Here is a 121,896-nt window from a genome sequence, read left to right on the forward strand (position 1 = left end):
ATATGTATGTCTTAAATTATTATCGTTGAATTCTCTATTTTTTCTTCATTTTTCTCGGTTTTGACTTTATGTATTTTGCTGATTATTTCTTGGTGTATATATGTTTATAATTGTCATGCCATCCTTTTTATTATCTTTTTTATTATCCATTTTATCTCTATCAAATGTCCTACTTTATGTCTATTAAATGTTTTTGTTTTAAATTCTGCTTATTCTAATTTTAAAATAACAATTACAACTTTCTTTTTTCTTCTTTTTTTTTTTTTTTTGAGACAGAGTCTCGCTCTGTCGCCCAAGCTGGAGTGAAATGGCATGATCTCGGCTCACTGCAACCTCTGCTTCCCGGGTTCCAGCGATTCTCCTGCTTCAGCCTCCTGAGTAGCTGAGACTACAGGCATATGCCACCAAGCCTGATTAATTTTTTTGTATTTTTGGTAGAGACGGGGTTTCACCATGTTGGCCAGGCTGGTCTCAAACTCCTGGCCTCAAGTGATCCGCCAGCCTCGGCCTCCCAAAGTGCTGGGATTACAGGCATAAGCCACCGTGCCCAGCCAACAAATATAACTTTCTTATGGTAGCTATTTGCATGCTTCCACCTTTTCATTTTTATAGTATTTGTTCTTTTGTATCCAAAGTGCATGTATTGTGAACAGCATTCAATTAGATTTTTCTATATTTAATTTTTAAAATCTCAGCTTTCCTTAATTGTTTAATCTTTTTTTTTTTTTTTCTTTGACGCAGTTTCACTGTCGCCCAGGCTGAAGTGCACTGGTGTGATCTTGGGTCACTGCAACTCCACCTGCCGGGTTCAAGAGATTCTCGTGCCTCAGTCTCCCGAGTAGCCGGGACTACAGGCGTGCAGCACCACACCCAGGTAATTTTTGTATTATTAGTAGAGATGGGGTTTCACCATGTTGGCCAGGCTGGTCTCGAACTCCTGACCTCGAGTGATCCGCCTGCCTTGGCCTCCCAAAGTGCTGGGATTACAGGCGTGAGCCACTGCACCTGGCCCTGTTTAATCTTTTTATATGTAATGTTATTATTTATATAGCTGTGCTTATATTTGTTATATTATTTTCTTTTCTATATATCTCATGCATTTTGTTATATTTTTCTACTTCTACTGCTTTGTTTTGCATTAAGAGCATAATTATTATGTAACATTCTAATTTCTTTCATAATTTTCTTCACATATTTTTGGAATTATACCCTTAGTTGTTTCTCTAATTCTTACAATTAGAATTAGAGATGGAGTCTTGCTCTGTCGCCAGGCTGGAGTGCAGTGGCACTATCTCAGCTCACTGCAACCTCGGCCTGCGGGGTTCAAGTGATTCTCCTGCCACAGCCTCTGGAGTAGCTGGAACTACAGGCGCGGGCCACCATGCCCAGCTAATTTTTGTATTTTTAGTAGAGACAGGGTTTCACCATGTTGGCCAGGATGGTCTCGATGTGTTGACCTTGTGTTCCGCCTGCCTCAGTCTCCCAAAGTGCTGGAATTACAGGTGTGAGCCACTATACCCAGCCTACAACATACATTTTTTTTTTTTTTGAGACAGAGTCTCGCTCTGTCTCCTAGGCTGGAGTGCAATGGTGCGATCTTGGCTCACTGCAACCTCTGCCTCCCGGGTTCAAGTGATTCTCCTGCCTCAGCCTCCCGAGTAGCTGAGATTACAGGCACCCAACACTACGCCCAGCTAATTTTTCTATTTTTAATAGAGACGGGTTTCACCATGTTGGTCAGGCTGGTCTCGAACTCCTGATCTCAGGTGATCCGCCCGCCTTGGCCTCCCAAAGTGCTGGAATTACAGGCATGAGCTACCATGCCCGGCCCCACAATATACATCTTATGTCATTAGAATGTGTTTCACATTTATACAAACTTAATACTAATGAAATACAAAATATGTTGGTTCTATATTTATTTGTTCCTTTCTCATTTTTTTGTATTAATTTTACACTTATTATATCCACATGTTATAAATTTGACACATTTTTATACTTATTTTATATAATTTTATTTATTTTAAGGAAAAGGTAATTACATATCTACGACTTTTTTGATAATCATCTTTTTATTAGTTGTTTTATTTACTTATTCCAGTGGAATCAATTTATTATCAAGAGATTTTCTTTTTTTGAGACAGAGTCTTGCTTTGTCGCCCACGCTGGAGGGCAGTGGTGTGATCTCAGCTCACTGCAACCTCAGCCTTCCAGGTTCAAGTGATTCTCCTGCCTCAGCCTGCCGAGTAGCTGGGATTACAGGCGCGCACCACCACGCCCAGCTAATTTTTGTATTTTTAGTAGAGACAGGGTTTCACCATGTTGGTCAGGCTGGTCTCGAACTCCTGACCTCGTGATCTGCCTGCCTTGGCCTCCCAAAGTGCTGGATTACAGGCATGAGCCACCACACCCAGCCTATATTCATATTTTTATACAATTGTTTGTCTGAAATGAACTAAGATAATAACGAAAAAGTAATATTCTTTTATACTTTCTTTTGTAATAATTACTTTTACCAATACTCTTTCATTTTATGTGAATTCAAATTATTATCTGTGGTCAGTTGATTTTAGCCTTATCTTCGTTTAATATTTTCTGTAAGATGGGTTGGCTAGCACCAAATTTTCTCAGTTTTTTTGCTTTGGAATGTGTTTATTTTACATTTAGTTTTAATAAATATATTTTTTCAATATAGGATTTTTACATGACAATTTTTCTTTGAGGAATAAAAAAATTTCAATTGAACGTGAAAGGCTTTCAAGAGTTATTAGTCTTAATAATTAAAGCCTTAATAACTGAGGCTTATATAGTTTACTAACTAAAGCCTTTTAGTTTTAATAACTAAGAGCTTAGTTATTAAAGGCTTTAGTTTTAATAAATATATTTTCTTAGTACAGGATTTTTACATGACAGTTTTTCTTTGAAAAATAACAAATTTAAGTTAAACTTGAAAGGCCTTTCAAGAGGACAAATCAATACCTAAAAACGCCAACTGGGTTAACATAGGAAAGCCTACAAATGGTAGAAGATAATATATTAAATTGGGTTGGAGAGAGCAGTGAGAATAAAACTTGTGGACAATAAAAGTATATAAGGTGAGCCAGGCGCGGTGGTTCATGCCTGCAATCCCAGCACTTTGGGAGGCCGAGGCAGGTGGATCGTCTGAGGTCAGGAGTTTAAGACCAGCCTGGCCAACATGGTGAAACCTCATCTCTACTAAAAATCCAAAAACATAGCGAGGCGTGGTGGCCGGCACCTGTAATCCCAGCTACTCCGGAGGCTGAGGCAGGAGAACCACTCGAACTCGGGAGGCGGGATTTGCAGTGAGTCGAGGTCACTCCACTATACTCCAGCCTGGACAACAAGAGCGAAACTCCATCTCAAAAAAAAAAAAAAAAAAAAAACAAAGAAAAAGAAAAAGTATATACGGTGAGTAGTTCTGACTGAGGTCAAATGAGGAGCTATTATTATTATTTATTTTATTATTTTTTTTTTGAGACGGAGTCTAGTTCTGTTGCCCAGGCTGGAGTGCAGCGGCGCAATCTCGGCTCACTGCAACCTCCACCTCCTGGGTTCCAGCGATTCTCCTGCCTCAGCCTCCTGAGTAGCTGGGATTACAGGCACCCGCCACCACACCCAGCTAATTTTTATATTTTTAGTAGAGACTAAAAGGTTAACTTTTAGGTTCAACATAGGTTTCACTATGTTGGCCAGGCTGGTCTTGAACTTCTGACCTCAGGTGATCTGTCCACCTCAGCCTCCCAAACTGCTGGGATTACAGGCGTGAGCCACAGCACCCAGCCAAGATCTCTTGAAGACAGGTTATCTCAAAACTCAAGGAGCTTAAAATGGAGGCATTCTGCTCTTCTTAGTAAATGCACCTCAACAAGTTAGTTGAGAGAAGAGGTGAAAAGCAGCCTGTATTTTGCTCCCATGTCTGGTCCGCTGGCTTACAGATGTGTTGTCTACAAGACAGAGGACTTTGCATATGTAAGTCTGATAGAGGTAGCATTTTTCTAATTCCCACAAAGGTGCTTTTGGTCTAATTCTGACTGTGAAAAAACTAGAGACCACTGGAGAATATATGTAGAAGACACCCTGAATCACTTCAACCACGGGCATACATTGGGAAATCTGGCATTGTGTTCTATATATTTTAATGTTTTGGTTATTGGGAGGTATTGGTTTTGCTGCCAAAGACTAAGACCACACAATCTACCAGGCCAAAGTTAACGGGAAAAGTGAGCTCACACAGAATAATTTAAAACCCAGTTATTCCTATTGTGTTTTCCAGTAATTCTGTTCAGTTTTTCCTTTTGTGGCTCCATTTCTAATTATCAGAAAGCTAGGACTTGTCATTCTTATAGAGTTTACATTAAAATTATGGGTCTGGAGGGGGATGAGCTAATGGCATGGCTTCCTTGTAAGTATATATTGGGGGCCTCATCCCTCATGCATAGACTCACTTCAGGACTCATTTGGGTAAATGTCTATTTGTCAGCATTATTAAAAGTGAGAGTTCAAGACTCAGGTAAGTGATTGAATGAGGTAGAATTTTCTCAATAAAATGCTAAAATAATTCCCTTCTAATAATTTCAGTAATATATCTTAGTGAGTAATAGCTAAATGCAGTAGAAGTTTCCAAATTAAAAGATCAATTTCATGAATTTTATTAGGCTATAAATTTTGAAAGGATTTTAAAAATTTTGAAAGAATTTGTAATATTACCTTTGAATTAGAATTGCATTTTACATTTTATCATTTTTCTAATTTTAATTTACAGTATATATAAAACTAAAATTTTGAATGTTATTATAAAAGATAGCAGAACTTGTTCAGAATTCAGTCATTCTTTCTTCTTTTTTTTTTTGAGACAGATTTTCGCTCTTGTTGCCCAGGCTGGAGTACAATGGGGTGATCTCAGCTCACTGCCACCTCCGCCTCCCTGGTTCAAGCGATTCTCCTGCCTCAGCCTACTGGGTAGCTGGGATTACAGGCACTTGCCACCTTGCCCAGCTAATTTTTGTATTTTTAACTCCTGACCTCAGGTGATCCACCTGCCTCGGCCTCCCAAAGTGCTAGGATTACAAGCATGAGCCACAGCACCCGCCCATTTTTTTTCAGAATTGGAAATACTTTAGTATATTTATACTCTTTACAACCATCTAAAATTGAAATGTAGTAAACCATAAGATTATTATTCAACCTTTCTCATTTATTAGCTTGTAGCAGATAACCATAAAAAATGTTTAATTCTGTTACAGCAATTGCTAATACAAAAATGTTCTAATTTTTATAAACTAGAAATATCTGCATTTGGCATTTACTAAATTTTTGTGGAGTTAGTTACTAAATAACAGACATAGAAGCTTTTAATAGTAAGCATAATTATAAACATAAATTCAGTTATAGTATTTCATATCTCATCACAAAACTAAGTTATAAAATATTATTCATATTAATCGGCTGGGTAACACTTTTTAGCAATAAAAGAATAATAATCTGCAAAAATTGAAGAAGATAGCATCCCCTTTTTATTAAAAAAAACTCTGGGCCGGGCATGGTGGCTCACGCCTGTAATCCCAGCACTTTGGGAGGCTGAGGCGGGTGGATCACCTGAGGTCAACAGTTCAAGACCAGCCTGACCAACATGGTGAAACCCCGTCTCTACTAAAAATACAAAAATTAGCCGGACATGGTGGCACACACCTGTAATCCCAGCTACTAAAGAGGCTGAAGCAGGAGAATCGCTGGAACCCGGGAGGCAGAGGCTGCAGTGAGCCGAGATGGCACTACTGCACTCCAGCCTGGGTGACAGAGTGAGTCTCTGTCTAAAAAAAAAAAAAAAAAAAAACCTCTGAATTTTTTACTCATACGGTCTCATAAAATTTTAAATTTGCAATTTGCTTTTTAAGATATATTCACAAATTTGAAATGTTTCAATTTTGTTAATAAAATGTACACGTTAATGTTTTATTTCAGTAGGGATAGTGTCCTTTTATTGTCTATGATTCTTAAAATGAAAGACAGTATGAAGTAAGGGTACTTTGAAATCAAAAGACAAAATATTGATAATAATTGTTTATTTGTGACCAATGAGGGCATAAAATTGTTAAGAAAATTAAAGAGTACAAAATTATGTAATCGCATAAGCGTCTTAATATTCGATAAGGCATTTTTAATTCTGTGTGTCTTTGTTTTGTGCACTTAGAGATAGTAATGTCAGAGAGAAAAGACCCTCAACTACTTTCAGTGTACATTTCCAACTTGGAAATATCTCTCCAAATTTAATATTTGACACGGTTAGTATGACTCTCATTATCTCTTTACTGTTATTATGCACATGGATATGATGACAAAGTATATTGGAAGGCTTTAGATAAAAAAAAAGTGTTTATTGCCGGGTGCGGTGGCTCACGCCTATCCCAGCACTTTGGGAGGCCGAGGCGGGCAGATCACGAGGTCAGGAGATCGAGACAATCCTGGCTAACACGGTGAAACCCCATCTCTACTAAAAATACAAAAAATTAGCCAGGCGTGGTGGCGGGCACCTGTAGTTCCAGCTACTCGGGAGGCTGAGGCAGGAGAATGGCGTGAACCCAGGAGGCGGAGCTTGTAGTGAGCCGAGATCGCTCCACTGCACTCCAGCCTGGGCGACAGAGAGAGACTCCGTCTCAAAAAAAAAAAAAAGTGTTTATTCACTAATATCTTAGTTGGGATGACCAGAAAACAATCGACAACAACAACAAAAAGAAACAAAAAACTGGCCGGGTGTGGTGGCTCACGCCTGTAATCCCAGCACTTTGGGTGGCTGAGGCGGGTGGATCACGAGGTCAAGAGTTCGAGACTAGCCTGACCAACAGGGTGAAACCCCATCTCTACTAAAAATACAAAAATTAGCCAGGCGTGGTGGCGCATGCCTGTAATCCCAGCTACTCAGGAGGCTGAGGCAGGAGAATCACTTGAACCCGTGAGGCAGGGGTTGCAGTGAGCCAAAATTGAGCCACTTCACTCCAGCCTACCCAGGCTCTGTCACCCGACAGAGTGAGACTCTGTCTTAAAAAAAAAAAAAAAAAAAAAAGAGGGAGAGAGAGAAAAACTTCCATTAGGATTGTTAGGGTTTTCTAATATTGGCAACACAGTATTTGTGACCAAGCCCCTCCAGAGTCTTTCTGTGTGCTACTTTTGCAGTGATACTTCCCCTGCCTATGCTTTTTCCTAGGGCATCTGAGAATTAAGTGTTTTGAAATTAGCAATATGTTTGTCAGCAAGAATTGTGTTTTCAGTTAGACCCAATACTAAGTTTAATTTCTAATAAATTGTTGATGCATTGCAGTGATTTGATGACATCTGATGATTATAATATTTCTTATTCTGTCATTTGTGTTTAATAAAGATCATGCATCTTAAATTTTAGTATCCATAATATTTCATGAAAAAGAATATGAATGATGCCAAGAACTTCTCATAGCTTTAATGCAGCAACAATTGATCAAATGCTTTTTAATAAATGCTACAAATGAAGGCATAGCATCAAGTGATGAGTTTAATTACATCAATATTCACATTTCAAAAAATCTAAAATTCTTTCAATATAAAACAATAAACTTCAAATATAATTATAACTCTTCAAAGATCAAACTCTTGCTTCTTTTAGTCTTACATAAAAATAAATTATGTATTTTAACTTTTTTTTTGAGACAGAGTCTTGTTCTGTCGCTTAGGCTGGAGTGCAGTGGCACTATCTTGAGTCACCGTAACCTCCGCCTCCTGGGTTTAAATGATTCTCCTGCCTCAGCCTCTCGAGTAGCTGGGAGAACAGGTGCCACACCACTATGGTTCTGCTACATTTTTTTAATTTTTAGTAGAGACAGAATTTCATCATGTTTGCCAGGCTGGTCTTGAACTCCTGACCTCAAGTAATCCACCTGCCTTGGCCTCCGAAAGTGCTGGGATTACAGGCATGAGTCACCGAGCCCAGCCTTAACTTTGGATTAATCTCTATAATCAACACTCTGCTTAATGTCTAAAGTGTTGTATGTGCCTTAGTGATTTCTACTGTGAATTATCTGATGATTACTTTGGCTATATTTATTTTTTTACATTTACTGAATCTGAAAAAATCTCATTTAATGTGAACATTTTGCTGTTTTCTAAAAACATCGTTTAATGTGAACACTCTGATGTCTTCTGATATTTTTAGAACAGTTTTTCTTCATTTATTATATTTGTAGTGTCTGTCTCCAATACAAATTCTCTAAAGTTGAATAAAGTGTGAGCAACTGTTTGAGGATTTCTCTCCAGTATAATTTCTCCTGTGTACAAGAAGATCCATGATATAAGTGAAGGCATTGAACTCGTCTTTGTATTTGCAAAGTTGTTCTTCACTAAAATTTTTTGCAATCTAAGGCTTGTATTTTGTAAAATGTCTTTAGACAGTAATTACATTTATAACACTACTAGTCGGTATGAACTCTTCCATATCAAGTAAGATAACAGGTATTACAGACATTGCCACATTCTTCACATCTGTAAAATTTTTCTCAGGTTTAAATTTCCTCATATACAGTAAGGTGTAAGAACTGGTAAAAGGCTTTGGCACATTCTTTACATTTGTATGGTTTCTATTTGGTATGAGTTGCCTTATGATTAGCAAGATTTGAGTGTTAAAGGCTTTGTCCCACTCTATACATTTTCAGGGTTTCCCTCCAGTATGAATGTTCTTATGTTCATTAAGGTGTGAGCTCTGATTAAAGGCTTTGCCACATTCTTTACATTTGTAGAATTTCTCTCCAGGCTGAGTTATCTGATGTCTAGTAAGGTATGAAAACCATATAAAAGCTCTGCCACATATTACCCATTTATACGGTTTCACTGCAGTATGAATGTCCTTACGTTGAGTAAAGTATAGAAACAATTTAAAGGCCACACTCTTCACATTTGTAGGGTTTCTCTCCACTACAAAGTATTACACGTTTAGTAAAAGTTGAAGACTGTGACTATGTCACATTTGTCACATTTATAGATTTCTCTCCAGGATGAATTCTCTTATGTTGAGTAAGGGATGAGGACCACTTAAAGACTCTGCCACATCTTTCACATTCGCTGAGTTTCTTTTCAGCATAAATTCTCTTAATAATAGAAAGGGTAGAGCAAGATTTAACCACTTGGCTACATTCATTACATTTGCAATGTTTCTCTCCAATATGACTTCCCTTATTTTCAGTTAAGTGTGAGCACTTATTAAAGCCTTTGGCACATTATTTACATTTGTGGGGATTCCATCCGGTATTGATTCTCTGATGTTGACTTACAATTTAAGACATTTAAAATAATCTGTTACTTTTTTTACATTTAAAATCTTTCTCTCCAATATGTCCAGCATGTCTTATGTCTATTTATTATTGAAGATTTACTAAAGACTTTCACACATTTATTACATTGAAAGATTTTGCTATGAATAGTGGATGAACATTGGTTAAGTCCATTGTAACATGCCCCATACACTCACCCACACTTTTTCAGTCTTTTCTTACGTGTAAATTCTGAAGATTGCAGTTTCCATGTCTTCTCAGTATTACACTTTGGAATTAATGTATTTTGCTTTGCTTTGGCAATTTATCTTCAGTGAAATAGAAGACACCATTGGAAGAAAGAAAAAAAAAGTATCCCACTTACTAGACTCAGGTGAATATGCTTTACACATCTAATGTATAAAGTTCTACCAAGTACCTGAGCAAGATGGCATAATAAAATACCACAGGTCTTTATATACATACACACGTAACAAGAATATACTTAATGAAATTCCATTGTAATAATTCTAAAAATTAAGAGTTTGCAGCACTACAGGTTAGCACAATGCCAAGAGCCAAATAGAAGAAGGAAAGTGTGTTACATTTACCCATTACAACCCTTCTTCCTCTCCAATGCAGCATGATGCCTCTAGAAGTAAATTTCTGACTTCTCCCTCAAGAGAGAAAGAAAATACTGGCAGAGATGTCCATACTTCTAGCTTTTAGGGAACTTTTTAAAGACTGATTTTTGTCTCCTATAACACAAAGTGCTAAAAGGAATGGTGCTATACTTTGAATGACAGGCTGCTTCTGCTGAGAGCAAAGATAAATAATTCTCACAGCAGTACAGAGAGGTCAGTATCACAAATAAACAACAGGTATAGCAAGTGATTATAGTCTCTTAAGAAGAAACACAGACAAACTTCATTAATTTAAAAAATGTACAAACAATTCCAGGGTAGACACATCCTGAAGAACAAGTTTGAGAGGGTTCTAGAATCTCTAGCTTGGTCAACTGGTATCAGACTCCCTCATGACAAAGCCACTTTATAAATACTGTGACAAAAAGCTTTTTGTAAATGCACAAATTTCAATAAAAGTTTACAACATATACAAAGTTTCACCATGATATGGCCCTCAAAACCCTCTATAAATATCCATATATCAATCCTAAAGAAATGGAGAAATACCAATTACCTGAAAAATTCAAAATAACTATCTGAGTGATGTTCAATGCATAAAATGGGAAAACAGACAAGTAAATGAAAGCAGGAAAATGAGAATATCAGCCAAAAGATTAAAAGTATAAAAAGAAACAAAAACTACGGAGCTAAAGAATATATTAAGATATAATGACTGAAAAATCCTCAAACATAAAGAAAACACTTGTAAAAAATCAAGAAGCTTAACATACTTTAGGATAAACACAAAGTGACTCATAACAAGACAGATTATAAACAAAAATTTTAAAGTCATAGATAGGCTGGGTGTGGTGGCTCATGCCTGTAATCCCAGCACTTTGGGAGGCTGAGGCAGGCAGATCACCTGAGGTCAGGAGTTCAAGACCAGCCCAGCCAACATGGTGAAACCCTGTCTCTACTAATAATACCTTTAATCTCAGCTACTCCGGAGGCTGAGGCAGGAGAATTGCTTGAACCTGGGAAGTGAAGGTTGCGGTGAGCCAAGATTGCACCACTGCACTCCAGCCTGGGCAACAGAATGAGATTCTGTCGGAGAGGAGAGGAGAGGAGAGGGGAGGGGAGGGGAGGGGAGGGGGAGTCATAGACAAATACGGAATCTTGGAAGCAGCAAAAGAAATCTAATGTGTTGTCTATAAGTTTGTTACAATGAGATTGGCAGTGGTTTTATCCACAGAGTCCCTACAGGCCAGAAAAAAAAGTTGAGAAACACAGTTAAAGTCCTGAAAGAGAAAAATTTCCAAGGAAGAATACTATAACCAGAAAAATTCTTCTTCAAAATGAAAAAAAAATTACAAGATAACCAAATGCTCATTAATATTCACATTTCAAAAAATCTAAAATTATTTCCATGTAAAACAATAAACTTTATTTTTTATTTTTTTAAATTATTATTATACTTTAAGTTCTATGATACATGTGCACAATGTGCAGGTTTGTTACATATGTATACATGTGCCATGTTGATGTGTTGCACCTGTTAATTTGTCATTTACATTAGGTATATCTCCTAATGCTATCCCTCCCCTCTTCCCCCACCCCACGACAGGTCCCAGTGTGTGAGGTTCCCCACCCTGTGTCCAAGTGTTCTCATTGTTCAATTCCCACCTATGAGTGAGAACATATGGTGTTTGGTTTTCTGCCCTTGCGATAGTTTGCTCAGAATAATGGTTTCCAGCTTCATCCATGTCCCTACAAAGGACATGAACTCATCCTTTTTTATGGCTGCATAGTATTCCATGGTGTATATGTGCCACATTTTCTTAATCTAGTCTATCATTGATGGACATTTGGGTTAGTTCCAAGTCTTTGCTATTGAACAATAAACTTTAAATATAATTACAACTCTTCAAAAATCAAAATCTTGCTTCCTTTAGTCTTACATAAAAATAAATTCTGTATTTTAACTTTTTTTTTGAGACAGAGTCTCGCTCTGTCGCTTAGGCTGGACTGCAGTGCCACTATCTTGAGTCACCGCAACCTCTGCCTCCCGGGTTTAAATGAGTCTCAAAATAAACAAATATTGGCCAGGCACAGTGGCTCACGTCTGTAATCCCAGCACTTTGGGAGGCCGAGGCGGGTGGATCACGAGGTCAGGAGATGGAGGCCATCCTGGCTAACTCAGTGACACCCCGTCTCTACTAAAAATACAAAAAATTAGCCGGGCGTGGTGGCAGGAGCCTGTAGTCCCAGCTACTCAGGAGGCTGAGGCAGGAGAATGGTGTGAACCCAGGAGGCGGAGCTTGCAGTGAGAAGAGATAGCGCGACTGCACTCCAGCCTGGGTGACAGAGCAAGGCTCTGTCTCAAATAAATAAATAAATAAATAAATAAATAAATAAATAAGTGCATCACCAGTAGACCTGCCCTACTGAAAGTGCTAAAGGGAGTCCCTTCCTTTGAAAATAAAATGCTAGAAAACAACACATCATATGAAAATACATAACTCTCTGGAAAAGCCATATACGTAACACACATATAAAACTGTGCAGTGATAAAATGATGATGCAGCAAACACTGACTGTACTCATAAACATGATAGACAAAAGAACAAATATAATTATAAACACCTGTTAATATAAAAAGATACAATTAGTGACATCAATAACAAAGTTGAGGGCAGATGTAGTTTAAAAAAATTGGGGCCGGGTGCGGTGGCTCACGCCTGTAATCCCAGCACTTTGGGAGGCCAAGGTGGGCAGATCACTTGAGGTCAGGAGTTCAAGACCAGCCTGGCCAACGTGGTGAAACCCAGTCTCTAGTAAAAATATAAAAATTAGCTGGGTGTGTTGGCACGTGCCTGTAATGCCAGCTACTCGGGAGGCTGAGGCAGAATTGCTTGAACCCAGGAGGTGGAGGTTGCAGTGAGCTGAGATCGCACTGCATTCCAGCCTGGGTGAAGAAGCAAGACTCCATCTCAAAAAAAAAAAAAAAAAAATTGGATGCAACTGAAGATCTTTCCAGTTTAAAATATATTGTTGTAACTTTAAGAGGTCTTATGTAATGTCCGTGGTAAACATAAATAAACTACCTAGAAAAATATTCCGTAAAAAATGAGAAAGGAACTAAAATCTGTCAATATGAAAACAAATGAGACAGCAAAGAAGACAAAGTGAAAGAAAAAGAGAACACAATAGTTACAATAATCAAATAAAAAAATTAATAACATGGCAATAGTAAGTCATCTTCTTTCAGAATATTATTTAAATATTTAGGAACTAACTTTCCCAAATAACAATCATATATTATAAAAAAATTTTTTTAAATTGCATTAAAAGCTCCAACTATATTCTGTGTACAACAGTTTCACTTTAGATCTAATGACAAAAATAGACTAAAAGTGGTAGTATAAAAAAAGATATTTCAGGCTGGGCGCAGTGGCTCATACCTGTAATCCCAGCACTTTCCGAGGCCAAGGTGGGTGGATCACCTGATGTCAGGAGTTCGAGACCAGCCTGGCCAACATGGTGAAACTCTGTCTCTACAAAAAATACAAAAATTAGTAGGGTGTGGTGGTGAGTGTGTGTAATCCCAGCTACTCGAGAGGCTGAGGCATGAGCATTGCTTGAACCTGGGAGGTGGAGGTTGCAGAGAGCCGAGATCACGCCACTACACTCCAGCATGGGAGAAAAAGCAAGACTCCATCTCAAAAAAAAAAAAAAGCAGATATTTCAAAAAACAAAAACAAACAAGAAGATATTTCATGCAAATGTTAACTGAATGAGAGCATAAGAGATCACAATTAATTGGACAAAATACATTTTAAGTCAAAATTTGCATATTTCATAAAATATACTTTAATTCAAAACTACAAGAGGCAAAAAAGACTTTAATAAAAGAGTTCATTCATTGAAAACCTATGACAATTGTATATCTGTGTCTGTCTGTGTGTTTATGTGAGCATATATCTATATCTACATTTATATCTCACATCAGAGTTTTTAATTTATAAAGTAAACATTGACAAAATTAAAGTACAAAACACACAGGGAGCAGAAGACTTGAAACACTGTAAAATCACACCTAATAGATGTATAGCAAACACTCCACCCAACAAAATACACAACCTTCTCAATATCTCATTAAACATTCTTCTTGATACTACATGTTAGGTCATAAAACAAGTCTTCACAAATTTTTAAAAATTGAAAACTTACTGTTTATTATTTATGACCAAAATGGAATAAAATAAGAGAAGGAAATCTGAAACATTTACAAATATATAAAAGTTAAACAATACACTCTTGAGCATACTCTTCTTTAAGGGTGGGAAGACAATATTCTGAAGATGTCTTTAGGTAGATGATATACTACTTAAAGTGAGCCACAGATTCAATGCAATCCTTTTCAAATTCTCACTTTATTTTTGCATAAATAGAAAAATCAACCCCCAAATCATATGAATATGAAGTGACCATGAAGAGCCAAACAATTTTCAAAAATCAAAAGCAATGTTGGAGACATCACACTTTTTTTTTTTTTTTGAGATGGAGTCTCACTCTGTCACCGAGGCTGGAGTACAGTGGTGTGATCTCAGCTCACTGCAACCTCTGCCTCCAAGGATCAAGTGATTCTCATGCCTCAGTCTTTCGAGTAGCTAGGATTACAGTCGCGTGCCACTATGTCCAGCTAATTTTTGGACTTTTGGTAGAGGCGTGGTTTCACCATGTTGACCAGGCTTGTCTCAAACTTCTGGCCTCAAGTGGTCCACCTGCCTCATCCTCCCAAAGTGCTGGGATTACAGGTGTGAGCCACCATGCCCAGCCTACAATTCCTGATTTTAAAATACATTCTGAAGCTACAATAGCTAAAGCAGTTTGATACTAGCATAAAGGCAGACAACCAGAACAACAAAACATAACAGAGTACTCAGAAATAAAGCTTCCCATATGCAGTCAAGAGTTATTTGCATACCCATATTTATTGCAGCATTATTTGCAAAAGCAGATAGGTCAAAGAAGCCCAAACTTTCCTCATCAAATAAATGAATAAATATAATTTGGAATATAAAAATAATAAAATATTACTCAGCTTTTCAAAAGCAGAAAAGGTAACGTAAAAAATATAAATCTTAACATGTTAAATAAAGTAGGTAGTCACAAAAACCAGATATTGTCTGAATCCACTTATAAGAGATATCGATAAACAAGAAATAAAATGATATTTGGAAAGGTCTAGGTAATAGAAAAACAATGGGTAGTTTTTTCACGTGTATTGAATTTTGGTTTGGAAGATAAAAATGTTCTAAGATATGTTGCGTGATAATGTCACTATACTTAACATGACTGAACTACACATTAAAAATATTTAAGATTATAAATTTTATATGGTTTTGAACACTATTGAAAATAAACAATAAAAACTAAAAAGATACAGAATTATGAAACTTTTCAAAAATTACCTTTGAATCACAAAATATTTCTCTTCTACAAAAATAATATGGATTGTCCAATAAACAGATGTGGAAACTAAGACAACTTTCATGACTACTTACCTAGACAGGATGAACAACCATTGATCACCAACCGAAAATAATACACTATAAAAAAAGAGAGGATATTTATACAGGCAAACAAAAACATAGATAGTTAAATTGCCAACAGACAATTTGAGTCAAGGAACATAAGTCAAGTGACATATGACATGCATATCTAACTTTTTCTTAACACCTTCTTTTTCTTTCTTTCTTTCTTTTTTTTTTCTTTTTCTTTTTTTTTTTTGAGATGAAGTCTCACTGTGTCACCCAGGCTGAAGTGCAATGGCTTGATCTCGGTTCACTGCAACCTCCACCGCCTCCCAGGTTCAAGCGATTCTCCTGCCTCAGCCTCCCAAGTAGCTGGGATAACAAGTGCTTGCCACCCAAGCCTAGCTAATTTTTGTATTTTTAGTAGAGATGGGGTTTCACCATGTTGGTCAGGCTGGTCTTGAGCTCCTGACCTCAGGTGATCCACCCACCTCAGCTTCCCAAAGTGCTGGGATTACAGGCGTGAGCCACCGTGCCCAGCAACACTTTCTTAAAATATACAAAGTTGAATATTTCTATTAAAACTATAATATATAAATAAAAACTAAAACACAAATTATGTAAGGTGGCCCACACTGAAATTAGAAACACAGAAATATAAAATTGCAAAACAAATTTAAAAGAAACTTTAAACTATAAAAACCTAAATTAAAATAGTGTACTACTTAAGATTTTATCTAGAAAAATTTTTCTAGATAACTACAATTTTCCACTATGACTGGTAATGCATAAAGAGCACACAGATTTGGCTGGGCGTAGTGGCTCACATCTGTAATCCCAGCAGTTTAGGAGGCCAAGGCAGGTGGATCACCTAAGGTCAGAAATTCAAGACCAGCCTGGCCAACATGGTGAAACCCTGTCTCTACTAAAAATACAAAAATTAGCCAGGTGTGGTGGTGCATGCCTGTATTCTCAGCTACTCAGGAGGCTGAGGCAAGAGAATCACTTGAACCCGGGAAGCAGAGGCTGCAGTGAGCCGAGATCGCACCACTGCACTCCAGCCTGGGTGACAGAGAGAAACTCCATTTCAAAAAACAAAACAAACAAACAAAAAAAGAGCACAGTTTTTAAATTATTAATATCACAGTGACGGCAATAACATTTCACCAAAATGCATTATGATTATTTAGTAAAAACTTTGATTAAAAAATTTTAAAGAATAAGCATAAAATGATACCAGAAAAACTTCTTTGTTATTAATATATTGCTGCTTTTCTTACACAAACTGGAAAGGCTATAATCCAGCCTTAAGAAGTAACTAAAAGCCTTTTTTTCCGAAGTGCAGAAGCACTATGAATATTATAAAATACAGTATGAAACATATATTAAAGGAACAATTAGGAATAAATTATATTATCATTTATGTGAAGGGTAAAAAAAGTGGATGAAAAATGCTAATAATGTTTTGCATGCAATAAACATAAGATGCGAACATTTTAATAGGTGCAGGGTGAATAAAAATTATTTAATTTACTTTTTATATGACATATAAACTTAAGCATGTTATTAACACCACACTGTCAATATTAGATCAATGAGACAGAAGATCAACAAGAATATTCAGAACTTGAATTCAGCTCTGGATCAAGGGGACCTAACAGACATCTACAAAACTCTCCACCCCAAATCAACAGAATATACATTCTTCTCAGTGCCACATGGCACTTACTGTAAAATCAACCCCATAACTGGAAGTAAAACATTCCTCAGCAAATGCAAAAGAACTAAAATTATAACCACAGTGCAATCAAATTAGAGTCCAGGATTAAGAAACTTACTCAAAACGCACAACTGCATGGAAATTGAACAACCTGCTTCTGAAGGACTACTGGGTGAAAAATGAAATTATGGCAGAAATCAAGTTCTTTGAAACCAATGAGAACAAAGAGACAACATACCAGAATCTCTGGGACACAGCTAAAGAGAGGTTAAGAGGAAAATTTGTAGCACAAAATGTCCAAATCAGAAAGCTAGAAAGATCTCAAATCGGCTGGGCGCAGTGGGTCACGCCTGTAATCCCTGTACTTTGGGAGGCCGAGGTGGGCGGATCACCTGAGGTCAGGAGTTTGAGACCAGCCTGGCCAACATGGTGAAACCCCATCTCTACTAAAAATACAAAAATTAGCTAAGCGTGGTGGCGGGCGCCTGTAGTCCCAGCTGCTCAGGAGGCTGAGGCAGGAGAATCGCTTGAAGCCGGGAGGTGGAGGTTGCAGTGAGCCGAGATTGCACCATTACACTCCAGCCTAGGGAACAAGAGCGAGACTCTGTCTCAAAAAAAGAAAGAAAGAAAGAAAGAAAGATCTCAAATCAACACCCTAACATCACAATTAAAAGAACTAGAGAAGCAAAAGCAAAGAAATCCAAATGCTAGCAGAAGACAAGAAATAAACATCAGAGCAGAACTGAAGGATATAGAGACACGAAAAGCCCTTAATATAAATCAATGAATCCAGGAGCTGTTTTTTTGAAAAAATTAACAAAATAGATAGACCGCTAGCTGGACTAATAAAGGAGAAAAGAAAAAGCAGCAAATAGATACAGTAAAAAATGATAAAGAGGATATCACTGCTGATCCCACAGAAATACAAACTACCATCAGAGAATACTATAAACACCTCTATGCAAATAAACTGAAAATCTAGAAGAAATTGATAAATTTCTGGACACATACACCCTCCCAAGACTAAACCAAGAAGAAGTTAAATCCTAGAATAAACCAATAACAAGTTCTGAAATTTAGGCAGTAATTAATAGCCTACCAACCAAAAAAACTCAAGACCAGATTAATTCACAGCTGAATTCTACTAAAAGTACAAAGAGGAGCTGGTACCATTTCTTCTGAAACTATTCCAAACAACTGAAAAGGAGGGACTCCTCCCTAACTCATTTTATGAGGCCAGTATCATCCTGATACCAAAACCTGGCAGAGACATAGTGAAAAAGGAAAACTTCAGGCCAATATCCCCAATGAACATCAATCCAAAAATCCTCAATAAAATAGTGGCAACCCAAATCCAGTAGCACATCAAAAAGCTTATCCGCCACGATCAAGTCAGCTTCATCCTTGAGATGCAAGGCTGGTTCAACATACACAAATCAATAAACGTAATCCATCACATAAACAGAACCAATGACAAAAACCACATGATTATCTCAATAGATGCAGTAAAGGCCTCCAATAAAATTCAACATCCCTTCATGTTAAAAAAAAAAAAACTCTCAATAAACTAGGTATTGATGGAACATATCTCAAAATAATAAGAGCTATTTATGACAAACCCATAGCCAATATCATACTGAATGGGCAAAAGCTGGAAGCATTCCCTTTAAAAACTGGCAGAAGACAAGGATGTCTTCTCTCACCACTCCTATTCAACATAGTATTGAAAGTTCTGGCCAGGGCAATCAAGCAAGAGAAAGAAAGAAAGGGTATTCAAATAGGAAGAGAGAAAGTCAAATTGTCTCTGTTTGCAGATGACATGATTGTATATTTAGAAAACCCCATTGTCTCCACCCAAAAATTCATTAAGCTGATAAGCAACTTCAGCAAAGTCTCAGGATACAAAAATCAATGTGCAAAAATCACAAGCATTCCTATACACCAATAATAGAAAAGCAGAGAGCCAAATCATGAATGCACTCCCATTCACAATTGCTACAAAGGGAATAAAATACCTAGGAATACAGCTAACAAGGGATGTGAAGGACCTCTTCAAGGAGAACTACAAACCACCCCTCAAGGAAATAAGAGAGGACACAAACAATTAGAAAAACATTCCATCCTCATGGATAGGAAGAATCAATATCATGAAAATGGCCATACTGCCCAAAGTTATTTATAGATTCATTGCTATTCCCATTAAACTACCATTAACATTCTTCACAGAATTAGAAAAAAATATTTTAAATTTCATGGCCAGGCACAGTGGCTCACGCCTGTAATCCCAGTACTTTGGGAGGCCAAGGCAAGCAGATCAGCTGAGGTCAGGAGTTTGAGACCAGTCTAACCAACATAGAGAAACCCCATCTCCACTAAAAATACAAAATTAGCTGGGCATGGTGGCACATGCCTGTAATCCCAGCTACTTGGGAGGCTGAGGCAGGAGAATTGCTTGAACCCAGGAGGTGGAGGTTATAGTGAGCCAAAATCACGTCATTGCACTCCAGCCTGGGCAACAAGAGTGAAACTATCTCAAAAAAAAAAAAAAATTTCATATGGAACCAAAAAAGAGCCTGTATAGCCAAGACAATCCAAAGCAAAAGAAAGGCATCATGCTACCTGACCTCAAACTATACTATAAGGCAACAGTAACCAAAACATCATGGTACTGGTATCAAAACAGACAGACCAATGGAACAGAACAGAGACCTCAGAAATAACACCACACGTCTACAACCATCTGATCTTTGACAAACCTGACATAAACAAACAATGGGGAAAGGATTCCCTATTTAATAAATGGTGCTAGGAAAACTGGCTAGCCATATGCAGAAAATTGAAACTGGACCCCTTCGTTACACCTTATACAAAAACTAAGACAAGATGAATTAAAGATTTAAATGTAAAACCAATATCCATAAAAACGCTAGAAGAAAACCTAGGCAATACCATTCAGGACATAGGTATGGGCAAAGATTTCATGACAAAAACACCAAAAGCAATTGCAACAAAAGCCAAAATTGACATATGGGATCTAATTAAACCAAAAAGGTTCTGCACAGCAAAAGAAACTACATCAGAGTGAACAGGCAACCTACAGAATGGGAGAAAATTTCTGTAATCTACCCATCCGACAAAGGTCTAATATCCAGAATCTACAAGGAACTTAAACAAACTTACAAGAAAAAAACAACCCCATCAAAAAGTGAGCAAAGGATATGAACAGACACTTCTCAAAGGAAGACATTCATGCAGCCAACATATGAGAAAAAGCTCAACATCACTGATCATTAGAGAAATGCAAATCAAAACCATAATGAGATATCATCTCACACCAGTCAGAATGGCAATTATTAAATGTCAAGAAACAATAGATGCTGGCAAGGCTGTAGAGAAATAGAAATGCTTTTTACACTGTTGGTGGAAATGTATATTAATTTGACCATGGTGGAGGACAGTGTGGTGATTCCTCAAAGGTCTAGAACCAGAAATACCATTTGTCCCAGCAATCCCATTACTGGGTATATACCCAAAGGAATATATAAAGACACAGGCACACATACGCTTATTGCAGCACTGTTTACAATAGCAGAGACATGGAACCAACCCAAATGCCCATCAATGATAGACTACGTAAAGACAATGTGGTACATATACACCATGGAATATTATGCAGCCATAAAAAGGAATGGGATCATGTCCTTTGCAGGGATATGGATAAAGCTGGAAGCCATCAGCAGCAGCAAACGAACACAGGAACAGAAAACCAAACACTGCATGCTCTCACTCAAAAGTGGGGGCTGAACAATGAGAACACATGGACACAGGGAGGGAAACATCACACACCGGGGCCTGTCAGGGGATGGGAGGCAAGGGGAAGGACAGCATTAGGACAAATACCTAATGCATGTTGGGCTTAAAACCTAGATGATGGGTTGATAAGTGCAGCAAACAACTATGGTATATGTATACATATGTAACAAACCTGCACATTCTGCACATGTATCCCAGAACTTAAAGTAAAATAATTTTTTAAAAAAGCATGTAAAATCAACCATTTTATTTCAGAACTTTTAAATCTAGAATTACAGGCAAATCTGGCATATTTCAGATTACAAAGTGAACACATATAGCACATAATCCTGATAATATTTATGTTAAAGAAGACATGATTTTATTTTTGTTTATTTTTTTTAGATGGAGTCTCACTCTGTCACTGAGGCTGGGGTGCAGTGGCACGATCTTGGCTCACTGCAACCTTCATCTCCTAGGTTCAAGTGATTCTCCTGTCTCAGCCACCCAAGTAGCTGGGATTACAGGTGCACACCACAATGCCTGGCTAATTTTTGTATTTTTAGTAGAGACGGGGTTTCACCATGTTGGCCAGGCTGGTCTCGAACTCCCGACCTCAGATGATCTGCCCACCTTGGCCTCCCAAAGTGCTGGGGTTACAAGTGTAAGCCACCATGCCCAGCCAACATAATTTTAAAATAAAGTTATTATAAATAAGTAACAATTAAAATTTACTATATGCTGGGTAATCATCCAAGTTCCTCTTTGACATTAGTTTCTTTATGAATTTCCTGAGGTGAGTAGACATAAAAATATTCTACACTAGAGGGATTAAACATATGGAGTTTAAATTTCTAAGCTGAGTTTCTTCTAATATAAAATTTTAAAATAAAATTGATAATTATTCTCACATTTAGTAAGATGCTTTGTGCTATGATGAAAAGTCAAAGTCTGATTTTCTTTAAGATCACATATGAAAACTCTATTAAGTGGAAATTACAAAGATAAAAACATATGACATCTGTCCCTGGTGTTTCTGGAATTTCTGAGTGAAATCTCAATTTCTCCATTATTCCTCAAACGATTTTGACGTAAGGCACAAACAGAACATTAAAAATAACATACAGGTCTCAGAAAGTATGCACAGATTGCCACAGATCTCCAAAAGCAATGGAAGGGCAGTCAGATCATGCAGGCCCTCCCAAGATAAGAAGAGGACTTTGGTTCTAACAGTGTATGCACTGGAAAATCATTGGAGGGACAGGAGAAACCTTTAAGAATTTAAGAACATTATAAGCATAAGTAGAAAATTTTTCTCTGTGGCCACAAGAGAAATAAAGCTCAAATTCTCAAGAACCAATTCCAGGACAAACACAGCGGCTCATATCTGTAACCAAAGCGCTTTGTGAGGCCAAGGCAGAAGGATTGCTTGAGTTTGAGACCAGCCTAGGCAACATAGTGAGACCTCATTTCTACTTAAAAAATAAACAAAATTAACCAGGTGTGATGGTGCATGCCTGTAATCCCCGCTACTTGGCTGACTGAGGTGAGAGAATTGCTTGACACCAGGAGGTCAAGGCTGCAGTGAGCTGAGATTATGAGAATCCAGCTTGGGTGACAGAGCAATACCCTGTTTGAGAGGAAGAGAATCAGTTCTATTGCAGCTGAGCTTCCCAAGCTACATTTAAAACTTTGGTTTTCCATTGACCTTTGGACTTCACACATGTGTTATCTGTTCATTCCTTCCCACCCATCAGGATTTATGGCAATTGTCTCCTCTCTTTTTACATTCCGTGTATATTCCTGTTGCTGTACAAAGTAACCAGGTCTTGTTTAAAGACTGTCCATTAGACCCATTCATATTTTCCACAATATTAACTGGACTCAGAAAAAAAAAAAACACAAAAAAAACTCCCATTATCTGTCTCAGGAGAAAACTAGAACAACAGAAGATGTGTTTAAAGTTTTATCTTTCTCCAGGACTGACTGTAGGCTAGATTCCATCTCCCCTACATGGTGCATTATAAGAAATGATGAAGTAATGAAGAAAACAGTTTATTTCTGCTAAGAAGAAGGTTGATGCTTATTATATTACTAGAGAAACTGGAATACCACAGGAAGTAAACAAAGAAAGCATAATATTACAGGATTTGAAAAAGAAATGAAAAAAAATCTCTTCAATTCAAAAAACACACACAGAAGTCCAGAGAAGATATATCTGAGGATATGTTCATAAAGCACCCAGAACTGATAGCCTGGCTGACTGCTGTGAGTATTGCCCTATAATAAGCCAGTCTATAAATACTATGTTAGACAGCTGTTTTATAAATAACCAAGTTTCATCAAAAGATCACTGTGCATACAGAGAAACCAAAAACTTGTCCCCCGTGAAAGAAAAAAAAAGAATTTCTAGAAATTTACCTTTAAGAAATAAAGATCTTAGGCCGGGCGCAGTGGCTCATGCCTGTAATCCCAGCACTTTGGGAGACCAGCCTGACCAACATGGCAAAACCCCATCTCTACAAAAAATATAAAAATTAGGCAGGCGTGGTGGTGGGTGCCTGTAACCCCAACTACTCGGGAGGCTGAGGCAGGAGAATTGCTTTAACTCGGGTGGCAGAGGCTGCAGTGAGCTGAGATTGCACCATTGCACTTCAGCCTGGGCAACAGAGAGAGACTCTGTCTCAAAAAACAACAACAACAACAACAGCAAGAACAAAAAAAATCCTAAGGTAATAATAAAGTCTTTCCAAGATAAACAAAATCTGAGTGTGCTCCTCGCAACTAGTACAGTACTAGAAGACATGTTAAAGGGAGTCAAATATGTTGAAAAGTGAAATAATGCAGGACAGTGTCATAAAACCATAGGAAAATATAACACTCTTTTTTAAGGGAAATATTTAGACAGATAAAAAATTTGCTACTATTATAATAATGGTGCATAAAGCTTTTAAAATGTTATAGAATTTGAAAAAATAAAAAAAGCATAAATCTTTGTTGATAAGAAATAAAATATTTGTGACACTAATAATAAAATGGCAGATGTAAAGATGTATAGTTATGATTTAATTGAAGTAACTTTATTAGAATAAAATATAGTTATAAATTTAATGTTTTATATACTTTGCATTTCTTAAGATGATCATAAAAATCTTATAGAAAGTATATCAAAAATATGAGAAAGGAATCAAAGCATGTCACTACAAAATCGCCAAAAAAAATGAAGACACAGAGCAAATGAAGAAAAACATATCCACAGGAAACACAGAAAGAAAATACAAACCAAATGGTAATAGTAACTTTTCCATTAGAGATTATGTTACATATAAATGGACTAAAATCTTTAATGAAAAGAAATACAATAGCTAAAGGAATTAACAACAAACAAGATGTTACACCCAGTAATGGGATGGCTGGGTCAAATGGTATTTCTAGTTCTAGATCCCTGAGGAATCGCCACACTGACTTCCACAATGGTTGAACTAGTTTACAGTCCCACCAACAGTGTAAAAGTGTTCCTGTTTCTCCACATCCTCTCCAGCACCTGTTGTTTCCTGACTTTTTAATGATTGCCATTCTAACTGGTGTGAGATGGTATCTCATAGTGGTTTTGATTTGCATTTCTCTGATGGCCAGTGATGATGAGCATTTTTTCATGTGTTTTTTGGCTGCATAAATGTCTTCTTTTGAGAAGTGTCTGTTCATGTCCTTCGCCCACTTTTTGATGGGGTTGTTCGTTTTTTTCTTGTAAATTTGTTTGAGTTCATTGTAGATTCTGGATATTTGCCCTTTGTCAGATGAGTAGGTTGCGAAAATTTTCTCCCATTTTGTAGGTTGCCTGTTCAGTCTGATGGTAGTTTCTTTTGCTGTGCAGAAGCTCTTTATTTTAATTAGATCCCATTTGTCAATTTTGTCTTTTGTTGCCATTGCTTTTGGTGTTTTGGACATGAAGTCCTTGCCCATGCCTATGTCCTGAATGGTAATGCCTAGGTTTTCTTCTAGGGTTTTTATGGTTTTAGGATACCCAAATGACTATAAATCATGCTGCTATAAAGACACATGCACACGTATGTTTATTGCGGCATTATTCACAATAGCAAAGACTTGGAACCAACCCAAATGTCCAACAATGATAGACTGGATTAAGAAAACGTGGCACATATACACCATGGAATACTATGCAGCCATAAAAAATGATGAGTTCATGTCCTTTGTAGGGACATGGATGAAATTGGAAATCATCATTCTCAGTAAACTATCGCAAGAACAAAAAACCAAACACCGCATATTCTCACTCATAGGTGAGAATTGAACAATGAGATCACATGGACACAGGAAGGGGAATATCACACTCTGGGGACTGTTGTGGGGTGGGGGGAGGGGGGAGGGATAGCATTGGGAGATATACCTAATGCTAGATGACGAGTTAGTGGGTGCAGCGCACCAGCATGGCACATGTATACATATGTAACTAACCTGCACAATGTGCACATGTACCCTAAAACTTAAAGTATAATAAAAAAATAAATAAATAAATAAAAAACAAAAAAAAAAACCCAAAAAACAAATAAAGAAATATTTTCTGCACTACATCCTGGGTGACAGAGCGAGACTCCATCTCAAAAAAAAAAAAAAAAAAAAAAGATGTTACAATATGCTTTCCACAATAGGGTCACATTAGCTCTAAGGAGTTAAATAGGCCGAAAGTATCAGGATGGAAAAACATATTCCATGCAAATAATAACCACAATTTGGTAAAGTAGTCTTAATTATATTAGACAAAATACACATTAAGTAAACAACTGTCACAGGAGACTAAGATTGTCATTTCATAATGGTAAAAAGGAAGAGAGACAGAGGTGGAGCAAGATGGCTGATTAGAACCCTCTAGCAATCATCCCATATAGGAACACCAAATTGAACAACTATTCACACAAGAAAGCACCTTCACGACAACCAAAAATTAGGTGAGTAATTACAGTACCCAGTTTTAACAAAATAGAGGTACTGAAGAGGGTAGGAAAGACAGTCTAGAATTTCCTACACCACTTATCCCTCATTTCCCAGCAGTAAATATGTGGCACAAAGAGAGAATTTGTGTGCTTAGGGGAAGGACAGCAAGGGATTGTTGAACTTTGCATTGAAACTCAGTGCTGCCCTGTCTTAGTAGGAAGTAATCCAAGGCAGAATTTGGCCATTGCCCATGGCGGGAGCACTTTGATCATCCCCAGACAGAAGAAAATTATTTATCCCAGCACTTGGTACCTGAGTTGTGGCTAGCCCCTCAGGCTAAAGTGCTCTGGAATTTTAAGTAAATATAAAAGGCAGTCTAGGCGGGGCACGGTGGCTCACGCCTGTAATCCCAGCAGTTTAGGAGGCCAAGGCGGGTGGATCACGAGGTCAGGAGTTCGAGACCAGCCTGACCAACATGGTGAAACCCCATCTCTACTAAAAATACAAAAATGAGCCGGACGTGCTGGCACATGCCTGTAATCCCAGCTACTCAGGAGGTTGAGGCAGGAGAATTGCTTGAACCCAGGAGGCGGAGGTTGCAGTGAGCTGAGATCACGCCACTGCACTCCAGCCTGGGTGACAGAGTAAGACTCCGTCTCAAAAAAAAAAAAAAAAAAAAAAAAAAAAAATCACAAAAAACCCTGGTAGTCTAGATCACAATGATGGCAATCCCTGAGCAAGTTCTGATGTTTTGCGGGGCTCAGAAAAAGTGGACTTAAGTTCCTAGTACTTGGTACACCATGAAGGGTTTCCAGCATCTGTGTCCTCCCTCTGCCCACTTGCAACGCATTTCATCTGAAGATAGGCTCAGAATGGGACGGAAATTTCAATGTCTCAGTGTCTTGTCAGTTGTTTCCCCTGGCTGTGTCTAGTCAGTCATCTTGGCTCCCAATTGAAACTTAGTCTTTTAACAAAACAGACAGTATTAGTCCATTCCCACAATGTTATAAAAATACTAACCAAGACTGGGTAATTTGTAAACAAAGGAGGTTTAATTGACTTACGGTTCTGCATGGCTGGGGAGGTCTCAGGAAACTTGTAAACATGGTGAAAGCAGAAGTAGGCATGTCTTACACAGCAGCAGGTGAGCTAGAGCATGGAAGAACAGGGAAAACTGCCTTATAAGACCATCAGGTCTCATGAGCATTCACTCACTATCACAGGAACAGCATGGGGGAAACCACCCCATAATCAAATCACTTCCCACAAGGTCTCTTCGTAAACACCTGGGGATTACAATTCAAGATGAGATATGAGTGGGGACGCAAAGCCTAACTATATCCTTCCACTCCTGGCCTCTCCCAAATCTCATGTCTCTTTGACATTTTAAAACAAATCATGCCTTCACAACAGTTCCCCAAAGTCTTAATTTATTCCAGCATTAACCCAAAAGTCCAAGTCCAAAGTCTCATTCGAGAAAAGGAAAGTCTTTTCTGCCCAGCAGCCTGTAAAATTAAAAGCCAGTTAGTTACTTCCAAGATACAATGGAGGTACAGGCACTGGATAAATGCTCCCATTCCAAATGGGAGAAATTGGCTAAAACAAAGGGGCTACAGGCCACACGTAAGTCTGAAATCCAGTGGGGCAGTCATTAAATCTTAAAGCACTGAAATAATCTCCTTTGACTTCGTGTCTCACATCCAGGTCACACTGAGGAAAGAAGAGGTGGGCTCCCACAGCCTTGGGGAGCTTCACTCCTGTGGTTTCACAGGGTACAGCCCTTGCCCCCTGGCTACTTTCACAGGCTGGCATTAAGTGTCTTTGGCTTTTTGAGGTGCGTGGTGCAAGCTGTTGGTGGATCTAGCATTCTAGGGTCTGGAGGATGGTGGCCCTCTTTTCACAGCTCCACTAGGCAGTACTCCAGTGCTGACTCTGTATGAGGGCTCCAACCCCAAACTTCCCTTCCACACTGCCCTAGCAGAGGTTTGCTATGAGGGGTCCACCTCTGCAGTGAACTTCTGCCTAGACAGCTAGGCATTTCTGCCATCTCGGCTCACTGCAACCTCCACCTCCTGGGTTCAAGCAATTCTCCTGCCTCAGCCTCCCGAGTAGCTGGGACTACAGGCGCTCGCCACCACATCCAGCTAATTTTTTTTGTATTTTTAGTAGAGATGGGGTTTCACAGTGTTAGCCAGGATAATCTCAATCTCCTGACCTTGTGATCCGCTTGCCTTGGCCTCCCAAAGTGCTGGGATTACAGGCGTGAGCCATTGTGCCCAGGCCAATTTTTGTATTTTTAGTGGAGACGGAGTTTCGCCAAGTTGGCCAGGCTGGTCTCGAACTCCTGACCTCAGGTGATCCGCCTGCCTCAGCCTCTCAAAGTGCTGGGAAGTTCCGATTTTAAATGAGCTCCTTGTGAATGCATAAAACTGAATGCTTTCAGAATAACCCAGGTCACATCTTGAATGCTTTGATGCTTAGAAATGTCTCCCACCAGATATCCTAAATCATCTCTCTGAAGTTCGAAGTTTCACACCATCTCTAGGGCAGGGGCAAAATACCACCAGCCTCTTTGCTAAAACATAGCAGGAGTGATCTTTACTCTAGGTCCCAATAAGTTCCTCATCTCCATCTGAGACCACCTCAGCCTGGACTTCATTGTTTACATCACTATCAGCATTTTGGTCAAAATCATTCAACAAGTCTCTAGGAAGCTCCAAACTGTCCCACATCTTCCTGTCTTCTTCTGAGCTCTCCAAATTCCTACAACCTCTGCCCACTACCCAGTTCCATAGTCATCTCAACATTTTCAAGTATCCTTATAGCAGTACCCTACTCTATGCAGTACCAATTTCCTGTATTAGTTCATTTTCACACTGCTATAAAGATACTACCTGAGGCCAGGCACAGTAGCTCATGCCTGTAATCCCAGCACTTTGGGAGGATCAGGCAGGTGGATCACCCGAGGTCAGAAGTTCGAGACCAGCCTGGCCAACATGACAAAACCCTGTCGCTACTAAAAATACAAAAATTAGATGGGCATGGTGGCATACACCTGTAGTCCCAGCTACTCAGGAGACTGAGGCAGGAGAATCACTTGAACCTGGGAGGCAGAGGTTGCAGTGAGCCAAGATCATGCCACTGCCCTCCATCCAGGGTGACAGAGAAAGGCCCTATCTCAAAAACAAAGCAAACAAACAAAAAACATACTACCCAAGACTGGGTAATTTTTTTTTTTCTTGAGACGGAGTTTCGCTCTTTAGCCCAGGCTGGGGTGAAGTGGTGTAATCTTGGCTTACTGCAACCTCCACCGCCCAGGTTCAAGTGATTCTCCTGTCTCAGCCTCCTGAGTAGCTGGGATTACAGGCACCCGCTACCATGCCTGACTAATTTTTGTATTTTTAGTAGAGATGGGATTTCGCCATGTCGGCCAGGCTGGACTCAAACTTCTGACTTCAGGTAATCCATCCACCTCAGCCTCCTAAAGTGCTAGGATTACAGGCGTGAGGCACCGCGCCCGGCCAAGACTGGGAAATTTATAAACAAAGGAGGTTTAATTGACTCATAGTTCAGCATGGCCGGGAAGGCCTCATGAAACTTACAATCACAGCAGAAAAGGAAGCAGGCACATCTTACATAGTGACAGGTGAGAAAGGCTGTGCAAGAGCAGGGAAAACTGACTTATATCTCTGAGGCCAATATCTCTGATAAACATCATTGTAAAAATCCTTAAGAGAATACTAGAAAACCAAATTCAACAACACATTAAAAACATCATTCAACTTCCTCTCAAGCTTGGCATTCGGTCCGTAGGGACCCGCGGGTTTGACATGCATGTCGAGATATGTTATTTCTGTTTGGGGCCCACCTACCCTGGCCATGGCATGATGTTCATCCGCAATGATTGCAAGGTGTTCAGATTTCGTAAATCTAAATGTCATAAAAACTTTAAAAAGAAGTGCAATCCTCGCAAAGTTAGGTGGACCAAAGCATTCCATCCAGAAAGCAGCTGGTAAAGAGCTTACAGTGGATAGTTCATTTGAATTTGAAAAACGTAGAAATGAACCTATCAAATACCAGCGAGAGCTATGCAATAAAACTATTGATGCAATAAAGTGAGTTAAAGAGATGATCAAACAGAAACACCGAGCTAAATTTATAATGAACAGATTGAAGAAAAAGAAAGAGCTACAGAAAGTTCAGGACATCAAAGAAGTCAATCAAAACATCCATCTTATCTGAGGCTTGCAGGCAAAGGGAAGCAGCTGGAAGAGAAAATGGTACAGCAGTTACAAGAGGATGTGGACATGAAAGATGCTTCTTAAAAATCTCTGTAACCATTTATATACATTTGAAAATGGATATTGGTTTATTTTTTACATAAGGTCACTTAAATGGTTTCTTTTTTACATAAGATCACAAATAAGGTCACTTACATAAGGTCACTTAAATTGGTTTATTTTTTACATAAGATCACTTAAATGAAAAGTGATTAAAATATATCTTTCCTACATTGCTATCTACAAAACATCAGATATTACGGATGTTAGATTGCATTCCAGTGTTAAATCTTCACTGATAGATGTATTTATGTAAACCATGAAAATTCTACTTACAACTATAGAAGTGAATTGTAGACATAAAATAGTTCTGCCATTTGGACAGTGGCACTAGGCGGCATTTGTGTAATCACTAATGGCAAAAATTCATGGCTAGTGATGTATAAAATAAAATATTCTTTGCAGTAAAATATTCCCTTTATTAATGTTATAAAAGTGGGGATATGGCTGGGCACTGTGGCTCACGCCTGTAATCCCAGCACTTTGGGAGACAGAGGCGGGCAGATCACCTGAGCAGGAGTTCGAAATCAGCCCGGCCAACATGGTAAAACCCCGTCTCTACTAAAAATACAAAAAATTAGCCAGGCGCAGTGGTGGGCACCTGTAATCCCAGCTACTCTGGAGGCTGAGGCAGGAGAATCTCTTGAACCCAGGAGGCGGATGTCGCAGTTAGCCGAGATCACCCCATTGCACTCCAGCCAGGGCGACAGAGTGAGACTTTGTCTCAAAAAAAAAAAAAAAAAAAAGTGGGGGGCGGATAAGGAACTAACAATTTGTATGACAGTGTCAAATATTATTTTGATTTTAGTATATCCTGTTCTGGTTTATTTGCATCTTAGAAAAGCATAACGGCATTGTTTGATGAAGTCTAATTATGCTGGACTGTTTTGACCTGATTTAACCGTTCTGATAGGTAGTTGTGGAAGTTGGGGATGAGAACTGAATAAATGGCACTACACTCTAGACTTTCCACTTTGGAGGATACTCAGTTCTAACTTGTGATTCCTGGTAGAACAAACCTTATTTTTCTAGTCTAGCAATGATCTAGAAGCAGAGGAATCCCAGTGCCTTCTAAAAGTTATTATCTGGTTTTCTTTTTAAAAAAAAAAACTCCTGTTTTTGTAAAGTAGAATTTATGGGTACAATATCTGTTCATTATTTGCACATAAAATAAAACCATTTTTAAAGTAAAAAAAAAAATAAACAAATAAATAAAAAGATCATTCATCATGACCAATTGGAATTTATTCGAGGGATAAAAAGATGGTTCAACATACACAAATCAATCAATGTGATACATTATATGAACATAACCAAAGACAAATCCTTATGAACATTTTAAGTAATGCTTAAAATACACGTGATAAAATTTAACATTGATTCATAAGAAAACCCTAAAAACACTGGGTATAGAAAGAACACACTTCACCATGACAAAAGCCATATATGATAGAACCACGTCTCAATTACATTAAGTGGGGAGAAACTGAAAGTCTTTCCTCTAAGATTTGGAACAAAAGAAAGATGCTTACTTTTACCACTCTAATTCAACATAGTCAGGGAAGTTGTAGCTACAGCAATCGCACAAGAGAAGGAAAGGGCATTCAAATAAGGAAGAAAGAAGTCAAAGTAATATTGCGTGCAGATGATATAATCTTATATTTGGAAAACCTAGTCTCCATCAAAACAAACTATTAGAACTAACAAAAAAATTTAGTAAAACTGCAGCACACAAAATCAACATACAAAATGTAGTAGCATTGTGGCTAGGCACGGTGACTCAAGTCTGTAATCCCAGCACTTTGGGAGGCCAAAGGGGGCGGATCACTTGAGGTTGGAGTTCGAGACCAGCCTCGCCAATATGGCAAAACCCCACCTCTACGAAAAATTCAAAAACTAGCTGGGTGTGGTGGCAGACACCTATAATCTCAGCTACTTGGGAGGCTGAGGAAGAAGAATTGCTTGAACCCAAGAGGCAGAGGCTGCAGTGAGCTGAGATCGCACCACTGCACTCCAGCCTGGGTGACAGAGCAAGACTCCATCTCAAAATAACAATAATAATAATAATAAAAACTCCATCTCAAAAACAATTAGTAGCATTTCTAAATGCCAACAGTGAACAATCTGAAAAAGAAATCAAGCATGTCATCCCATTTACAATAGCAACAAATAGAAAGAAATGCCCAAGAATAAACTAAACCAAAGAAACAAGAAGATCTCTATAATGAAAACTATAAAACAGAAGAATGGAAAGATATTCTACTTTTATGGACTGGAAGAAGCAATACTGTTAAAATGTTCCTATTACCCAAAGCAATCTAGAGATTTGATGCAATTCATATCAAAATACCATGACATTTTTCACAGAAATAGAAAAAAAGATTCCAAAATTTATATTGAACAACAATAGACCCAGAACAGCTAAAGCCATCATGAGCAAAAGGACAAATCAGAAATTACATTACCTGACTTCAAATTATACTACAGAACTATAGTAACCCAAACAGCATGGTTCTGGTATAAAATCAGACACATAGACCAATAGAACAGAATAGAGAACTCAGAAAAAAATTTGTATATCTACAGTGAACCTATTTTCAACAAAGGTGCCAAGAACATACATTGGCAAAAAGGGACAGTCTTGTCAATAAATGATGCTGAGGAAACTAAATATCCATATGCAGAAAAATAAAACTAGATCTCTATTTCTTAGCATATACAAAAATAAAAGCAAAATGGGCTAAAGACTTACATCTAAGACCTGAAACTATGAAGCTACTAAAAAATCCCAAAAAACTGGGGAACCTCTCCAGGACACTGGACTGAGCAAAAATTTCTTGAGTAGTACCTCACAAGTACAGGCAACCAAGCAAAAATGAACAGACAGGGCTGGGCGTGCTGGTTCATGCCTTTAATCCTAGTACTTTGGGAGGCTGAGGTGGGTGGATCACCTGAGGTCAGGAGTTCAAGACCAGCCTGGCCAACATGGTAAAACCCCATCTCTGCTAAAAATAAAAAAATTAACTGGGCATGGTGGCACATGCCTGTAATCCCAGCTACCTGGGAGGCTGAGGAAGCAGAATCACTTGAACCTGGGAGGCGGAGGTTGTGGTGAGCTGAGATTGCGCCATTGCACTCCAGCCTGGGCAACAAGAGCAAAATTCTGTCTCAAAAAAAAAAAAAAAAAAAAAAAGGAACAAACAGGATTACAGCAAGTTAAAAAGCTTCTGCACTGCAAAAAAAACAATCAACAAAGTGAAGAGACCACCCACAGTATGGGAAAGCTATTTGCATAGTATCTATATGACTAGAGACTAATAACAGGAATATATAAGGTACTTAAAAATGCTATGAAAAAAATGCATTAATCCCATTAAGATTGGATAAAATAATTGTTTCTCAAAAGAAGACATATAAATGACAAACAGGTATATAAAAAGGTGCTCAGTATCACTGATTGTCAGGGAAATGCAAATCAAAACTACAATGAGATATCATCTCACTCCAGCTAAAATGACTTTTCCCCAAAAGACAGGCAATAATACATGTTGCTGAAAGTGTGAAGAAAAGTGAACTCTCATACACTGTTTCTGGGAATATAAATTAATACAGTGACTATGAAGTACAGTATGGAGGTTCCTTAAAGAACTAAAAATAGGACTACCATATGATCCAGCATTCACACTTCTAGGTATACATACCAAAAAATAAAAATAATTAGTATATTGAATAGATATCTGGCCTCCCATGTTTATTGCAGCACTATTACCAATAGCAAAGTTTTGGGATCTACTTAAGTATGCATCAACAGAGAAATGAATAAAGAAAATGTACTACATACACACACACAATAAGTACAACTTAGCCATAAAAAATGAGATTCTGTCATTTGCAACAAAGTGGATGGAATTGGAGGATATTAAGTAAAATAAGCCAGGTACAGGAAGACAAAAACTGCATGTTCTCACTTATTTGTGGGATCTAAGAATTAAAACAACTGAACTCATGAAGATGAAGAGTAGATTATAGTTATCAGAGGCAGAGAAGGGTAGTGAGGAGGGATGATTAATGAGTACAAAATTGTAATTAGAATGAATAAGATCTAGTATTTGATAGCACAACAGTGTGACTACAGTCAGTAATAACTTATTGTACATTTCAAAATAACTAAAAAAGTATAATTGGAATATTCATGATACAAAAAAATAGTACATGCTGGAGGTGATGTATACCTCATTTACCCTGGTGTCATTATTAAACACTTTAGGCCTGTAAAAAAAAAAACTCAAGAAACACATTAATATATACACTTAATATGTACCCACAAAATTAAAAAATAAAAAAAATCTATTTACCAGGAATCTGTAACAGTTATATAAATTTACATATTTTTGTGTGTATATTACACCAAATATTGACAGAAATGAAGCAAGAAATACACAGCAACACAATAATTGTGTACTTCTAGACCAGACCCCACTTTCAATAATGAATAGAAAAATCAAATATAAGGTCAATTAAAAAAACAGAAAACTTGAACATTATAGGCAAATAGACCTAATAAACATGTACAAAACTCTTCAGTCAAAACTGGCAGAATACACAGTATTCTCAATCGCACATGGCAAATTCTGTTAGGATACATAATAAGACATACAAAATTGTAAAAGATTGAAATCATGAAATATATCTTCTCTGACCAAAATAAAATGAAACTAGACATTAAAGAAGAAAAAGTGGCAAATCCTAAATTACTTGGAATTATTTAAACACACGCTTGAACATATTTTTGTTCAAGGGTAAAATAATTTAATATTTTTAAGACTTTAATACTACCAAGAGTTATGTACAACTTCAATTTTATATATATCAAAACCCCAATGGTACTTTTTTGCAGAAGTATTTTCAGAATCCTAAAATTTCTGTTAGGGACAATGACTAGGCACGCATTCCCAAAAAACAAGAACAAAGAGGCATTACACTTCCTGATTTCAAAACATATAACAAAGCTACAGATATAAAAACAATGTAGTACTGACATAAAGACAGATAATTATATAAGGGAACAGAACAGAAAGCCCAGAGGCAAACCCTTTTACATATGATTAAATGAACTTCCACAATGTAGCCATGATCATCCAATGGGGAAAGAAGAATGTCTTTAACAAATAATGTTGAAAACTGAATATCTTCATTAAAAACACCACAAAGTTGGATCCTTTCCTTTCTCCAGATACAAAACAATCTTTTAAAGGGATTAACTAAACGTAAAAAACATAACTAATGAAATTCTTAGAAAAAGTATAGGAGAAAATATAATGACATCAGTCTTGGCGCTTTCTTATGTATGGAATTAAATGTATAAATAACAAAGAACGGAAAAATGGGAGTATATCAAATTCCAAATTTCTACACGTCAAAGGAAATGGTGAAGTAGAAAAAGGTAAAAATATTTGCAAATCACATATTTGATTGGTGTTAGTATCAAAAATATATAAACAGTTCCTAAAACTCAACAACAAAAAAGTGAAGAACAAAATTAAAAATGAGAACAAAATTGAACTGATATTTCTCGAAAAATATACAAATGGCCAATAAGCATTTGAAAGGATGATTTACAAAAATGCAAAGCAGAATACGATGAGATATTATCTCACACCAATTAGAATAATGACTACAAAAAAAATCTGTCAAGAACGTGGAGACATGAGAGAGAAAATTTGTAAACTGCTGCTGGGAAAATATGACTCTGCCAGTATAAAAAACAATATGGAAGTTTTTCAAAAAATTAAAAATGGAATTGTCATAGTATCCAGCAATTCCACATCTAAGTATACATCCAAAATATAACACACATAACCTGGAAGAGATATCTGCACACACACAATATTTGTTTATTATAGCAATGTTTACAAAATCCAAAAGGTAGAAGCAACCCAGATGTCCCTAATGAGCAATTAAAAAAATGTGGTGTATATCTATCTATCTATCTATATATATGCCAAATATATATACACACATATATGTGCACTATAGTGGGTATATATATATATATACACACAACATATGTATACACACACATATACACACAATAGCGTTATTCAGCCTTTAAAAAGGAAATTTGGTCACATTCTCTAAGAATAAATCTTGAGAATGTTAACTGAAATAAGCCAGTAACAAAGTGACAGATAGCATATGATTTCATTTTTATGAAATATCTTAAGTAGTCAAATAGAAACATAAAGTAGAATGGCATTAGTCAAGGGGTAGAGAAAAGGTGAAATAGGCAGTTGTTATATAAGGGGTATTGAGTTTTAGTGTTGCAAGATGTAAACATTCTAGAGGTCTTTTGCATTAAAATGTGACTATACATAACACAACTGAAACATACACTTAAAAAGATTGAGGCCGAGGCAGTTGGATTGCCTGAGGTGGGGAGTTTGAGACCAGCCTGACCAACATGGTGAAACCCTGTCTCTACTAAAAATACAAAAAAATTAGCTGGGCATGGTGGTGCACACTGTAATCTCAGCTACTGAGGAGGCTGCGGCAGGAGAATTGCTTGAACCCAGGAGGTGGAGGTTGCAGTGAGCCAAAATTGCACCACTGCACTCCAGCCTGGGCGACAGAGCAAGACTCCGTTTCAAAAAAAAAAGATTTAAGATGGTAAATTCGATGTTATGTTCTTTACCACAATATTTTTCTTAAAGGATAACTAAAAAAATCAGAGTTACAAAGCTATCCAAAAATTACCTTCAAATCACAAAATTGTTTCACATAGAGAAAATACAAATTCATCAACAAACACACAGTAAAACTAAGATTATTTTCCTGACTACTCACCTAGACAAGATAAAAAAACATAAAAGATCAGCCAAGAAAAAATATATAAGATAAGCTATGAACAAAGTTGGGGTCATATTTATAGACAACATGCACATTCATATGTGTAATTTAAGAATGACAGCCATCTGGTGGATTCATTTTCTAATTAAGCCCCACATTGACTTAAAGTGCATATATAGAGTTGCAAATTGTCATCCAAAGCTATAATGCATAAGTAAAACCAAAACCACAATAAACTGATGTCAAGGAATCTACCCTAAAAGAGAAACCCAGTAATATGAATTGTACAACAAAAATAAGAGAAACATTTACCCATAAAATTCTGTAGGCTACATTGATGTACTATTAAGAAATAATTTTGCTAGATAACTACAGTGTTCAAATGTGCTTGTGCACTTCTGGAGTGGACACATTTGCAATAATTGGTGTCTACCATATGGCAGTAATTTTTTTTCTTTTTTATACTTTTTTTGTGAGACAGAGTCTTAACTCTGTCACCCAGGCTGGAGTGCAGGGGCAGGATCTCAGCTCACTGCAACTGCCGCCTCCTGGTTTCAAGCCATACACCTGCCGCAGCCTCCCAAGTAGCTGGGATTACAGGTGTGTGCCACCACGCCTGGCCAATTTTTGTATTTTTAGTAGAGATGTGCTTTTACCATGCTGACTAGGCTGGTCTCAAACTCCTGACCTCAAGTGATCCACCTGCCTCGGCCTCCCAATTTGCTGGGATTACAGGCATGATAGCCACCGCACCTGGTCCTTTTTATTCTTGATTTATTTATTTATTTTAACATGTATGAAACCAATCATCCCTGGTTGCTACAGGAGAATAGCAGACAGGTATAGTTAAGAAACAACTTTATTTTATTTTATTTATCTTTTTTTTTTTGTTTTGAGACAGAGTCTTGCTCTGTTGCCCAGGCTGGAGTGCAGTGGTGCAATCTCGGCTCACTGAAAGCTCTGCCTCCCGGGTTCATGGCATTCTCCTGCCTCAGCCTCCAGAGTAGGTGGGACTACAGGCGTCCGCCACCACGCCCGGCTAATTTTTTGTATTTTTAGTAGAGACGGGGTTTCACCGTGTTAGCTAGGATGGTCTCGATCTCCTGACCTCTTGATCTGCCCACCTCGGCCTCCCAAAGTGCTGTGATAACAAGCGTGAGCCACCGCGCCCGGCCTATTTATCTTTTTTTGAGATGGAGTCTCACTCCGTCGCCCAGGCTGGAGTGCCATGGCACAATCTCAGCTCACTGCAACCTCCGCCTCCCAGGTTCAAGTGATTCTCCTGCCTCAGCCTCCCACGTAGCTGGGATTACAGGTGCCCACCACCATGCCCGGCTAATTTTTGTATTTTTAGTAGAGATGGGGGTTTCACCAAGTTGGCCAGGCTGGTCTTGAACTCCTGACCTCAGGTGATCCACCCGCCTCGGCCTCCCAAAGTGCTGGGAATACAGGCATGAGCCACCATGCCCGGTCAAGAAACAACTTTATTTTGAGCACAGGAAATGACAGCAGCACTTAACAGCTATATCATAGTCTAAATCCTGCTTTGGCAGTAAAATTTTACAGAAAATGCACTACAGTCAATAAGAAAATGCTCTAATAAGAAAATTTTAATAAGCATTTAAAGACAGTAAAGATAATTTCTTACTATTAATATACTGATGCTATTTTTACACAAAATTAAAAGTCTGCAATCCAGTCTTTAGAAGCAAAAAAAAAAAAAAAAAAAAAGCCTTAGACTTCTAAATAAAGTAAAAATGTGTATGTTGAAAACATGAGTCACTGATATATAAAATAAAAATTTTGGAATAAATTATATAATAATTTCGATATAGGTTGAGAAAATGAAAATCTTGATGTATTTTTGGCTACTACAAAACTTACAAATGAACATTCTAATAAATAAGGAGTGCCTAGTAGCTAATTAACTTCTTACATAACATGTAAATTACAGTATATTGTTCTGAACCTTTGAATCTAAAATTACAGACAAATTTGAAAGACAGAAAAATAGAAAGTGAAACCATATTGGGAGAGTGACATCAGCAGGAATGTGGAAATAGGGGGGGTCACTCTTGTTTATCCTGCCAGAGCAACAATAATTTTGCTGCCATCCATGGACAAAAGTGCCTTTATGAGAGTTTTGGGATGCAGGGAGAGTATTGTGATGCCCTGCAAAAGCCCAAGACTGAGGAGGGCTGTATTGGGAAGGCAGGCCCTCATTCAGGTGGCAAACTTGAGGGCTCCTGATCTTGGTTACAGACCAGAAAATGACTCACTCAACTCAGTCACATTGAATATTCTGAAGTGACTCTGTAATCATCTCTGATGCCTTCTAGCCACAGTTTAGAAGCAGTCCTTCCCAGAGACCTCAGGACACTCAGTCATGGTCATGGAGGCAGGCCTACAGAACTTGGCCTTTAGTCTTTACTGTGACCTCTGAAGCAGGTCTGTGACTCAGTTGTAGCCATCTTAGCCACAGTTCATGGACAGTCCTGCCTACTTGGGAACCTACACAGAGACCCGAGGAAACCCTCCCAGGTACTCAGAAGGAGCCACACTCATCTACACATCTTGTAACAGGCCTACCTTATGTGAACCCAACTGCAGAACCCTGCCCTGGTATCTGCCCTACAAAACAAAGTTCTGAAAGCAAAGTCTGCTCAAAATAAGAAAGGATTTACAAGAAGACTACATTATGTCTAATTCAAATACTTCTATTTTAACATATTACTGAAAATCCTAAGTATAACAATGTGGCAATAAAATGAAAAAAGCCATCTGAAATAAAAAAAAAAAGAAAAATGTCACTGTTTGTAGATGACATACTCTTATATATAGAAAACAATAAATAGCTGGCGCAGTGGCTCACGCCTGTAATCCCAGCACTTTGGGAGGCCGAGGCGGGTGGATCAGCTGGGATTGGGAGTTCGAGACCAGCCTGACCAATATGGAGAAACCCTATCTCTACTAAAAATACAAAATTAGCTGGTCATATTGGTGCATGCCTGTAATCCCAGCGACTTGAGAGGCTGAGGTAGGAGAATCGCTTGAACCCCGAAGGCAGAGGTTGCCGGGAGCCAAGATCACGCCATTACACTCCAGCCTGGGCAACAAGAGCGAAACTCCATCTCAAAAAAAAAAAAACAACACAATAAATAGTACACCAAAAAGCTGTTTAACATAATAAATGCATGCAGTAAATTAGCAGAATATAAAATTGGCATACAAATATCAATTGTTTTCATACACTAACAACAAACTATCCAATAAAAAAGAAAAAAATAATCTCATTTAAAATAGTATCAAGGCTGGGTGCGGTGGCTCATGCCTGTAATCCTAGCACTTTGGGATGTCGAAGTGGGCAGATTGCCTGAGCTCAGCAGTTCGAGACCAGCCTGGGCAACATGGTGAAACCCCATCCCTACTAAAACACAAAAAAATTAGCCATGCGTGGTAGCATGCACCTGTAGTCCCAGCTACTCGGGAGGCTGAGGCAGAAGAATTGCTTGAACCTGGGAGGCGGAGGTTGCAGTGAGCCGAGATCACACCACTGCACTCCAGCCTGGGTGACAGAGCGAGACTCCATCTCCAAAAAAAAAAAAATTAATTAAAAAAGCATCAAAATAATAAATTTCTTAGAAATTAAACCAGATAAAAGACCTTTATGATGAAAAATAAAAGATATTAATAAAAATTGGAGAACACACATGTAAAATTGTGCCACATTTATAGATTGGAAGAATACATACTGTTAAAGTTTTCATGTTATCCAAAGCAATCTATAGATTCAATGAATTTCCTATCAAAATTCTAGTGACCTATTTCAGTGATAGAAAATATAAGCTTAAAATTTATATGAAACTCTAACAGACTTTGAATAGCTAAAGCAATCTTGAGAAAGAAGAAAACAGTTGAGGGCATTATAGTTTTGATTTCAAACTATATTTCAAGACTACAGTAATAAAAACGTGATGCCATGCACATAAAAGTGGACAAAAGAACCTATGGAACATGGTAGAGGACCCAGAAAAAAACCTATTTATATTAGGTCAGTTAATCTTCAATAAGGGTACTAAGAATGCACAATGCAGAAAGCATAGTCTCTTCAATATTTGGTGCTAAATAAATGGATATCTGCAAGCAAAAGCATGACATTAGACCATTTTTCTTAAATTATACCCAAAAATTAACTCAACATAAAATAAAGACTTAAATAAAACACATGAATCCTTTAAAATTCAAAAAGAAAACATATGGTAAACCTCCTCTATATTGGTCTTGACGGTAATTTTTTGGGAAATGGTAACAAAAGTACAAAAACAAGAGCAAATATAAACAACTTGGACTACATCAAACTTAAAAGTTTCTAAACAGAATACAACAAGAAAAATTACAAAATGGGAGATAATAATTGCAAACCATATATCTGTTAAGTGGTTAATATCCAAAATATATAAATAACTCATACAAATCAAAGGTGAAAACAACAATAATAAATATAATAATAATAACCCGATTTAAAAATAGGTAAAGGAGGCCGGGCACGGTGGCTCACGCATGTAATCCCAGCACTTTGGGAGGCCAAAGCAGGCAGATCACGAGGTCAGGAGTTTGAGACCAGCCTGACCAATATGGTGAAACCCCATCTCTACTAAAAATACAAAAATTAGCCAGGCGTGATGGCACGTGCCTGTAACCCCGGCTAGTCAGGAGGCTGAGGCAGGAGAATCACTTGAACCCGGGAGGCGGCGGTTGCAGTTGAGCTGAGATCACGCCATTGCTCATGCCTGTAATTCCAGCACTTTGGGAGGCCGAGGTGGGCAGATCACTTGAGGTCAGGAGTTCACGACCAGCCTGGCCAATATGGCAAAACCCTGTCTCTACTAAAAATACAAAAATTATCCAGATGTGGTGGTGCACGCCTGTAATCTCAGCTACTCGGGAGTCTGAGGCAAGAGAATCACTTGAACCTGGGAGACGGAGGTTGCAGTGAGCCAAGATCACGCCACTGCACTCCAGCCTGGGCAACAGAGTGAGACTCTGTCTCAAAAAATAAAAAAATAAAAATAGGTAAAGGAATAATTTTTTTTAGTAAAGACATAGAAATGGCCAACAGATATATGAAAAACTGCTCAGCATGACCAATCATCAGGCAAATGCAAATTAAAATCATGATGAGCTATCACTTCACACTTGTTAAGATGGCTAATATAAAAAAAATGAGACATGTATGTTACTCAGGTAATGAATATCCTAAAAGCACTAATTTCACCACTGCAATCTATTCATGTAATAAAATTACACTTGTGCTCCCAGAGTTTATACAAAAAAAAAGAAAAATATATAATGTTTTGAAAAGGGTGTGAAAAAAATTCTGTACTCTGTTAATGAGTTATAAATTGGTAGTCATTATAAAAATCAGTGTGGAGATTATTTAGAAAAAAACCCCACAGAACTACCATACAATACATCAGTCCCACTTCTGTGTATATATATAATACATAGAAATAAAATTAGTATCTTGAGTATTTGGATCCCCATGTTACTTGCAGCATTATTCAAAATTGCCAAGATATAAAAACAACCTAAATGTTGTTGAATGCTGAATGGATCAAGAAAACATGTTGTATATATACTCAATGAAGTATTATTTAGTCAGTCTGACAATATGGATAAACCTGAAGAAAAATATGCTGATTGAAATAGGACGATACTAAAAAAGCTAACTTACGGACTCACCTACTCATTACTTAGAGTAGGCCGCAGAATAACAAATGATTTATATGCACATTGAAGCTTGAGAGGCAATGCTTAGCTAAGTGGCTCTTAGCTCAGACTTCTAATTAGGATTACATAGCCAGTTTTAAAAAAATCCCATCACCCATGCCTCCTCACAGATTATGCCTGTTGATCTGGATGGGAGCGTCTATGTTGTTTTAATTAAGTGCCCTTGTGGTTCTAATGTGAGGTCAGGATCATGCCTGAAGGCTCCTAGAGACATTCATGAGAACTGAATTCAGCCCTTATTTCTATTTTTTTTTTCTTTTTTGAGATGGAGTTTTGCTGTCATCACCCAGGCTAGAGTGCAGTGGCACAACCTCGGCTCACTGCAACCTCCGCCTCCCGTCAGCCCTTGTTTCAAAGGAAAGTTGCAGACCCTGCTCTGCTTGGGTTTGATAGAAGCAGGCCAGTGCAGCCATTATTCCCATTGCTGCAGCAGAAATTACTGAAATCTTTGGCAGAGACAGGCACTTGCAGGAGGGAAAGGAGAAACAAATGTTGATCTTTATGTAGGAGCTCACTGTTCCTGACTCTCTCCTGGGATAAAAGACAGAGAAGTGTGACTTTTTATGCACTTCTACATCCTTCTGCCTGTGGGTGCAGTGGTAGCAGGTGAAGGGGTTGTGTTGATGCCTTTACAGGAATATTCTCAAGATGCAAGTTTTGGCCAGGCATGGTGGCTCACTCCTGTAATCCCAACACTTTGGGATGCTGAGGTGGGCGGATCACAAGGTCAGGAGTTTGAGACCAGCCTGACCAACACAGTGAAACCCAGCCTCTACTGAAAATACAAAAATTAGCCGCGCATGATGGTGTGCACCCGTAACCCCAGCTACTCAGGAGGCTGAGGCAGGAGAATCACTTGAACCCGAGAGGCGGAGGTTGCAGTAAGCAGAGATCGCACCACTGGGTGCCTGGATGACAGAGTGAGACTCAGTCTCAAAAAAAAAAAAAAAAAAGCAAGTTTTATTTTTTCCAGAGGATCTCACCTGACAAGGAATCTCAGAGAAGAAGTAAAAAAGAGAATAAAATGACTGGGTTTTGGGTAAATGTGTCCCAGTTCAGGGGCTGTGTCCACTTTTCCTCCTGGAATGTTACATGTTTAGAACTTCAGAAACCTTCACTTCTCTACTTGTGATATTCCTGCCTATGTGTTTTTTTTTCAACTACATTTTCCCCTTTTCTTCCTGTGGTGGTCAAAGAGCTCTGCAAAATTTCTCTCCTCTATATACCAGAACCTTGCCTCTACTCTCTCCATTCAGGCTTTATACACACCATGACCAAACCTCACTATGAATGTATTGCATGCAATATTAAAAGTGTTCCATTTGGCTAGCCATGCTGGCTCACACCTGTAACCCCAGCACTTTGAGAAGCTGAGATGGGAGAATTTCTTGAGTCAAGGAGTTTGAGACCAGCCTGTGCAATATAGGGAAACCCTGCCTCTACAAAAATAAAACAGATTAGCTGACATGATGTCACACATTTGTGGTCCCAGCTACTTAGGAGACTGAGTTGGGAGAATCACTTAGGCCCAGGATGCTGAGGCTGCAGTGAGCCATGATCATGCCAATGTACCTAGCCTACATGACAGAGTGACAGCCTGTCTCAAAAGAATGTTCTCTTTGTGACAGATCAACAAGAGCAGGCATGAACACCGAAGATTTCTGTTGGGGATAGGGTCATGCCCTCAGATATTGGTGAAGAAGGGGAACACATGCTCTTTAGGTCCCATCTGGATGCTCCATCTGCTCCATGCGTAACAGAATTAAGGAAATGTGGAAAGAGGATGGCATTAATTCCCCAGAATTTCTCCGAAAGTTTTGAACAAAAGAATACTTAGAAGACACTTACTTTTTACGATGCTAAAGAAAAAATATTTAACTACATTTACTAAAGATTACAGAACCTGGGCTATTTCTGTAGCTTAATCTTTGAATAAAGCTAATGTATCTCTATAATTAGATTCAGATTGTAATTTACTTCTTTGTGTTCAATAATATCACAGCTCTGGGTGCGGTGGCTCACACCTGTTATCCCAGCACTTTGGGAGACCGAGGTGGGTGGATCATGAGGTCAAGAGATCAAAACCATCCTGGCCAACATGGTGAAACCCCATCTCTACTGAAAATATATAAATTAGCTGGGCGTGGTGGTGCACACCTGTAGTCCCAGCTACTCGGGAGGCTGAGGCAGGAGAATCACTTGAACCTGGAAGGTGGAGGCTGCAGTGAGCCAAGATTGTGCCACTGCACTCTGGCCTGTCGACAGAATGAGGCTCCGTCTCAAAAAAAAAAAAAAAAAAAAAATTTACAGCAGTGATATTGTGCCCTCTGTGTGCATTAGCACTTATACCAATTCTTTCTATTACAGTTCATGTTAATTTTATTCTGTTGGATAAGGTGCTGACAGATTTTTTTAACTGTAGAGTTAATGATTTTTCTCTTTATTATTAATAAGTAACTTTAGGAGATTTACCAACTGATGTTCATAAATCATCACATGTAATCTGGAGTCTCCCAATTCTTTTCAAATTCTCCTTGCTTATGGCTTGCTTTAGAAAACGGAAGTTCTCACCTTTGTGTACTGGGATAAACCCAGGCTCTGCCATGTACTTAATATTTGACAGGATATTCTCCTTGGGCCAAAAGCATTGGCATCACTGGGTAGCTTATTAGAAATTCAGAAACTCAGGATTGAGCCCAGATCTTCTGAATCAAAACCTGCATTTTAACAAGATCTCCAGTTCATTGTTTTACACATTAAAATTTGAGGCATACCTTCTAACTGACCATAACTTCTTCATATAAGAAATATTCAGCCAGGCTTGGTGGCTCACGCCTGTAATCCCAACACTTTGGGAGGCTGAGGCGGGTGGATCACAAGGTCAGGAAATCCGGACCATCCTGGCCAACATGGTGAAACCCTGTCTCTACTAAAAATACAAAAATTAGCTAGGCGTGGTGTTGGGCGCCTGTAGTCCCAGCTACTCAGGAGGCTGAGGCAGGAGAATTGCTCGAACCCAGGAGGCAGAGGTTGCAGTAAGACGAGATCTCATCACTGCACTCCAGCCAGAGTGACAGAGTGAGACTCTGTCTCAAAACATTAAAAAAAAAAAATCACAACTTAGCCTGTATAATGTAAATATATCAGTAAAAAATATATATGCATGGGTTAATGCGCTAAATTTTATGCTGTCTCATCCACAAAAGCATACTCACTACTCTGGTTTAGTGGATGTTTTGCCATTCTTCTTCAGCATTAGAGAATAAATTAGAGAGTATTTCTGTGTTAAAAATTATTTTACTGGACAAATCCAGTCACTCATATATGTCAGAGCCAGTTCTTTTTACTCTCTATTTTCTTTCTTTCTGTTTTTTTTTTTTTCTCTTTCTTTTTTTGTCTTTTAGACAGAGTCTTGCTCTGTTGTCCAGACTGGAGTGCAATGGCACAATCTCAGCTCACTGCAACGTCTGCCTCTCGGGTTCAGGTGGTTCTTCTGCCTCAGCCTTCCGAGTAGCTGGGACTACAGGCACCTGCCGCCTCGCTCAGCTAATTTTTGTATTTTTTAGTAGATACGGGGTTTCACCATGTTGGCCAGGCTGGTCTCGAACTGCTGACTGCCAGGCTGGTCTCGAACTGCTGACTGCCTTGGCCTCCCAAAGTGCTGGGATTACAGGCGTGAGCCACTGTGCCCGGCCAACTTAGATTTTTTCACAAATAAAAAATGGATAACTATTGTACACAATATAATGATGTTTTTGAGACTGAGTCTGGCTCTGTTACCCAGGCTGGAATACACTGGTGTGATTATGCCTCACTGCAACCTTAATCGCCTAAGCTCAATTGATCCTCCCACCTTAGCTTCCCAAATAGCTGGGAGTACAGGTGCAAGCCACCACATCTGGCTTATTTTTTTTTTAGTTTTGTAGAGATGGAATTTTGTCATGTTGCCCACACTGGTCTCAAACTCCTGATCTCAAGTGATGTGGCTACCTTGGCCCCCCCAAAGTGCTGGGATTATAGACATAAGCCACCATGCCCATCCTGTGCCCATATTAAATGAGCACTTAATATGTATATAAATTGTGAAATAATTTTTTTTTGAGACAGAGTTTCACTCTTGTTGCCCAAACTGGAGTGCAATGGCACAATCTCGGCTCACTGCAACCTCTGCCTCCTGGGTTCAAGCGATTCTTCTGCCTCAGCCTCCCCAGTAGCTGGGATTACAAGGCACACTAATTTTTTGTATCTTCTGTTTTTTTTTTTTTTTTTTTTTGAGACGAAATCTTGCTCTGTCACCCAGGCTGCAGTGCAATGGCACATCTCAGCTCACTGCAACCTCCGCCTCCTGGGTTCAAGCAATTCTCCCTTCCTAAGCCTCCCGAGTAGCTGGGATTACAGGCACCCACCACCACACCTGGCTGATTTTTGTAGTTTTCGTAGAGATGGGGTTTCACCATGTTGGCCAGGCTGGTCTCGAACTCCTGACCTCAGGTGATCTGCCTGCCTCAGCCTCCCATAGTGCTGGGATTACAGGCGTGAGCCACTGTGCCCTGCCAGTTGTGAAATAATTAATTCAATGAAGTTAATGAATACATGTATCATCTTACATAGTTTCCTTTATTGTATTCAAGTATACAAAAACATTATTATCTACTATAATCATGATGCTATATATTAGATTCACGAACCTTATTTATGTTATAACTAAAAGTTTGTACCCTTTAAACAACATCTTCCATTTTCCCTACCTCTTGGCTCTGGTATCCACCTTTGTACTCCCTGCGTCTAGGAGTTCAACCTTTTAGATTCCTCATACACGTGAGACAAATAAGAAATATTTGTCTGTATCTTCCTATTCTTCCTATTTTTAGTAAGTCCCCTGTTAATGCTCATGCTGCTCCCCCAGACACATCATCAGTAGCACTCAGGTGGAGAAAGCAGACACAGCACTGAGTCACTCAACCCAACACTCTTACCACAACATGGATGCTTATGGTCCAAAGTGAAAACCACCAATCACCATCCTGAAACGTGGCATTCTCTGCTGGCCTTTAAAGTTTAAAGAGGCTGGAGAAGGCAGCAATGTCTGAGTGAGCCTGCATTTGGAAAAGAACATATGTACATGCATCAGTGCAGTATTCACTGAGAATATGCCGTGTGCTCAACAGTATGCTGCAGAGCACAGTGCTGGGAACCTCACATTATGTGAGTGAATCCTCATAATACCATGGGAGGTGGGTACTAAGTGTCCCATGATTCTCAGAATTTAGATAAAAAGCCCAGCATTTCTGTTTCTTCTTCTGTTTTCCTAACATTAATTTTATTTTATTTTATTTATTTTTTTGAGACAGAGTCTCTCTCTGTCACCCAGGCTGGAGTGCAGTGGCACAATCTTGGCTCACTGCAACCTCCACCTCCTCGGTTCAGGTGATTCTCCTGCCTCAGCCTCCTGAGTAGCTGGGATTACAGGCGCATGCCACCACACCTGGCAGATTTTTGTATTTTTAGTAGAGACGGGGTTTCACCATGTTGGCCAGGCTGGTCTCGAACTCCTAACCTCACGTGATCCACCCGCCTCCGCCTCCCAAAGTGCTGGGATTACAGGCGTGAGCCACCACATCTGGCCCTAACATTGATTTTAAAAAGAAAATGTATATAATAAAATTTTATCTAGACAAGTAGGAGAGATACAGAAAAGAATGGTTAAGCTTAATTTAGAGGAATTGTTATATTTATATTTACTTTCTTGTGACTTGCAGGGCAACTACTGGATCTCCAGGAATAGAGAATGGGTTGCTAGGTGGCATATGTCTCTAGAAATACTTGTTTTAATTTAAAAAAAAAAAAAAAAGAGAGAGAGAGTTCTCTTTCATTTATCTGCTTTTAGCTTTCAGGAAATTGTGAGCAGCAGCTCTAGAGAGGCAGCAGAAGCCGCCACTCAAAACTCTGATCTCCTTTAATCAGTCTGTAAGGGGAGATTCCAGGGTGGGGCAAGACCTGGATGAGGCCTCAGAAGAGGATGGAGTTAAGCAGGCCTAGAGTAACAAGGGGGCCACAGGATTCTCATTTCTATGCTGCTGGGGTATTTCCAGGTCTGTCTTTTCTAAGTCTGTCCAAGGGAAACTTGACTTGAAGTTTGTAGAATTGTCATCTATTTTGGCCAATTTTCTGTCTGTTTTATAATAACATACATACATGTTAATTTAACCAAAAACCCCTATGGTTTTCTAGCACAATTATAAGCTAAACATGTATTCTTAGCAAGGTAAAGGCAATAGAAATAATGATAACAATAACAACCGTTCTGTGCATCAATAGCCCTTCAGCTGGTGACATAACAACTCTGAACAATGTAAGGGAATTGGCCCCAAAGGAAGCCCAAGTTCCTGTACACCTCCCTTCTCTGTACTGACCCCATAATTCTGAATTCAACCATTTATCCATGTGCTCTAGGCTGAAACTGCCAGGATTGTAGAGATAGTGACTGCTTTATCTGTTTTTTCTAATGCTCATTTTTAATGGAAGCAATCGATTTATCAATCTGCCTCCAGAGCTCCTCGTTCATTACCCAGAAAACTGGAGAAACACCCATCTGGGTACCAACCAAGGAGATTCTTTCTGTGAGGGGAGGAAAAAATCCTGGATGACTCATTCCCCTTCCTCTGAAATGGGAACAGAATTAGACCCTGCTGTCAGCCTGACACAGCTGTGCCAATCTGCACGGCACATCCCCAAATGTCTCAAAGACTCCCAGGTGCTGGTGAGAAGGTCCCCAGTGAGCCTGGGCTGAAGCCCCCCTGGTTATCCAGGCAGGAGAGACTCAAGCTAACTCTGCATGATCGGAATAAAGAATAAACCTGCCCTGGTGGAGCTGCAGACCCTGGATCCAGGTGTGATATCACTTGTTTGTGATCAGCTCACTCTTGGATAAGAAAAAGAACAGGAATACTCTACTACAGTAACACAGTTTACAGGTGGGTTAATTGTGGTCATAGCTCTGGATACTGTGTGGCCCTAACATCCTTCTGCTAAGGTGCTTATTTAACTTACAGATTCTGCTACCAGATTCTGTTTACACCAGGAACATATCACACAACTATAGCAAGTCACTAAACATTATCTGGAAAATTTGAAGGACCTCACCCTGAAAGAAGAGCACTAAGATTTCTACGTTGTTCTCTCATGATGAAACAAATGTGCCCCATGAGTTTTCTGTACATCCTCAATCCAAAATCTGACCCTATCTTGTAAATTCCAGGTGTGCAGATTTTAGATGGGATCCACCTGTCTCTGCATTTTGGGGGGTTACAGCAAGTGGAGTAAAAGCAGAGGAGAGATTCCCTCATGGAGACTCCTGTAACACATTCTAAGGAAGAAGACGAGGCAAAAGTAATACAAGTAGAGAGTTTATTTGGGCCAAGTTTGAGGATTGCAACCTGGGAGCATAGATTCAAGTTTCCCTGAATATGCACTTTGACTAGCAGCAGTTACAAGTGGATTTTTAAACACAAAAATTGAGGACGGGACATGGGCTGTCACAAAGTTATTTGTCAGGACATCTTATTGATTTACAGAAATAATATTGATTAGTGATTGGCTTACATAGGGTGTAGGCTATGATTTCAGGTGTGGTATTATTAGTTAATGTATAGTCATTTGTAGCAAAAGCAAGCAGTTTCAAGATATGAATACATAGGTCGGGTGCAGTGGCTCACACCTGTAATCCCAGAACTTTGGGAGACTGAGGTGGGCAGATCACCTGAGGTCAGCAGTTTGAGACCAGCCTGGCCAACATGGTGAAACCCTGTCTCTATTAAAAATACAAAAATTAGTCAGGCGTGGTGGCACGCACCTGTAATCCCAACTACTCAGGAGGCTGAGACAGGAAAATCACTTGAACCCGGGAGGCGGAAGTTGCAGTGAGCCAAGATCACACCACTGCACTCCAGCCTGGGCAACAGAGTGAGACTCCATCTCAAAAATAAATAAATAAATAAATAAATAAATAAATATATAAATAAATACGTAGCTCAAAGAGGGGAGCAGGACATGATTATAATCTCCTTTTAATGTCTCTATGGGCCTGATAATTAAAGTTACTTGCATTTCTCAGATGAAACTTACATTTTTTAGGACCTATATACAGAATTTGAAGATGCCAATTTGGGTCTTAGCAGGGTGAGGATGCAGCGGTGAACTCTGTGCCTCCCTAAGCATTATGGCAGAAGGAAAATGAGGGGAATTAAGATTCTCAAAGCTACTTATTGCACATGTGTGAGCCTGGATGGGTTTCGAGGCCCCATGGTCTCTGAACCAGTTTCAGGTATAAAGAATGCCAAGGGCATAAAAAGAGGTAGACTGGCTGACTGCTGTCCTCTGAAGTTATTTATGTGGAAACCTGCTCTAACTGCTCTGACATGACTGTGGATCCCAAATAGGCAGAGACACCACTCTACCTGCAGATTTTGGGGGCAGCATGCATGTTGCTGCACAACTGTGAGTTACTGAGCGGAAAGGACCCCTCTAGTGTGAAGCCTGGTGGGCACCTCATATGTTTATAGTGTGTCTGGCAATTCTGGACAGTGTTCATAAAATGTAACTGAAAACTTAATTGTCTCCAACTCCCCCAAACACTCTCCAAAGTAGAATAGAAAGCAAATTATTATTACACAGTTAGACCAGAATCTGATTTAAATTACAGGTAACCTCATAACAGACTGAAAGACATAATTAGTCCTCAAGTAGGACACTTCACAGCACCATGTGTCATATACAGTTTATCCTAAATTCACCTGGTAATTGGGGAGGCCATCTGTGGTTGCTGACTGGCATATCTGAAGGAAAAATAATGGTCCCAAGTCCAGGAGGGACAGAAGGTAATTTTGAAACTTGGAGCAAGCTGTGCGATAGGGCTCTAACTTTTTTGCTGTTTACATTTCCGAGCAATCATTTCCAGGTCCTAGAGAAAGACTTTTCCTAGAAAAAAATAACAAAAGGACTGTTCAGCCATTAAAAATATTAACACATATGTCAAAGAGGCAGAGAAAAAATTAAATATAAAAGTTTTCTGAATTAAATGCTTTAAGGAAGGAGAGCAAATTTTCTACTCTTACTTTCAAGTTGGAAAATTAAGTCTTATATTTCTAATTTGTATTTATGCTTTCAACAGCCAAGTCCAGGGAAGTTGGTCTTAAACTCATGGGTATTTGAATTCCAGTAAGTCTGGACTCAGGCACCTGAGGGGTAGCCTCGGCCACACTGTATGCACTTGAAATAAAGTCTGTGGAAAATAAAATGTCAGAAGAGAAAAAAATGCTATTTAGGACAGACGTGTGAGGGACAATGAAGAGTTGCTGGAAGGACTGGTTTGTGCTACAAATACTGGCCTAGGCAGGGTTATGCTCTGACTTATTTCTGTTTCCATAAGGATGAGAGTATAATCAAGTGGTCCAGAAGCCTAGGTGCATAAAGGGACCACATTACTGCCACTGATTCAGGGTGTTGGGGCAAGGATATGCCAGGAGTTCTCTAGGTATATGTTTGGGTTTTTGGTGGAAACCTCTAGGTTCCCGCAGAGCAAAAGCACTGTGGGTGCAATTCCTGAGTTTGTACTTTTGTCCTGGGAGAAGCAGGGCCCTGTCGTTACCTAGAGCTAGAGCACATGTGCGTGAGTGGGTGAAAATAACATGGTGGCAGCTGGGAGAAAAGAGGGGTCTGTCCTCAGAATTGATTTATTCTGTGTTGTGAGACAAGAGAAATAGCTCAGAGCTGTCTATGTGACATATGCAAAATCAATCACACTCAGAGAGACATGAATATGAAACTTAAGTCATCCCACCCCACCCATGCCTGGAAGCAATTGTTTAGATATTTTCTTCCCAACTAGTATCTCACTCATCTTCGTGTTCCTGAAATTGGTGACACAAAGTGCAATGCATGGCCAATCAATAGTTTATGTTATTTTATTTATTTATTTATTTTTAGTTTTTTGAGACGGAGTCTCGCTCTGTCACCCAGGCTGGAGTGCAGTAGTGCAATCTCGGCTCACTACAACCTCTGCCTCCTGGGTTCAAGAGATTCTCCGGCCTCAGTCTCCCGAGTAGATGGGATTACAGGCGCCTGCCACCTTGCTCAGCTAATTTTTGTATTTTTTAGTAGATACGGGATTTCACCATGTTGCTCAGGCTGGTCTTGAACTCCTGACCTCAAGTGATCCACCCATCTAGGCCTCCCAAAGTGCTGGAATTACAGGCGTGAGCCATTGCGCTTAGCCAGTAGCTTATGTTATTTTATTTTTTGTAATTTTTTTTTTTTTTTGAGACTAAGTCTCACTCTTGTCCCCCAGGTTGGAGTGCAATGGCGTGATCTCAGCTGACTGCAACCTCTGCCTCCCGGGTTCAAGCAATGCTCCTGCCTCAGCCTCCCGAGTAGCTGGGATTACAGGTGCCTGCCACCATGCCCGGGTAATTTTTGTATTTTCAGTAGAGATGGGGTTTCACCATGTTGGCCAGGCTGGTCTCGAACTCCTGACCTCAGGTGATCCGGCCGCCTTGGCCTCCCAAAGTGCTGGGATTACAGGCATGAGCCACCACGCCTGGCTGCTTATGTTATTTTAATGTAATGCTTAGAAAACAACTTATAAACTATTTTTGCTATTTCCCTTTGCAAAGCCATATGTAACTGTGGCTAATGTTCCCAGATAGAACTGTGTCCAGCTGCATGTTCTTGCAACCCAACAACAAGATGCAGGCAAACTGGAAAAGAAGAGAGTTTATTTCTGTAACTGGGTACAGGGAGAAAGTCAGAGATAATTCACCAGACCAACTCAAGATTCTAAAGTTCTTCCAGTGCTTATATATATTTCAAACTATATGCCTACGTGTAATATTATACTCGCCTAAGTTTATGGGGGATTAATTTTGTTTTAACTAAAAGATCAGAGCCCATAAATGTCCCCTAAATCTACTTAATTTGTGAGGGCCCCGGTACCAGTGTGATTACTTCCATCCTGTCTTACCTATGGTTTGGGTCTGGAGAGTTGCTTCAGACCCCCAGTAAATTTATCTGACCCAAGATGGGTCTTGGTACGAGGAATGTAGGGCTTTCTTTCTTTATTATCTTGACTTGCCTCAAGTTTCAGAAGCCTGGGCAAGATTCTTACCAAACATATGTTTCATTTCTGGCTTTGCTGTTGGGGCATCAATTTCCCTAGGTTTAACTGCTACCTTAATGTTAAGGCAGATGCTGTGGTAGTTTGAATGTATAACTGGAGTGCTATGGAGGCCTGTCTGTGTGACTGTTAGGAAGAACTGGCCTGCCACAATCCCCACTGTCAATTTGCGCATGATTTCTATCATGCCTAAGCTGGAGGGACTGCAGGGATGTGGGACGTCATGATCATTCTGGCTACTTCCTGCTGAGGGGGGTCACTGTTAGGGGGCAGTGAACATGGGATTGGAGTGGCAGAGGTTCATTTGCTCTTGGAAATACTATTGGCCTCAGGCTTTCACCAGCAGCACCTGCTGAAACATAATGGCATGAGTTTTGGGAATGTTGTGAAACAGCACACAGCGCATAGCAGCAATACATTACACACCACAGAGATATACTTAAGCCTAGGAAAATAGTAAAGAATGCCAGGACTTCCTGCCAGCAAGAAGGTTCTGTGCTGAGCCATGATGCGAGCCAATCATTTTGTGATAACTGTGGGCTGGAAATGGCTATAATTTGCTAACGTATACCCTTCAGTACTAGAAAGATGTTCCTAGAATTATTCGGAATATACACACAGCATTCAGTTTTGATGAGGGCATGAGATCCCCCTTGGGCTGCAGTAAGAATGTCTAAGCCCATTCGATTTTGCAAAATAGCCTTTCACATATGATACATTTCAGTATTTATAAGAGAGATGCTTTGGAAGCTGTCACTTAGAGCCCACTGAGTAAAGTTGGCTAATGCCTCTATGTGCCATATAACATTTTCTAATCCTATTAAGAGCATGAATATTGCAGATTGATGGTTGTACCAGTGAAAGACTGACCTGGTCCATCTGTTAATCATATGTGGAAGATTGGGCAGATTTTGTATGGTTTTTACCTAACAACCTTATGCCTATGGGAAGCCTAGAGTGCAACATCCCTACCAGCCCAAGGGAAGCTGCGGCCACAGGTTGGTGCTGCAAAGTCCTGTTGGGAGGATACCAATTTAGGCCAGGCCATTAAGACCAATCTATGGTGAACACATCCCTCTGCTGGAGTACTATAATATATTGGTACCACTCAGAAGGAATCCATCCTATAATCTGAGTTGCATTAGGCCAATGGTCAAGGAAATGTTTTCATTGCTCCCAGAACAAGGAAGCTATTTGCCTTAAATGTCCAGTAGGAGCAGTTAACCAAATGCACCCATCCCAGATTTGGAGAAAGCCATTCTTGTATCAAACATTTTGGGGCTTGAAGGTTTGGATGGGCACTTTTGAATCTAATAAAGGAGTAGCTAATGCTATAACTTTGTCCCTTGTTCTATTAAAGAGAATGGCTTTTTGTGTCCTGGGTCACTTAAAGTCTCATTTATGGGCCATTCTGACACATTTGCTTTAGTTATCCCAGTCATTTGCAACCCAATCCAGTTTTCAAATTTCCCGGAAAAGTTTGTAGGTACACCCAATCTTTTCCTTGCACAGGTGAGACCCACCAAGGCAGACCTGTGGTACTAGAAAGCAGTAATAGGCCACAGACCCAACAGGAATCCTGCTGGAGGCTGCCTGCATAGTCCTGTGCCCATTGTAGACAGAGGTTACAAGTGTGTAACGAAACAGTAAGAGGTATAAAAGGAAACATAGCATAAAAGAAATCTGTATCATTTTCTGAATAGAAACTTTAAGTCCTCTAGGGGCTCCACTTCCCATTGAGTGGTTGCAGGTGTTTCCATTGTGGATACCCCAGGTGACTGGAATTTCTTCACTCACATATGATGAACCCAGGGTTTGATGCCTGTCAGCTTCAGTGCCAAGTCAGTAGTCAACAGCACATCGTAGGGCCCTTTCCATTTTTCCTGTAGTTGTTGGGCAGGATCAGCTTCCCTCCATTCCTTCAGCAGCACTTGATCACCAGGCTGAAATGGGTGGCGGTCTCCTACAAAATCTGTGTCATTCCTCTAAGAAGCAAACTTATGCAAATCATTAAGAGTTCGTCCTGAGTGACATAAGTTTTAATAGCTAATTCTGTATCCAGTGACACTCTAGCAACCCAGGACAAGGCTACAAAGGGCCTCCCGAAAATAATTTCATAAGAACTTAATCCCATTTCTGGGGGCCATTCTTACCCAGAGCAGTGCAATCCCAAGTACCTGAATCCATTTTAACTGAGCTTCCTGACATAGCTTAGCAAGAATTGTCTTTGAAGTATGATGCATTCTTTCAGTCTGTCCAGAGGATTGAGGCTTCCATGCCGAGTGCAGCTTCCATTTTATTCCTACTGTTTTGCTTACTTGTTGGGTTATTTCCGAGGTAAATGAAGGCCCATTGTCACTATGGATAATGTCAGGGAGCCCATATCGGGGTATGATGTTCTTTAGCTGCACTTTAACTACCTCTGTTGGCCACTTGGTATGGTATGGGTAGGCTTCCACCCAGCCTGAGAGTGTCCACTACAACTAAGAGGTATTTGTACCTTCCAGGGGCAAGTGGCATTTGAGCAAAGTCAATCTACCAATTTTCTAGTAGATGCTTCCCTCTCGCCTGTTGTCTGGGTTGTCCTTTGCTATAGTTATTGGTCTCATTTTCAGCACAAAGGTAGCAATGTTGTATTATACTTCTTAAGTGAGCCTTTTCCTTCATATATTTTTGCACAAAAGTTAATGAGGCATCTCATCCAAAATGCATGCTATCATGAATATATTTTAGCATTGGGTTGAAGGAAGGTGTGCTGGCACCCAAACCAGGCCCTTGTTATTTACTTTCCAGCCTTTCTTGTCTTAAATAAACCCTTTGTCCTTGGCAATCTTTTCATCCTCAAACTACACTGGGGTTTGAAAGCTGCCAAATCTACTTGGGAAATCAAAGGTGCCTGGACCTTGGCACTGGTGCTGGCTAGATGCCTGGCTGTGCAGTAGGTGAAGGTGTTCCCCCTAGCTGGTTTGAAATCGCTGCTCTTATGGCCTGGGCAATGCATAGCAGCTATTTTTCTTGACGCTGTTACTGCTTCCAACAGCTCCAACACTTGCTTAGCATATTAAATTTCAGTATTATCAGCTTTTAGCAGTCCCCTTTCCTTCCAAATAGCTCTGTGTGCATGAACTATCATGAAGGAGTATTTGGAATCAGTGTAGATATTGGTGCTCTCACCTTGGGACAGTTGCAAGGCTCTGGTAAAAGCTACTAACTCAGCCTTTTCCACAGAAGTCCCTGTCGGGAGTGTTCTTGCCTCTATTACCTCCAAGAGAGTTACTACAGCATAGGCAGCATTTCTCCTTTGTTGGTGACTAAGCTGCTTCCATCCATGAACAGCAACCAGTCTACATAGGGGAGGGCTGCATCCTTTAGATCTGGGAGACCAGAAAATACTTGATTATAACCTCTAGGCAGTTGTGTACTAGTTCCTTTGTTCCCCAGTAGGTGGCAGCAAAATGGCAGGGTTTGAGGCTCCAGTGGTCTGCAGTTTTACTGCGGGATTATCAAGCAGGATGGCCCGATATCAGCCTAATCTGACAACCGTCAGCCAGTAGCCACCCTTCTGCTCAAATAACACCAGGCTTGATGGGGCACATAAATCACGATGGGCTGACCCAAAGTCAGCTTCTCAGCTCCCTTGAGCAACAAGCAGGCGGCGGCAGCTACTGCTTTGAGACAAGGGGGCCAGCCCCTTGCCACTGTATCAATCCTTTTGACAAATAAGCCACTGGTTGCAATATTTCTTTTAGTTTTTGTGTTAGGATCCCGAGTGCCAGACCCAGTCTTTCATGCACATAAAGTTGCAAGGGTTTATGAGGATTTGGCAGCCTCAGAGATGGGGTAGATGTCATCTTAAGCTTTAATTGTTTAAACGCATTCTGGTGTTACAGCTCTCATTTAAAGGGGTTGTGGTTGGCCCCTTTTATCACTTCATATAGCAGCTTTACCTTCAGCCATAATTGGAAATCCAGATTCTGCAGAACCCTGCCCTTCCCAGGAAGCCCCTTAGCTGCTTTCTGGTTGTGGGTGTCATGATAGAGGCAACTGCATTTTGCCTCTCCACCGTCAGGGCTCTGGTTTCTCTGTAACAGAAATCTTAGGTATCCCATGGTTTGTTGCATATCTGTACCCCTGTGCCCTTTTGCTTAAGACCTTGTACCCACAGGCTGCCAAATGGTTTAGAGTTTTTACAGTGTTATCCTGACATTCTTGCTTCAAGGAGCTGGAGATTAGCAAATCATCCGCATACCGTAGCAGTACCCCATTTTCCAATTGTAAGTCTCTTAAGTTCTGAGCCAGTGCTTCCCCAAATACAGTTGGGGAATTTTTAAACCTTTGAGGAAGCACTGTCCAACAATATTGAAATTGTGCGGCTGTTTCAGGGTCTGTCCACTCAAACAATAATTGGCTTTCTGCATTCACTGGTATGCAAAAGAAAGCATCCTTCAAATCTAATACTCTAAACCATTTATGGTCTCTGGACAGGAAGATAAAAATAGTGTATTGATTGGCCCCAGTGGGGTGGGTGTCTTCTACAGTATCACTGATCACCCTTATATCTTGCATGAATTTGTACTTGCATGGATGAGATTTCTTTACTGGCAGAATGGGCATATTCTATGGAGACTGACAAAGTCTTATTAAGACATGCCACAAGAATCAGAATGTACCAGCTGGATGCCTTCTAGGGCCTCTTTCTTTAAGGCGTATTGTTGCTTTCGAACAGGTTGGGTCCCTTCCTTCAGCTTGATTTCTACTGGATTCACATTAATTGTCCGCCTTGGTTGGTTGGATGCTGATACTTCCGGCTTTACCTTGTTGAGGACTTCCTGTGGAATCATCTCTACCTTAAGGTGTGAAGTCTCCAATTTCATCAGGAGGGCCTGTCGCCACAATCTGTGTTCTGAGGGTACCTGGAGGCACATCTGGCGCATCTCTGGGTCAAAGACAACTCATGCCTGTGACTTACATAAGAGGTCTCTACCAAGCAGAGAGATCGAGCAGTCCAGCACATAAGGAAACTGATGAGGCCGGGCACCTTGGCTCACACCAGTAATCCCAGCACTTTGGGAGGCCGAGGCGGGTGGATCACGAGGTCAGGAGTTCAAGACCAGCCTGGCCAAGATGGTGAAACCCCACCTCTACTAAAAATACAAAAAAATTAGCTGGGCGCGGTGGCAGGCACCTGTAATCCCAGCTACTCAGGAGGCTCAGGCAGAGAATTGCTTGAACCTGGGAGACGGAGGATGCAGTGAGCCAAGATCACACCACTGCACTTCAGCCTGGGTGACAGAGCAAGACCCTGTCTCAAAAAACAAAAGGAAAAAAGAAACCAATGAGTTATTAAGCCATTTCCCACCTTCCAGGATAGAGGGTGAAAGAACTATTCTGATTTTAGCTTTCCGCTCACCCCAACTATATTGACAGAGGTGTCAAAAAGTTCAGTAAGGCCGGGTGTGGTGGCTCACGCCTGTAATCCCAGCACTTTGGGAGGCCAAGATGGGCAGATCACTTGAGGTCAGGAGTTTGAGACCAGACTGGCCAACATGGTGAAACCCTGTCTCTACTAAAAATACAAAAATTAGTTGGGCATGGTGAGGCATGCCTGTATTCCCACCTACTTGGGAGGCTGAGGCAGAATTGCTTGAACCCAGGAGGCAGAGGTTGCAGTGAGCTGAGATCATGCCACTGCACTCCAGCCTGGGCGATAGAGCAACTCAGTCTCAAAAAAGGTTCAGTAATTGGGATATTAATTGACGAGTAAGCAGCACCCATATGGATTTAGAAGTCCAATTTTCATTTCCCCACTGTCGAATTTACCCAAGGCTCCTGAGGGAAAATCTTAATGTCAGACAGGGTTGGAGCCATCAGGAGTCTTGGGCCCCTCAGTCCTCTTTGGATTCGTTTTCAGGCTTAACAGCCATAAGTGACCTAAGCTCCTTCTTAATCAACTTGGGGCAGTCTTTCTTTCAATGCCCTGTCTCCTGGCATTGATCCTTTCCTATATTTTCCTTCTGCCTCAGGGGTCCCTTTTTCTTTGGGTTTCCTACCACAGTGGCTCTAAGTATTGCTGCCTGCCATAGAGCCTTAGTTTCCTTGGATTCCCTGCTATTATAGACATTGAATGCAATGTCAATTAACTGAGAAGCATTCATTCTGATAGCCCCTTCCACATTTGGAACTTCTTTCTGATGTCTGGGGGCACTTTGCCTTGTAAGAGTCATGTTTACCATTCTGACATTTTTGGGGTCCTGTGGATCTAAGTCTGTATACTTTCTATACATTTGACAGATCTGTTCCATAAATTCGGAGGGGTCCTCATTAGGTTTCTGCTGAAGTTCCTGCACTTTGTTCAGACTTTGAGGTCTCAGCACCCCTACCTAATGTCCTTTAGAATACACCTTTTACAATGCTACAGACAATTATCTCCAGCTACACTGGCCTCATTTGGGTCCAAATTTGGGTCACTGCATGGAATCAGCTCATCAGGGTTTAGGGTATCATCAGGGCTTTCATCATGAAAGTGCTTTTTTTTCTCCTTTGTCTAATACTAGCCTTCTCTCATCTGCAGTAAGCATAATATTTAGGAGGGCTTGCACATCAGCCCAGGTGGGGCAATGGGTGGCAAAAATAGTGGTAACTGTTCAGTCATCTTCTGGGGATCTTCCCTGTAGGAAGGACTGGAACTTTTCCAATTCAGTAAATCAGATGTGGAAAAAGGGCTTCATGCTCAGTAATATCCAGCCAGAGGCTCTTGCTGATTAACTCCCGTGGGATATTGTCAGAAGGGAAATTGTCCTGCCCCAGGCTTGGTAGCTCCTCAGCCAAAATTAGTGCCTTGCCCAGTTCAGGAGGGAGAGACTGTGTTTGTAGCCTCTTTGAACTTTGGGGGTGGTGACTCTTCACTCTCTTGACTAGGTGGTGGGACACTAGCTTTTACTGATTAGGCACGTATAGCAATTGCTGACTCTCTAGCTCTTTTTCTTTCTTCCTCTCCCTCAGGGTCAGGTCACACTTTGTCTGGGTAATGCAACATTAACTTACTCCCTTTAACCTCTTGGTTATGTAGCAACATAAGTGCCTGAATGTAGGGGAATTTTTAAACCCTTCCTCCCATTTCCTCAAACATTGACAAAACAGCTGTAACTGAAAGATACAATAGCTTAAAGACCCCAAAATTGGCCACCATTTTTTGGATCCTAAAGCATACATTAGCCAAACCATATTACAATAGTAAACCATTTTCCTCTTAGTCATGGGGGTAACCTCGTACTATTTCCAATCTGACAGCATTTTTCCCAGAGGGCTCCCTGAGGGAAGGAAAGCAGCACTTTCCATTTTAAGTCTGACAAAACCACAGACATGAACATGGAGACAGTTTCAGACAAACACAAAAGGAAGCGTACTTGGGTAAAATAGATCTGAAATCAGCTGCAGGTTTACTCCTAACCAAATAGCAACTGAGTATAAAAATGAGCCCTACTATTTTCCTGACGGTATCAGACCAGACGGCTTAATAAGCCCAGATAAGAAAATAACAGGCTTCCTGCATATGATCCGGTTTTACTCACCCTTTGAGTGCATCCACTCCTGCCTGATCACCATTCTTCCCCAGTGGTGAGAGGGACATGTGGTTTTTGCACATGGAATAGCCCCTGGGAGAGTCCCCAGGACAATCTTATCCAACAGCTTCTGGGAGTCTCCAAATGACCATCTCGCCACAATCACGGGCCACTGAGTGCAGCACCATTTCAGTGACTCTTGGCTAGCTTGCCAGATGTTGTTCCTGGACCAAACTGGGTCTGACTGTGTGTTCTTGTGGCCCAATAACAAGATGCAGACAAACTGGGAAAGAAGAGAGTTTATTTCTGTAAACAAGTACAGGGAGGAGGTCAAAGATAATTCCCCAGACCAACTCAAGACTAACAAACATTTTTCCATTGCTTATATATGTTTCAAACTGTATGCTTATGTGCGGTATCATACTCACCTATGTCTAAAGGTAAATAATTTTAATTAAAAGCTCAGAGACCAGAAATGTACCCTAAATCTACTTGATCTACGAGGGCCCTGGTACTAGGGTGATTAAGAAATGTCCCCTATTTTTGTTCTACTTAATCTGTGAGGGCCCTGGTAGAGGAGTGATTACTTCTATCTTATATTACCTATGGTTTGGGTCTGGAGAGTTGCCTCAGATGCCCAATAAATTTATTTGACCCAAGATGGGTCCTGGTACAAGGAATGTGGGGCTATCTTCATTATCTTGACTTGCCCCAGGTTTTAGGAGAAACTTGCGCAAGACTCTTACCAAACATATATTTCATTTCTGGCTTTGGTGTCCAGGGATTGATGTTTCTAGGGTTAAGTACTAACTTAATGTTAAGGCAGATGCTGTGAAAGTTTGCCTGTATAACTTGAGTGCTATGGAGGCCTGTCTGTGTGACTGCTAGAAAAAAATTGGCCTGTCACACTAATAGGAGTGTATATTCAGGGAAACTGTAATCTGTGCTCCCCTGTGGCCACCCTAAATTTTGCCATACCTAAACTCTAAACAAGATTCTGACTTTTTGATTATATTAAGTTGATGGTTCTCAGTCTCCACTGACCCTGGGAGAGAAACAGAATCATAGGACAATTCTCAGTGTGACAGCCTCTGTGCAGGAGAACAGAGCCTCCCTTCCATGAGACACCCGGAGTCTACCCCCAGCCCAGACACCCATCTGAAAAGCACTGGTCGAGACTCACAGACAACCACACGTTCTCACCTCCCCTAATGTATCTCACTAGAGACACTTAGGCCAAATCTCAGAAGCCTGAGCACAAAAACTAACTGCCTTTCTTTCGGGTATCTCTCAGGGCATACTGTCAGGAATCATTTCCACATGAGAATGAAGGTGTTTTTATCCAAGAATGCCACAAGGGAGCATAGTTTAATAACATCTGGTTGGAATGGATGGAAGCCCTTAACAAAGATGCCATTATGCAGTGATGATACACAAAGCAAGTTGTGAAACATGTCAAATAACAAATTAGATTATAGCACCATCGAAATGTGATTCTGTTGTTTTTGCTTACTTTCTGTGTGTTTTTTCTATTATGTTACAATATATCCCCTTTAAGTCCTTGTATTTTCTCATTTAAAAGTCTAGGGCTGGCCAGGTATGGTGGCTAACGCCTGTAATCCCAGCACTTTGGGAGGCCAAGGTGGGTGGATCACCTGAGGTTGAGAGTTCGAGACCAGCCTGACCAACATGGAGAAAACCATCTCTACTAAAAATACAAAATTAGCCAGGCATGGTGGCGCACACCTGTAATCCCAGCTACTTGGGAGGCTGAGGAAGGAGAATTGCTTGAACCCGGGAGGCGGAGGTTGTGGTGAGCTGAGATCACGCCATTGCACTCCAGCCTGGGCAACAAGAGTGAAACTCCATCTCAAAAAAAAAAAAAAGTCTAGGGCCAGGTGTGGTGGCTCATGCCTGTAATCCCAGCACTTTAAGAGGCTGAGGTGGGTGGACTGCTTGAACCCAGGAATTTGAGATTAGTCTGGGCAACATGGTGAAACCCCATCTCTAGAAAAAATACAAATGTTAGTTGGGTGTGATGGTGTGTACCTGTGGCCCCAGCTATTTGGAAGGCTGAGGTGAGAGTATTGCTTGAGTGCGGGAGGATGGATTGAGTCTGGGAGGTGGAGGTGGCAGTGAGCTGAGACTGTGCCATTGCACCCAGCCAGGCAGCCAGCCAGACAGAGTGAAACTCTGTCTCCAAAAAAGATCTATTGCTTAAGCTAATTTTTAAAAAATTTTATTTTTCAAATATACTTTGAAAGCAATGACTCTTTAAAACATTATCTAAAGATTTTGTACTCAAAATACCATCATAGTTTAATATTTCTGTTGTAAAAGATTTTACTTCTTGGCTGTGTTCTAAAGTTTTATATCTAAGGTATTTTTAGAAACATTTAGTTCAAAAGAGTGACGATACTGTGGTCAACATGTGCAAGATTTTAAATGAGAAAATAACCATTTTATATGCTGTGAAAAAAATCTCATAGCTGTAACTGGTTAGAATTGACATGAAGGCAGCTGTCTTAATGCAAACACATACAAAGAAACAGACAAGCAGAGCACCACTGTGGTTTGCACCAGGCAAGATAAGGAGAAGAGGGAAGGCTGATGCAAGTGTGGTTAAGGACTGAAGCTTAGGTGGTCCCAGGAAAGCCTCACTGAGAATTAGGTTTTAGTAATTAAGTAATGGAGGGCAAGTGAGTAGTTATGCAAAGAGTAAATAGAAAGATGTAAATTTTATTTGCTGTAGGATTAAGATGTTGATGATCCTACTAAATAAACTATTAATTCATCCAGTTCAATTATTGGCATAATCTTATCATGACTGTTATCTCAGTTAACTACTCTACATTAATTATTTTAACTTCCAAGTCAGGTTTATTACATTTGTAAGCTTTTCCATACCAATGAACAGCTTTTATTTTCTTGTTTTACCAACTGTATCTTTTAATATTCCATTTAGCCTTTGTGTGTAGATGGTCAGCTGAGAAGCCGGGACCCTAAAATACATGGCCTACAGATGTGGGTTGTACCCCATTTGCAGCTAGCCGAATGTTCTTTAAGCTGTCAATCAGAGATGTGGATCTTAGAAGGGCTATAGCTTTTGCTTCTTTTTTGGAGACCTTAATTACAGCTATAAAGGACTTCTTGGTTGTGGTCTCACGTGTGTTTATTTGTGTAGTTCTGAGACATTTATTAAGGTATCCCTTTGATTTAAAATTTTGATATATGTTAAGAATGTGATAAAAAAAAATTGTTTGTATAGACTTCTCTCCTAAGCTAAATAAGATATATACCCAAAGAGAAAATAATTAAAACATTTCGGGCCGGGCGCAGTGGCTCACACCTGTAGTCCCAGCACTTTGGGAGGCCGAGGCGGGCGGATCACGAGGTCAGGAGATCGAGACCATCCTGGCTAACACGGTGAAACCCTGTCTTTACTAAAATACAAAAAATTAGCCGGGCATATTGGCGGGCGCCTGTAGTCCCTTCTACTCAGGAGGCTGAGGCAGGAGAATGGCGTGAACCCGGGAGGCGGAGCTTGCAGTGAGCCGAGGTTGTGCCACGGCACTCCAGCCTGGGTGACAGCGAGACTCTGTCTCAAAAGAAAAAAAAAAAAAAAAAATTCAAAGGTAAACAGTTTTAAATAATGACTATCCTACACCTCTAGTAAAGAAATATGCCCCACCTCCAAAACTTATTTATTAGTAGTGTAAATTTCAGAATAAAATAGCCAAGAAACAGAAATGTTTGCTATTTATGCAGCTAAAACCCGGCAAAAGTATTTTAAGAACCCTATAGTCAAAAGTTTACTTAATTGAAACTGATATTTAGACTATATAGGGACACATACATTTATTTGAGGTCTCTGTTCTCTCCATAAAAGCTTCTCAGTCAACTAAATTTACCACTTCTTAAACTCCTGCTATCTATATGAACTCCTCGTTTATCCTCTTGTTGACATATTTTTTGCCAAGGATAATCTAAAACATTATTGGCTTTTTGATAAAGAAGATATTTTCAAACTGGCTGCTCTAGAATTAGTTTTTTCATTTACTATGTTCTGTCAGTCCTTCCTTTTGCCACTTTTGACACCATATAAAGGGCCCTAAAGGAAATTTCTAGAGGCCCAGGGACCCTTTGAAGAAGACAGAAAGGACATAAGGGACTCTGTTTTGGCAGAGTACTTTTATTTTTTCTCACAGAGCTCCAAGGTTTGTGCAGGTGGAAAGGTTCCTCTTAGGTGTAAGCTCCAGTATATTTTCAATTGAACTCCTCAATCTCTTTGAATTTTAAATGCATCCATGTGTACACACATAAGTTATGTACTATATCTACATATATGCATATGTTTATACCTCTGTTTGTATAGTATCCATGTGGTACCAAATTAACTTAAAGATAAACAAGGGTTTGTAAATTAAATAAATAAGTCCAAATATTTTTCAAGTTCACACTACTTGAGCAAATTATTTGGTAAATGTAATTAGTTTAATATTGTTGCATTAATAAAAACAATTAGCTTCTGACTTACCAGCAAAATATGCGTGTATTTCACTGTAAAGTTATTGCCTCTATAATACTTGCCTAACATACAGTAATATGAAATTAGCTAACATTACTGACATTAGCTAACACTACTGACATTAATTACTAAATATAATCATATACTTTTGGCTTTTTATTTCAGAGAAACAAAAGCTATCTAGATATTAGTAAATATGTTTTGTTCCAAACTGAAAAACTGTTCAACTAGAATTATGTTTCTAAATATTATAAAATGTGTATTTATAAATTCTTTTTTTGGGTGGACAGAGTCTCTCACTGTCGCCTGGGCTAGAGTGCAGTGGCACAATCTCGGCTCACTGCAACCTCCACCTCCCAGGTTCAAGCGATTCTCCTGCCTCAGCCTCCCAAATTGCTGGGATTACAGGCGCCCACCACCACACCAAGCTAATTTTTTGTATTTTTAGTAGAGACGGGGTTTCACCATGTTGGCCAGACTGGTCTCCAACTCCTGATCTCGTGATTCGCCCACTTCGGCCTCCCAAAGTGCTGGGATTATAGAAGGAGTTAAACTTTCTTACTTCTTAGGTTTTTATACTATGAATGAACATCATTAGGATTTAAAATTCTTACTAACATGGTGATTGAAACTAGAAATAAAGAACAATTCTATATACAGTGTGTATAAAGAAAATAAGATATGTTTGTTGGAAAAAAGATCATATTGAAAAAGACATGAGGATTGTGGTTTTTCTTAAAGAAACAGTAATTTTGCTTAATGTAGAAATTATTTAAATGTTTTCTTAAATTGAAAAAAGAAAAAAATGAGATAGAACAATTAAATGGGTATAGAAATTGAAGAAAGAAAAAGAATAGAAAAAAATTATAAGAGTTTATAAACGATTTATAGAGGAGCATGGTGGCTCAAGTCTGTAATTCCAACACTTTGGGAGGCTGAGGAGGAAGAACTGCTTGAGCTCAGGAGTCTGAGACCAGGCTGGGCAACATAGGGAGACCACATCTCTACAAAAAAAATTTAGATACTAGCTGGGCATCGTGTCGAATGTCTATATTCCCAGCTACTGGGGAGGCTAAAGTAGGAGAACCCCTGGTGGGGTTGAGGCTGCAGTGAGCCATGATCACACCACTGCACTTTCAGCCTGGGGGACACAGTGAGACTCTGTCTCCAAAAACAAACAAATAGAAAAACCAAAGGTTTATAAAAAATCTTATTATGGGCCAGGCATGGTGGCTCATGCCTATAATCCCGGCACTTTGGGAGGCCGAGGCAGGTGGATCAGCTGAGGTCAGGAGTTTGAGACCAGTCTGGCCAACTTGGTGAAACCCCATCTCTACTAAAACTGCAAAAATTAGCTGGGAGTGGTGGCGGGCACCTGTAATCCAAGCTACTTGGGAGGCTGAGGCAGGAGAATCTCTTGAACCCAGGAGGTGGAGGTTACAGTGAGCCGTCATCACGCCACTGCACTCCAGCCTGGGCGACAAGAGCAAAACTTCATCTCAAAAAAAAAAAAAAAAAAATCTTATTATGAGCGGTCAAAGCTGACTGAGATTACACTGATCTATTTATGAGATTTTATTGAAATTAGCTTTAATTTTAATCATACAATCAATTGTATCAAACATGGGATACAATTCAGTTTTCTTTTTTTAAACAGAATTTTTGTGAAGTATTTTTAAGCAATAATAAAAGACCTGGGGTTCACCTTTTGAGTAAACTGTGTAAAATAAAAAAGAAAATGACCAAATTTCTTTGCCAACTGCATCTTTAATCCTGACCATATTAAGTCTTGTACAATTTCTTCTTGGGGAATTTCTTCTGAGCTTTCCAGAGACCAAGAAATGCACTTCACTGGGCAAACAGTTTATTGTACTTTTAACGTATGGCTGCTTTTTAAAACTTTTTATTGTGCATACCACCCTCTGTACTCTGGAGTGGTGTCTCACTAAAAATTTTAAATTAATTCAAGATTCTGGCTGGGCGCAGTGGCTCACATCTGTAATCCCAGCACTTTGGGAGGCCAAGGCATGTGGATCACTTGAGGTCAGGAGTTCAAGACCAGCCTGGCCAACATAGTGAAACCCCATCTCTATTAAAATTAGCCAGGCGTGGTGGCAGGCACCTGTAATCCCAGCAACTTGGGAGGCTGAGGCAGCAGAATTGCTTGAACCCAGGAGGCGGAGGTTGCAGTGAGTCGAGATCGTGCCACTGCACTCCAACCTGGGTGACACAGCAAGACCCCATCGAAGAAGAAGAAGAAAGAAAGAAAGAAGAAGAACAAGGAGGAGGAGGATGAGGAAGAAGAAAGAAGAAAAAAGAAGCAGCAGCAGCAGCGAGATTATAATGGTAATTAAAAAGTTACCAAAAAAAAAGTCCAGGGCCAGACCGATTCATACCTGAATTCTATAAGACAATTCAAAAAAAAAAAAAAAATGGGTACCAATCCTATTGACACTATTCCAAAAGATAGAGAAAGAGGAAATCCTCCTTAAATTATTCTATGAAGCCAGTATTACTCTAATACCAAAACCAGGAAAAGATATAACAAAAGAGAAAACTGCAGACCAATATTCCTGATGAACATAGATGCAAAAATCCTCAACAAAATACTAGTTAACTGAAACCAACAGCATATCAAAAAGGTAATCCACCATGATCAAGTGGGTTTTATACCAGGGATGCAGGAATGGTTTAACATCCACAAGTCAATAAATGTAACACACTGGCCGGGTGCGGTGGCTTACGCCTGTAATCCCAGCACTTTGGGAGGCCGAGGCAGGTGGATCATGAGGTCAGGAGATCGAGACCATCCTGCCTAACACGGTGAAACCCCGTCACTACTAAAAATACAAAAAATTAGCCAGGTGTGGTGGCGGGCGCCTGTGGTCCCAGCTACTCGGGAGGCTGAGGCAGGAGAATGGCATGAACCCAGGAGGCGGAGCTTGCAGTGAGCCAAGATCGCGCCACTGCACTCCAGCCTGGGCGACAGAGCAAGACCCCATCTCACACACACACACAAAAAAGTAACACACCACAAACAGAATTAAAAACAAAAATCACATAACCGTCAAAATAGATGCAGAAAAAAAGCATATGACATAATCCAGCATTGCTTTATGATTAAAACCGTCAGAAAAATCGGCATAGAAGGAAAATTCCTTAAGGTAATAGCAGCTGTCTATGACAAACACACAGCCAACAATATACTGAATGGGAAAAAATTAAAAGCATTCCCCCATGAGAAGTGGAACAAGACAAGGATGCCCCTTTCACCACTTCTACTCAACAAAGTACTGGAAGTCCTAGCCAGAGCTATCAGACAAGAGAAAGAAATAAAGGGCATCCAAATCAGTAAAGAAGAAGTCAAACAGTTGCTGTTTGCTGAGGACATAATTGTATATTTTGAAAATCCTAAAGACTAATCCAAAAAGCTTCTAGATTTCATAATGAATTCAGTAAAGTTTCAGGACACAAAATTAATGTACACAAATTAATAGCTCTGTTATATACCTACAGTGGCCAAGTTGAGAATTAAATCAAGAACTCAAGCCCTTTTACAATAACTGCAAAAATAAAATAAAATACTCAGTAATATACTTAACCAAGGAGGTGAAAGACCTCTACAAGAAAAACCACAAAACACTGCTGAATGAAACCACAGATGACACAAACTAACGGAAACACATCTCATGCTCATGGATGCATCGGTAGAGTTAAGACTGTGAAAATGACCATACTGCCAAAAGCAATCTACACATTCAATGCAATTCTCATTAAAATACCACCATCGTTCTTCACAGAACTAGAAAAAACAATCCTAAAATTTATGTGGAACCAAAACAGAGACTGCATAGCCAAAGCAAAACTAAGCAAAAAGAACAAATCTGGAGACATTACGTTATCTGACTTCAAACGATACCATAAGACCATAGTAACCAAAATAGCATGGTACTGGTATAAAAATAGGCATGTAGATCAATGGAACTGAATAGAGAACCCAGAAATAAAGCCAAATATTTACAGCCAACTGATGTTTAACAAAGCAAACAAAAACATGAAGTGGGGAAAGGACACCCTATTCAACAAATGGTGCTGGCATGCCACACATAGAAGAATGAAACTGGATCCTTATTTCTCACCTTATACAAAAATCAACTCAAGATGGATCAAAGACATATATCTAAGATCTGAAACCATAAAATTTCTAGAAGATAACACTGGAAAAATTCTTCTAGACATTGGCTTAGGTAAAGACTTCATGACCAAGAATCCAAAAGCAAATGCAACAAAAACAAAGATAAATAGATGGGACTTAATAAAACTAAAAAGCTTCTGCAAAGCAATAGAAATAATCAGCAGAGTAAACAACTCACAGAGTGGGAGAGCTTCACAAATTATGCATTCAACATCGGACTAATATCCAGAATCTACAAGGAAATCAAACAAGTCATCAAGAAAAAAAACAATCCCATTAAAAAGTGGGTTAAGGAAATGAATAGACAATTCTCACAAGAAGATACAGAAATGGCCAACAGACATATGAAAAAAAGGCTCAACATCACTAATGATCAGGGAAATACAATTCAAAACCACAATGGGATACTAACTTACTTCTGCAAGAATGGCCATAATAAAAAAAATAGATGTTGGCATGGGTATGGTGCAAAGGGAACACTTTTACACTGCTGGTGGGAATGTAAATTAGTGCAACCACTACGGAAAACAGTGTGGAGATATATAGATCTACTATTTAATTCGGCAATTCCACTACTAGGTATTTACCCAGAGGAAAAGAAGTCATTATACTTAAAAGGCACTTGAACACGCATGTTTATAGCAGCACTATTTGCAATTGCAAAACTGTGGAACCAGCCCAAACACCCATCAATCAACAAGTGGATAAAAGAAATGTGGCTGGGTGTGGTGGCTCACACCTGTAATCCCAGCACTTTGGAAGGCCAAGATGGGCGGATCACTGGAAGCCAGGAGTTTGAGACCAGCCTGGCCAACATGGCAAAACCCCATCTCTACTAAAAATTCAAGAATTAGCTGGAAACGGTGGCTCACGCCTGCAGTGTCAGCCACTCAGGAGGCTGAGGCATGAGAATTGATTGAACATGGGAGGTGGAGGTTCCAGTGAGCCAAGATCACACCAATGCACTCCAGCCTTGATGACAGAGCTAGAATATGTCTCAAAGGAAAAAAAGGAAGAAAATATGGTGTATATTATATATACACACACACACTATGGAATACTACTCAGCCATAAAAAAGAATTAAATTAATGGCATTCACAGCAACTTGGATGTAATTGGAGACCATTACTCTAAGTGAAGTAACTCAGGAATGGAAAACCAAACATTATATGTTCTCACTCATAAGTGGGGGAGCTAAGCTATGAGAATGCAAAGGCATAAGAATAATACAATTGGGCTTTGGGGAATTAGGGCAAAGGGTGGGAGGGGGGTGAGGGATAAAAGACTACACATTTGGGTACAGTGTACATTGCTTAGGTGACAGGTACACCGAAATCACCATTAAATAACTCATTCATGTAATCAAACACTACCTGTCCCCCAAAAACCTATTGAAATAAAAAAATAGTAACACTGAAACCCCAAATTAAGTTCACGCATAGTCTAAATGAAGCATTTACAATCCCCTATATGCTCCCTGAATTACGAACACTGAAGGAGCATTTTTTTTTCCAGTACCATGATTATGGAGTCATGCTTTCTCCATTTTTAAAGCATAAGGCTATCTAATAAACATTAATTTTGAATAAACTTACAATTATTCTGATAGAAGTTATTTTCACTTTTCTGATATCTGAATTATCAAATAATATTTGTCTTCTATGTCTTCCATCACAAAAAGTACCCAACATTACAAAGATATGTCAGTATTTTAAAAACCTGACCATTTTATTATACTTAAGGAGCAATTGGTGAAATAATTTGGAAACTTCAGAATATTCCTTGTACTTTAATATAGAAGAATAATGATCTGAACATGTATATTTTTACATGCATTACTGTTTTATATTCAAGTATTTTTCTTTATATTTTCTTCATATATTTTACATTTGCCATTAAACTTTCCTTAAAACAAACTGACATTAATAATTTTTACCTAATATAGAATGGCCTTTCATGGCCCTGAGGCAGAAAAAACAGACCTCATATTTTTAAATAAACACTAGGAATTAATATATAGCATCGACTATTTGAGAATTGAATTATATCAATAATACTTGCTTTTCAAAAATTTCAAGTACTGCCAGTGTCAATAATATATCCATTGAATATGACAGAACATCAGTGTTCTTGCTTGATTGAAAGAAATAAGCAAATAAATTATCTAATTGCCTTGACTTTATATTATTCTCTGTAATAAATACTCTGGTTTGATGTAAAGTCTGAAAATGTTCGTGCTTTAGTCCTTTCTTGTGTAAATCTTCTGACACATTTATACTTGAGTTTTATTAAATATTTCATCACATTTATTACATCTGTGAAGTTTCTTTCTGTGTGAACTCTATGGTGATTTTTAAGTTCCATATTTTAGATAAACTCTTTTCACATCAATTACTTCTATAGAGTTCTAATATGAATTCTCTTATGTTAAGTAAGGGTTGAGTAGCAACCAAATAGTTTGTGGCATTTCAATAATTGCAGGGTTTCTCTCCAGTATGAATTTCTCTGGTGTTGAGTAAAGTGTAAACTATGGTTAAAGGTTTTGCCACATTCTTTCAATTGGTAAGTTTTCTCATCATTACGGATTATCTCTTTTTTTTTTGAGACGGAGTCTTGCTCTGTCACCCAGTCTGGAGTACAGTGGTGCGATCTCGGCTCACTGCAAGTGCAAGCTCCGCCTCCCGGGTTCACGCCATTCTCCTGCCTCAGCCTCCAGAGTAGCTGGGACTACAGGCACCCGCCACCACGCCCGGCTAATTTTTTGTATTTTTAGTGGAGACGGGGTTTCACCGTGATAGCCAGGATGGTCTCGATCTCCTCACCTCGTGATCCACCCGCCTCGGCCTCCCAAAGTGCTGGGATTACAGGCGTGAGCCACCGCGCCAGGCTATCTCATGTTTTTTTAGATTTGATTATTAACTAAGAACTGTCTCACATTTATTGTATCTGAGTTTTATCCAATATAGATTCTCTAATGCTGAGTATGTTTTGACAACTGGCTAAAAACTTCTACACATTTATTATATTTGTATGACTTCTCTGAACATTGGTACTCTGATGTATAATAAAGATGAAGAACTAATAAAAGACTTTCTCACACTTTCTACATTTGTAGTGGTTCTCTAGAAAATGAGTTTTCTAATGTTTTCTAGGGATTAAGCTTTGGCTCAAGGTTTTATCGATTTATTGCATTGCTAATTTTTTTCTTCAATAAAAATATCTTGGTAAATATGTAGTGTAGAGCCCTCCCTACTGGTTGTCAAAGTTGTATTATATGTGTGACGTTTTCCACAATTATCTATTCCATGATGTTGGCTAAGTAATACTTAATGGGTAAAGACCTTCTCATATTGACAAAATTTGCAGATTATGGCAGAAGAAGGTATTATTTCTTGGTGAACACCTTTTAACAAGGACCCATTAAACTGATCATATTTAGAAATATTCTCATTTTGAAATATCTGCTTTTCAGAAGTATTTTAATGTTTAATCCAGTCGTATATTTCAACTGGTTCATATGATTATTTTGAACGTAGTCTAGATTACTATTTAGATTTTCTAAGTTTTATTTCAAAGAAAAATATGTTTCAAAATTGATATTAATATTTGTAGAAACACATGGTACGGGGCCAGGTGCAGTGGCTCACACCTGTAATTCCAGCACTTTGGGAGGCTGAGGTGGGCGGATCACAAGGTCAGGAGTTCGAGACCAGAATGACCAACATGGTGAAACCCTGTCTCTACTAAAAACACAAAAATTAGCCGGGAGTGGTGGCACATGCCTGTAATCCCAGCTACTTGGGAGGCTGAGGCAGAAGAATAGCGTGAACCGAGGAGGGAGAGCTTGCAGTGAGCCCAGATGGCACCACTGCACTCCAGCCTGGGCAACACAGCAAGACTCCATCTCAAAACAAAACAAAACAAAAAAACCACACGCACACATACAGTACAGAAAAAGCAATTGACATAAATTGTGCTGTCTTCGGAATACTTTATGTTCTTGACCTCTTTTAGCAGTGGTATGTTTGGTATAGGTAGTTGTCCTACATTTGGTATAGCCATCGTAACATCTATTGTGTTCTTCACACTTACCCTTTACTCTCCCACTCTCCTTAAGGGTAAATTCTCAAGGCCACGGTTCCCATATCTTCCCAATACTACTTTTTGAAAAAAAGCTTCTAGGGCCATACGTGGTGGCTCACACCTGTAATCCCAGCATTTTGGCAAGCTGAGGCAGGTGGATCACTTGAGGTCAGGAGTTCAACATCAGCCTGGCCAACATGGTGAAACCCCGTCTGCACTAAAAATACAAAAAATTAGCCAGGCATGGTGGCCAGCGCCTGTAATCCCAGCTACTCAGGAGGCTGAAGCAGGAGAATCGCTTGAACCCGGGAGGTGGAGGTTGCAGTGAGCCGAGATCACGGCATTACACTCCAGCATGGGCAACACAGTGAAACTCCATCAAAAAAGAGAGAAAGAGAAAAAGAGAGAGAGAAAAGAAAGAAAGAGAAAGAAAGAAAGAAGGAGGGAAGGAAGGAAGGAAGGGAGAAAAGAAAGAAAAAAGCTTCTATGCAGTGCTTTCTCAACATATCTCAGGTATAATGAGAAAACATATCTGAAAAATATTTTTAAAGTTTCCAATTACTAGATTGAAGTAAATATACTACATAAATACACAAAACTAGGCCAGCTGCGAACAGCACCATAATAGTTGAATCAAAAACCTGAGATCCTTTTTTCTCAACATATGAACTTTATTTTTATTTTATTTTATTTTTAAGATGGAGTCTCACTCTGTCACCCCAGCTGAGTACAGTGGCACAATCTCGGCTCACTGCAACCTTCGCCCCCGGGTTCAAACAATTCTCCTGACTCAGCCTCCCGAGTAGCTGGGACTACAGGCGCCTGCCACCACAACCAGTTAAGTTTTGTATTTTTTAGTAGAGATGGGATTTCATCATGTTTGCCAGGCTGGTCTCGAACTCCTGACCTCAAGTGATCCGCCTGCCTTGGCCTCCCAAGTGCTGGGATTACAGGCGTGAGCCACCGTGCCCAGCCAATATATTAACTTTAATGACAACAGGGTGAACAAAACCAGTTGAGTTTGCAACACCTCATGTGAGCAGAAAGCCAAGAATAACCACATTTAGAAGATTTGTTACATTCTGCACTACAGCACTGTGCAGTTAAACAAATCTTCCCACTTTCTGTTTCTCCCTGAGGAAAAACTAAAAAAGTGGAATGTGTATCCAAATTTCTGAGTTACGGAGTTATTCTTGGGCTATACAAAGACTGGTTATGCTTCCTTTAACACCTCCTGCTGAAGAGAATAAAGATACAGTTAAAATGAGAGGTTTGGTCAAGAAAAATGAAGATAAATGCTTGCTACAACAACAGAGAGACTGTAGTGCCTGTAAGAGTGACCAAGGGAAGAGATTAAAAGCTCTTGAGCAGAAACAGAGGTAAACCTTTTTTTTCTTTTTTTTTTTTTTTTGAGACGGAGTCTTGCTCTGTCACTCAGGCTGGAGTGCAGTGGCGCGATCATGGCTCACTCAACCTCTGCCTCCTGGGTTCAAGGGATTCCCCTACCTCAGCCTCCCGAGTGGCTGAGACTACAGGCACATCACCACGCCCAGCTACTTTTTTGTATTTTAGTAGAGACGGGGTTTTACCATGTTGGCCAGGATGGTCTCGATCTCCTGACCTCGTGATCCACTCGCCTCGGCCTCCCAAAGTGCTGGGATTACAGGAGTAAGCCACCGCACCCAGCTGAGGTAAACCTTTTTAACAAGAAAATACACACAGTAGTCCAGAGAAGACACAGTTTTGCTAATAGGTTAGAAAAGCTCCCAGAATGATTAGTGTGGCTAAATGTTGTCAATTTTCCCCTGTGAAAAGCCATTCCATAAGGGATGAATAGGTAGTTGTTTCTTAATTGGCCAAAATCTCAACAAAATCGCAATACATAAAAGTAACCAGGAAACACAGCCCAGTCAAAGGAACAAAATATATATTCAAGTGAACCTAAAAAGTGAAAATTTATGAATTAATTTTTTAAAAGTTTAAATATTTTTATTTTTGTTTTTCCACACTGACAGGGTCTTGCTCTGTCTCCCAGAACAGAGGGTAATGGTGCAATCATGGCTCAATATAACCTCAAATTTCTGAACTCAAGCAGTCATGCCACCTAAGTCTCCTGAGTACATATGACTACAACACCTGGATAGTTGTTTTTAATTTTTGTACAGACAGAATGTTGCTATGTTGCCCAGGCTGCTCTCAAACTCCTGGTCTCAAGTGATCCTACTGCCTCAGCCTCCTAAAGTGCTGGCATGAGCAACCACCCCTGGCATTTTTTTTTTAAAGAAATAAGGACTTTAACAATAGTAAAACAGGACAAAGAAAGGCATTGCATAATGATAAAGGATTCAATTCAACAAGATAACTTAACTAGCCTAAATATAGATGCACCTAACATTGGAGCACACAGATTCGTAAGAGAAGTAATTCTAGACCTGCAACAATACTTAAATAGTCACACAACAATAGTAGCGGAATACAACATTTCGCTGACGGTGTTTAATAGATTATCTAGGCAGAAAACTAAATGAAGAAATTCTGAAGTTTGACACTTGACCAATTGGAACTAATAGACATCTACAGTATACTCCACACACCAACTGAAGAATATACATTTTTCTCATCTGCCCACAGAATATACTCTAATATTAACCACATCCCAGCCATAAAGCAAATCTCAAGACATTCAAAAGAAATAAAAATCATGCCAACCATACTCTCAGGCCACAAAAAACAACAATAAAAATTAATACAAAGAAGATCTCTCAAAACCACAGAATGACATTGAAATTAAACAACTTGCTCATGAATGACTTTTGGATAAAGAACATAATTAAGGCAGAAATTTAAAAAATGTTTGAAATAAATGAAAATATAGACACTACATACCAAAATCTTTGGGATGCAGCAAAAGCAGTGTTAAGCATATAGAGAATCTATAAGAAACTCAAACATCATCTTACAGAAGTCAGAATGGCTTTTGTTAAAAAATTAAAAAACAAAACAAAACAGAAAAACAGATGTGGATGAGGTTTCAGGGGAAAAGAAACACTTATACACGGCTGGTGGGAATGTAAACTAGTTCCGCCACCATGAAGAGCAGTTTGGCGATTTCCCAAAGAACTGAGAGTTGAACTAAGATTCAGCCCAGCAATCCCACTACTGGGTACCTACCCAAAAGAAAATAAATTATTCTATGAAAATAGCACATGCGCTTTTATGTTCATCACTACACTAGTCACAATAGCAAAGACATGGAATCAACTTAGGTGTCTATTAATGGTAAATTGGATTTACCATTGGTATTTTACACCATAAAATACTACTTAGCCATAAAAAAAGAACAAAATCTTGTCCTTTGCAGCAACATGAAAGCAGCTAGAGGCCATTGTTCTAAGCAAATTAATTCACAAACAGAAAACCAAAAGATGCATGTTCTCACTTACAAGTGAGAGCTAAACATTGGCATACATAGACATAAAAATGAAAGCAATAGAGGGTGGAAAAAGGGAGGGGGTCAAGGGCTGGAAAACTACCTATTAAGTACTATGCTCATTATCTGGGTGATGGGATGATTTATTCTTCAAACCTCAGTATCATGCAATATTCCCATGTAACCGACCTGCACAGGTACCCCCCGAATGTAAAATTAAAATTAAAGTATAAAAAGGCAAGAAAAAAGGTCTTACTCTCTCACTCTGGCGAGAATGCAATGCCATAATTATAGCCCACTGCAGCATCAAATTCCTGGGGTTAAGCAATCCTGTCATTTCAGCCTCCTGAGTTCCTGGGACTATAGGAACATGTAACCACACATGACTAAAATTTTTAAAAATATTTTTGGCCAGGCATGGCAGCTCATGCCTGTAATCCCAGCATTTTGGGAGGCCGAGGTGGGTGGATCACCTGAGGTTGGGAGTTCAAGACCAGCCTGACCAACATGGAGAAACCCTGTCTCTAGTAAAAATACAAAATTAGCCAGGCATGGTGGAGCATGCCTGTAGTCCCAGCTACTTGGGAGGCTGAGGCACGAGAATCGCTTAAACCCAGGAGGCAGAGGTTGCGGTGAGCCAAGATCATGCCATTGCACTCCAGCCTGGGCAACAAGGGTGAAACTCCATCTCAAAAATAATAATAATAATAATAATAATAATAATAATAATAATAATAATATGTTTAAACACAGGGTCTCACAATATTGCCCAGAGTGGTCTCAAACATCTGGCCTTAAGCAATTCTCCTGCCTTAGCTTTCAAAGTAACTGCAATTACAGGCACACATCATTGTGCCTGGCTAAAACATCTATCTTAAAGATGCTTAGTCAGCTAAATGAAAAAACAGAAAACTAAACAAAAGAGGAAAACAATGCATGAAGAAAATGAGATTAAAACCATAAAAACAGAAGCAAAGTGTGGAGCTAAAAAATAAAATAAATTATTATTTTTAAAATTTAAATATTTATTAAGAACCTACTACATGAAAGATACTGTTATCAGGCGCTGGGTTTCCAGCATGGGCAAAGGCCTCAAGGTGGGATGAAGCATGACATGTTCTAAAAGCAGAGAGTGAGGCTGAGGGTGACATGAGCTGAGGAACTAGGCAAAGACCTGGCAGGATGGGACCTTCCAGTTAGAACTGGCTGCTGTGTGAGCAGCTGAGGCCCTGACTTGATTCTGGGGTTGGCCTATTTGACCTTCAGTTTTTTGTCAAGGGCAGACAGGATAACAGGGATAAAAAAGAGCTTAGGAAATTGAAACCTACTGTGCATTATATAATAAAGATGGCCAACACATTTTCATAGCAAGAAATATGAGTGAAGGCTTGTTCTGGGCATCAGGACTATACAAATCTAATGCCTGGAACTGGCAGGTGCCCTGGAACATCCCCCTGAGACCGCAGGTCACCAGTCCTCAGAATGACACAGCTCTTTTCAAGTTGCTTACAGAAAACTCTTTGTTTAATACTTTATACAAATCTCATGACGATGTTGCAAGCAGTTATCTTACTTATCCCTTTTTACAAAAGAGGCCTGGAGAGGCCAAGGGACTTGCTCAAGTCCACACAGCTAGACAGAGGCAAAGCCAGGCCTCTGGCCCTCGTGTTCTGACACCACCTAGGGATCCTTTCATTATTCCAGGCTACCTCTTCTTTCCCTTCCATCTTCTCTTCTCTTTCCCTCTCCTCTTGTTTATTGCCTCTTATCTGCCTGCACTTCAACTTTCTTCAACTTTTCCTCAACTTTTGCATTCAGGATTACATGTACAGGATGTGCAGGTTTGTTACATAAGTAAACATGTGCCATGGTGGTTTACTGCACAGATCATCCAATCACCCAGGTATTAAGCCCAGCATTTATTAGCTATTCTTCCTGATGCTCTCCCCCGGCAACAGGTGCCCAGTGTTGTTTTCCACCATATGTTCATGTGTTCTCATCATTCAGCTCCCACTTATAAGTGAGAACATTCGGTATTTGGTTTTCTGTTCCTGCGTTAGTTTGCTGAGGATAATTGCTTCCAACTCTGTCCATGTCCCTGCAAAGGACATGATCTTGTTCTTTTTCATGACTGCATAGTATTTCATGGTATATATGTATCATATTTTTTTTTATCCAGTCTATCATTGATGGACATGTAGGTTGATTCCATGACTTTGCTATTGTAAACAGTGCTGCAATGAACATATGCATGCATGTATCTTTATAATAGAATGATTTATATTCCTCTGGGTATATACCCAGTAATGGGATTGCTGGGGTCAAATGGTATTTCTGCCTCTAGGTCTTTGAGGAATTGCCACACTGTCTTCCACATGGCTGAACTAGTTCACACTCCCTCCAACAGCATAAAGGCATTCCCTTTTCTCCACAACCTCATCAGGATCTGTTGTTTTTAACTTTTTAATAAAAGCCATTCTGACTGACATGAAATTGTATCTCATTGTGGTTTTGATTTGCATTTCTCTAATGATCAGTGATGTTGAGCTTTTATTTTTTTTCTTTTTTTGAAAGACTCTTGCTCTATCGCCCAGGCTGGAGTGCAGTGGCACGATCTTGGCTCACTGCAACCTCTGCCTCCCAGGTTCAAGCAATTCTCCTGCCCCAGCCTCCCAAGTAGCTAGGATTACAGGCACCCGCCATCATGCCCAGGTAATTTTTGTATTATTTTTTAGTAGAGACAGGGTTTCACCATGTTGTCTAGGCTGGTCTCAAACTCCTGACCTCAGGTGATCCACCCGTCTCAGCTTCCCAAAGTGCTGGGATTACAGGCGTGAGCCACAGCACTCGGCCAGAGCTTTTTTTTAATGTTTGTTGGCTGTATGTATGCCTTCTTTTGAGAAGTGTTTGTTCATGTCCTTTGCCCACTTTTTATTGAGGTTGGTTTATTATTGTAAATTTGTTTCAGTTCCTTGTAGATTCTAGATATTAGACCTTTGTCAGATGGATTGCAAAAATTTTCTCCCGTACTGTAGGTTGTCTATTCATTCTGATGATAGTTACCTGAAGCTCTTTAGTTTAATTAGATCCCATATGTCAATTTTTGCTTTTGTTGCAATTGCTTTTGGTGTTTTTGCCATGAAATCTTCTCCTGTGCCTATGTCCTGAATGGTACTGCCTACATTCTCTTCTAGGGTTTTTTCTTTTTTGTTTTGTTTTTGGTTTTTTGAGATGGAGTCTCACTCTGTCACCCAAGCTGGAGTGCAGTTGCGTGATCTTGGCTCACTGCAATCTCTGTCTCCCTGGCTCAAGTGATTCTCCTGCCTCAGCCTCCCAAGTAGCTGGGATTACAGGTGTGTGCCACCATGCCTGGCTAATTTTTTTGTACTTTTGGTAGAGACAGGGTTTTGCCATGTGAGCCAGGCGGGTCTCAAACTCCTGAACTCAGGTGATCCACTCACCTTGGCTTCCCAAACTTCTGGGATTACAGGCGTGTGCCACCATGCTTGGTCTCTTGTAGGGTTTTTAGTTTTAGCTTTTTTGTTTGTTTGTTTTCTGCATCTATTAAAATATGCATGTGTGTTTTGTCTTTAGTTCTGCTTATGTGATGAATCACATGTATTGATTTGCATATGTTGAACCAAGTTTGCATCCTGGGGAAGAAGCCAACTTCATCATGGTGGATAAGCATTTTGATGTGTTGCTGGATTTGGTTTGCCATTATTTTATTGAGAATTTTTGCATCAATGTTCATAAACAATATTGACTTAACACTTCCTTTTTTTTGTTGTATGTCGCCAGGTTTTGGTATTAGGATGATGCTGGCCTCATAAAGTGAGTTAGGGAGGAGTCCCTCCTTTTCAATTTTTTTGAATGGTTTCAGTAGAAATGGTTCCAGCTCCTCTTTGTACCTCTGGTAGAATTCCACTGTGAATCTATCGGGTCCCGGGTTTTTGTTTTGTTTTGTTTTGATTTTTTTTGATTGGCAGGCTATTTATTACTGCTTCAATTTCAGAACACATTATTGGTCAATTCAGGGATTCAATTTCCTTCTGGTGGATAAGCATTTTGATGTGTTGCTGGATTTGGTTTGCCAGTATTTTATTGGGAATTTTTACATCAATGTTCATCAAGAATATTGACCTGAAACTTTCATTTTTTGTTGTATGTCTGCCAGGTTTTGGTATTAGGATGATGCTGGCCTCATAAAATGAGTTAGGGAGGAGTCCCTGTTTTTCATTTTATTTTGAATGGTTTCAGTAGAAATGGTACCAGCTCTCCTTTGTACCAATTCTGGTAGAATTCCACTGTGAATAATCTATCTGGTCCTGGGTTTTGTGTTTTTTTTTTTTTTTTTTTTTTTTTTGGTTGGCAGGCTATTTATTACAGCTTCAATTTCAGAACACGTTATTGGTCAATTCAGGGATTGAATTTCTTTCTGGTTCGGTCTTAGGAGGGTTTATGTGTAAAAAAAAAAGTATCCATTTCATCTAGATTTTCTAATTTATGTACGCATAATATTCTCTGATGATTGTATTTTTGTGGGCTCAATGCTGATATCCTTCTTATCATTTCTGATTGTGTTTATTTGATTCTTTTCTCTTGTCTTCTTTTTTAGTCTAGCCAGTGGTCTATCTATTTTATTAATTTTTCAAAAAACCAGGTTCTAGATTTTTTGAATTTTTGAAGGGTTTTTCATGTCTGTATCTCCTTCAGTTTGGCTCTGATCTTGGTGATTTCTTGTCTTCTGCTAGCTTTAGGTTTTATTTGGTCTTGGTTCTTCAGTTCTTTTGGTGGAAATGTTAGCGTTGTTGACTTGAGATCTTTCTAGTTTGTTGATGAGGCCATTTAGTGCTATAAATTTTCCTCTTAACACTTCTTAACTGTATCCCAGAGATTCTGGAACATTGTGTCTTTGTTCTCAGTTTCAAAGAACTTCTTTTTTTTTTTTTTTTTTTGAGACAAGTCTTGCTCTGTCACCCAGGATGGAGTGCAGTGGCGCAATCTCCGCTCATTGCAAGCTCCACCTCCAGGGTTCACGCCATTCTCCTGCCTCAGCCTCCCGAGTAGGTGGGACTACTGGCGCCCGCCACCACGACCGGCTAATTTTTTGTATTTTTAGTAGAGACGGGGTTTCACCGTGTTAGCCAGGATGGTCTCGATCTCATGACCTCGTGATCCACCCGCCTCGGCCTCCCAAAGTGCTGAGATTACAAGCGTGAGCCACCGCGCCCGGCCTCAAAGAACTTCTTGATATCTGCCTTAATTTCATTATTTACCCAAAAGTCATTCAGGAACGGATTATTCAATTTTCATGTACTTGTGTGCTTTTGAGTGGATTTCTTCATCTTGAGTTCTAATTTGATTATGCTGTGGTCTGAGAGACTGTTATGATTTCAGTTCTTTTGCATTTGCTGAGGATTATTTTACTTACAATACATGGTCAATTTTTGAGTAAGTGTTGTGTGGTGATGAGAAGACTGTATATTCTGTTGTTTTGGGTGGAGAGTTCTGTAGATATCTATCAGGTCCACTTCATCCAGAGCTAAGTTCAGGTCCTGAATATCTTTGCTAATTTTCTGTCTCGATGATCTGTCTAATATTGTCAGTGGTGTGTTAAACTCTCCTACTGTTATCATATACGAGTCGAGGTCTCTTTGTAGGTATCTAAGAACTTGCTTTATGAATCTTGGTGCTCCTGGATTGGGTGCATTTATATTTAGAATAGTTACATCTTCTTGTTGAATTGAACCCTTTACCATTATGTAATGCCCTTCTTTGTCTCAATGAAACAGAACAGAGGGCCAGAAATCAAGCTGCACATCTACATCCATCTGACCCTTGACAAAGCTGACAAAAACAAGAAATGGGGAAAGAATTTTCTATTCAGTAGATAATGCTGGGAGAACTGGCTAGCCATAGGCAGAAAACTGAAACTCAATTCCTTCCTTACATCATATACAAAAATTAACTCAAGATGAATTAAAGACTTAAATGTAAAACCCAAAACTATAAAAACCCTGAAAGAAAACAGATATTTCCATAGGCAAGAAGCATATAGCTAATTCATATGCAAATTAAGGGACCCTCAGGGAAAAACATCCATCTGTGCCCCTGGATGTAGAACAATCAACATTATAATCTCACTTTTATGAGTAATATGAAAAAAAAGGAGGGGTTTATAGAAGCAACGAATACAACAGGGATCACAGGAGAGTAAACGGGGAGGATGGGAAGAGGTTACTTGACAAATATTAAGTTACAATTAGACAGGGGAAATAAGTTCTGGTTTTCTGCTACGCAGTAGTACAAAATAGCTAGAAGAGACCAAGTGTGGTGAAACACGACTGTAATCCCTACACTTTGTGAGGCTGATAGGAGAATCACTTCAAGTCGGAAGTTCAAGACCAGCCTGGACAACATAATAAGACCCCATCTCTACAGAAAATAAAATTATTAGCCAGACATGGTGTCATGTTTTTGTAGTCCCAGTTAGTTCGGAAGCTAAAGTGGGAGGATCACTTGAGCCTGGGAGTTTGAGGTTACAGTAAGCTATGATTCCACTACTGCACTCCAGTCTGGGTGATAGAGCAAAATTCTGTCTCTAAATAAATAAATAAGGTCGGGCAAGTTGGCTCATGCCTGTAATCCCATAACTTTGGAAGGCCAAGGCTGGTGGATCACTTGAGGCCAGGAGTTCGAGATCAGCCTGGCCAACATGGCAAAACCCCATCTCTACTAAAAATACAATAATTAGCTGGGTGTGGTGGAGCATGCCTGTAATCCGAGCTACTCAGGAGGCTGAGGCACAAGAATCACTTGAACCCAAGAGGTGGAGGTTGCAGTGAACCAAGATTACACCACTGCACTCCAGCCTAGGTGACAGAGCAAGACTTTGTCTCAAAAAAACCCAAAAAACAAAGATAAGATGAAATAGCTAGAAAAGGGGCTTTTGAATGTTCTCACCACAAAAATAACAATTGCATTAGGTAATAAATACACTAAATACTCTGATTTGATCATTATACAACCTATATATAATTGTACCCCAATATATGTAACATTACGTGTGTCAATTTAAAAAAATGAACTAAGACTTTAACATTAATCCTGTAACTGTAAAACTCCTAGAACAATACAGAAGGGGCAAGTTTCACGACAACTGGTTTTGGCAATGATTTGGGGGATATAACGTAAAGGATCAGGTGACAAAATCAAGAGCATATACATGGTACTAATTCAGTATATTTAAAATATCCCATAGTCAAAGCAGAACATGGAATAGATATTTTGTACATTCAAGTACATTGCAGCATTACAAAAAATAATACCTCGAAGCAAATGTTTCTTTATGGATGAGTAGATTAAACAAATGTGGCACATATATACAGTGGAATATTATTCAGTCTTTTAAAAAGGGGACATCTTGACAAGACCAGAGATCCAGTAGGAGTCAAGCACCCCTATATGCAGAAACAAGTGCAATTTCTTATCAACACCAGCCGTAATAATAAAGACTCTGAAGAAAGTTGAATCTTTCTAGGTAATAGACAGAATCTATGACTGACGTCCTGATAACAAGTCAGCCAATCATCTTGACAAGTACTGCAATAACGATAAATCTTTAGAACATTATGTTAAGTAAAATAAGATAGTCACAAAGAAAGAGACACTGTATAATTACACTTGTATAAAATATTTAGTCAAACTCATGGAAACAGAAAGTAGAATGGTGTTCTTCAGGAACTGGAAAGAGGTAGAAAGGACAATTTGTTGTTTAATGGGTATTCACTTTTACTTTTGTAAGACAAAAATTATCTAGAACCCCTTGCAAAACAATAGGATTGTACTTAAGAATTCTAAACTGTACACTTAATAATGTTTAAGATAACAATTGTATGTTTTTAACCACAATTAAACACTTAAGACTACCTAAGAGACAGTTACAAAATTTTTTTTAAATTACCTTCAAATAACAAAAATGTTCCTTTCACACAATCATATATATTCAAACTATAAGTAGATTGTGAATTTAAGATTATTTTCCTGACTGTCACCTGGACAGAATAAAATAATCATTGAAAACCAAGAAAAAAGGTCGGCAGTGGTGGCTCACGCCTGTAAACTCAGCACTCTGGGAGGCTATGCATTTGTCAAAGGACTAATATCCAGCATCGATAAGAAACTTAAACAAATTTACAAGAAAAAAACAAATAACTGGCGGGGTGCGTAATTCCAGCACTTTGGGAGGCTGAGGCGGGTGGATCACCTGAAGTCAGGAGTTCATAACCAGCCTGGCCAACATGGTGAAACCCTGTCTCTACTAAAAAATACAAGAAATTAGCCAGGCATGGTGGCGGACTCCTGTAATCCCAGCTACTTGAGAGGCTGAGGCAGGAGAATCGCTTGAACCCACTAGGTGGAGGTTGCAGTGAGCCGAGATCATGCCACTGCACTCCAGCCTGGGAGACAGAGTGAGACTCCATCTCAAAAAAAAAAAAAAAAGAAAAGAAAGCCAAGAAAAAATATGTCATAAACAAAGTAGGGGCAACATAGGTGAAAAACATAGATATTTCTATAGGCAAGAGGCATATAGCTAATTCATATGTAAATTAAGGGACCCCCAAGGAAAAACATCCATCTGTGCCCCTCGATGTAGGACAATCAACATTATTCTGGAGTCTTGAAATGGCACTGTAACCTGGCTCTTGAAATGGCACTGCAACCTGGCTCTGGTTTCATGCAGCCACAGTTCAGGAGCAGTTTTGCTCAACCTGGGACTTACCTAAAAGCATGCAAGTCTGTGCCCCTTGAGGCAGGCCTGCTGACATCAGTCTCACTGTGAATCTTAAAGCAAGGCCTGTAACCCAGTTTTAATCCCCGTCAGCCAGTGTCTGGGAACAGTCCTGCCCACCTAGAAACCCGGAGGGAAATACATCATGGACCCAGAGACAAAACTGAAGATTTTTAGTCTCAGCTGTGTATCCTGAAGCAGCCCTATGAATCAGCTCCAGTGGCTCTCAGGTTTGATCAGGGGTCAGTCCTGCCCATCCAGTGAACTGTCTAATGACTAGGTTAGACCAGAGATCCAGTAGGAGTCAAGCACCCCTATATGCGGAAACAAGTGAAATTTCTTATCTCAACAACAGCCCTGATAATAAAGATTCTGCCCCCGTCTTCCTAGGTAGTAGACAGAATCTAGGACTGATGTCCTGATAACAGGTCAGCCAACCATGAAACCCACTCAAGGCCAAGTAAGAAGTCATGTCATCTGGCTCCAACAAACTCAAATGCAATCTCAGTTGAAATCTCATCAGCCCAAGGACCCAATAAAAGAAATTATTTATCTTTCAAAACTATTCTATAAGTAATGGAAGATTTGTTCTTTCACATTTAGGGATACAAACATAAGGCTACATAGATGAAAAAGAATCAGGAAAACAAGAGCATCACCAAAAGAACTAATAAAGCTCTAGTAAACATCTACAAAGAATGGAGATCTCAGAATTGTCTGACAAAGAATTGAAAATAATCATCTTAAGAAACTTCGATAAGATGCAAAAGAACAAAATAGACAACTAAAAAATTTTAGAAAACAACACAGAAACAAAGTGAGAAATATAATAAAGAAGTAGACCAAGCATGGTGGTTTACACCTGTAATAATAAAACTTTGGGAGGCTGAGACAGGAGGATTGCTTGAGGCCAGGAGTTCAAGACCAACCTGGACAACATTGCAAGATCGCTCATTAAAAAAAAAAAAAGAAAAAAAAAAGTAATAGGAAAATAGAAACCATAAAAAACAACCACACAGAAATCCTGCAGCTAAAGTAAAAAAAAAAAAAAGGTAGAACTGAAAAACCATAAAAGAAAACTATAACAGGACACTCAATTATAAAATAAAAAAAAATCAGCGAACTCAAAGATAGGCTATTTGAAAGTGAACAATCATAAAGTGAACAAATCAACACATTTTAGAATTTTCAGAAGAAGGGAGAGAGAAAAAGAAAAAGAGATTGAAAGACATAATGTCTAAAAACTTCCCAGATCTAGGCCAGGCATGGTGGCTCACACCTGTAATCCCAGCACTCTGGGAGGCCAAGGTGCAGGGATGGCTTGAGTTCAGGTGTTTGAGACCAGCCTGGGCATTATAGCAAAACTCCATCTCTACAAAAAATACAAAAGTCAGCCAGGTGTGGTGGTACATGCTTGTAGTTTCAGCTACTTGGGAAGCTGAGATGGGAGAGCTGTTTGAACCTGGGAGGCAGAGGTTGCAGTGAGCCAAGACCACGCCACTGCACTCCAGCCTGGCTGACAGAGTAAGACCCTGTCTCAAAAAAAAAACAAAAAACAACAAGAACAAAAACTCCCCAAATTTAGAAAAAGATATGAACATCCAGTTTCATGAAGCTCAATATACTTACAGCAAAAAGAACCTAATAAGGATTGCCCTAGAACACATTATAATTAAATTTTCAGAATTCACAGATAAAGCACAATTCCTGAAAACAGTAAGTGACAAGAGATTCTTCACATACAAGGGAACCTTTATAATGTTATCAGTGAATTTTTCAGCAGAAACCTTGCAAGCTAGGAGACTCAATTATATATTTAAAATGCTTTACAAAGAAAAAAACCTGACAACTAAGACTATATCTAATTAGGCTGTCCTTTAGACATAGAAGAGATCAAGACATTTTAAGACAAAAAAGTTGAGGGAATTTATCACCACTCAACCTGTCTTATGAGAAATGCTAAAAGAAATTCTTCACACTGAAATGATGGAATGTTAACTAACAATACAAAAAACATTATATTATACATTAGACATAAAGTATAAATGTCACTGGAAATGGTATGTAGTGAAGTTCAGAATACTCTAATACTGCAATGGTTTTGCATAAATCACTTTTAACTCTAATGTAAGATCTATTAAAAAGTATTAAAAAGAAAGATAGCCACAATAATTTGTTAAATGTACAATATAAAACGTTCTAAAGTGCCATATATAGTATAAAATGTGTGAAAGGAGAAAATTTGTAGTTTTTCTATGGCACAGAAGTTAAATTGTTATCATCTTAAGCTAGGCTGTTAAAATATAAGATGTTTTATGTAAGTCCCATGATAACCACTAGGAAAAAACTGTAGTAGATACACAAAAGAAAAAGAGAAAGTAACTAAAGCATATAAAAACAACACAAAAACCCAAAAAGCTAAGGCTGGGTGCAGTGGCTCATTCCTGTAGTCCCAGCACTTTGGGAGACAGAAGTGGAAGAATCACTTGAGCTAAGGAGTTTGAGACCAGCCCAAGCAACACAAGGAGACCATATCTCTACAAAAAATAGCTGGGTGTTGTGAAACATGCCTGTAGCCCCAGCTACTTTGGTGGCTGAGATGGGAGGACTGCTTGGGCCCAGGATGTTAAGGTTACAGAGGGCTATGATCATGCCAGGCACGCAAGCCTGGGAAACAAAGCATGACCCTGTCTCAACAAAAATGAACAAAACCACAGGAAAGATAAGACAAGAAAAAACAAACAAATTTTAGATAGTCAGAAAACAACAAAACCACAATAATAACTTATTAATGGAAACTTAGTAATCTATCACTATTTTACATATAAAGAGATTAAATTATCCAATAAACAGACACTGCTACAGAAAATGTCATCTCTAAATTTTAGGTTAAAATTCAATAGCCATTATGATAGTATTGAGAAGCAGGACCTTTAAGAATTGATTAGGCCTGGCCAGGCACACTGGCTTACGCCTGTAATCCCAGCACTTTGGGAGGCCGAGGCAGGTGGATCACCTGAGGCCAGGAGTTGGAGACCAGCCTGACCAACATGGCGAAAACCTGTCTCTACCAAAAATACAAAAATTAGCCAGGCATGGTGGTGGGCACCTATAATCCCAGCTACTTGAGAGGCTGAGGCAGGAGAGTCACTTGAATCCAGGAGGCGGAGGTTGCTGTGAGCCGAGATCACACCATTGCACTTCAGCCTTGGTGACAAGTCTGAAACTCCATCTCAAAAAAAAAAAAAAAAACCCAGGTGCAGTGACTCACGCCTGTAATCCCAGCACTCTGGGAGGCCAAGGTAGGCATGAGGTCAGGAGTTTGAGACCAGCCTGGCCAATATGGTGACACCCCGTCTCTACTAAAAATACAAAAATTAGCCGGGTGTGGCAGCTCACGCCTGTAGTCCCAGCTACTCTGGAGGCTGAGGCAGGAGAATAGCTTGAACCAAGGAGGCAGAGGTTGCAGTGAGCTGAGATTGTGCCACTGCACTCCAGCCTACACAACAAAGCAACACTCCATCTCAAAAAAAAAAAAAAAGAATTGATTAGGCCATAAGCACTCTGCCCTCATGAATGGATTAATGTCCTTATCACGGGAATTTATTAATTATAACAAGAGGGGGTCCGTTATAAAAGGAAGCTCTCTCTCTCCCTCATACCTTTGGCTATGTTATCATGCAGCAATAAGGCCTTTAACAGATGCCAGTGTCATGCTCTTTGCCTTCCCGGCCTCCAGAATCATAAGCCAAATACTTTTACTCTTTATAAATTACCTAGTCTGTGATATTCTGGTATAGCAGCACAAAATAGACTAAAACAGGATGAATAAATTTTTTAAAGACAAATGATATGCTGCTTACAAGAGACTAGCATTTGCTATAAGGACAACCACAAGCTGTAAGTGAAAAGATGGAAAAGGATATTCCATGCAAGTAATAACCAAAGAAGTGTATTAGTAGTTATGCTTAAATTAGACAAAATAGACCTCCTGGCAACATCTACCACAAGAGTCAAATGAGTTCTCCATATAATAATAAAGAGGCTAATTCGTCAAGAGGATATTATGATTAAACATATATATGCTTGGCTGGGCGCGGTGGCTCATGCCTGTAATTCCAGCACTTTGGGAGGCCAAGGTCAGGAGTTTGAGACCAGCCTGGCCAACACGCAAAACCCTGTCTCTACTGAAAATACAAAAAATAGCCAGGCATGGCAGTGCACGCCTGTAGTCCCAGCTACTCAGGAGGCGGAAGCAGGAGAATTGCTTGAACCCAGGAGACAGAGATTGCAATGAGCCAAGATCACAACACTGCACTACAGTCTGGGTGACAGAGCAAGACTCTGTCTTAAAAAAAAAAAAAAGAATTTATATATTCTCACTGGAGCTTCTAAATATATAAAGCAAATATTGACAGAACTGTAGGGAGAAGTAGATAGGAATACAATAATAGAAAACTTTAATACCCTACTTGAAACAGACAGATTATTCAAACAGAAATCTTCAAAAAAAGAAGTGTGCTTGTATAACACTATAGACTAAATAGATGATATAAATATAACATTTCACCCAACAGTATAAGAATACACATTTATCTCAAAAATACATAAAATATTCTCCAGGAGAGATTATATATTAAACCAAAAATAAAAAACAAGCTTTTCAAATTTAAGAAGGTTAAAATTATGTCAAGTTTTTATTCTGACTATAATGGTATAAAACTGGAAACCAATAGCAAGAAGAAAATTGGAAAACTCACAAATATGTGGATATTAAACAACATGCTCCTAAACAACCAATGGGGTTCAAAGAAGAAGTCAAAAGGGAAAAAGGAAAGCACCCCAATACAAATAAAATTGAGCACACAAGGATCCAAAATTTCTGGGATACAACAAAAGCAGTTCTAAGAGAAGTTTATAATAATAAACTCCTACACTAATAAAAAAAGAAAGGTTTAAGTAAACAACCTAACTTTAACTCCCAAAAAACTTGAACAAGACCAAAATAATTCCAACGTTAGCTTAATTATAAAAATATCAAGAATTAGAGAAAAAAGAAAGTAAACTGAGACTAGAAAGACAATAGAAATTTTTTTTTAATTGAGCTGAGTTTTTTAAAGAACCAAAATTGACAAACTTTTGGCTATATTAACCCAGGGAACAAAAAGAGAGAGGACTTAAAAAAAATTATAAATAAAAAATTAAGTTATTTCAAAAGATCCCACAGAAATGCAAAAGATAATAAGAGACTACTATGAGCAATTATATGACAACAAATTTGATAACTCAAGAAATAATTATTAGAAACAAACCCACCAAGATTAAATTATAAAAAAAAAGAAATACCGAACAGATCAATAATGAGGAAGGAGATTGAAGCAGTAACCAAATAGTTCCAATTTTGAAAAATCCCATGACCGGCCGGGCGTGGTGGCTCAAGCCTGTAATCCTAGCACTTTGGGAGGCCGAGGTGGGGGGATCACGAGGTCAGGAGTTGGAGACCATCCTGGCCAACATGGTGAAACCCTGTCTCTACTAAAAATACAAAAAAATTAGTAGGGCGTGGTGGCGGGTGCCCGTAGTCCCAGCTACTCAGGAGGCTGAGGCAGGAGAATGGCGTGAACCCGGAAGGTGGAGCTTGCAGTGAGTTGAGATGGTGCCACTGCGCTCCAGCCTGGGGGACAGAGCCAGACTGTCTCAAAAAAAAAAAAAAAAAAAAAAAAAAAAAAAAAAAATTCCGTGACCAAATGACTGCATGGGTGAATTGCATCACACATTTAAGGAAGAACTAATGTCAGTCCTTCTCAAACTCTTCCAAAAATTTTAGAGAAAAAACACTTCCAAATTCACTTGAGGCAGCCATTAGTACCCTCATACTGAAGCCAGATAAGGACACTACAAGAAAAGAAAATTATAAGCAAATATCCCTTTGAAGATACAGAAAAAATTCTCAACAAAATACTAGACACTGAATTCAACAACATATTAAAAGGATCATACACTATGATCAAGTAGGACTCATCCCCAGGATGCAAGAATGTTTCAACATACACAAATCATTAAAAATAATATACTACAATAACACAATGAAGAATGAAAATTATATAATTATCTCAAAAAATTTATTAAAAGCATTTGACAAAATTTAATACACTTCTATGATAAAAACTCCCAACAATGTACATATAAAAGCATGCATTAAAACACAATAAAGACCATATACATTAAGGCCTCAGATCCCATTATACTCAAGAGTGAAATGCAACAAATTATTCCTCTAGTATCAGAAAGAAGACAAGGATATCAAATCTCACCACCTCTCTTCAACATAGTACTGAGGAATCAAGCTAGAGCAATCAGGTAAAAAGAAGAAAACAAAGGCATTCAAATAAAAAATAAAAAAGCACCACATTTTCTTTGTCCAGTCTATCGATAGGCATTTGGGTTGATTCCATGTCTTTGCTATTGTGAATAGTGCTGAAATGAACCTACACATGCATGTATCTTTATAATAGAATCATTTATATTCCTTTGGGTATATACCCAGTAATGGGATCACTGGGTCGAATGTTATTTCTGGTTCTAGATCTTTGAGGAATAGCTACACTCTCTTCCACAATGATTAAATTTATTTACATTCACACCAACAGTGTAAAAGCATTCCTATTTCTCCACAGCCTCACCAACATCTGTTGCTTCTTGACTTTAATAATCGCCATTCTGACTGGCATGAGATGTTATCTCATTGCAGTTTTGATGTGCATTTCACTAATAATCTCGATGTTGAGCTATTTTTTCACATGTGTGTTGGCCACATAAATGTCTTCTTTTGAAAAGTGTCTCTTCATGTTTTTTGCCCACTTTTTAATGAGGTTGTTTTTTTTCCTGTAGATTTGTTTAAGTTCCTGATAGATTCTGGATACCAGACCTTTGTTAGATGGATAGATTGCAAAAATTTTCTCCCATTCTCTAGGTTGTTTGTTCACCCTGATGATAGTTTCTTTTGCTGTGCAGAAGCTCTTTAATTTAGTTAGATCCCATTTGTGAATTTTTGCTTTTGTTGCAATTGCTTTATACACTATGGAATACTAAGCAGCCATAAAAAGGAACAAGATCATATTCTTTGCAGGAACATGGATGGAGCTGAAAGCCATTATCTTCAGCAAACTAATACACAGGAACAGAAAACCAAACACTGCATGTTCTCACTTATAATTGGGAGGTGAACAATAAGAACACATGTACACAGAAGGGGAACGACATACACTGGGGCCTGTTAGAGGGGTGGAGGGAGGGAGAGTTCCGATATAAATTGGGGGCTCCCATAACCTCCTTCTCAAGTTCAATAACTTGATACAACTACTCACAGAATTCAGCAAAACACTATACTTGCATTTACCAATTTATTATGAAAGGTACAAATCAACAAGAGCCAAATGAAAAAAAAGTACAAGGCAAGGAAAAGTGGTGGGAGAAGATGGGGTGGGTAGATAACAGCTGTGATTAAAGAAATCCCCCATTCTTTGTGCTTTTCAAGAGCATCTCACTGCTAAGAAACACCCTTCCTGTTTTTGATATCCCAAAGCCAGAGACTCTCTAAATTCCCATTTATTTTTATTTTTTTGTCTCATAAACAATTAAATAAGTTTGTCTCTAGTGGACAGAACAAACTATTTGTTAACCAAACTTTTCTTAAGTTTCTTTCCTTCCCCAGGCCCCCAAACTTTGACCCAACCTTACAACCCCTCCTTATGTCCCTCTTAAGAACAGGCTGACTTCTAGGTAAAACACTCTCTGATCTAGGATCTGATTTCACCATGTTTTATCCCTTCCTCCCCCTCCCACATTTTTTTCTCACCTTCTAGTAGTTTGCTCCTCCTTATGAAAGAAAGCCCTTTTCTGCCTAATCTTAGTGTAAAACTAATGCCCAGTGTTTAAAGAAAACAGCAAAATCACTCAAACACAGTGTTTATAGAATATTGTAAGGAAATAGTAAGGCACTTAAATTTTATACCTCAACAGGAAAAGCTGAAGTCTCTATCTCTTTCAGACATTAAGCATGCCACTTACATACTTTCATGATAAATAGTTTAATAAACAACCATATATGAACATTTCTAGAAGGTGCCAAGTTCTATCTCATAAAATTTAACATTAAACTTGGACATTTAGACAACAGAATACACAACAGAGTTATCTACTGTTACAAATTTTAGACCCTGCAAAAAAGGGGAGCTGATGTTTTGACAAATATATGCACTTCATCAATTAATCTTTCACATTTTCTTGGGGAAATGTGTTCACTTTCTATAGCCATAATGAAAAAGTGATTTTTCCTATTTCTTTTCCCTGGTAGCATTCCCAAACAAAGCCTTGGAATTCTGTTTGAAATCACCACCCAAAAAGAACGGACATAACAAACTTACTACGCTCACTCTGAGGAAGATAAAGGTAAAGAAGCATTTTTAACAAATAAAATATATGACTAGATTTTTCTGAAATCCACCTTTCATGGTCTTTGACTTTTTAAAAAAATTTTCAGCTCTATTGACGAAACGTAATTTACAGTTATTGAAAAACTGAAGTGGAAACAAGTGAAAAAGTCTTTCCAAGGTGACAAACTCAGGGAGCGGCAGCGCTGATGGGAACACAAACATGTCTGACTCAACTGTCAAGTCAGACCATGGTATCCCTCAAAACATTCTCCCATCCCCATCCTGCCCATTAAATTACTCAAGGAGTGTCCTCCTTCCCAGGAGGCACTGTACAATGTCCTCCTGCTTGAACCTGGGAGGTGGAGGTTGTAGTGAGCCGAGATCGCGCCACTGCACTCCAGCCTGGGTGACAGCGAGACTTCATCTCAAAAAAAAAATTGTTTTAACAGGAGACACTGGGGACCCCACTGGCCGCAGCTCCTCCCACGCACCCACCGAGTCGGGATTCTGCTCTAATGACCCTCTGTCATCCCTGAACAATCTGGGAGAGAGTCGGGGCTGCGGGTGCAGCGCTGCCCAGAGAGTTTCAGGCAGGTCGCGGCGCGGGAAGAGGACCGTGAGGGGTCAAAGTCCGCTGGCTCAGCCGCCGTCTTGCACCGCCCCCCACCCCACCCTCCGGGGGTACTGAGGGCCCAGCTGCGCCAACGGGGACTCAGGTCGGTGGACCCGGGAGCTGACCGTGGGGAGGCCGGTTCCGCTGGTTTCAACCAGCCCACTCTCCCCTCTTGGGATGCCCAACCCCGCGTACTCACCATTTCCTGGTTTCCAGGATGTCCTGGCATCTTAGCTATGCATCTCCCAGTACCTCCAGATCTCAGGGCAACAGAGGATGTGACAAAGTCACCGAGTGCTCCCGAGGGGCAACACGCGGGACAGTAGAGATGGATCTCAGGCTCCGGCCTGAGCCAGAGACAAAGGCCCCGCCAAACGCTGGAAGCCACGCCCTCCTCCCCAACTGCGTGCCTGATAGGACGGTTCCTACTCTGACAGATTGAATAAGGCTCCAGGACCCTCCCCCACACCCACCGTCCCCAGCATTAGTGCGCTTTATGGACAGGGAAACAGGATCCTGTAGGCGGAGTCACACGCCCCGGGTATCACAGCTAATTAAGAAGTGAGCTGAGCCTTGAAATGCACTTGCTTTTTCCCTTACCTGGGTCTGCTTGTATAATGCATCTTATTAGCTATTTAAAAGTAGAAAGTAGAACAACTGGACACCTTTTTAACAACTTTCTAATCATTTGGATAATGCAGGAAAGACCCTTATCCCATCCCTGAGCTCCTCTCTCAGCATGCTGTACCACACTGCTGACCACAACGTGGGATGGCTATTAGAAATGGAGGGGCAGCGGGGGCTGGGAACGGATAAGCAAGAATTATGTTGCCTAAATATGCTTTTTTGTTCTTTTATTCTTTTTCTTTTTCTTTTTTTTTTATTTGAGACAGAGTCTCACTGTTGCCCAGGCTGGAGTGCAGTGGCTTGATCTCAGCTCGTTCCAACCTCCACCTCCCGGGTTCAAGCGATTCTCCTGCCTCAGCCTCCTGAGTAGCTGGGATTACAGGTGCCTGCCACTACCTCCAGCTAACTTTTTTGTATTTTTAGTAGAGACAGGGTTTTGCCATGTTGGCCAGGCTGGTTTTGAACTCCTGACTTCAAGTGATCCGCCTGTCTCAGCCTCCCAAAGTGCTGGGATTACAGGCGTGAGCCACCACGACCAGGCAATATGCTCATCTTAGAAAGACTAAGATATATTCACACACATATATATACACACACACCTATATATGTGGACAAGGCCAGAGGAAAGTATATTTAGTACAACACAACCATGAGGCTGCAAATCAAACTGGTGGAAGAGAGCATACGTGAGGCTTCAATGGCCAAGACACTGATGGCTATCCTTGGGTGTCACTTAAGACTTCAAGGTGAAGGACATCTTTTTTCCAGTTGGCACACGGAAAATAACAGACATTAGAATTGGAATTTGTTGTTGTTGTTGTTTTTAGAATTTCTAAAACATGAAGGACTCTCTAAATACTCTAAAAGGCATTGAACTATATATGCGGCTGAGGACCTGCCTGCTCTGCAGAGGGATGGCTGAGCAGCAGCCACCAGCTGTAATGAGCCTTAAACTCTCCCTCTCATAGGGACAGGCCACCTCCACACAGTCCCTCTTACTTCACAGGCTCTGTCCCTCAGGTTCACCTGAGGGCAGGTACCCTCGAGGGTACCTTGACAAGGGCAGGTACCCAGCCAGTTAGATGTTTAGGGACCTCACAGGTCCAACATGCCCAGGGTTTAGCCCCACAGCCTAGCACCCCTTCCCCACCAGCCTTTTTCCTTTTGTCACCAATGACAGGTTCACCTGTGCCACACCCTCATGAGTCTAGTAACTGGAAGGTGGGTAAACCTCAACTGAGTGCCTGTGACTCCACCCTCTTACTTTCCACTCAAGTGGCATTATAAGAATAACCTTAAATTTGATCTAATTTATACATATTCCTCTCTTAGTAACATTTCTAACAACAGCACTCACAATCAAACCCAGTTTGATTGTGAGATTGGGTTACAGAACACACAGGTGAGGCTGGAGCAGCAGGTTTTAAAAACTTTATTCTAATGTGATATAAAGATGTGATGGTTTAAAAATAAGAAACACATATTTATCAGCTGTGGGGATGCTACACTTGCTAGCTTACATCCATTCTTCTTGAAACAAGGTATCTGGACAGACTATACCCATAAGTGGCTCTTTGCAATACCCCAGGCAGACGCTCCAGTCAGACACAGCTCCCTCAGGCTCACAGGGTGGCAACCTCCTCCTTCATGTGGGCTCTGAAGGGCAAGGGAAGGAGCACAGGCAGCAGGGGACAGGGAGCAGCCCGGGGCTGTTGGGATTCCCAATCACCGCAGAGCTAGTTTCTGTAAAGGTGCTGTGTGGCAATGACTAGGTAGAGAGCTGGGCTCCACAGAGAGGTGAAAACCACTCCTGTATCTTTAACTTTCCCCCAGGATCCATGATTCTGCCCTGGTTCCCCCAAAGCCCCTCACCCATCCTATCTCCACGGTGTGTTAGGCAGTTCGGATTAAAACGGGAGAAAAATACATTCAGATTGTAGCCTCCGAGTATTCCCATCTGGGGTGCAGGGAGCAGGGAGGCAAGTCAGGGCCTGTGGTTGTGCCTTTTGCTGTGCCTGAGGGCAGACAGGCCAGTGCTGGGCACATGGATGTCTGGGGGACCACCACCGCTGACTCCCTCCCCCTCACCCGGAGCTACACCCAGGCCAGGCCAATCACAATTAATAAAATCACTGCAGCTCTCATCCTGCCACAAAACTAAAATGCACCCCAACCCCCAGGGATCTCTGACTTCCCATCACAGGATACAGGAAGCCCTCCACCTTTTTTACCTAAAGCCTAGCCTTTAAGCCAGGTTGGGCCTAGGGGCAGTGGCAGCAAAAGCAGCAGCCATAATGTCAAACATACAAATGACCTGAGAAATCTCATCTGCATGTCCTTCACTCAGAACTGACCTGGAGTTGTGTACAAGTTAAGAAGGGCAGATCACACACCATGGGCATGGACACATTCCACACTTGCTGGGGAAGATGAGATACCTGAGAGCCACCTGTTTCCCAGCTGCAAGCTGATCTCCACATAATACGATTCATGTGTCTTCATTTTAGGCCTCTGCATTGTGTATTCATTGAGCCAGTGCAAACGCATTTCGGGGGGGGCATCATTCAATGCAGCACCAGCCCCCACTTGTTCTAGGGGGCAGTCAGGAAGGATCTGGTCAGTTCCTAATCCCCCAGGACAAAGGTGCTGCCGCCTTTCCAGCACTAACATCCAGCAGCGCCATCTCAGGATAATTTTTTCACACAAGAGCAGCATGAGGTAGCAAGCATGGTGTGACAGGCTCAGGGCCATGGACAGCTGGCTGCTGGCGAAGCAGCACAGGACAGGTGCGTCTGGGGTGGGCCATGACAAGCCAAGGCAGCCACAGCCCCTGTCTCCACACAGCCCCAGCCACAGATGGCATTCAGATCTTCCTGGATGGTATTGGGGTGCTTGAGGCCCATTACTAGCCTGCTCATTAGCACTGCCTTGTGTTGTTTACACAGGGCCTGGGAGAGGGAGTGGGGGTTGTAGATCCAGGATGGGCACGACCTCACACCCAGAGTTCACCTGGTCGCAGGCCAGCAAGCAAGCCCAAGCAGCACGGCTCTAGACACTGAGCCTTGTCACCTCTGGCTGCACTTCCTATATATACTTTGCACAAAGGCAGCAAGAGAAGGTCAACATTAGCATTTGTGACATGGAAGTCTATGCCCCACTGAGAACTTCTAAAAATGTTCTTTTCTTTTTCTGTTTTCTTTTTTTTCGTGAGACAGAGTTTCACTCTTCTTGCCCAGGCTGGAGTTCAATGGCGTGATCTCGGCTCACCGCAACCTCTGCCGTCCAGGTTCAAGCAATTCTCCTGCCTCAGCCTCCGAGTAGCTGGGATTACAGGCATGTGCCACCATGCCCAGCTAATTTTTGTATTTTTTTTAGTAGAGACGGGGTTTCTCCCTGTTGGTCAGGCTGGTCTCAAACTCCTGACCTGAGGTGATCTGCATGCCTCAGCCTCCCAAAATGCTGGGTTACAGGCATGAGCCACCACGCATGGCCAAAAATGTTGTTTCCTTAAGCCCTCTTCCTTCTAATAAAATCTATACAAATACATACAAGCTTGAAACTACTATAAATGAAATCTTAGGTTTTTTAAAACCCATACATAAACAAACACCAAACAGAGACACTGATTGAGGAAAGAGTGGGAGCCTAAATTAGCTGATCCCCAAATAGCCTCACCAAGCCCCAGGCCAGGCAGTCTGAACACTACAAGGCCACGTGATGGTTACAGAGGATGACAGCTCCCATGAGTACTTGTCAGGCACTGTGCTAGCTTCTCATTCAGAGTCTCAGAATGCCTCCTTGCCAATACCGTGTGAGGTGAGGCCCTGCCTCAATGGAGCACAAGAGGTTCCTCAGCTCTCCCAAGGAAATGGTTATCAAAGGGTGGAGCTGGGGGACACCAGACAGAACAAGTGTCTCCCCAGGGTCCCCCTAGACTCCCTCCGATCTTCCACATGGGCCCGGGGGGGAAGTGAACAGCCTCCTAACCCCCTCGATAGGGTTCCAGTCCTGTAGGCCTGGACGCTCTCATTTCCTGCTACCATGTGGGGTGACAATGCAACCCCAGACCCCTCATTTGCCATCCTTCAATCCCAGGCCAGGCCCAAAGGCCTTTGCTGATACAGCCCAGAGGGTGCTCGACACCCACCATGGCACAGTCACTCATAATGTAGTGGGATGGTCAAGGAGGTGCACGTAGGTGCAAGTCCCCATGAGCGTGGCCTCAGGGCATATTCCACAGGCTCAGGACCTCACTGAGGAGCCCACAGCCCTCCTTCAGGAGGCCGCGAACACAGTCCCACGGAGCAGTGCTCAGATGGGCAGACAGGCCCGCCAGCACTGAGGACCCCAGACCCCCCAGCGTGAGGCTCTGTCCAACTTTGCAGGGCTTTTACACTGGCCGGTCCCCATTGCTTCTCTGGTGAGATGTCCGAGTTGAATTGAATGTTGAAGGCCATGCATCTGATGGAGCTGACTGCTTTGCACACACGGTAAATCACCTCCTGGCTCCAAGGGTGGGCTGTGGAGACACAGCCTGATGGGAGGTAGTTCCACTCCACCATCAGTGGGGGCTGGGCTGCCCTGAGCCACAACCGCCCAGCTTCCTGCAGAGATGTCTGCCTGCTTCTCTCAGAGGCTGAGTGATGAGCCACCCCTGGCAAGGACCGGCCGCCAGGACAGGCTGGGAACTCTCCCCCAGCATCCTCGGCAGCCCCACCTGTGCCGATGATCTCCATGATAAGATTATGGATTGGCCTGGTTATAGCTCCGAGTGAGGGGGAGGGAGTCAGCAGTGGTGGACCCCCAGACATTCATGTGCCCAGCCCTGGCCCGCCTGCCCTCAGGCACAGCAAAAGGCACAACCACAGGCCCTGACTTGCCTCCCTACTCCCTGCACCCCACATGGGAATACTCAGAAAGTAACCTTCCCCCAATCATTTCTCTACCTTAATAACAGCATTGATAACTTTTAAGTTCTAGTAAGCTGAAAGTGTAAGATAAATGAGCTCCTGCCTTAGAAGGGGCATGGTTAGGCAGTGTGTGCCCAAGTGAGAGCCCCATGGTTGTTAGTAGAGGGTGGGAAGCTGGATGGCCCTGGCCACTCAGCACAGTGGAAGTACAATCCTCTCCTTCCAGGGAATCAAGGTCTCAAAGAGGCCAGAAAAAGGTGCATGGGTGACCTGCCAGGAAGCAGAAGGCTAGAAGGCCTTGCAGGAAACCCTAGACAGCATTCAGGATGCCTGAGAGGGCTGGGCTCATTCCAGCTTTCCTTGCTTTCACCCTGTCCACAAGAAAGCCTGCCCGCAGATGGCAGGTGGGCCTGAGGCTGCCAGTCAGTCACCAGGGGCTATAAGCACCTTGATTATGGCTCTTTCTTGAAGCAGCTGCTTAGGCCAGTTCTGGCAGAGCAGTTCCCTCATTATCTGCAGCTCCTTCTTCCAATCCCAGGTCTGCAGAGGGACCAGGAAGATAAGGGCTCAGGCTGTGCCCCACAACCTGCTCTGAGAAGTCTCTCTTTTTTTTTTTTTTTAACCTCTTCATTGATAGCCTTAGACTTCCAAATGAACTGACCAGCATGGAGCCTCCAGAAAAGGGCACAGAATTCTGTCTGGCACCCAGGAGGAAGGGGGTTCCCAGTGAGGGCAGGGCCAGTCTGCATGCACCTGTTCAGGAATGTTCTCCTCATAGCTCAGCCTCAAGGTGTAGACATCCTCTGTGAGCACGCAGTGTCATGGGAGCCCTTGCCCGGGGAGCAGTCCAGCTGCACACCTGGAATGTGATGGTTTTCCTCTTGAATGTGTGGTGCTAGGCCCCATGGCAGGCAGTGGAGAGGGAGATACACAGCCCACCAAGCTCAGAGCCCTGCCGCAGGCTTCTTCTCTGACACCTCTACCTGCTCTAGGTTCTTCTTGGCACTGAAGTCAGAAGCAGATGGGGTCCCTCCCAGGGCTGCTCTCTCCCACATTGACTGACAGCTCCCTAGAAGGGGACTCAGGCAGTGGGGGCAGTTTTTTGGGCAGAAGCACTGGAGTTAGGCTGGCCAGTTCATCACATACCCCCACATGACATGACACAAGGCAGGGGCAGTGGGACAAAGCCATCACCTTTTTTTCTATGGCATGACAAAGGGTTTTGTAAAGTTCAGGCTGATGTGGTTGAGCAGCTCCAGTGGGAATGGCTTGGGAAGCCGGGGCTGGTGGGCTTGGGTTTGAGTGATAGGCTATGGGCCTACAAGGAGTGGGTGGGCACTAAGTAAGTGCCCTGGTTGTCTGTCCACAGACCCAGAACAAGTGGCATCCCAGGAGCCTGTGGGGGGCTGGCAGAGACTTACTGGTTCCAGTAAAAGCCCCATGTGGATGCAGTGATGCTGCCTCACTGGCCCTTGGCTGTAATTACAAATGGATACATGAGGTCTCCATGCATCTTGCAGTTCGCAGTGGATGGGTTCCTACTGCTCATGGTAGGCACTGGAAGTGCTTCAGGAATGGCCAAGCTTGAATAAGCCAGGCTTGTTGGTGTGTGGCCCTCCAACCCAACGAGGACCCTCTTCCTTGCTCACCGTGGGAGTTCCACCTTCCAGTCATGGTTCTAGAGACACAATGGCCCCTCCTGGGTCCCTGGCAGGATGTGCTCAGTGACCCACAGTTGACAGGGCCCATCTCCAAGCCATTCTTCCAATTCCCACTGTTTGAATATCTATGATAACTGTATATCTGTGAGGAACCCGGGGCTGGTGGTCAGCACAGGGCCACCCAGAGCCAGTTGTCTTTCTACCTAAATGTGACCCTGGTCTGGGTGTCTCAGGGCCAGGCCCCTCCAGGTTGGAAGGCCTGGTCTTCAGCCCCTGGCCTCCATGCTCCTTTTCCCTCCGTTCAGTCCTGACACCAATACCTCCCACCCCTCTCAGGTCACCATTGGAGAAAATGCTCAAGAAGGACAAGCAGCTTCAGTCAACTCTGCTGAAGGTGGCAGATGGGTCCAGGCTCTTGAGCAGGGCTTGGACATGGTACCTGTGGATTCAGGCCTTGAGCAGTATGTGTAACTCTTTCAGGAAGGGAGAAAGAAGGGTGTTACCAGGACCCCGCACCCTGGAACAACCCATCTAGCACAGAAAATAGTTTACAGCTATCACGGGTGATTTTAATTTTCAACTTTAGGCTTCCATTTTCAAATTCCACAATGAACACATAAGGTGGAGTTCTGGTTTCAACACACACACACACACACACACACACACACACACACACTCTCCTGCCTCCTAGTGGGCAGAGATTTTTGTTCACAAAGAATCTTCTGCCAAATGCCTCCGAGGTACACGTAGGTCTTGGGGAGCCCACGGGCCAACTGTTTTGTGGGCACTCCTGTCTTCGGTAGGCAGGGTCCTCAGAGCTTTGAGACCTCCACAACCTTGCGCTGCTCTCCTGGGGCAGCCTTCATGCAGGGGTGTCCTGAGGACTTCCCAGGGCACCCAACTTCAGCACTGTCATCCAGTGTGCGTTTCATGGAATTTTTTTTCCCAGGAGAAATAACTTTATTTGAACTGAGAGCTGGAGAATGAGACAAGGACTTGAGACAGCATGAGTAGAGGTGAGGTTCCAAAACGGCAGTCAGAGCTCATCCACCAAACAGACTCCACTTTCCCAGCAACCTTGCAGTTAGTGCCACCAACAAGAGGTCCACTGGGAAATGTATTTGCCACAAAATTACCCAAGTATGCCAACATTACAAAAAAGATATAGATTTGTCTTTTTTTTTTATTACATATTTCTCTTTATTTATATATATATATATTTTTCTTTTTTTTTCTTTTTTATTGATCATTCTTGGGTGTTTCTCGCAGAGGGGGATTTGGCAGGGTCACAGGACAACAGTGGAGGGAAGGTCAGCAGATAAACAAGTGAACAAAGTTCTCTGGTTTTCCTAGGCAGAGGACCCTGCGGCCTTCCGCAGTGTTTGTGTCCCTGGGTACTTGAGATTAGGGAGTGGTGATGACTCTTAACGAACATGCTGCCTTCAAGCATCTGTTTAACAAAGCACATCTTGCACCGCCCTTAATCCATTCAACCCTGAGTGGATACAGCACATGTTTCAAAGAGCACAGGGTTGGGGGTAAGGTCACAGATCAACAGGATCCCAAGGCAGAAGAATTTTTCTTAGTACAGAACAAAATGAAAAGTCTCCCATGTCTACCTCTTTCTACACAGACACGGCAACCATCCGATTTCTCAATCTTTTCCCCACCTTTCCCCCCTTTCTATTCCACAAAACCGCCGTTGTCTTCATGGCCCGTTCTCAATGAGCTGTTGAGTACACCTCCCAGATGGGGTGGTGGCTGGGCAGAGGAGCTCCTCACTTCCCAGTAGGGGCGGCCGGGCAGAAGCGCCCCTCACCTCCCTGACGGGGCGGCTGGCCGGGCGGGGGGCTGACCCCCCCCACCTCCCTCCCGGACGGGGCGGCTGGCTGGGCGGGGGGCTGACCCCCCACCTCCCTCCCGGACAGGGCGGCTGGCCGGGCAGAGGGGCTCCTCACTTCCCAGTAGGGGCGGCCGGGCAGAGGCGCCCCTCACTTCCCCGACGGGGCGGCTGGCCCGGCGGGGGGCTGACCCCCCCACCTCCCTCCCGGATGGGGCGGCTGGCCGGGCAGAGGGGCTCCTCACTTCCCGGTAGGGGCGGCCGGGCAGAGGCACCCCTCACCTCCCAGACAGGGCAGCTGGCCGGGCGGGGGGCTGACCCCCCACCTCCCTCCCGGACAGGGCGGCTGGCCGGGCAGAGGGGCTCCTCACTTCCCAGTAGGGGCGGCCGGGCAGAGGTGCCCCTCACTTCCCCGACGGGGCAGCTGGCCCGGCGGGGGGCTGACCCCCCCGCCTCCCTCCCGGACGGGGCGGCTGGCCGGGTGGGGGGCTGACCCCCCCGCCTCCCTCCCAGATGGGGCGGCTGGACGGGCGGGGGGCTGACCCCCCCACCTCCCTCCCGGACGGGGCGGCTGGACGGGCGGGGGGCTGACCCCCCCACCTTCCTCCCAGACAGAGCGGCTGGCCGGGCAGAGGGGCTCCTCACTTCCCAGTAGGGGCGGCCGGGCAGAGGCGCCCCTCACCTCCTGGACGGGGCGGCTGGCCAGGCGGGGGGCTAACCCCCCCACCTCCCTCCCGGACGGGGCGGCTGGCCGGGCGGGGGCTGACCCCCCCACCTCCCTCCCAGACAGAGCGGCTGGCTGGGCAGAGGGGCTCCTCACTTCCCAGTAGGGGTGGCCGGGCAGAGGCGCCCCCCACCTCCTGGACAGGGCGGCTGGCCGGGCGGGGGGCTGATCCCCCCACCTCCCTCCCGGAGGGGGTGGCTGGCCAGGCGGGGGGCTGATCCCCCCACCTCCCTCCCGGACGGGGCGGCTGGCCGGGCGGGGGGCTGACCCCCCCACCTCCCTCCCGGATGGGGCGGCTGGCCGGGTGGGGGGCTGACCCCCCCACCTCCCTCCCGGACGGGGCGGCTGGCCGGGCAGAGGGGCTCCTCACTTCCCGGTAGGGGCGGCCGGGCAGAGGCGCCCCTCACCTCCCGGACGGGGCGGCTGGCCGGGCGGGGGGCTGACCCCCCCACCTCCCTCCCGGACGAGGAGGGAGGACGCTCCTCACTTCTCAGACGGGGTGGCTGTCGGGTGGAGGGGCTCCTCACTTCTCAGATGGGGCGGTTGCCAGGCAGAGGGTCTCCTCACTTCTCAGACAGGGCGGCCGGGCAGAGACGCTCCTCACATCCCGGACGGGGCGGCAGGGCAGAGGTGCTCCCCACATCTCAGACGATGGGCGGCCGGGCAGAGACGCTCCTCACTTCCCAGATGTGATGGCAGCCGGGAAGAGGCGCTCCTCACTTCCTAGATGGGATGGCGGTCGGGTAGAGACGCTCCTCACTTTCCAGACTGGGCAGCCAGGCAGAGGGGCTCCTCACATCCCAGACGATGGGCGGTCAGGCGGAGACGCTCCTCACTTCCCAGACGGGGTGGCTGCCAGGCAGAGCCTGCAATCTCGGCACTTAGGGAGGCCAAGGCAGGCGGCTGGGAGGTGGTTGTAGGGAGCCGAGATCACGCCACTGCACTCCAGCCTGGGCGCCATTGAGCACTGAGTGAACGAGACTCCGTCTGCAATCCCGGCGCCTCGGGAGGCCGAGGCTGGCGGATCACTCGCGGTTAGGAGCTGGAGACCAGCCCGGCCAACACAGCGAAACCCCGTCTCCACCAAAAAAATACGAAAACCAGTCAGGCGTGGCGGCGTGCGCCTGCAATCGCAGGCACTCGGCAGGCTGAGGCAGGAGAATCGGGCAGGGAGGTTGCAGTGAGCTGAGATGGCAGCAGTACCGTCCAGCTTCGGCTCGGCATCAGAGGGAGACCGTGGAAAGAGGGGAGAGGGGGGAGGGGGGAGGGGGGAGGGGAGAGGGGAGAGGGGAGAGGGAGCTCTATCTACCACCTTCAGTGGATTGTTTTTTCTCTCTGTTGATATTATCCTTTAATGCCTAGATTTTTCATCGTAATTAAATTTCCACAAAACCCCCAAATCGCAAGTGTTTTGTTTTTTTTTTTTTGAGACGGAGTTTTGCTTTTTTCGCCCAGGCTGTAGTGCAGTGGCACAATCTCGGCTCACAGCAACCTCTGCCTCCCAGGTTCAAGCAATTCTCCTGCCTCAGTCTCCCAAGTAGCTGGGATTACAGGTGCCCAAAACCACATTGTGGGGAAAAGAAAGAGAGATCAGATTGTTACTGTGTCTGTGTAGAAAGAAGTAGACATAGGAGACTCCATTTTGTTCCCTACTAAGAAAAATTCTTCTGCCTTCAGATGCTGTTAATCTGTAACCCTTCCCCCAACCCTGTGCTCCCTGAAACATGTGCTGTGTCAACTCTGGGTTAAATGGATTAAGGGCTGTGCAGGGTGTGCTTTGTTAAACAAATGCTTGAAGACAGCATGCTTGTTAAGAGTCATCACCACTCCCTAATCTCAAACCACTCCCTAATCTCAAGTACCCAGAGACACAAAACACTGCAGAAGGCCGCAGGGACCTCTGCCTAGGAAAGCCAGGTACTGTCCAAGGTTTCTCCCCATGTGAGAGTCTGAAATATGGCCTCGTGGGAAGGGAAAGACCTGACCGTCCCCCAGCCCGACACCCGACACCCGTAAAAGGTCTGTGCTGAGGAGGATTAGTAAAAGAGGAAGGAACGCCTTTTTGCAGTTGAGATAAGAGGAAGGCTTCTGTCTCCTGCTCATCCCTGGGCAATGGAATGTCTGGGTGTAAAGCTGATTGTATACTCCATCTACTGAGATAGGAGAAAACCGCCTTAGGGCTGGAGGTGGGACATGCTGGCAGCAATACTGTTCCTTAAGGCAATGAGATGTTTATGTATATGCACATCAAAAGCACAGCACTTTTTTCTTTACCTTGTTTATGGTGCAGAGACATTTGTTCACGTGTTTACCTTCTGACCTTCTCTCCACTATTATTCTATTATCCTGCCACGCCCGATAATGAGCAATAAATACTAAGGGAACGCAGCGGCCGGGGCTGGCGTGGATCCTCCATATGCTGAATGCCTGTCCCCTGGGCCCCTTTTTCTTTCTCTATACTTTGTCTCTGTGTCTCTTTCTTTTCTAAGTCTCTCATTCCACCTAACGAGAAACACCCACAGATGTGGAGGGGCAACCCACCCCTTCACACATCAGGCTAATTTTTCTATTTTCAGTAGAGACAAGGTTTCACCATGTTGGTCAGGTTGGTGTCAAACTCCTGACCTCCAGTGATCCACCTGCCTCGACCTCCCAAAGTGCTGGGATCACAGGCATGAACCACCACACCTGGCCCCAATCACAAATATTAAAAGAAGCAGTAAAAAATAACGTTTTACAGATCTTAAACTTGTCTTCAACATTTAGCTCATCATCTTTGGAAAATAGCTCCCCTGCTAAATTCATCAGCTATGTGATGTATCCAAGCAGCAAGAAGACAGTTGTGCCATAGCAATCCTCTTCCCATTTTCTCTAGGCACTCAAGGCTGAACTGCAGGGTGAGGACCGGGCAGGGGTAGGGGTGGGGAGCACAGGAGCTACTTTCAGTACAACATGGGATCTGAAGCTTGATGGGAGAGCAGAACTGGTGCGACTTGAGGGTCTGAATACAGGGTCCAGGGCCTGCATTCAGTCAGGTCACTGCTGGAAGAGGAGGAGGAAGAGGAGGAATGCTGGCCATGCTTCTGGTGCTTGTGCATCTTTTTATGAGTTTTCTTCTTTTTTCGTCTCTCTTTTTTTTTTTAGACAGAGTCTTGCTCTGTTATCCAGGCTGGAGTGCAGTGGCGCCATCTTGGCTCACTGCAACCTCCTCCCCCCAGGTTCAAGAGATTCTACTGCCTCAGCCTCCCAAGTAGCTGGGATTACAGGCACCCACCACCACACCCAGCTAATTTTTGTATTTTTAGTAGAGACAGGGTTTCACCATGTTGGCCAGGCTGGTCTCAAACTCCTGACCTCAGATGATCCACTCACCTCGCCCTCCCAAAGTACTGAGATTACAGGTATGAGCCACTGTGCCCAGCCTTCTGCATCTTCTTGTCCACTATCACTCCTTGTCCTAACATGTCAGGAGCCAAGGGATTCACAGGAGGCATTCCAGGGGCAGGTGGTGGGTATAAAGGAGGGTAGGGACCTTAGGGTTGGCATCCTGAATACTCTGGCTATAGCACAGGATGAGGGGGCCCACCTGCAGGGAAAGCTGGATTTCCCTGGGGAGCTCCTAGTTGGGGAGAAAAGGGGCCTGGAGGAAAGATTGTATTGGTAGGTGGTAGGTTGGCATGATTGGAACCTCCAGGGTACCTGATGTTGGGGGGATATGGATTTGGACCGGGCAGCTGGGCTTTGGGATTGCACATGTTTAGGTGTTTCCTCCAGCCTTTCCACCACAGCCTGGGTGGTGATGCCTCCTCCTTCCCAGTCTCATCATGGGATTTTAATGGTGGTTCTTTTTTTTTTTCTGAGACAGAGTCTTGCTGCGTCACCCAGGCTGGAGTACAGTGGCATAATCTCAGCTCACTGCAACCTCCGCCTCCCGGGTTCAAGTGATTCTCCTGCCTCAGCCTCCTGAGTAGCTGAGATTACAGGTGCCTGCCACCGCGCCCGACTAATTTTTGTATTTTTAGTAGAGATGTGGTTTCACCATCTTGGCCAGGCTGGTTTCGAACTCCTGACTTTGCGATCCACCTGCCTCGGCCTCCCAAAGTGCTGGGATTACAGGGGTGAGCCACCGTGCCCGGCTTAATGGTGGTTCTTTTAGGAAAGAGGAAAGGTTCTGTGAACAGCTATAGAGACACCACTGAGCTACAGATCTTTCCCACAACTGCTCTTAACAAGCAGTTAGGTCCTAGGAACACGAGTGGCTCCTCCCCAGGGAACTTGAGTACATGAGAGCTTTTGCTTTACACCCAAGCCAATCTCACCACACCAGTTGGTGGTGCTGTACTGCACAGACTTCCTCATTAAAAGACTGAAACTTTTAAAGTTTTTTGGTTTTTGTTTTTGTTTGTTTGTTTTTTACAAAACATCATTTATCCTTACGAATTTTGATTGGGCTGATGTCAAGCCCTGATTCAGTACTGCCTGATTTTTTTTTTTAGAATCACAACTCTGTTCTTTAAGTCATGGGCCATGAAGTCAGAAGGTGCTGGTGTGACAGCCTGAGATGCAGACCTGGGCTCCAGACGCACCTTCATGTGCTCATCTGTGACACAGAGACCCCAGAAGGGGTGGTGAGGTGCTGCCTGGCCCTGCTTCTGGGGACTCTCCCCAGAACAGACCACCTAACTTCCAAACCAACCCTCCATCGTGCACAGCGCTGAGCCCTTCTGCAGCTCCTCAATGCTGCAGAGCTCTGAGAAGTGGTCCAGCATGTTGCTGTCCAGGTGCAGTGACAAGCAGGTGCAGTGACACATGTCATCAGGTGCAGTGACACCATGAGCACTGGGTAAATCTCCTTCACCATCTCCTTGGGGGACTCCTGCAGGGAGAAGGCCCCAACAACTCTGATGAGAAACCACATGGCAGGAAGCAAGGACTTACCCTTTCCCCAGCCCAAAGTCCTGAGAATTATGCCGAAAATTCTGTTTCCCACTTTTAGGAAATATAAAAATTTTTTAAATTCCAGGTTTTATCCATACACACCATGCCAGCCTGCACGTGTGTGTGTGTGTGTGTGTACGTATGTGTGACAGGACATAGCCTGGACCTGTTGACTATTCCTGCAGACCAAGAAAAATTCTGATGGGGGAGATGGAAGAACAGAGGGAAAGAAAATGGCAGCTTTGCCTACTCCCTTGACCAGTGCTAAGGTCCCCAGGGCAAATGGATTTTGCCTTCAACTTCATGTTAATAGTATACAAAATGTATACTTTAAAATTTTTCCTACTTTCTTACTAACATCACAATTTATATCCTTATATATTGTGTGTATATTAACAGAGATTAAACAATTTTTCTTCGTTGAGACAGAGTCTTCACGCTGTTGCCCAGGCTGGAGAACAGTGGCGCCATCTCAGCTCACTGCAACCTCCGTCTCCTGGGTTCAAGTGATTCTCCTGCCTCAGCTTCCTGAGTACTTGGGATTACAGGTGACTGCCACCACACCTGGCTGGTTTTTGTATTTTTAGTAGAGATGGGGTTTCATCATATTGGCCAGGCTGCTCTCGAACTCCTGACTTTTCAAGTGATCGGCCTGTCTCAGCCTCCCAAAGTGCTGGGATTACAGGCATGAGCCACCATGACAAGTTGAGATTTAGCAATTTTAGGCACCATCATTATTATTGCGGAAAATTGTATATCTGCATCTATATTTACATTCAACAGAGCTTAATATTTTCATATGGTTTTATGATGCTGTCCAGCATAATTTCATTTTTCAACATAATGAACTCTCTTTAAGATTTTTTCTAGAAATATCCTGGTGTTGAACTTTTTTTTTTAATCTTTAAAAGTCTTTCTTTTTTTCTAATTTTTGAAGTACAATTTTTCTTGCATCAATTATTCTTGGTTGATAGTATTGTTTGTTTCATCACTTTGAAAATTTATCAGAACCTCCCATTTTTTCCAACTAACTTTTAAGCCATTTCTCCCTATATTCTTTTATTCTTTTTTTTTTTTATTGATCATTCTTGGGTGTTTCTCCCAGAGGGGGATTTGGCAGGGTCATAGGACAATAGTGGAGGGAAGGTCAGCACATAAACAAGTGAACAAAGGTCTCTGGTTTTCCTAGGCAGAGGACCCTGCAGCCTTCCGCAGTGTTTGTGTCCCTGGGTACTTGAGATTAGGGAGTGGTGATGACTCTTAACGAGCATGCTGCCTTCAAGCATCTGTTTAACAAAGCACATCTTGCACCGCCCTTAATCCATTTAACCCTGAGTGGACACAGCACATGTTTCAGAGAGCACAGGGTTGGGGGCAAGGTCATAGATCACCAGCATCCCAAGGCAGAAGAATCTTTCTTGGTACAGAACAAAATGGAGTCTCCTATGTCTGCTTCTTTCTACACAGACACAGCAACAATCTGATTTCTCTATCTATTCCCCACATTTCCCCCTTTTCTATTCCACAAAACCGCCATCGTCATCATGGCCCGTTCTCAATGAGCTGTTGGGTACACCTCCCAGAAGGGGTGGCGGCCGGGCAGAGGGGCTCCTCACTTCCCAGGAGGGGCGGCCGGGCAGAGGTGCCCCCCACCTCCCGGACGGGGTGGCGGCCGGGTGGAGGCGCCCCCCACCTCCCTCCCGGATGGGGCGGCTGGCCGGGCGGGGGCTGCCCCCCGCCTCCCTCCCGGACGGGGCGGCTGGCCGGGCGGAGACACTCCTCACTTCTCAGATGGGGCGGCTGCCGGGCGGAGGGGCTTCTCACTTCTCAGACGGGGCGGCCGGGCAGAGACGCTCCTCACCTCCCAGACGGGGTCGCGGCCGGGCAGAGGCGCTCCTCACATCCCAGACGGGGCGGCGGGGCAGAGGGGCTCCTCACATCCCAGACGATGGGCCACCGGGCAGAGACGCTCCTCACTTCCTAGACGGGATGGCGGCCGGGAAGAGGTGCTCCTCACTTCCCAGACTGGGCGGCTGGGCAGAGGGGCTCCTCACATCCCAGACGGGGTGGCGGCCGGGCAGAGGCTGCAATCTCGGCACTTTGGGAGGCCAAGGCAGGCGGCTGGGAGGTGGAGGTTGTAGCTAGCCGAGATCACGCCACTGCACTCCAGCCTGGGCAACATTGAGCACTGAGTGAGCGAGACTCCGTCTGCAATCCCGGCACCTCAGGAGGCCGAGGCTGGCAGATCACTCGCGGTTAGGAGCTGGAGACCAGCCCGGCCAACACAGCGAAACACCGTCTCCACCAAAAAAATATGAAAACCAGTCAGGCGTGGTGGCGCGCGCCTGCAATCGCAGGCACTCGGCAGGCTGAGGCGGGAGAATCAGGCAGGGAGGTTGCAGTGAGCCGAGATGGCAGCAGTACAGTCCAGCTTCGGCTCGGCATCAGAGGGAGACCGTGGAAAGAGAGGGAGAGGGAGACCGTGGGGAGAGGGAGACGAGGGAGAGGGAGGGGGGAGGGGGAGGGGAGGGGGGAGAAGGAGAGGGAGAGACTCTTTTATTCTTTTTATATGACTTTTTTTTTTTTTTTGAGACAGACTTTCAGTCAGTCGCCAGGCTGGAGTGCAGTGGCATGATCTCAGCTCAGTGCAACCTCCACCTCCCAGGTTCAAGCGATTCTCCTGCCTCAGTCTCGCCAGTAGCTGGGACTACAGGCGCACACCACCATGCCCAGCCACTTTTTGTATTTTTTCTTTTTTTTTTTTTTGAGACAGAGTCTCACTCTGTTGCCCAGGCTGGAGTGCAGTGGCACGATCTCGGCTCACCACAACCTCCACCTCCTGGGTTCACACCATTCTCCTGCCTCAGCCTCCCAAGTAGCTGGGACTACAGGTGCCCACCGCCATGCCTGGCTAATTTTTTTGGTATTTTTAGTGGAGACGGGGTTTCACTGTGTTAGCCAGGATGGTCTCGATCTCCTGACCTCGTGATCCGCCCGCCTTGGCCTCCCAAAGTGCTGGGATTACAGGCATGAGCCACCACGCCTGCCACTTTTTGTATTTTGAGTAGAGATGGGGTTTCACCATGTTGGCCAGGATGATCTCGATCTCTTGACTTCGTGATCTGCCCACCTTGGCCTCTCAAAGTGTTGGGATTACAGGCATGAGCCACCGCACCCGGCCATAAGACTCTTTTTATAAATATATTGGTCTACTTGATGGTATCAGGTAAGTCTCATATTTCATCCTTATTTTTTTCATCATTTTTTAAAATTGGCTTCCAGGACTCAATACTTGTGAATAATGTTCAATTTCCTGTTTCCTGATTCCTTCTTCTGCTTCATGAAGTTTGCTGTTGTGTCTGCAGTGAATTTATAAAACTCAGTTATTGCATCTTTCAACTCCACAATATCTGTTGGCTTTTTGAAAATAATTTTTATCTCTTTATTGATATCTCATTTTGCTCATTCATTATTTTAAAATTTCACTTAGTTGTCTATTTGTGTTTTATTTTTTGTTCATTGAGCATGCTTAAGATGATAATTCTGAATTCTTTATCAGATATGCAAAAATCTTTACCTCTTAAGATTCAATTTCTGGAGATTTATTTTGTTCCTTCAAGTGGGGCCTATTTTCTGCCTTCTCTATATGCCCTGTGATTTTTTTTAAAATGAAATCTGGTGATTTAATAACATAAGAAAGTGCTGTGGCTCACACGTGTAATCCCAGCACTTTGGGATGCCGAAGGGGGCGGATCACCTGAAGCCAGGAGTTCAAGACCAGCCTGGCCAACATGGTGAAACCCCACTCTACTAAAAATACAAAAATTAGCTAGGTGTGGTGGCGGGCGCCTGTAATCCCAGCTACTCAGGAGGCTGAGGCAAGAGAATCACTTGAACCTGGGAGCCCGAGATTGTAGCGAGCCAAGATTGTGCCACTGCACTCTAGCCTGGGCAACAAGAGCAAAACTCCGTCCAAAAAAAAGAAACAAAGAAATTCCAGGACACCAGGGACAGATGACACATTTTCTGCTATATAATTTCAAGTCCTATGGAGGTTTAAAACATAAATCTACAAAAAAATTAGACTAAAAAATTTTATGTGCACAAAGTGTCTTATTAAATTATTTCACTTAAAATTTTTCTCTTTCCTAGTAGGACCTAATCTTGGAAATTTAAACTCTATATGCCAACAGCCTGTACTATAGGGAGTTTACTATATGTACTCATTTCATAGATTTCCTGCAAAAACTTTTGTCATAAGAAAACTTAGAACATTGTTATACATATAGTAAATTCCCAATTGTTACCTTATTTCTCAATTATTATTTTATACTTCTGTCTTCTTTAATATGAAGATTACCATGGCTGTGTTTTCACTTTCTGAATTGTCATATGTCACATTTGTCTGTAATTTTGGTTTCAAAAGTGCTAAAATAACATGCTTGAATGTATATGTTAAAATGAAGTAAGATATAATTAATAATTTATTAAGATATTTGGCTGTATGTGTAATTAACTATAGGCAGAATATTATTATTAGCATTTCCATCCATGTTCCTAAACCTTTATCTGAATGTTAGTACAACTTATTCCTTATTTTTTATATATCGATGTTTTATACCCTACATACTATATTTATATTGTCCTTGTATTTAGAAATGTAAGACTTTTCTTCTAAAGGCTAGATTACAGCCTTACTATTTTATGTAAGAAGAGCAGCAATGTATCAATAGTATAATTTAAGTTTCTCTAGTATTATTTACATTTTTATTCCTTAAAACTTTCTCATCAAAGCTCTTTATGAATAATTATAATGTGTTTTCTCTGAAATGTTGTTGCCCTGTCGGCTAATGATTCAAAATTCATGCTCTTCATGGCTGCACAGGCAAAATTGAAAATTGTAGTCATCTGGCCAGGGCGACAGCTCACGCCTGTAATCCCAGCACTTTGTGAGGCCGAGGCGGGTAGATCACTTTAGGTCAGGAGTTCGAGACCAGCTTGGCCAACATGGCGAAACTCCATCTCTACTAAAAATACAAAAATTAGTTGGGCGTGGTGGTGGGTGCCTGTAATCCCAGCTAGTCAGGAGGCTGAGGCAGGAGAATCGCTTCAACCCAGGAGGTGGAGGTTGCAGTGAGCTGCGATCCTGCCACCACACTCCAGCCTAGGTGACAGAGCAAGACTCCGTCTAAAAAAAAAAACAAGTAGTTATCTAGAATAAACACTATGTTTACTCAGGATTTTATGGGTTAAAGTTTATCTTAATTATGTTTTGTAATTTTATATTTCTGTATTTTTTTTAGAGTAGGCTGCCTCACATCAGTTCATTGTGTTTCTGGTTTCTACAAATTACAGTATACAAATCAGAATTTTTTGGATTAATGTTTGTTTTAACTCTGTTTTGCAATTTTGTATTTCTGTATTTTGTGTTTTAGGGTGGTCCACTTCACATCAGCTTATTGTGTTTTTAGTTTTAATTTATATATTATAATTTTGTATGACAATATTCAACTCTGTACACCTTAAGACAGTGTGGGACAAAAGTCAAATATGAATCAGCCCTATGTCTATTGTCAATATAATTATTTATGTGTTTGTTTGCTTGTATAAATATTACCCCATTTTGTTTATGATTTGTATATTTTTATTCTTGGCTGGTGGCCAATAATGTTTGATTCTGTCTAGGTGAGTAGTCATGGAAATTGTCTTAATTTTAAAATCTATTTATTGTTTATATTATTTTAGTGTGAGAGAAATACTTTTGTGGTTCGTAGGTAAATTTTGAACAAGTTTATAACTTTTAGTTGTCAATTTAAATTGTGATTGTGGTAAAAATACATAACATAAAATTTATAATCTTCTATTTTATTATACAGTTCAGTCATGTTAAGTGTATTTACATTGTCATGCAACATATCTGTAAAATTTTTTTCTCTTGCAAAACTAAAACTCCATACACATGAAGTGACAGGAGTTTGAGACTATCCTGGGCAACATCTTAGATGACAACTCTATTAAAAAATAATATAATAAAGTTAAAAAAGAAATATATATGCCCAGAGCCTGGACAACACTGCAAGATCACATCTCTTCTAAAAAGATGGATGGATGGAGAGGTAGGTAGGTAGGTAGATAGGTAGATAGATAGATAGATAGATAGGATTAAGCCAGGTGTGGTAGCTTATGCCTGTAATCCTAGCACTTTGGGAGGCTGAGGTGGGTGGATCATTTGAGATCTGGTGTTCAAGACTAGCCTGGCCAACATGGTGAAACCCCATCTCTACTAAAAATACAAAAAGTAGCCGGATGTGGTGGTACATGCCTGTGATTCCAACTACTCAGGAGGCTGAGGCAGGAGAACTGCTTGAACTCGGGAGACCGAGGTTATAGTGAGCAAAGATGGTGCCACTGCACTTCAGCCTGGGCGACAGAGCGAGACTCCGTCTCAAAAAAAAAAAAATATATATATATATATACACACACACACACACACTAGTTGTGTATAAATGTGTGTGTATGCACATTCATCTGTGTGTAGCTTAATTCATTCAATTAGTCTATTATTAAAAGACATTTAAATTACCTCCAAACATTCATTACAATGAGCAAGGTTTCAGTGAATTTTCCTTATTATCGGTTTTCTTTTCTTTGTTTTTTCTTTCTTTCTTTTTTTTTTTTTTTTGAGGCAGAGTCTCCCTTTGCTGCCCAGGCTGGAGTGCAATGGTGCAATCTCAGCTCACTGCAACCTCTGCCTCCCGGATTCAAGCGATTCTCCTGCCTCAGCCTCCTGAGTAGCTGGGTTTACAGGTGCCTGCCACCACGCCCAGCTAATTTTTGTATTTTTAGTAGAGACAGGTTTTCGCCATGTTGCCCAGGCTGGTCTCGAACTCCTGACCTCAAGTGATCTGCCCGCCTCCCAAAGTGCTGGGATTACAGGCGTGAGCCACCGCGCCCGGCTTTATTATCTGTTTTTAAACTCTCAACCTAAACAACAAACAGAGAAAGGCTCTCTCAAAGAAAAGATGTTTATTTGGGAGTAGGGCATTGCAACGGGAATACATGAGATTCACCACTACCTACCGCCCAGGACTGCCGCGCAGCTCAAATAAATTTTTGAAAAGCACCTCTGCACTCCAGACTGGGCGACAGAGCGAGACTCTGTCTCTGTCTCAGAAAAAAAAGAAAAGACAAAGACAAAAAAGAAAACCGCCTCAAAAAATTTTTAAAAAGTGCCTCTCGAGGCCTTGTGCACACGGAGTGACATGACCTGCTGAGGTCAAGGCAAGCTTTCCACCCTCCGTGGCTGGGAAATCTCCTGCCTAGCTTCAAGATGAATCAAGGCCAGGGCGCCTCCCACCTCTCGGGAGGAAACCTGACGCCTGACCGCTTAATGGGTGTGTCCACAAGTTGCCACCTAAGGAGGAAGGGAGGGGGAAGCTACGCAGCCTTGATAGCAGCCGGGAACCCTGAGTCCCGGACCCGCACAGCGCAGAGGACCCCAGCAGCGCACTTGTCCCTTTCGCCCTGGCCTTGCCGCGGCGGCGGGGAGAAGAGGGTGGGACGGTCTGACCTCCGCAGCCAATGAAAGCAGCGAGTTCCTGGTCCGATCCCCAGCGCGACTCCTCAGTGGTCACCTCCCGGGCAACGGGCCACCGACCCTCGGCACCCCAAGACAATTGTCAGGCGGAGGGTGAGCCCCGGTTCCTGGGCGGCGGGTGCGGATTGGGATGGGCGCGGAGCCAGGTGGCGTGAGCCTGCAGACCTCCGTGCTCGGAGTGCGCGCGCCACAGTGGAGCCCGCCGCGTCGCTGACCGGGTGCGCGCTGCTCTTCCTGCTCTGGGTGCGCGGGAAGGGGCTGGGTGTCCGCGCGCCCCTTCCTCCTGCCGCTCTTGGTACCTTCCACATCTACTAACGCCTGTGCGCCGGGTGGTGTGGAAGCGCAGCATCGCCGGTGGGACAGCCAGAAACAGAAGAGCACGCCTGGCGTGGCAGGGGCCCAGAGCCACGGGAACACGGGTGACAGGGACAGCGGGACTTAAGGCAGCAAGGGAGGTGCGGTGCAGGAGGGAGCCAGGACTTCATGGAGAGCTGGCATTGGAGGGCGATTGGAACCAAAAAAAAAAAAAAAAAAAAAAAAAGGTGCGGGGGGAACAGAACAGGCAAAGGCAACAGAGGAGCACAACATTGCCCCGATGTTAGCTGTGTGCAGGGCATGTGCGGGTACCTGGGGCGGATATAAAGAATGCTAAGATAGGCCGGGTGCAGTGGCTCATGCCTGTAATCCCAGCACTTTGGGAGGCCGAGGCGGGCAGATCACGAGGTCAGGAGTTCGAGAGCAGCCTGGCCAACATGGTGAAACCCCGTCTCTACTAAAAATACAAAAATTAGCTGGGAGTGGTAGCGGGCGCCTGTAATCTCAGCTACTCGGTAGGCTGAGGCAGGAGAATCGCTTGAACCCGGGAGGCAGAGGTTGCAGTGAGCCGAGATCACGCCATTGCACTCCAGCCTGTGCGACAGAGCGAGACTCCTTCTCAAAAAAAAAAACAAAAAACAAAAAACAAAAACAAGAATCTTAACAGAAAGGTGCCCAACAGTCAGGTAACTCACCAGGCCCCAGCGTCTCAGGAGGAAAGGCTTCCGGGAGGCGGAACTGGGCCTAGCGATTGGGAAATGGAGGAAATGATTGGGCGAAGGTGTGTGGGTAGAAGGAATGGTATGAGCAAAGGCCGGGAAAGGAGAAAGCGTAGGGCAGGAGGAGGAGAAGATTCGAAAGCCAGCTTGGAGCTAGGTTGGAGAGGGGCCTTGCTGCCAGGTTTGAGTTTTGAGCAAGGTGCTTCTGTCGGGTTTAGAGGAGAGGACTAAAGTTAAAAGGTGGAACTCAGCCCAGGATCCGGAGGGAAGAGCCTCACAGTCTCTGGTGACGGAGGGTTCACTCCTTGACAGGTGCAGTTGTTCCATGTCCCAGCTGGAGCCTATTCTGCGTCCAGGGCTGGCCTGGTTTTGGGTCCTGAGCTGTTTCTTGGCTCCCGCTGCCCCTCCTTCTGTTCCTTTCTTGCTGGCATCAGGTTGCAGAGAGCTTCTGTTTCCTGCTGCCACCCTTCCATAGGCATAGCAGCCTCTGTATTCTGTGAGCTCCGCTTCGGGTGCTGCAGCAAGAGCCTGAACATGGATGGGGAGAGCCGCTTCTATGAGGGATGAGACCTCGGATCTGGTTGGGGGAAGGCAGAGTCTCGAAGCGCTTTGCCTGCTGCCCTTGGTTCTGCCGGTCACAGTCTTAGCCCCAGTGCCCTGCCTACCCTTTCTCCTCAATTGCATCCTCTTTCCCAGCTATTTCCACGAGTTTAGATTCTCCATTTTTCTTCCTGTCTCCTCCATCAGAGTATGAGCTCTTGGAAATCAGGGACACTTATCTGACTCACCTCTGGCCAATGAGGCCTGGCTCCAAGCAGCCTAGTCAGCACTTCTTAACCTCAACTAAACTGCAGGGTTCACTGTGGGCAGGAAGACAAGAGTCCCAGCTGGACTAGCCACTGCCCTGGACCTGCCATGAGCCATTGATGTCCATTATTTCTAATGCTCACAGCAACCCTGGTAGGTCTTGTGCCGGTTTTACAAATGGGGAAAATTGAGTTTCTGGCTGTGAGTCGTGTGTCCAGGATGGCCTAGCTAGTCAATGGGGCTGGAATCCAGATTACCCTGATTTCAGAGCCAAAATTCTTGACGATTTTTTCCCATCCATTCCCTTCCCTCCTGTAGTTCTGGTTCTGTTGCCTCATCCCTGGCCTGTTGTAATAGCTGTCTGACCAGTTGCCCTTTTTCCAGGTACCTCTCACCTCTCTTTGACCTACACATAGTCCCAAGAGTGGGCTTTCATGGCATTGGCTCCCTGCCTAAAATCTTGGCTGGCTCTAGTCAGGATCCAATCCACCCAGTGCCTCAGGCTTTCTGACTTCTGCATTCACTTCATGTGACTCTCCAGCTTAAATACAGTGCCCCAACTCAGTCCGTCCCACCTCTGGGGTTGTATCAAGTCCTGGGGCTGCAGAGATGGGAAGGGAGGCATGTTTGGCCATGGAATTTGACCACTTGTTCCTTCACCCCTTACTCACAAGAATCCCTTCATCAACACCTGCCCCCTCCCAGCTCCCTGGCCTCTTATAGTAGGAAAGCCCTTTTCCATGTGGAGCTGTTTGCCTGGCCAGCTCCAGTGCAATTTTCTCTAGGAGGCCTGACCAGTATTTGACCAGACTTTTGGTTGCAAGTAAAAGAAGCTAAAATCATACTTGCTTGAGCAAGAAGGGATTTTAAAGTCCAGGAGTAAAACTGGATCAGGCATGGCTGGATCCAGGATCCTTCTCTTCCCCATTTCCATCTTTTCATACATCTGCCATTTCTTGTCTCTGCTTTTCTCTAGGTTGACTTCATTCTTTGCAGCCTGTCTTCCTGTAGAGGCCCCAGAAGTTTCCTGGCTTACAGTCAACCAACTTAGCAACTCCCACAAAGGCAGAGTGCCTTTCCTAAAACCAGTCTTGTTGGCTTGATTTGGGTCATAGGCCCGTCTCTAAACCTGTCTCTGTGGCCAGGAGGATAAAATCAGCCTTTAGTCATGTGCCTTCTGGGGCACAGTGAGTAGAATTAGCCTTACCTGAGCCAAAGGAAGACAGGGATTGTTAGAAGTAGATGAAGAGGGGCTGGGCGCAGTGGCTCATACCTGTAATCCCAGCACTTTGGGAGGCTGAGGCGGGCAAATCACTTGAGGTCTGGAGCTCAAGACCAGTGTGGCCAACATGGAGAAACCCTGTCTCTACTAAAAATACAAAAATTCACCAGGCGTAGTGGCAAACACCTGTAATCCCAGATACTCGGGAAGCTGAGGAAAGAGAACCTCTTGAACCTGGGAGGTGGAGGTTTCAGTGAGCTGATATCACCCTACTGCACTCCAGCCTGAATGACAGAGTGAGACTCTGTCTCAAAAAAAAATGGGTGGTCGCAGGTCAAAACAACAGATCTCCACTTTTCCTGCTCTTGTTCATCTCAGTAGGAAGGGAACACTTCCTTCCGTGTTCCTAATGGGCTTGTCATCCTGGGACATTTGTTCTCTGTGTTTGAGCTCTAGTCACTTACATTAGAGGTTTTGCAAAAGCTCTTTCTTTCATTGGCTTGGTGGTCCTTCCTTGCCCCTTTTCTTTCCCTCAAGGTGATAAATGAGTTAGCACATACAAATGTTTAGAACAGGGCTTGGCATGTAATAAGCCTCAATAAGTGTTAGCTATTATCCTATGGACTATTACCGTGAGCACATCGATTCTTCCAGACCTGAAATTCAACAATCCTGGCTATGAATCTGGGCTTTGCCATTTACTAGTTATGTGACCTTGATCAAGTTATTTTGCCACTGAGTTTCCTCATCTACAAAATGGTGTCATCCTAACTTACTGGGATTGTTGTGAGAATCAAACAAGACAGTGTGCAATAGACACATAGCACA

General features: G+C 41.8%; 1 protein-coding gene, 1 long non-coding RNA gene and 1 pseudogene across 2 annotated transcripts; 1 reads left to right on the forward strand and 2 right to left on the reverse strand.

Annotated features, from left to right (window-relative positions):
• Window positions 1–26,594: 26,594 nt before the first annotated feature.
• Window positions 26,595–96,137, reverse strand: LOC134810430 (uncharacterized). The gene is made up of 5 exons (XR_010158456.1): window positions 95,908–96,137; window positions 61,639–61,912; window positions 51,690–51,873; window positions 47,874–47,993; window positions 26,595–27,070 (listed from the first exon to the last, which is right to left on the reverse strand). It is a non-coding gene; the product is annotated as an uncharacterized LOC134810430 (long non-coding RNA).
• Window positions 29,752–30,255, forward strand: LOC739093 (probable ribosome biogenesis protein RLP24; annotated as a pseudogene).
• A 12,201-nt stretch (window positions 96,138–108,338) lies between the features above and the next one.
• On the reverse strand, window positions 108,339–109,281 carry LOC107972011 (proline-rich protein 13-like). Its single transcript, XM_054687260.2, is given in 2 exon segments — window positions 108,339–108,600; window positions 108,883–109,281. Coding segments are annotated over 2 exon segments (531 nt in total). The 5' UTR covers window positions 109,226–109,281; the 3' UTR covers window positions 108,339–108,412.
• Window positions 109,282–121,896: the final 12,615 nt, after the last annotated feature.

Source organism: Pan troglodytes, chromosome 6, assembly GCF_028858775.2.
Source record: "Pan troglodytes isolate AG18354 chromosome 6, NHGRI_mPanTro3-v2.0_pri, whole genome shotgun sequence".
In the NCBI taxonomy this organism is placed as follows: Eukaryota; Metazoa; Chordata; class Mammalia; order Primates; family Hominidae; genus Pan; species Pan troglodytes.